Source organism: Homo sapiens, chromosome X (assembly GCF_000001405.40).
Source record: "Homo sapiens chromosome X, GRCh38.p14 Primary Assembly".
Classification (NCBI taxonomy): domain Eukaryota; kingdom Metazoa; phylum Chordata; class Mammalia; order Primates; family Hominidae; genus Homo; species Homo sapiens.
The window spans coordinates 134958497-135074545 of NC_000023.11; the positions used below are offsets into that span (position 1 = coordinate 134958497).

Here is a 116049-nt window from a genome sequence, read left to right on the forward strand (position 1 = left end):
CAGCCTCCCGAGTAGCTGGGATTACAGGCACCCACCACCATGTCCGGCTAATTTTTGCATTTTTAGTAGAGACGGAGATTCACCATGTTGGCCAGGCTGGTCTCGAACTCCCGACTTTAGGTAATCCACCTGCCTTGGCCTCTCAAAGTGCTGGGATTACAGGTGTAAGCCACCACGCCCAGCCTAGGAGGCACATTTCTACTCCCTCTCCACCCTTTATTTGCTTCTCCCCACAGGAGGAGGAGTAACTAATACTTAGGATGGTCTGCTTTTCATTGGTCCCAGTTCTGGGCCAGGTTAACATGTTCAAGGTCACTGCAAATAAATGATCTGACCTCTTGCTCCATTTGTCTGTACAAATGGCAAATATTTTGTTTCCTGCTTCTGTGGCCAGGTCATGGCTTCTCCTGCCTGTGGCTGGATGGCTAATTCTGTCTAAATTAGGAGGAAGAAGTAGGATGTCCATTTTGGCCTTGGGGCTCTTCTATGTTCTCCAATACAGCATTAATATTAGCAAAGCTCATACTTTAACTCCCATCTCATTCTGTATATATTTCATTTTTTTAAAAAAATGTGATACTGTTTATTTAACTTCAAAAACATTTCAGCATTCTAAACATACAAAAGGATAACAGAATGTTGCAAATCGTGTTTGAGTACAGAAGGTTCTTGAACTTTCATTGATGCAGGGGCTCTTTGCTTTGCTAACAACGAAGAGTTCTATAGTTTGTTTTAAAACAAACAGTTTAAAAACTACCACACACACACACACAAACCCAAAAACTTCTCATGCCAGCTGACCCCACTTTGTTCACAGCTAAGATGGCAGCAGAATGCTATGTCAATATATACAGAAACAAGACAACCTGAAGCTAAATGGATGACCCCTGCAGAGTCAACAGGTCCAGCCTTACACTGTATGCCCTGCGCTACGGCCCCTCCAAAAGGCATCTTCCCCACAGCCTCAACACCAAGCAAGGAGCATCAAGAGTTTTTCTCCGGTGTTTTGTTCTTTTTACAAACTATAGATATATACAGTTGACAACTCAGGATTTCTAACCAATAACCATATAGTTAACACCACCTTACAAAAAAAAAAAAAGCCAAAAACATCATTAAGTGCCTTCCCACACCAACAGCAAAGTGCACAGAGTGAGGGGAACAGCAGAGTACCTTTTCATTTTAAAAATGTTTGGAAACTCTCCCTCTCCCTCTCCCTCTCCCTCTCCCTCTCCCTCTCCCTCTCCTCGGTCTCCCTCTCCCTCTCTTTCCACAGTCTCCCTCTGATGCCGAGCCAAAGCTGGACTGTACTGCTGCCATCTCGGCTCACTGCAACCTCCCTGCCTGATTCTCCTGCCTCAGCCTGCCGAGTGCCTGCGATTGCAGGCGCACGCCACCACGCCTGACTGGTTTTCGTATTTTTTTGGTGGAGACGGGTTTCGCTGTGTTGGCTGGGCTGGTCTCCAGCTCCTAAACGCGAGTGATCCGCCAGCCTCGGCCTCCCGAGGTGCCGGGATTGCAGACGGAGTCTGGTTCACTCAGTGCTCAATGGTGCCCAGGCTGGAGTGCAGTGGCGTGATCTCGGCTAGCTACAACCACCTCCCAGCCGCCTGCCTTGGCCTCCCAAAAAGCTGAGATTGCAGCCTCTGCCCGGCCGCCACCCCGTCTGGGAAGTGAGGAGCGTCTCTGCCTGGCCGCCATCCCATCTAGGAAGTGAGGAGCACCTCTTCCCCACTGCCATCCCATCTAGGAAGTGAGGAGCGTCTCTGCCCGGCCGCCCATCGTCTGGGACGTGGGGAGCGCCTCTGCCCCGCCGCCCCGTCTGGGATGTGAGGAGCGCCTCTGCCCGGCCACGACCCCATCTGGGAGGTGAGGAGCGTCTCTGCCCGGCCGCCCCGTCTGAGAAGTGAGGAGACCCTCTGCCTGGCAGCCGCCCCGTCTGAGAAGTGAGGAGCCCCTCCGTCCGGCAGCCACCCCGTCTGGGAAGTGAGGAGCATCTCCGCCCGGCAGCCACACCGTCCGGGAGGGAGGTGGGGGGGTCAGCCCCCCGCCCGGCCAGCCGCCCCGTCCGGGAGGCAAGGGGCCCCTCTGCCCGGCCACCCCTACTGGGAAGTGAGGAGCCCCTCTGCCCGGCCACGACCCCGTCTGGGAGGTGTACCCAACAGCTCATTGAGAACGGGCCATGATGACAATGGCGGTTTTGTGGAATAGAAAGGGGGGAAAGGTGGGGAAAAGATTGAGAAATCGGATGGTTGCCGTGTCTGTGTAGAGAGAAGTAGACATGGGAGACTTTTCATTTTGTTCTGTACTAAGAAAAATTCTTCTGCCTTGGGATCCTGTTGATCTGTGACCTTACTCCCAACCCTGTGCTCTCTGAAACATGTGCTGTGTCCACTCAGGGTTAAATGGATTAAGGGCGGTGCAAGATGTGCTTTGTTAAACAGATGCTTGAAGGCAGCATGCTCGTTAAGAGTCATCACCACTCCCTGATCTTAAGTACCCAGGGACACAAACACTGCGGAAGGCCGCAGGGTCCTTTGCCTAGGAAAACCAGAGACCTTTGTTCACTTGTTTATCTGCTGACATTCCCTCCACTATTGTCCTATGACCCTGCCAAATACCCCTCTGCGAGAAACACCCAAGAATGATCAATTAAAAAAAAAAAAAGTTTGGAAATATGTACAACTTTGATACAGTTTCAGGGTGCTCTGGACACCCATGGCCACATCATGTAAACCACTGACAATCTCTAGAACACTTTGAGAGACTACAATATGATCGTGATCAAATTTTGCAGTTAAGCCTAATGAGGGCAACAGACACTTCTCAAATAAGAGATGTGTCCATTACTGCGCTCCACGCAGCGCCTGTAATCCTCCACTTTGGGAGGCTGAGGCGGGCAGATCACCTGAGGTCAGGAGTTCAAGACCAGCCTGGCCAATGTGGTGAAACCCCGTCTCTACTAAAAATACAAAAATTAGCCAGGCATGGTGGCTCATGCTCGTAATCCCCAGCTACTCGGGAGGCTGAGGCAGGAGAATTGCTTGAACCTGGGAGGCAGAGGTTGCAGTGAGCTGAGATTGTGCCACTGCATTCCAGCTTGGGTGAAAGAGTGAGACTCCGTCTCAAAAATAAAACAAAAACAAAAACAAAAAATTATGGCACTCCCCTACTCTAAGGTATTCACAAGGAGACAGATAAACAGTTTTTAAATTCATCCTCCTCGTCCTCCTCCTCCTCTTCTTCCTCCTCATCTTCTTCATCTTCCTCTTCCACCTTTATCTGGGCAACTTCAGCAGGACTCTTTGCGCCATCAAACTTTCCTTTCGACTTATACTCAGCAACATCCTTCTCATACTCCTCCTTCAGTTTTGCCGCCTTAGTGATGTAAGGCTGCTTTTCACTGTCATTTAAGTTATTCTACATCTCACCAGCTTTTTTGCCACGTCTCCAATAGAGATGCCAGGGTTTGTGGATTTTATCTTGGGGTGGAATTCTGAACAGAACAGGAAGAATTCAGATGGTGGCCTTTTGAAGGTATTAGAATCCTTCTTCTTCTTGCCTCCTTTAGCTGGTCCATAATCCTTCATTTCCCGATCATAGCGTACTTTATCCACCTTTGCCAGTTTATCAAATTTAGACTTTTCTTTCCTGGACATTGTCTTCCACCTCCTGGAGCACTTCTTGGAAAATTCTGCAAAATTGACAGGGACCTCTTGGTATTTCTTCTTACGTTCTTCTCTGCACGTCTGCACAAAGAAGGCATAGGCAGACATCTTGCCATTTGGTTTCTTGGGGTCACCTTTAGCCATCCTGACTGTATTGTTCACTAGTCTGGGCAGCGCAGGGCATGACACGCAGCTCTGCGCTCCCCAGCCTCACGCTAGCTGCCTCCAGGAGAGCTGCCTCCTCCTTCCTTTCTTTCTTTTCTTTCCTTTCCTTCCTTTCCTTCTCTCTCTCTCTTTCTTTTCTTTTTTCAGAGTCTCTCACTTGTCGTCCTGGCTTGAGTGCAGTGGTGCAATCTCAGCTCACCGCAACCTCCGCCTCCTGGATTCAAGCGATTCTCCTGCCTCAGCCTTCTGAATAGCTGGGACTACAGGTGTGTGCCACCACGCCTGGCTAATTTTTGTATTTTAGTAAAGACAGGGTTTCACCATGTTGGTCAGCTTGGTTTCGAACTCCTGACCTCATGATCCGGCCACCTCTGCCTCCCAAAGTTCTGGGATTACAGGCATGAGCCTCCACGTCCGGCCCTCCTGTATATATTTCTTTATTGGCTCAGATTCCGTAGGGAAGGTGATTAATTAGCACTCTTGATCCCCTTCCCTATTATGTACATAGCTTTCCATTGAAGAGGATCCCATTACACCACACACACACACACACACACACACACACACACACACACACACCCCTTTACCTTAAGGACCTATACCTATAGGGTATAGTCCACAACTCTTTATCTGAGATTCACGTTCTTCTCAAACCTGCCTCTCCATACTTATCCCCTACTGTCTCCTGAAACAAACCCTTTGTTTCAGTCAGACCACTTCACCCAATTATATTCCAGACACTGGATCTCTGCTTAGCCATTTCCTCTCCCTGAGAAACTCTTCCCACTGTTCCCTGCCAGTCCAAATCCTACCATATTTCAAAGCCGAGGTCATCTTTCTCTGTGAAAACTCTCCTGGACATTCGTACACAGAGTAAATTTATTTATTACCTGTAGCATAAATTAGGATTAACTTTTCTCTTTCTTTGTCTATACATCCATTCTCCCCACAACTAGATTTGTGAGTCCCTGGAGAGCATGGGTCACATTTTCTCTCTTTGTTCCCTCAAAGCTTAGCATGAGTTAGAATCTCAACAAATATTTGTGGCTAGAATTTATCTTCTATTTCCCTATTTCAGACCACCAGTTTCCTGAGCTAGTGGTTTTAAGGATATGAAATTGCTCCTCAGCCACCATTAATAATAGCAATAGATTATCTTATAAAAATACTTTAATAGCTTCCATTTATTACACATTTACTCTGCCAGTCACCACACTTTACCTGGATTAACTCACAGACTCCTCATACCAACACTTTTAGAGATTCAGAATGCTTAGGTAATTTATTCAAGGTCCATCAGCCCATATGTGTAGAACAGAAACCTCTTCTTCTACAACAGAAAACAATAATCTTGACCGGGTGCCATAGCTCATGCCTGTAATCCCAGCACTTTGGGAGGCTGAGGCGGGCAGATCATGAGGTCAAGAGTTCGAGACCAGCCGGGCCAATATGGTGAAACCCCGTCTCTACTAAAAATACAAAAATTAGCCAGGAGTGGTGGTGGCACACCTGTAGTCCCAGCTACTCAGGAGGCTGAGGCAGAAGAATCGCTTGAACCCGTGAGGCGGAGGTTGCAGTGAGCCAAGATGGCACCATTGCACTCCAACCTGGGTGACAGAGTAACGCTCTGTCTTAAAAAAAAAAAAAATCTTATACAGATGTTTACTGTAGCCCTAGCAAGGGCAAATAAATCTCTGCCCTAAGCCTCTTGCTAAGTATCTGCATGGGTTATGACTTAGTAAAGTACCTACAGGAATTCCGTTAATGCTAAAATTCCTTTCTTAAGAACATTCACATAATGAATAGCAACACTCAGCATTCATTCATGAAGATTTAAAAACTAGTAGCAACACCATTCTTTAATCCAGTCCAATTTCACCAGTGCTATCAAAGCAATGCTAAGATTGTCTCTTAGCAATCTTAACTTGATTACCTCTTGAAAGGCCCTATCCCCAATACAGTCATATCCAGAGGTCCTGGGGGTTAGGACTTCAACATAGGAATTTTGGGAGGCAACAACTCAGCCCATTCCATAGCGGCCCATTATGGTGATTACTTCAATCTTGCCTAGGTCAGTTAAATATCATCATTTGGCTTCTGTATTCTGGAATTCTATAATCTGCATTGATACTGGGAGGCCCAGTTGCACCACAGCATCTCTTACTGTCTCTCTGGTCTGCAGAAGACAACCACTATTGATCTCAAAAAAGCTGTCGTGTCTGCTTACCAGTGCACTCCTGGTGAAGGAATGTCTTCTCAGCCTTCCCAGGGAACATGGTCAGGAGGTAGTTTGATATGGTTTGGATCCGTGGTCTAATGGATCTGGTCCCACTTTGTAACTTTGTATTAGGCCATTCTCGCATTGCTGTAAAGAGATACCTGAGACTGGGTAATTTACAAATAAAAGAGGTTTAATTGGCTCATGGTTCTGCAGGCTGTACAGGAAGCATGGCAACATCTACTTGGCCTCTGGGGAGGCTTCAGGAAGCTTACAATCATGGTGGAAGGCAAAGGGGGAGCAGGCACATCACATGCTCAGGGCAGGAGCAAGAGAGAGAGCGGGGTAGCGGGTGCTACACGCTTTTAAACAACCAGATCTTGCAAGAACTCACTCACTATCACGGGAACAGCATCAAGGGGGATGGTGCTAAACCATTCATGAGAAATCCACCACCATGATCCAATCACCTCCCACCCAGCCCACCTCCAACATTGGGGATTATAATTCATCACGAGATTTCGGTGGGGACACAGATCCAAACCATAGCAAACTCCATTCTCACATATCCACATACCTTGTATTTTGAGCTTTATGATACCTTCTCCAGTATCAGTTCTGGTATGCCCACTTCCTCCCCACTCCCCCATTCCCTAGCTTCAAGGAGCAATCCTAGCAGCATATTAGTACTGGCACCACGTGTCCTTGCCAGGCCATTAAACCCTGAGTCACAGGAGGGTGCTCCTGTGACAGTGAGTTCTCCCCATTCCAATCTCATCTTTCTCCCCTTTGTCAAACCTAACTATCCAGGCATCCTAAGGCAGGGACAGCTTGAGGCTGCTCCTCTAGGATATAACCACTTATCCTACCAAAGGACAAGTACATCTTCCAGAAAGTTCTGCCTTGGGACAAAAGCCTGCAGTGGTATCTGCTCTGCAATCTCAGAGGATGACATTCTTTTCTCAGACTAAATAAACGCAGTTTAATGAACAAGCCACTAGGGGGCAAAGCTGCTTTAGTTTAGTAAATTTAAATTGCTGCTTTTTTTTTTTTTTAAGACGGAGTCTCACTCTGTCGTCCAGGCTGGAGAGCAGTGGCGCGATCTCGGCTCACTGCAACCTCCGCCTACCGGGTTCAAACGATTCTCCTGCCTCAGCCTCCCGAGTAGCTGGGATTACAGGTACATGCCACCACGCCCGGCTATTTTTTGTATTTTTTGTAGAGACGCGGTCTCACTATGTTGCCTAGGCTGGTCTGGAACTCCCGGGCTGAAGCAATTCTCCTGCCTGGACCTCCCAAAGTGCTGGGATAACAGGAATGAGCCACTGAGCCCGGCCCGAATTGCTTCTTTCTTATTACAAAAGTATGGGCCGGGCGTAGTGGCTCACGCCTGTAATCCCAGCACTTTGGGAGACCGAGGAGGGCGGATCACCTGAGATTGGGAGTTCGAGACCAGCCTGACCAACATGGAGAAATCCTGTCTCTACTAAAAATACAAAATTAGCTGGGCGTGGTGGTGGATGGCTGTAATCCCAGCTACTCAGGAGGCTGAGTCAGGAGAATCGCTTGAACCTGGGAGGCAGAGGTTGTGGTGAGCCGAGATTGCGCCATTGCACTCCAGCCTGGGCAACAAGAGCGAAACTCCATCTCAAAACAACAACAACAACACTAGCTGGGCGTGGTGGCGTGCACCTGTAGTCTCAGCCACTCAGGAGGCTGAGGCAGGAGAGAATCGCTTGAACCCGAGAGGTGGATGTTGCAGTGAGCTGAGATGGCGCCACTGCACTCCCGCCTGGCCACAGAGCAAGACTCTGTCTCCAAAAAAAAAAAAAAAAAAATGTGGAATACAAGGAAAATAGAGATAAACTAATAAAAGAAGATAAAAATCACCTGATATCCCATACCTCAGATAACCACTCAGGACTTTATGGCATTTTGTTTACATTATTGTCCCCCTCCACCTAAATGTAAATAAAAAAAATTTAATGTGGTATTTCTCTACATATTATCTGGTTTCTACTTTATAATAAAATCTTGTTTACTTGTCTACTTTGATCTCTTCTTGGCTTTTTGTCTACTTTGATCTCTTCTTGGCTTTTTGACTAAGTGTAGTACTTGTCTACTTTGTAATAAAACTTTTCCAAGATTTTAAATATTCTTTCGTGGCATTTTCTTTTTTTCCTTTCTTTCTTTTTCTTTCTCTCTCTCTCTCTTTTTTTTTTTTTTTTTTTTGAGACAGAGTCTCACTCTGTCGCCCAGGCTGGAGAGCAGTGGCGCGATCTCGGCTCACTGCAAGCTCCGCCTCCCAGATTCACGCCATTCTCCTGCCTCAGCCTCCCGAGTAGCTGGTACTACAGCCGCCTGCCACCACACCCGGCTAATTTTTTTTTTTTTTGTATTTTTAGTAGAGATGGGGTTTCACTGTGTTAGCCAGGATGGGCTCAATCTCCTGACCTCGTGATCTGCCCACCTCGGCCTCCCAAAGCATTGGGATTACAGGCGTGAGCCACCATGCCGGGCCTCTTTCTTTCTTTTTATTTTATTATTATTTTTTGAGACAGACTCTCACTCTGTCACCCAGGCTGGAGTAGAATGGCACGATCTCGGCTCACTGCCACCTCCGCCTCCCGGGTTCAAGCGATTCTCCTGCCTCAGCCTCCTGAGTAGCTGGGATTACAGGTGCCCACCACCGCGCCCGGCTCATTTTTGTATTTTTAATGGAGATGAGAGTTCACCATGTTGGTCAGGCTGGTCTCGAACTCCTGACCTCGTGATCCACCCGCCTTGGCCTCCCAAAGTGCTGGGATTACAGGTGTGAGCCACAGTGCCTGGCTGTGACATTATCTTTCTAATGTTTAATTATTATTAAAAACATGGACAGTATAATTTATCATGATTAAAATTTTTTGCACATCATTGATGAACTCCTTGGCTTAGCTTCTCAATAACTAAAAGAGGAATTGCTGGCTCAGAAGCAATGTAATCCTTTTAGGTTTGGGGCATGTATTGTCAAATTATTTTCCAGAAAGGGGGTGACAACTACAGTCTCGCTAGCATCCTGAGAGAATGCTGCTATGACTCTCTCATTGGCAACACTGCTCATATCTTTTGAAATTTTTGCCAATTTGACAGGTAACTTGTTGCATTGTGGTTGTTTTTAATTGTACCTCTTCAAAAATCAAATGTAAAAGAAATATTTATTGAGCATGGATTATTTGTCATGCACTGTGCTAATCCCTGGGAATCCAGGAGGGAGTAATGCAGATATTGTTCTTGCTATCTTTAATCTCACATTCTAGAAAGATGAGGGCATGCCAGAAACAAAGTAAACTGATACACAAGTAGTTATGGATTGGAGGAAGCGTCATAGAGGAAAGAAACAGGGTAGTATACTACAGATAGTAAGGGACATGCTCATTGGCTTCTGATAATTTCAACAATTCTATCCTTTATGCTCATCAGCTACCATGTTTCTTCTTTTGTGAAACAGGGAGAAATAGAGGCCCGGGTAAAGGGAGGCTGATAGGAAGTTTGCTGCCATAAAGATGATATTTTACATTTAGTAAAGGGCACAGTCAACTCCTACACCATTCTCTCTGGGGTGGCAACTCTGAAATGCTGAGGTGGCCTTGGACTAGTAGGAGATCTGTTCCTTATCTCACCACACAAAAGCAGATACCAGAACAGCAGGCCCAGTATGGATGCATTCTTTCTTTCTCTCTCTCTCTCTCTCTCTCTCTCTGTCACACACACACACACACACACACACACACACACACACACACAGAGAGCATACACCAAGGTAAGTCATTGTTCCTGATGGGATTAGACAGAAATGATCACCCCAAGTCCCTGAGCAGAAGCCCTGAAACCCACTTCCATCCTTACATGAACCCATAGGTGGGAAGCTTCAAGCCTCAAAATAGGGGATTTTAAATGCAATGTGTATTCTTATTGTGGGAAATTTGTAAGAGTTGAGGATGGCCCACAGCCTCTAAAATACCTCCGTCAAAAGTCCTGTCACTGCTCTTCCTTGAATTCCTAAGTAGTCGAGAGATAAAGTGAGCTCTGGAGGGTTAATTACACCTTCTAGACAGAGCTTGTAACGTTAATTACGTTTAGGATTGCATCTGTCATTGTAGACTTGCATTGGGTCTGGAAGTGTTGACTGAGGAGAACATGCTTTTCACAGCTAATTTTTTTTTTTAATTGCTGCATAACAACTTCATAGCAACAACAAGGAAAATGCATGAGAGAAAAAATGACCCCAATCCCCCGGCATTAATGCATCAAGTGCAGTGCAATTATTTTTCCTCACCTCTTTTTATGTGGAACATGCCTTCTTTATGCCATTTGAATGACACAGTAGTTTCTAGAAGATCTATGTACTTGTTACTATTGGCGGTAGACCATGAGGCTTCAGTGGGGTATGACACCAACACCAGCCCACAAGACACAGCAGATGGGGTCTCCTGGGCCAAGATGAATAGAGCTGCCTCTCGTGGGATGTGAGGTCCAAGGTGTGGTTCAGGAAGGGCAGAGCCTGGGCAAACCACCTTGTGTATCCTTACCTGCCTCTCGGCCCGGTCTACTTGCTAATGCTCTTATACAATGGAGTTATGGTGAGTGTGAACACACAAGAGAGTTTGACAAGGAGCCAGAATTCAGAAAATGGCAATGGGCAGCTTGGAAGATGTGTGTTGGAGAGGGCACAGACCCACCTCTGCACCCTGCTTCCCTGAGGGTGGCTTGTAGACTGCTCATTTGAACGTGGGGTTCAGTAGCTTTTCTCTGCCTCCTGGAAAACAGTCCCTGACCAGCTGCCAGCAATGCAGTGCCCTAGGGAGCCAGGGCCTAGAGCAATTGATCCTGTGTATCAGATCCAGATGGTAACTCAGTGTTTACTAGGCAAGCTTTGCAGGTGGGCAGCGGGATGGGGAGGTGCGGGACCTGCCTGGCCTCACCTATTGCTCAGTAGTTCTGGTTGTGGTATGGTTCACAGGCCTCTATATGTTTCATGCTTCCAGAAAAAATTAGACTTTCAGCCTTCTCCATATGGGTTTAAAGAGAATGAGAGTGAAAGCTTCAAAACCTTCTTGAATAGTCTCAGAACTCCCAAAATGTTTCTTCTACCACATTCCATAGGTTGAAGCAAGTCACAGGCCAGCCTAGATTCATGGGGATGGAGAAACAGACTCTATCTCTTGAAGGAAGGAGTGGCAAAGTCACAGTGCAAAGGGCTGAGCATCCAGGGAAGGGAGAAACTTCTGTGGCCTTTATTGCAATCAGTCTACCAGTCTACTTGGAATCAGTATTTTACCACTTCAAGTGCCAGAGAATTGTTCTGGAGTACTAAGCCATGTAAGGACTCACCACTCCTTCTCTATCCATTTTAAATGACATCCAGATGTTTCCCTCTGGCAATGGTTGCTTGTCATGCTTAGTAACTGATTCTCATGGTTAAATGGTAAGTCTGAGAAACAGGCCATGAGAAACATGGGCTGGGAATTGAGCAGTACCATTAGTTGTACATAAATATGTTCATTAGCGTTCTTGCTTTCAGACAACATAATGCACTCTTAACTAGTTTAAATTAGCAGACACTTATTACAGGGTATTAGGTATAATACAGAATCTGTGGAACAACTGATGGAACAAACTGGAGGCTGGACTTTTTGGGCCAACTCTGATGGAGTTGCCAGGGAGAGCTCACAACCATGCTTCATCTGCTACTACCACAGGAAGCTGCTGCTATGAGCCTCGCTCCCAGAATCTGAGTCTGCTGCTGCACACCAAGAAAGTGGATGCCCCTGTGGCCTGCCTCTGTCCATATTTAACTTACCTTCAAATCAAAGCCTAGCACACTTGCATCTGATTGGTAGAACCTAAGTCATAGGTCTACACCTTAGTGGCAAGAGAAGCTGGGATAGGCACCGAGTTTTTTGGGAGAGGGACGGGTACACACAGTTCTATGAATTTTAACAATCAGATTACAAAAATTTCTATTACCTCCCCCAAAAGATTCTCTTTCATAATCCATTCATAGTCACACCCTCCCCCAACTACTACACTCTAGCAACTTACTGACATTCTCTCTAATACTCTAGTTTTGTCCTTTTAAGAAGGCCATATAGGGCCGGACATGGTGGCTCACGCCTGTAATCCCAGCACCTTGGGAGGCTGAGGTGGGAGGATCACTTGAGGTCAGGAGTTCAAGACCAACCTGGCCAACATGGCGAAACCCCATCTCTACTAAAAATACAAAAAAAAAAAAAAAAAAAAAAAAGGCCAGGTGCCGTGGCTCATGCCTGTAATCCCTGCACTTTGGGAGGCTGAGGTGGGCGGATCACCTGAGGTCAGGAGTTCGAGACCAGCCTGGCCAACATGATGCAATGCCGTCTCTACTAAAAATACAAAAAATTAGCTGGGCATGGTGGTGCATACCTATAATCCCAGCTACTCAGGAGGCTAAGGCAGGAGAATCACTTGAACCTGGGAGGCGGAGGTTGCAGTGAGCCAAGACTGCACCACTGTACTCTAGCATGGGCAAGAAGAGCAAAACTTCATCTAAAAAAAAAATTCCCCCCCAAAAAAAAGCTGGGTGTGGTGGCATGTGCCTGCAGTCTTAGCTACTTGGGAGGCTGAGGCTGAAGAATTGCTTGAACTGAGAGGCAGAGGTTGCAGTGAGCCAAGATCATGCCACTGCACTCCAGCCCAGGTGACAAAGCAAGACCCCATCTCACACACACACACACACAAAAAGCTTTATAAATGGAATAATATAGTATGCAATCTTTTGAGACTGGCTTCTTTCACTCAACATAATGCCTTTGAGGCTCATTTAAGTTGTCAAGTATATCAAGAGTTCATTCCTTTGTATTGCTGAATAGTATTCCATTTTATAGATATACCAGTGCTTGTTTATCCATTCACAGGTCAAATGATATTTGGGTTGCTTCTCGTTTTTAGCAATTATGAATTGAGATGCTATACATATTCATGTACAGGTTTTTGTGTGAACATAAATTTTCAATTCATTAAGTAAATACCTAGGAGTGAGATTGCTGGGTCATGTATGGTATATGCATGTTTAACTCTATAAGAAAGTGCCAAACTTTTTTCCAGAGTGGCTGTACCATTTTGTGTTCCCACCAGCAATATATGACAGTTCTGGTTGTTCTACATTTTTGCCAGCATTTGGAATTGTTTTAAATTTTAGTCGTTCTAATAAGTGTGTAGTGGAATGTAATAGTGGGTTGGAATTTGCATTTTCCTAATGGAATGATGCTAAACATGTTTTCATGTGCTTATTTTTCATCTGTATATTCTCTTTGGTGAAGCATTTGTTCAATCCTTTTGCTCACTTTTAAACTGGGTTATTCTTTTAGTGTGTTTTGAGTGTCCCTTGTATATTCTGGATAGAAGTGCTTTGTTAGATATGTGATTTGCAGTATTTTTCCCTGATCTGTATCTGTTGGGAGAGGCAATTCACCATGGGCCATGTGTATCCCTGCACATTCTTTCTGCGTAAGGCTCCAACCACTCTTTACCCTGGCCATTTATCAGGGTTGTGTTAGCTGTGAACAATCTTGAGGAGTGAGTTGTCTCACCACAGGCAATGAACGGGCTTGCTTCTGCTTGTTATAAAAGCAGTGAATCTCCCAAGCTCAGTGTTCTTCTATAACACAGGCCCATTGCATATGCAGGCACCCATCATGGGCCCTTCACATCACCCCCACGGGATTGAGGTGCATGGAGACTGGCACAAGCATCATACAAACTCTGGCTATTTCTTTTACAGTGAATAGTAAAGTCCCTTGTCACTGATTCTGTAGTCTCATGTTTTCTGCCAGCATCCATGAAACAGTAACAGGCTAACTTGTCAATTTGTAAGTAGGATAAAATCTTAGATTCTGCACAGTGCTTGATAGTTTTGGCAATATGGATGGAATACTGATAGAGACATAGATTTCTGGAAGAGAAAGAATGAATGCCCACACATGCCAGGTTAGGGGATATAAGAAGACTTCCTGGGACCCAGTAGTGACTTCTTTTGCCCAAATGGTGGGGAAGTGAGAAGGAGTAGGAATCACTGCTATCCTACCTGATATGGTTTGGATCTGTGTCTGCACCCAAATCTCGTGTTGAAATGTAATCCCTGATGCTGGAGATGGGTCTGCTGGGTGGTGATTGGATCATGGTGGTAGTTTCTCATGAATGGTTCAGCACCATCCCCCTAGTGCTGTTTTCATGATAGAGTTCTTACGAGAACTGGTTGTTTAGAACTGTGTAGCACTTCCCCGCTCTCTCTCTTCCTCCTGCTCCAGGCATTTAAGACATGCCTGCTTCCCTTTCACCTTCTGCCATAATTGTAGGTTTCCTGAGGCCTCCCCAGAAGCTGAGCAGATGGCAGCATCATGCGGAACCACGAGTCAGTTAAACCCCTTTTTAAAATAAATTACCCAGGCTGGGTGCAGTGGCTCACACCTGCAATCCTAGCACTTTGGGAGGCCAAAGTGTGCGGATTACCTGAGGTCAGGAGTTTGAGACCAGCCTGGCCAACATATAGTGAAACCCTATCTCTACTAAAAATACAAAAATTAGCTGGGCATGGTGGCACACGCCTGTAGTCCCAGCTACTTGGGAAGCTAGTGCAGAAGAATCGCTTGAACCCAGGAGGCGGAGGTTGCAGTGAGCTGAGATCATGCCACTGCACTCCAGCCTGGGCAACAGAGCAAGACTCTGTCTCTCAAAAATAAATACATAAATAAATTACCCAGTCTCAGCTATTTCCTTGTAACAGGGCAAGAACGCGCTAATACACTACATGCATTAGTCCGTTTTCACGCTGCTGATAAAGATACCTGAGACTGGGCAATTTACAAAAGAAGGAGGTTTATTGGACTTACAGTTGTACATGGCTGGGGAGGCCTCACAATCATGGCAGATGGTGAAAGGCATGTCTCACATGCCAGCGGCAAGAGACAGAATGAGAGCCAAGGAAACGGGTTTCCTTGTATAAAACCATCAGATCTCATGAGACTTATTCACTATCATGAGGACAGTATGGGGAAAACTGTCTCCATGATTCAATTATTTCCCACTGGGTCCCTCCCACAACAAGTGGGAATTATGGGAGTACAATTCAAGATGAGATTTGGGTGGGGACATAGAGCCAAACCGTATCACTATTACCTGATCATGAACGTTAGAAACTAAATGAGAATAAGTAAGACTGAAACAAGCCACCTCGTTGGTACCTTATTCCTTGATCCCTCTCCTCCAGGTGGGCAGAGGAAGGGATATTATCATGACAATGGGAACAGTAAGCCTAGGAGCCCTAGTTAGAAAAGAATATGGCTATGGCTGCTGAGTCAAGGGGTTAGCTAAGCTGAAAGAAAGTCAGAAATGAGAATGTAGAGCTTTAGGTAGGTGGGAAACATTGGAAGTTTATTTGGTGAGCCTGAGTGGGCAACCACTCCAAACTGCAAGTAAACGAAAAGCCTTGCTTACTGGGGCAGAGCTGCTCTCTCCCTCGACACACCCTGCTGCCTCTCTCTTCCTCTACTCTGATTTTTTTTTCTTTTTCTTTTTCTTTTTTTTTCTTTTGAGATGGAGTCTCACTCTCACCCAGGCTGGAGTGCAGTGGTGTGATCTCAGCTCACTGCAACCTCCACCTCCCAAGTTCAAGCGATTCTCCCACTTCAGCTTCCCAAGTATCTGGGATTACAGTCTCCCACCACCATGCCCGGCTAATTTTTGTATTTTTAGTAGAGACGGGATTTCACTATGTTGGCCAGGCTGGTCTCGAACTCCTGACTTCAGGTGATCCACCCGCCTCAGCCTCCCAAAGTGCTGGGATTACAGGTGTGAGCCACTGTGCCCGGCCACCCTATTCTGATTTCATGTGCTTTAAAGAACAACAACAAAAAAAGAGTATGCAGAGGAACGAGGTTGTGGGATAGGGTGGAACTCAAACATGTATGGGTTGGTTGGAAACAGGCATCTAAGTCATCATCCTACCCAGTCCTATGGCAGGAGAGGGCACTGGGCACAGAGGTAGCCATTGGCATTGAGGTATCCAGGGTAGAGCTGTGGCATGTGAGGAGGCAGAAAATAAGTGTCCCTGAGGAGGTGGCACCCATCCTGAGGCTAGGAGCCTCCCTGATGGCTCCAGCCACTCCTCATGGGCTGCACTCTTCCCTCTTCCCATTCCCCCTCCCATAGTTGGAACTCCTGGACAGGAGATAAACTCCTGGCAGCTGCTTTTGTAACTCCCGAAGTGCAAGTGTTAAACTCCTTTGTCTGTGTTCCCACAGGGAACAAAAAAATCTGAACTCAACTGATAAGGTGTGAGCAAAACTCTCAGTGAAGAAAAGCAGTTAAAGTGACTTTATGGGTGAGAGCCTCTATGCTAATTCAATCTACCGTTATTAAAACATAGGAGGAAATTGATATGATAAATGCTTATACTAGAAATGTTCATAAAGCGTCAGAGGAAATTCTCCCATTTAGGGCACTGACACAAGCAGAGAAGTACTACTGGGACAAACTCCCCTGCCATTTGCCACCATGGGGGTGGAGTGGGGGTCAGCATTTATTGTGAGTGCCTTTATTCTCTGATGTCCAGAGCTTTCACTGTATAGATTATGTCCTGGTGGTTGGCAAGTTGGAATTCTCCAAATTAACGGCCCTGACTGCACTGTTATTACACTTCCACTCAATGGGCAGAATTCAAGGCTGCTCTCATAAGTCTGACCAATACTGCCCTTGATAACACTTGTTATATTTTTACTGACGTGCGACTGTTGCTAATGGTCTAGACTTTTGTCTTTCAAAGACAGTAGAAAGACTACAGACTGGTAGACTAAAGACACCTCTCTTTGGAATCGTAACTGTAGAAACAAATTGTGGATGCTGATGGGACAATGTGGGTCACTCATAGAGATGCACAAAGTAAGGGCCTGCTTTCTGATGAGATCAACTAAATTCAAGCTGACGATCAAATCTACACTGCCCAGACTGCCATCACACATGGCAACACATCTGGTATCAGGGACTGGGCACAGAGTAAAGGACCTGATGTTTCTGATGCAGAAGCCACTACAACATGCCAGACTTATGACTCTTGCCAAAAGTTGACCTGTTTTTCTTGCAACAAAAGAGGCCACATTGCTTGGGGGCATTGACCCCTATTGGCTTCTGACAGATTGGCTACATCAGAGTGACTACTACATTGACTGTCTCCCTTAGTGCTACCAATGTTCTCTTCACTTTTAATAATGTTTCAGTTTACATGTTGCTGTTCCAGTGTAATCAGCCAACTCCAACAACACCATTGAGGCTCCTGAGTCTTAGCTATGTTATGTTTTCAGCTTTCCAACCTATTTTCAGTCTGACAATGGTGCAACCTTTTTTTTTTTCTCAAATGTCACCCAGTAATGAGCCGATAGTCAAAGTACTTGATGAACATTCCACACTCCTTACCATCCACTGGTATCTGGTATTGCTGAGTGATGGAACAATGTCTGATCCTACTTCTACTTGGCCCACACAGAGTAGTAGGACAATTTAGTCACTGAATGTGGATGTCCCCAAAAAGTGACCTCTTGGCTGCCTTCTGTGCAAGGATCAGAATACAAGATTGGGAGGCAAGTGGGGAGTGAGTGGGGAAAAGGTGAAGCTATAGGTACTCGGATGGGACATACTGATTATGTGGCAGTGGAGGGAAAGTGCCGACCCTGGTACTTTGGGAGAGAACACCTTAGATATTGGGAGATGCAAGGATCAGGGGCAAGGCAATTAATGTTCTCTTTGTCCTCTAGATCCAGCACTGATTGTCACCTGAGCCAAGCAGCAGCTGTGCTGGCAATCTGACCTGCTGCTGAATTTGTAATTTCCTTCTATGTGCTATGAAAACAGAAAAACTTATGTGGATATGACTGATCTGGAACTATTTTGTTATGCCTGATGCCATCAATGACAGCTCTGTAAAGTGAATATGTACGGACACATGATCCAGTGCAAGAGCGTTTCACTGTAATGCAAAGTTATATGTTTCTTTCTCTCTTTTTTTTTTTTTGTTTTTTTTGAGATGGAGTCTTGCTCTGTTGCCCAGGCTGGAGTGCAGTGGCACGATCTCGGCTCACTGCAAGCTCCACCTCCCAGGTTCATACTTTTCTCCTGCCTCAGCCTCCCGAGTAGCTGGGCCTACAGGCGCCTGCCACCATGCCTGGCTAATTTTTTGGTATTTTTTTAGTAGAGACGGGGTTTCACTGTGTTAGCCAGGGTGGTCTCAATCTCCTGACCTCATAATCTGCCCATCTTGGCCTCCCAATGTGCTGGGATTACAGGAGTGAGCCACTGCGCCTGGCCATATGTTTCTCTTGATAACTGAATGGCCTTGGGTTATACCATGTATGAAGATTGAGGCTATAAATACTTAGTGACACCACCCATGTGGCTTAATCAAACCAATGTAATGATGACAACAAATCCTGAACTGTGCCCCTTTGGATTATATGTTTATATGTGAGGGAGAGTGGGCCACAGAATGTCTCTCCATTGGTGATGGGGATTGCTTTTTGGCCCATCTCTTGCTCCTTATAATTATTGGCAATGACACCAAAGCTGATCAAGGGAGCCTAAACTCTGTATGTGAGTTGTAGTTGATAATAGACTAGCCTTAGATCACATTCTTACTGTTTGAAAGAAGACCCAGTGGTCCTCATGGGATTTCTTCAGAGTTAAATGAGACCAGGACTTTGCGAGGTGTGGATGGGGTCACTACAGCAAGGTGGCCTCATCCTGCAGCATGGAGTTCTGTTGAAAATGATTTATGAGATTAATTAAACAGATTTGGTCCCAGATTCTGTTGGTCAGATTAATCAGAGTGACGTATTCATGTATAATTCCATATTTGGCCAAGAATGTGTTGGACTGATGGGTGGCTTGTTGAGAGAGTCAATCCACCATGGGCTGTGGGTATACTTTCACATATTTTTGCTGATTATGACAAGATTGGAAGACCCCAGCTGCTCTCTACCTGGCCATTTCACAAGATTGTATTTGAATTACTGAAAACAGCCTTGAGGGATGAGATGATGTCTTCCCTCAGACAGAGAGGGTTTGTTTCCACTTGCTGTAACAGTAATGAATTCCCCAAGCTCACTGTTCATCCCCTATTATGTAGCCCACTCTGTGTCCCTATCCATGATAGGTCATTTGCTTCACCAACGTGAGACTTGGGGAGCACAGATAACCAGTGGGAACATGGGTAGCCAGTATGTGCATCATGCTGATGCCCTGGCTACTGCTTTTGCCATAAGTAATAAAGCCATTTGTCTCTGACTCAGGAGTCCCATGTCTTCTGCCAGTATCCACAAAACAGTAACAGGTTAACTGTTTGATAAGTAGGGGAAAATCTCATGCCTTGTATAATTCTCTACAATATCTTGTCTTTTCATTTTCTTAACAATGTCTTTTAAGAGCACAAGTTTTTAATTGTGATAAAGTTCAATTTATCAATTCTTTTATGGATTGTGCTTTTGTGTCTTACCTAATAATCCTTTGCCTAATCCCAGGTCCCACAGATTTCGTTTTGCCTGTGTTTTCTTCTTAGACTTTTGTAGCTTTATGTCTCACATTTAGATGTATAATCCAGTTTGGATTAATTTTTAAATAAAGTGTTATTTTAGGTCAAGGTTCAATGTTTCTTTTTCTTTTTGCCTATTGATGTTTCAATTATAGCAACACATCTGTTGAAAGGCTATCCTTCTCCATTCAATTGCTTTTCCATCTTTGTAAAAAACCAATTAGCCATATAAGTGCAGGTCTATTTCTGGACTCATTATTCTGTTCCATTGATATGTTTGTTTATCTCTTCTTTAATACCATACTGTTTGATTACTATGACATTATATACATGATAATTTAAAAAGTGAAACAAATTAAAATGCAGACATAAATCTTGATGGTATATTTCCATTACAGAATGTATTTGCTACAGTGTGGAATGAGAGTGTAATTCATATTCCATATTGTATATAGTATTACATACTGCATGCAAACATATAAACTAGTGAGTTTATTAAGTATTAAATAACGAGATGTGTAATCTTTTTGATGTGTTGTTGAATGGGGTTTACTAGTATTTTATTGAGGTTTTTTGCATCAATTTTCATTGGAAATAGTGGCTTGTAGTTTTCTTTTCTTGTTGTGTCTTTGTCTGGCTTTGGTACCAGGATGATACTGGCCTCATAAAATAAATTTGGAAGTATTCCATCCTAGTCCTTTTTTTTGGAAAAGTTTTTAAAAGGATTGATATTAATTCTCCTTTGAATGCTTGGTAGAATTCAGCCGTGAAGCCATCTGTTCCTGGGGTTTTCTTTGTTGGGATGTTTTAATAGCCACTTCAGTACCTTTATTTGTTACTGGTCTGTTCAGGCTTTCTATTTCTCCCTAAGTTAATTTTGGTAAGTTGTATGTTTCTAGGAATTCATCCATTTCCTCTAGATTATCCAATTTGTTGGCATATAGTTGTTCAAAATAGTCCCTTATGATACTTTTTAAAAAAAATTCTGAGGCATCCATTGTCACGTCTTCACTTTCTGATTTCATTTATTTGTGTGTCTTCTCTTTTCTTTCTTAGTCTAGGTAAAGGTTTGTCAATTTTATTTTTTCAAGAATTAGTTTTATTCATTTTTCTATAGCTTTATTATTCTCTATTTGATTTATCTCTGTTCTTATTTTTATTACTCCCTTCCTTCTGCTAACTTTGGGTTTAGTTTGTTCTTTTTCCTAGTTCCTTGAGGTGTAACATTAGGTAGTTTGAGATGTTTCTTCTTTTTTGATGTAGGTGTTTGTTGCTATATGCTTCCTTCTTAGAACTGCTGTTGCTGCATCCCATATGTTTTGGTATGCTGTGTTTCCACTTGTCTCAAGATATTTTTACATTTCCCTTTTGATTTTTATTTGACCCACTGGCTGCTCAAGAGCATGTTGTTTAATTTCCACACATTTGTGAATTTTCCTCCTGTTACTTATTTCTAGTTTCATATCATTGCAGTCAGAAAAGGCACTTGATATGATTTTGATCTTTAATTTTTTAATTTTTTTGAGATGGAGTCTCGCTCTATCGCCCAGGCTGGAGTGCAGTGGTGCGATCTCGGCTCACTGCAACCTCCACCTCCCGGGTTCAAGGGATTCTCCTGTCTCAGCCTCCTGAGTAGCTGGGATTACAGGCACCCGCCACCACGCCTGGCTAATTTTTGTATTTTTAGTAGAGACGGGGTTTCACCATGTTGGCCAGGCTGGTCTTGAACTCCTGACTTCAGGTGATCCACCCGCCTCGGCCTCCCAAACTTCTAGGATTACAGGCGTGAGCCACCGCGCCTGGCCTCATTATATCATTCTCATGTCTTTGTGTCCTGATAGCTTAGCTCCCACTTATAAGCGAGAACATATGATATTTTGTTTTCTATTCCTGAGTTACCGCACTTAGACGAATGACCTCCAACTCCATCCAAGTTGCTGAAAAAGACATTATTTCATTCCCTTTTATGTCTGAGTAGTATTCCATGGTGTATTATACCACATTTTCTTTATGTACTTGTTGGTTTATGGGCACATAGGTTGGTTCCATATCTTTGCAATTGCAAATTGTGCTGCTATAAACATGCGAGTGTATATGTCTTTTTCATAAAATTACTCTTTTCCTTTGGGTAGATATCCAGTAGTGGGATTGCTGGATTGAATGGTAGTTTTATTTTTAGTTCTTTAAGAAATCTCCATACTGTTTTCCACAGTTGTTGTACTAGTTTATATCCCACCAGCAGTGTAAAAGTGGTCCCTTTTCCCCCACATCCATGCCAACATCTATTGCTTTTGGACTTTTTAATTGTGGCCATTCTTGCAGGAGTAAGGTGGTATTTCATTGTGGTTTTAATTTGCATTTCCCTGATGATTAGTGATGTTGAGCATATTTTCATATGTTTGTTGGCTGTTTGGGTATCTTCTTTTGAGAAATGTCTATTCATGTCATTTGCCCACTTTTTGTTGGGATTGTTTTTTTCTTGCTGATTTGCTTGGGTACCTTATAGATTCTGAGTACTAGCTCTTCTTCAGATGCATAGTTTGTGAATATTTTTTCCCACTCTGTGGGTTGTCTGTCTGATCTGTTGATTATTTCTTTTGTTGTGCAGAAGCTTTTTAGTTTAATTAGGTCCCATGTATTTATTTTTGTTTTTGTTGCATTTGCTTTTGGGGTCTTAGTCATGAATTCTTTCCCTAAGCCAATGTTCAGAAGAGTTTTTCTGATGTTATCTTCTAACATTTTTATGGTTTCAGGTCTTAGATTTCAGCATTTGATCTATCTTGAGTTGATTTTCGTATAAAGTGAGAGATGGGGAACCAGTTTCATTCTTCTACATATGGCTAGTGAGTTTCCCAGCATCATTTATTTAATAGGGTGCCCTCTCCCCATTTATGTTTTTGTATACTTTGTCAAAGATCAGTTGGCTGAAGTAATTGGCTTTATTTCTGGGTTCTCTATTCTGTTCCATTGGTCTACATCCCTATTTTTATATCAGTATTGTTTTGATAATTATAGCCTTGTACTATAATTTGAAGTCTGGTAATGTGATGTCTCCAGATTTATTTGTTTTGCTTAGTATTGCTTTGGCTACGCAGGCTCCTTTTTGGTTCCATATAAATTTTAGGATTGTTTTTTCTAGTTATGTGAAGAATGATGATGGTATTTTCATGGAAATTGCATTGAATCTGTAGATTGCTCTGGGCAGTACGGTCATTTTCACAATATTGATTCTTCCCATCCATGAGCAAGGGATATGTTCCTATTTGTTTGTGTCATCTGTGATTTCTTTTAAAGAGTGTTTTAATGACATTTGGGAAAATTGGTTTGGATAAGCTGTGAATACATTATTATTTTTCCCATTTAAATTAATGAAATATAGGCCACTGCTATCCAAACAATTTGATATCCAACACATTTTTAGCAACAGATTACATTTAAATAACCATAGGTACCTATACACTCTTTTTCCATACTTAAAGTTATAAATAATAACAACAGCAATAATAACATGCTGCCACCTAACATAGTTCAACTATGCCTTGTAGAAGACACATCATACTCAACTTCTCTCCAAAAGATGCCCAAAGTCTCATAAGTCTCATAAGTTATTAAATCCAGCTCTAAATTCAGGATTGTTGAACAATGTTTATTCCTCTTTAGGTCATCAAAATCTTGTACTGATACTCTGTAATTTATAGACTGGATTATGAAGTTTAACTACCATCAATCAAAGTATCTTATATAAAGTGGCAGGGTGAAGAAAATGTCCTACACACACACACACACACACACACACATGCACACACACACGCAGACACAATAAGGAAAAAAAAATATGAACAGCTACTTCCACCTTGTTTCTGAAAGTAGTCACAAGGACATAGTTGGTAGTTATGTAACTTCTTTCTTCAACTACCGATTCCATTTTCCCTTGCCTTCTTCCAGTTTCTTAGCTATCTTATTCTCTTTGCCTGGTGGGCTGAGATAAAGCTTCATTACTGAGAGGCTTGAGCCCTTGTGGTCTCAAGGGCTCTAATCTTTTATTAACATTTACCATTGAACATGACAGTATTAGGAGGAGTTCCAGAGTCTCATAGTTTTACCTGCCTGCCCTATGTAAGACCAACCAATTAACCCCTTGATGACCAGGATCAATCACACCGATCAAACCTATATTTTGCCTGTTGGTCCAGTGACAAAAATAGCTCAAAATAAGTAGGTTGAAGTCTTAACATCCAATCCAATGGAATGATTGTTTTTTCTACTGGTAGATGTTATCCTTCCTTAATCAGATCTCTAAATCAGCAGAGGACAAAATCAAGGGGACAGGAAGAAAATATTTGAAAACGGATGTTAAATAGGCAATATACCATTCTAGATGATGAAGAATAAGGTACAACTAGTGTGAATTCTGTTTAGGCCTTTCTTACCTCCTATTGCTATAAAATGAGTTCTTTATTCATAAGCAGTATGGTATGAAATATCATAATTGTGAATACGCCCATGAAAGTGTTGCTGGTTGAAGTGTTGCAGTCAAGGAAAGCAAATTGATACTGCAGTCCCCTGCACAATGGAAGGGAACCAAAACAAATCAAACCTGACTTCTCCCCCAAAAAGGATGCCCAAAGTCCCATAAGTTATTATCTTTTGTTTTAGAGCAAAGTGAAAGCAAATTTATTAAGAAAGTAAAAGAATAAAGAATGGCTACTCCTTAGGCAGAGCAGCCCCATAAGTTATTATCTTATGAACAGCCTGCCACAAGATGGCTGGTTGTAGTCCCCTCGCCCTCCCACACAAGGAAGTGGTATATACTGGAGGTTCAGTATTGGCCTCTGCTGCTGGGAAGTTGGGATTGGACACACAACTTTTATGATCAGCCGTGGTGAGGGGAAGCCCATGCAATTGAGCCCATGTAGAGCCTTCATCTCTGCAGCCATGGGCATTTTGTACATTGGCCCCTTGAGTAAGCTTCAAGATAGTTGGGGAAAGAGGTTGACATTCTAATGCAAGTAATCTTGTTCACATAGTTATCGATACCCTCCATCACAGTTGATGCCCTCTGTTGGGCACTTATATGGAACACAAATGTATTTACCATTAGTAGAGGTCCAACCACATACCACTTCCCCAAAACCTTCTTGTTACCAATACTATAAATTTTGTTCATTCCAAGTCCCTGAACCATATGGTATAGAGCCATACCTTAGGCCACTTCTCCTTCCAAGCAAAGTGAACAACCAGATATACCACTTGAAATTATGTTCTCAGAAAAGACTCTTCTTCAGTGACCTTCCGGGCTACCCCTGTGTGGGGCTGTGATCTACAACAATGTGCTCTGGCTGGTGCCCTTAGGTCATGCAGAAATGTGCTAAAATAGGTTTAGATGTTCTACTCTTCAAATAGCTGGTTATACAGAGGTCCCTGTATTAGTTTGCTAGGGCTGCCATAACAAAGTACCACAGACAGGTGACTTAAACAACAGAAATGTATTTCCTTACAGTTCTGGAGGCTAGAAGTTCAAGATCAAGCTGTCAGCTGAATTGGTTTCTTTTTGCTACAATTTGAATGTTTGTGTTCCCTCCAGAATTAATGTTGAAACTTAATCCCCAATGCAAGAGTATTAAGAGGTAAGGCCTTTAGGAGGTGATTAGGCCACGAGAGCTCTGCTGTCATGGATGGGATCAGTGCCTTGTGAAAGGGCTGAGGGAACTAGCTAGGCCCTTTTGCCCTTCTGTCCCTTTTGCCATGTGAGGAAACAGTGTTCGAGGTGCCGTCTTGGAAGCAGACACCAGGCCCTTACTAGACAACGAACTTGCTGTCAACTTGATCTTGGACTTCCCAGGCTCCAGAACTGTGAGAAATAAATTTCTATTATTTTTAAATTACTCAGTCTAAGGTATTTTGTCATAGTGGCAGGAATGGACTGAGTCACTTCTGAAGGCCTCTATTCTTGGGCTTATTGGTGGCCGTCTTCTCCATGTGTCTTGACATGGTATTCCCTATGTGTGTGTTTGTGTCCTAATCCCTTCTTCTTAGAAGAACATCAGTGATGTTGGATTAGGGTCCACCCTAATGACCTCATTTAACCTTAGTTACTTCTTTAAAAACCCTATCTCCAAATATAGTCGCATTCTGTGATTCTGGGGGTTAGGGCTTCAACATATGAATCTGGCACGGACACAACTCAGCCCAAAGCAGTCCCCATGAAACTGTAAGTGTGGGTTGCGAAAGAGAAGGCAGTGTGGCAGGTGTGAACACACTGGAAGTGTGAGCCACTGCTTAGGTACCTTTGTTGTGCCTCCAGAACCTGTTCAAGGCCAATCCATATATACCACTTCTAATTTAAGCTTCCTCTGTATTCTTCTCTAGTGAAACAGGTTCATCAAAAAGGAATGTAATAGGGATCACTACTCCTTAATTTTCTGAGTCTTGATGATGGCCCTAATTTCTGTCAGTTTCCTTTGCATGTACTATTGATTTTGGTTTACTATTTTGACAGTGTAGCACAGTGGTTGAGAGCATGAACTCTGAAGCTAGTTTCTGGTTTACATTCCAGTTCTACCAATTACTAAGTAGTGACCTCGGGCAAGTTACTTAAGCTTTTAATGCCTTAATTTCCTTTTCTGTAAAATGTGTACAATTATAGTACCTACCTTGTAGTGCTGTTTTGAGGAATAATATGTTAACATATGGAAAGTGCTTGAAAGAGTGTCTGGCATGTAATAAGTGCTATGCATGTGTTTGCTATCACTGCTATAATTGGAAGGGAGAGTAAGTTCCAGGCTTCCACCTGGCCCTTCCTATCATAAAGATTCTCACTCTGCAGGTCAGGAAGCCAATTGAGCTGTTTTGCCAGTTGCTAGTTTTATTGATTACAACTGTAAATCCAGCAACTGGGGAAATCACCAGAGTGGATTTATAGACCCACTGAGCCCACCATGAGTTGAATTTAGGCCAAAACTCCAATTATCATTTGATCTTCACAAGCCCTCACTCTGACTGTGGGCAACAGTGTTGTTCCGAGTTCCCAGGATTAGTGGCAGCTCAGAGCTATTGTCCCATAATCCCCGAAGAGTGCGTGTATTTGAACATTTACCTTGGTAAATTGCTGCAGACCTCTTCTGGGGATAGCTGGGAATATTTATAGTACATAATTGCAATGTTGCCATAGCATCCTTCCTCAAGGTACTCAGTCTCCCTTTTATTCTAGGGAATCTGGGTATATGAACTGAGGAGCTGTGACACTCTATCATGGTGACCCAACTTTCTGTTTGCCAAAATTCCTTTGGTTAAGCAGATCAAGTCTGTATATCAGTCCTAGGGTTCCTATGATTAATTAATTGCATGACAGATCACTGTGGGTCAAGCCATTTTGATTGTCATTCAGTAGCTCTATTCTGGGACATGGTTATCAGTTAGTTTTTGCTGTGAAACAAACCACCGAAAGCTTACACAACCACCATTTATTTAGTTAACGATTGTTGGGGGTTGACAATTTGGGCTGGGCTCAGCTGGGCTAGTCTTCTGCTTGCATCAGCTGAACTCACTCATATGTCTGTGGTCTGCTGCTGTTGGTTTCAGTGACACTACTTCTAGGGATTGGTTGGCCATGAGTTGGGCCAAAAGGGATGGTTGGAGCATGTATCTCTCGACATCTGGTTTGTTTGCATGATAGCAGCAGGTTTCCAAGACTAGCAAGCCCCAATGCAAAAGCACTTTTCCAGCTTTTGCGTGCACCATTTTAGCCAATGTCCCATTGACCAAAGCAAGTCACACAGCAGATTCAAGAGAAAAGAAATAGATCCAAATAGTTCTTCAAATAATCATCTGATTTTATGTGATCCTCCCACTTCCACTCTCTGTACCTGGAGAGCAGAGGGTGCTTCTTCCATGAAAATGGCTTCCACCTATGCTGCAGCCTTTTCCTGAGAATCATTGGTGCAGTATACTCTGATTTATTTTTCAGTTTGATCCACTCAGCATTCATTTCAGGAAGCTATCAAAGTCTTTGCTCTGCCATCCTCACCCTCTCCACTGCTTTTATGAATGAATTTATACTTCTTTATAATTGTTTCTATTTGTTTTGGGAAGGTAAATACCTGTGTTCAATTGAGTATCTTGCACCACAACAACCTCAGATTACATTTTAATCTACTATCTATAGATCAATGGTAGCAGTGCAAAAAATTATACGTATATGTACTATATTCTTCCTATATGTACATGTATATGTATGTATATATGTACACACATACATAAGCATATGTAAATAACATATATATGTGTGTGTATATATACATATATATATATATATAGAGAGAGAGAGAGAGAGAGAGAGAGAAGCTTGCTCTGTCACCGAGCCTGGAGTGCAGTGGTGAGATCATAGCTCACTGCAGCCTTGATCTCCTAAGCTCAAACAATCCTACCGCCTCAGTCTCTTGAGTAGCTGGGACTACTACAAGCATGTGCCACCACGAGTGGCTGATTTATTTATTTATTTTCTTTCTTTCTTTCTTTCTTTCTTTCTTTCTTTCTTTCTTTCTTTCTTTCTTTCTTTCTTTCTTTTTTCTTCCTTCCTTCCTTCCTTCCTTCCTTCCTTCCTTCCTTCCTTCCTTCCTTCCTTCCTTTCTTTCTTTCTTTCTTTCTCTTTCTTTCTTTTTTGAAATAGAGACAAAGTCTCCCTATGTTGCCCAAGCTGGTTCTGGACTCCTGAGCTCACACAACTCTCCTGTATCGGCCTCCCAAAGTGCTGGGATTACAAGCGTGAACCACCATGCCTGGCCTCTTCCCGTATATATAGAGTGAGTGGTTCAGACAAAAGAATCAAGGCATATGCACTCTACCGTGAGAAAGAAGAGCAAAAGATGACTTGTATAATTTTCCAAAGAGAAGAACTTTGACCTAATTCTACTGTTTCATATTTGGTGTCTAGCATGAGAGAGAAGGGTGCATTTCCTTTGCTTAATGCATTACTTTAGGCCATTTTGACCACTCTATTTCTCTCCCAGGGCTCTGGTTGGGATTTTATCAATTTTAGGCTGCTTGTGCTGTTCTGTCTGCCTTAGGCAAACTTTTTTTTTTTTTTTTTTTTGAGACGGAGTCTCGCTCTGTCGCCCAGGCTGGAGTGCAGTGGTGTGATCTCGGCTCACTGCAAGCTCCGCCTCCTGGGTTCACGCCATTCTCCTGCCTCAGCCTCCCGAGTAGCTGGGACTACAGGTGCCTGCCACCATGCCCGGCTAATTTTTTTGTATTTTTAGTACAGACGGGGTTTCACCATGTTAGCCAGGATGGTCTCAATCGCCTGACCTCGTGATCCACCCGCCTCGGCCTCCCAAAGTGCTGGGATTACAGGCATGAGCCACAGCGCCCGGCCTAGGCAAACATTTTAATATAGAAATGAGCAAAGGGGCCAAGGCCTAGGCAATATGAGGGGCAGGGAGATATGAAAAGGCAAGGAGAAGGCTGCCTAGCCCTCTTCCTTGCTGTCACAGCCACCGCCCCTGGGGTTTCCACAGCCTAGTTGTAAGCCTTCTGCGTAGCCACCAGTCATCCCACCCATCTGGCTCTCCTTCCTTTTGACGCCACTACAAATGACCAATAAGCATAATATTAATCCACAGCAGTAATCAAATATAGGTAAATTCAAAATAACTAGGGCCGGGCGTGGTGGCTCACGTCTGTAATCCCAGCACTTTGGGAGGCCAAGGTGGGCAGATCACCTGAGGTCAGGAGTTTGAGACGAGTCTGGACAATATAGTGAAACCACGTCTCTACTAAAAATACAAAAATTAGCCGGGTGTGGTGGCACATGCCTGTAATCTCAGCTACTTGGGAGGCTGAGGCAGGAGAATCGCTTGAACCTGGGAGGCCGAGCTTGCAGTGAGCCAAGATTGCACCACTGCACTCCAGCCTGGGCAACATAGCGAGACTCCATCTCAAATAATAATAATAATAATAATTAGAAAGATTATTTTATTTTACATTATGATATTAAAATAATACATAATAATATGGGTGAGGGTGTGGAGAAATGAACAGCTTTGTAAATTGCCTGAGGGAGTGGGAATTGTTATAACTTTTTCATTTAATTTATTTTTTTTGAGACAAGGTCTTGCTCTGTTGCCCAGCCTGGGGTGCAGTGGCACAATCACGCCTCACTGCAGCCTCAGCCTCTCAGGCTCAAGCAATCCTCTCACCTCAGCCTCCTGAGTAGCTGGGACTACAGACCTGTGCCACCGTGTCCAGCTAATTTTTTACTTTTTTTGTAGAGATAGGGTCTCGTTATGTTACCCAGGCTGTTCTCAAACTCCTAAGGCTCCAGCAATCCTCCTGTCTCTGCCTCCTGAGTGCTGGGATTACAGGTGTGAGCTACCACGCCCAGCCTGGAACAACTTTTTACATAGGAATTGGAAATAGCTATTAAAATTAAGACTGCAAAACTTTAAAAAAATTAATTTACTTATTTATTTTTAGAGATGGGGGTCTTGCTATGTTGCCCAAGCTTGTCTCAAACTCCTGGGCTCAAGCAATTCTCTCACCTTAGCCTCCCAAGTAGCTGGGACTACAGATAAGCACCACTGTGCCGGGTAAGACGGCAAAACTTGACAGAGTGGTTCCTTTCATAGAGATGTGCAATGCTATATACACATAAAAATGAACTGTTAATACGTGGATCTATTTCTTTTCTCTTGAATCTGCTCTGTGACTTGCCTTGTTAATGAGACATTGGCTAAAATGGAGCAACCTTGCTAGTAATCAAACCGTGCAAATTAAAACATCAGTGAGATACCCTTTTCACCTATCAGAATGTCAACTGATTAAAAGAATGTGAATGCCAATTGTTAGGAACTGCTGACGGTATGTTCATGTGTATATTAGTACAAGCTAGTGGAAGGCAGTTTGACAATACGTATCAAAATCCTTACATGAAAACCCTTTGAGCTAAGAATTCCACTTCTATGAATGTATCCCTGGAAAATATCAGAAAGGTGTACAATGATGTGCATGCAAAATATTAATCTCAGCATTGCTTATGATTGCGAAAAATTTGAAACCATCCAAAAATCCATCAACAGGAGATCAGTTAATTATTGGCCATCCATAAGGAATAACACACAGCCAATAAAGTATCAACATGGGAACATATGCAAGACATATCATTATGTTTAAAAGCAAAGGTGGGGACATATGTTGTTTTGTTTGTTTGGTTTTATTTGGTTTTTGTTTGTTTGTTTTTGAGACCGAGTCTAGCTCTGTCACCCAGGCTGGAGTGCAGTGGCACGATCTCGGTTCACTGCAACCTCCACCCCTGGGTTCAAGCGATTCTCCTGCATCAGCCTCCTGAGTAGATGGGACCACAGGCGAGTGCCACCACACCCAGCTAATTTTTGTATTTTTAGTAGAGACAGGGTTTCACCATGCTGGCCAGGCTGGCCTTGAACTCCTGACCTCAGGTGATCCGCCTGCCTCAACCTCCCAAAGTGCTAGGATTACAGGCGTGAGCGCCCGGACTGCATATGTTTATCTGATTCCATTTTTGTTTTACGATTTGTAAATATATCTATGTGCGTATACATGTTTGTGCTTATAAATATACGCAAACAATTGATAAAAACATATACAAATTAGTAGTCTTTCTCTCTAGGGGGTTATGAGCCTAGGAATTTTACTTTTCTCATAATAAATATGATGTTTAATGTTTTACAAGCCATCAGAAAAACAATATTGAAAACTTCAGAAATTTAGAAAAGTTGCTCAACTGCACTGACAATTAAATGAATGCAAATTAGAAGAATAATGAAATGTACTGCCTATCATATTGGTAATAAAAAAATTAAGATTGTTAACACTCAAGGTAACATAGAGCCCTGATCTCTAAACTTTTTTGATCAATCGCATGTATTAGTAAAACGTTTTGGCTTTGAACACTAAATGTATATGTATATGTAATTGTTTTCATAAACAAAGATGGGGTCATATTATTCCTACTGTTCTGCCACTTGTAAATTCATATGTACAGTGATGTTCACTGAAACAATTTTTGACATATGAAAAACTAGAAACATTCAGAATGTCCATCAATAGGGATCTGGTTAAATAAATTATTGACCACTATTAGTCAACATGTACATAGATCACTATTCAGTCATCAAAGAGAGTGAAGTAGATGTACATTCTTGAAAAGGTAAGAGCAATATATCAATACATAAAGTCGGGAAGTAGATACAGCAAACGTAATAGTAGTTCATGGCAAGGGTAGGAGGGGAAAGTGAAGCTATGCAGGGAATTTGCTTTCTATTGTTTTACATATTTCTGCTTTGAAAATTTCTAAAAACTTGATTGAATGACTTTTCCAATCAGAAGAATACGAAAGATCTAACACAAAAACAGAAGTATTGCTTGAATTATTCAAGCAGAATGCACACATTTTAATGTCCAGAAAAGTTGCGGGTTTTGTATATTTGTACTAGCTCAAGAGTTGAGGATTGAAAAACGTTCCTAAAGGGATGAGACAACAGGAAATGGGTTTGTGCTTCTGAGTTGCTCAAGATCATGCTTATGAAGGACATTTTATATCGTTTTGAGCAAGTTTTGTGTTCCTTTTGTTAAAACTTAAAAAACTGAAAAAAACTTAAAAATTAAACATAATTTTAAAGAAAAGACAGCCCGGGTTAGGAAGCTAGGTCTCCCACGTCAGCACGTGCCCTGCCCTTCCTGGGGTTCTGGGGCCTGGGCCAGGACAGTTAGGCTAAACTGACTCTAGGCCACGCGGACCCCGTGGGGCGGGGCGGAACCTGGCAGGGCGCCAGTGACCGCTGGGGCCAGAGCCCTGCCGGGAAAGGAGGGCTTCCGCCTTGCAGCGCAGCTCGGATCAGCAGCAGCCCAGGAGGCCTCCCGCCCGTACTTTCCCGCGTCCATCCCTCTGTCCCACGGTCGGTGAGTCAGCGGAGCCTGATGGAGGCCTTGGGCTCTGGGCACTATGTGGGAGGCAGCATCAGGTCCATGGCGGCGGCGGCCCTGTCTGGCCTGGCGGTGCGGCTGTCGCGCCCGCAGGGGACCCGCGGCTCTTACGGCGCCTTCTGCAAGACGCTCACGCGCACGCTGCTCACCTTCTTCGACCTGGCCTGGCGGCTGCGCAAGAACTTCTTTTACTTCTATATTCTGGCCTCGGTGATTCTCAACGTCCACCTGCAGGTATATATTTAGAGCCACTAACTTTGTGGCATTTGGGGGCTCCTCGTCAGGATGGCTGACTTCCACCCACCTGCTCACCCACCCTAGAGCAAAGCGACCAACTCCGCTCCTGCATGCAGACTTGCCACTCATTCTTTCCATTGCCTCATCTTTTAGTATAAATGGGTGGCAAAAAAAGAAAAAAACAGCATTTGTGGAAAGCCTGAAATATAACCCAAATCGTCTAAGATAGAATGAAAAATTGACTCTCAAGGAAATATTTGAAGGAACAGAATACAGCTTAAAAATTTGAAAATCCTTAAAAATATCTGAGAAGTTTTTGCATCCGTAAAACAGAAAACAGCACGAACTTTAGGAAATGACAATGGGCACAGAATGCAATAAAAAAAAAAAACGGGGAAAGGTAACTAAAAACTTAAGGAAAGATAAACTGAACAAGAATGGCTCAGACAGCAGGCAAATCTCCCCAATTAGAAACGAAGTGAATAGACCCAATTGAATGAGATGAATTCTAAGCAATAGATGGATTGAATAATAAGCTGGAGGACATTAATAACATGTTCTGGAAGGCATACATTTCTTCAACCCAAAGGAAAAAAAATGACAGAAAGAAACTACAGGGAAGAACATTAAAAACTGTGCAAGAAACTTATGTTTCACATATGAAGCAACCTCAGATGTGGCATGGTTTTGAACAGTTGCCGAAAGTGTGAGAAAGGGAATCTGTTTGAATATTGGCACATGGATCAAGACTCTGGAGTCGGTGATGAGAAAATCCAATCAGAGCATTCCACTTTGCTATTCATTGAACCAGGTAGCCAACAGAAGAGTTAAAAATTAGTGATATGACTATATTCAGGGGGAAGGAGAGCTGAGGGGGGCGGCAGGAAGTCAGCAGAAAATGCCTCATGTCATTAAGTCAAGAAATAGTAATAAAGGCATGTTATTGAAAAAGGGGGTGTAATCTCTAAACAAGCACGTGTAGAAGTTTGTGTTTCTGATTTGGGGAAGCAAGAGTTGAGAAGGAGGGACAGTTCTATTACTTTTCATTATATGTCCTTTTTCTACTGTTTGATTTTTAAAAACTATACACATGTATTGCTTTTGCTTCGATTAAAAATCAAGACATTAAAATGAATTTATTGCATTTAGAATGAAATTTGGGGGGGGGGTTGCTAAGAGTGTCAGGTGGACTCTGAGTTAAAATAAGTGCCTTCCTATCTTTCTTCAGTAGTATCTGTATATCCTACAAGGTTCCTGGGTGATCACACAAACTATGATTTCCTTGACTTTGTAAATGTCTTGTTTCCAAACAGACCACAGGCCATATGGAAATGCTTTAAAACTAAAAATGGGCCGGGCGGGGTGGCTCACACCTGTAATCCCCAGCACTTTGGGAGGCCAAGGCAGGTGGATCCCCTAAGGTCAAGAGTTAGAGACCAGCCTGGCCAACATGGGGAAACCCTGTCTCTACTAAAAACACAAAATATTAGCCGGGCATGGTTGCGGGCACCTGTAATCACAGCTACTCGGGAGGCTGAGGCAGGAGAATCGCGTGAACCCAGGAGGCAGAGGTTGCAGTGAGCCAAGATCATGCCATTGCATTCCAGCCTGGGCAACAGAGCGAGACTCTGTCTCAAATGAATAAATAAATAAATAAAAACATAAAAATAAAAACGGCCAATAGTCTTCATGTAGCCCAGAGCTTCTTCACACCATGAAACTTCTCATGAGCAAATCTGTGGAATGTCATAGTTAAGATAAAAATTAAACAATAAATATGTGATTAATTTTCAAAACTTAAAAATTGAAGGCTGGGCACGGTGGCTTACGCCTGAAATCCCAGCACTTTGGGAGGCTGAGGCGGGCGGATTGTTTGAGCTCAGCAGTTCAAGACCAGCCTGAGCAACATGGCAAAACCCTGTCACTAATAAAAATACAAAAATTAGCTGGGCATGGTGGTACGTGTCTGTAGTCCCAGCTACTCAAGAGGCTGACGTGGGAGGATGGTTTGAGCCAGGGAGGTGGAGGTGGTAGTGAGCCAAGATCGCACCACTGCACTCCAGTCTGGGTGACAGAGCCACACTCTGTTTCAAAAAAAAAAAAAAAAATCGGACAGGGGCCCAGTGATGTTTATATAATCTTAAATTTTGGTGTTGACCATAAGAGCAAAACATGAGTTCACCTGGGGTCTAATTAAGAAACTAATGTAAAATTAAAAAAAAAGAGAAAGAAATATATAATAGCAGAACAGTGGAAATAAACTCCTACATCCAACAGTAGGAGCTGGTTAAATCAAAATAGTACATCTATATAATAGAATACTATGTGGCCATTAAAATGATAAGGAATTATATTTTATTGATGTGGAATGAATTTAGTAAATGTGAAGCCACCTAATCAATGATTCAAGTGATTGAGTCAAAGAGTGATACATGTATATTATATATTCATATACTCAACTCAGTTATAGAGAAATAATAAATGGAAAGAGTGCACACTTACAATATGCCATACAATGTTCTAAGCACTTTATATACATCATTTTTTTTTTTTTGAGATGGAGTGTCATCCAGGCTGGAGTGCAATGGCGCGATCTTGGCTCACTGCAACCTCCGCCTCCCAGGTTCAAGCGATTCTCCTGCCTTAGCCTCCCAAGTAGCTGGGATTACAGGTGTGCACTACCATGCCCGGCTAATTTTTGTATTATTAGTAGAGACGGGGTTTCACCATGTTGGCCAGGCTAGTCTCGAACTCCTGACCTCAGATGATCTGCCCACCTCAGCCTCCCAAAGTGCTGGGATTACAGGCGTGAGCCACCACGCCCGGCCTATATACATAATTTAATCCTCACAACAACCCTGAGATAGGGACTATTACTAGCAATTTTCAAGAGAAGAGAGAAACACAGAGAAGTATAGTGGCAGAGTGATAAAATAAAATATTGCAAACAATATTATTCTTCCTACTAATATGAGACACTCATTGCATGACTAACTTTTAATCGTATTTTTATTATTTAAGAAATTGGGGCTGGGCACGGTGGCTCACACCTGTAATCCCAGCACTTTGGGAGGCCGAGGTGGGTGGATCATGAGATCAGGAGTTTGAGACCAGCCTGGCCAGCATGGTGAAACCCCATCTCCACTGAAAATACAAAAAAAAAAAAAAAAAAAATTAGCTGGGCATGGTAGTGCATGCCTGTAGTCCCAGCTACTTGGGAGGCTAAGGCAGGAGAATCGCTTGAACCCGGGAGGTGGAGGTTGCAGTGAGCCGAGATCGTGCTACTGCACTCCAGCCTGGGTGACGGAGTGAGACTCCGTCTCAAAACGAACCCCCAAAAAACCCAAAAAACAAAAAAACAAAAAACAACACACAAAAAAAAAAAAGAGAAAAAGAAATTGGAAGGCATCCTTTAAAATTTTCTTGTAAAATTCATGCTGCAAGTGGATGCCATGGATCCTGGAATTTGTGGAACCAAGGCTAGACACTCCATTCCTGCAGCCTCATTTCAGCACTCCCAAGCCGTTGCACCACTGCACTATGGAGAATTGATGGAACTCATAGTCACTTAAAAAAGAGGGTGGGAATTCTTTATGTTGTTTTTGTTTGTTTTTGTTTTTTGTTTTTCAGACAGGGCCTCACTCTGTTGCCCAGGCTGGAGTGCAGTGGTGCAGTTTCAGCTCACTGCAACCTCTGCCTCCCGGGCTCAGGTGATCCTCCCACTTCAGCCTCCTGAGTAGCTGGGACTACAGGCACATGCCACCACGCCCAGCTAATTTTTGTATTTTTTTGTAGAGGCGGGGTTTTGTCATGTTGCCCAGGCTGGTCTGAAACTCCTGGCCTCAAGCCATCCGCCCACCTTGGCCTCCCAAAGTGTTGGGATTACAGGCATGAGCTGCCACGCCCGGTCAAGGATTCTAACAAAAGAAATTATTTTTAATGAAACATCAAAAGTATTCTTTTTTTTTTTTTTTTTTGAGACGGAGTCTCGCCTGTCGCCCAGGCTGGAGTGCTGTGGCGTGATCTCGGCTCACTGCAAGCTCCGCCTCCCGGGTTCACGCCATTCTCCTGCCTCAGCCTCCCAAGTAGCTGGGACTACAGGCGCGCCCTACCACGCCCGGCTAATTTTTTTTTTTTTGTATTTTTAGTAGAGACTGGGTTTCACCGTGTTAGCCAGGATGGTCTCGATCTCCTGACCTCGTGATCCGCCCGCCTCGGTCTCCCAAAGTGCTGGGATTACAGGCGTGAGCCACCGCGCCCGGCCTAAAAGCATTCTTTATAAAAGGTACTCAAATCAAATTGGTTTTAATGTGGAAATTGTAAATAGTTAAATGTCACGTTTTTCTCAGAAAACACAGCTTTTTGCCCATTAACAGAACATGTTAAAATATACACATTTCTAAAGTTACTCACAGTTTAAAATTTTAACTTGCAAATAGTACAGGCTTTTTGGCTTTATTATTCACTTTTCAAATAATTTCCTCCACTTCACTGCAGGTGTAATTCCTCTCATACTACAGTACTGCTGCCCCACCTCCCCACAAAAAAAGGCAAGACAGCCAGTGAAACTACAGCATCCTCTGATTTATCGACCTGCTCTCTTTCGTGATTGCTGGGCTTTCATGAGCTGAATATCTCTGGCAACTTTTGGCATAGATTTAACCGTAGAGTTAACTGAAATTCTCTTGAGCACTACTAACACGCTTCTGAGCAACAGAAACTCTTTTAACTCAGACTTTCATAAAGGTACAATTCTCTGAAAGCACCAAATGGGAGGGATCTCCTCTCTTATATGCCAGATCAAAGGCGAATTCCTGTTCTACCCTGATTCTTTGTAATTTCCTGTTTCCTTTCCTCTGGGTCCTCTCCTGATATTCCCAGACTTCTGGCTTTACAGGCAGAGATGCAGGTTTCAGGCCCCAGACTTCCCTCAGACCGATCTACAGCCTGGGCTTTCTGTTGCCATCCTTGACCTCTTCCTTGGGTGCAGTTTTGTAACTGCATTCAGACTCAGACAGATACTGGTCACCTGAATGACTACTGGCATTGATCTCCTTCTCCAGAAACTCAGAGAGACTGTTTTTAGAACCCTCATCTCCCAATATAGGGGTGGGAGTGGTCAGAGAGTTATAAATATCCTGTCTTCCAAGGCATGGCTTACCACAAGTCTCCAGTTTGAATAGTTTTAGTACAAATCTAATAGCTTTGTTTCAAACCTTTCCTGAAACATGCTTGGGAACTTAGAGGTGCGGTTCATAAGCCAAGTTTTGTTGAGCCAAATAATCTAAATGATTCTGGGCAAGGTAATCAAATTCTTAACAGGCAGAGAGGCTCCAGGACAAATAAGGGTATCTATCCAATATTTGGGGCTTTACTGGGTACTAATGTCTGTCTGTCACCTGCATTTATCCTCCAAGTACTCCTTTGTTCTAGAGAAGTGAATCCCGGTGATTTTTAGCAGTTCCCCCAAAGAGAAGATGTTAGGTATTAAAAAAAAAAAAGTAACATAGACAATAATTACTTTTCATTCCTTGTATTCCCAGCATGTATAAACAACCTTCTCCCATTCATATGATGCCTCTTGGCATAATTTAATTATTCCACATGCAACCAAGAGAGAGGCAACACGTACAAACATTTCCAGCTACCACAGTCAGAGGTGAAGTCATGGGGCCTCTGTTTATAGTTCACGTTCTCCCAGTGATGTCTTTTCTTTCTCTACTTCTGCCATTATCCCAATTTGATATTCTGTAATCCCATGATCTAAGTGGTGAATTCACCATCACCACTGTACCCTATTTATAATACTAAAGAAAGAAGAGGTGAGAAAAGTTTCAAAAAAGGAAGACAATAAACAGGGAAATATAAGTAGAGGGTAGAGTCTTCATTGCTGTACATAGCCATGTGGTGGTCCTGTTACTCTATCAATTCCACATTCCCTTTGCTTTAGCCACTGGGGAGGCTCAGTCCTTCAATCCTAAGGAGTCTGAGCCCTTGGGAGTCCTTTGTAGGGTTGCAATATTATGTCATGCACCCCTCAGGATTGTAGTATAAAAAAATACCTTAGAGGACCCCCTGAGAATCATCCATATTACTCTCTGTCCTCCTTCTATAGCAGAAACCACAAAATCACCTTTTTTTTGCATGGCTCTGGGGATCTAAGAGTGGCTTCAAATTCAGTGAAACCATTGTTTTGTCTACTACTAAAAGTGTTTCTTCCTAGGAAATTTAAACCTCTAATCTAGTAGAGATCAGAGTTGTAGGTATGGGAAGCAAAACTGTTGCAATGGGTCAGGTGTAATTATGAGAGACACTACCTTTATTTCCACTCCTCTGCTCCCAGACTTGCTAATCTTGGCAGTGGGAGGAATAGCTCTATATATTGGTTGCTGGTTCATAGTATGTATTGCATCCTAGCAGCCTCCATGGTGAATCTCCTATCAGGGCTTGCCACAGGCTCCATATGGCATTCTTTTTTTTTATTTGTAGAATTTCTGTTTGCTAAACCCATATAGCATTATGATTTACTCCAAACATCTTGGGCACCATTGGATCTGCTAGATGATAAGGGCCAACGGGCAGACCTACCAGCACAGTAGCCTACACCAGCTGGAGAGCCTTGTTTTAGCTGTGGATTCACACTAACTACATGTGGCAGGAATGACATCTGCATTTTCCAAATCTTGAATAGTGGCAAAAATCCCTGAAATTCCCACAAGAATATGCTATTGCATTTATTTCCTCTGTTGAGGAGGAGGGGGAGCTCTCGTAGCTTCCATTTTCCCCCTGCTTACCCTTATAACCCCTTTCTCCAGGGCCCAGGTAGCCCATGTGGCCATATACTGGAGACTAGCATCTGTTTCTGCCTGGAGATTTCTGAAGTCAGGAGGCTTGCCTGTACCAGCAGGGTGAATAGGGAACATGATATGGTGGAACTAGAAAGAAAAGGATGGGGGAAACCTCCCATTCCATGCCTTCGCTCTGCATTCCTCAAAGGGTGCAGAAGATAACTATCGTGCTTTCCATGATACCATGTGTTGCAGCACAGAAGTTAGAGGAAGCAACAGAACCTCAGGGCAGCCCCAATAGCCACTAGCCAGATGAGGAACACTCCATCTGGAAGCAATGTGTGGATGCTGACTGATGCTGAGCATGTCCAGGCAGTGGTGGAATAATCCCAGAGGAGGGTTTAGGGTCTCACTCAGCTTACTGGCGGACAGACTCAGAGAAAAACTTCAGTTTCCCCTAACCTCGGTAAATGCCCCCTTCACTCTGAGGTAGGCACTACTGCAGGAGTGTTCTGGTCCATTGGCTTTAACATTAACTTAAAGTCAGTTTCCAATTCATTTCTTTCTTTTTTTGTGGGGACGGGGGGCATGGTTTCACTCTGTTGCCCAGGCTGAAGTGCAGTGGAGCGATCATGGCTCACTGCAACCTCTGCCTCCCAGGTTCAAGTGATTCTACTGCTTCAGCCTCCTGAGTAGCTGGGATTACAGGCGTGGCCACTGTGCCTGGCTAATTTTTGTATTTTTAGTAGAGGCGGGGTTTCGCTGTGTTGTCCAGGCTGGTCTCAAACTCCTGACCTCAGGTGATCCACCCACCTTGGCCTCCCAAAGTGCTGGGATTACAGGCGTGAGCCACCGTGCCCAGCCCCAATTCATTTCTGAAGGTTTGGGGCTATCCTTTCCACTGTAAGTTGCTAAGGTCAATGAGGTACAAGTGTTTTTGGGGGAAGATCAAGGGGGAGATTCACAAGTGTTGTAACAGATTGCTTACTCAGGTTCTCCCGATCATCCCTCATTCTAGAGGCTCTGGGTCTGTTTAATTAATGGCTCATGCCTGGGACTTGTACGTGAGCTATCCCTCTGGCTGCTAGGCTAGTGTGATGGCTGAAATGCCAGGCACCGCTGTTGGTTAGACCAGAGAATCATTTTGGTAGATTTCATTTCTGGGAGCTGCAAAGTTAATTATCCATAGCCAGAGATCCTTGCATGTGTGTTAGTCAGCTTAGGCTGCCATAACAAAATACTACAGATTGGGTGGCTTAAACAACAGACATTGATTTTCTCACAGTTCTGGAGTCTAGAAGTCCAAGATCAAGGTGGCTACCAGGGTTGGTTTCTGGTTGGTTTCCCAGGAGAAGCTGCTGTGGACAGAGTTATTGGCTTAATTGGCCACAATAGACTCCACAGAAAGAACATGCTTGTAGAGTGATAGACACTCATTCGATTAAACCATTGCACTGCCATGCTCAAATTCATCCAATAAATTGCTCAATGTTTCTGCTTGTGCAGGCACAGACTAAAACCAAGAAATAGACTGCCATCTAGAGTCCGTTTATATAATGGGGAAAAGGGTTCAAAGATTAGATTATTTGTTCTATCCATACATGGGCAAGTCATTTCCCCTTCTGGGATCTCAATGTCCTTGCCAGCAAAATGAGAATGTTGCCTTAGACCCGTAGTTTCCAAACTCAGCTCCACAAAACATGCATGCCTTTAATGGTTTGTAATTAGAGTCGCTCATCAGAATGATCCATGATCCTTGAAAATATACATACCCCCATGCTTCACCCTAGATACTCTGATTCAGAAGGAGGTGTGGAGCAGAGTGAGGGCCTGGGCACACGTATAAAACAAAAAAACATTTCACAGGTGCTTCCCAAGCCCTCCCCAGGTAAGGAATCAGTGATACAGATGTTAATAGGTACTCCTTTAACAATGGTGCTATGGTTTGGATATGGTTTCTTTGGCCCCTCTATGTTTCATGCTGAAATTTAATCCTCAGTGTTAGAGGTGGGGCCTGGTGGGAGGTATTTGGGTCATGGGGCTGGATCCCTCATAAATGACTTGGCGCCATTCTCACGGGAGAGAGTGAGCTCTCACTCTTAGTTCCCGCTAGAACTGGTTGTTGACAAGAGCCTGGCACCTCCTTCTCTCTCTCTCTCTCTCTCTCTCTCTCTCTCTCTCTCTCTCTCGCCTCCTCTCCTGTCATGTGATCCCCATGCACCAGCTCTCCTTCGCCTTCTGCCATGAGTGGAAGCTCCCTGAAGCCCTCACCAGAAGGCAGATGCTGGTGCCATGCTTCTCATACAGCCTGCAGAACTGTGAGCCAAATAAACTTATTTTCTTTAAAAATTACCCAGTCTCAGATAGTCCTTTATAGCAACACAAACAGACTAAGACAAACAGCAACCAAATCTCTTCATTCCAGGGCTTCTGGAAGCCTTTAATATTCTAAAGTACAGTGCAGATCTCCAATAGGTATTTATCTAATGTGCCATTCACAGAGGGGTTTGACTATAGAAGCAACACATACCAACAGCTGAGGCCTATCAGTGTTCCTCAGGTCATAGTTGAGAATACCCTAGGCTAGGATATATTCAGGGCCACTATGAGTCTATATCCAAAGATTCTAAGTAAACATTTTATTTTGATGAATCATTGTACACGATATTAAGGAATTTTCCATGGGGAAAATAGCACAGAGCAACTTTACAAGGATGCATTTTCAAAGTGTCCTTAGCACCCCCAATGAAATATATTGCCAAAGAACAAAATACTACTATGGTTTCTAATATTTTTGGCGGTTTGTCCTTTTTTATTAAGATGGGAACCAAAACAGAAACTAACACTCTGGGCCTTCTCAGAACGCTATCCATATCACAGTCTCACCTCTGAACTTTGCACAATATTTAAATTATGGCCTAGAGAGATGTTTATTTTGTCTTCTACTCTCCTGGAGACAGACAGAAGACACCGCTTTATTTTCAATTCTTCTTAGGGTACAGAGAGGGAAGAGTGAGCTGAAATTCCAACCCCTTGCAAAGCCAGAGATGGTTCCTTTAGACCCAACAGTAGATTAGAAGACATTCACACTCCTTGGGTAAGCTTCTATCTCAAATACAGACTTTGTTCCTATATATTGGCTATTGCCCTTTTATAAGATACTACTCTAAGTATTGGCTCACATTTCCATATACATAAAGTAGTAGGCTGATTCCAACGCAGGCCACAGCAGTTCCTCTCATCCCTGGATGCTCAGCAATTTGCACTGTGACTTTGCCACTCCTTCCTTCAATAAGTGGAGTCTTTTTCTCCACCCCCATGAATCTGGGCTGGCCGGTGACTTGCTTCGACCTTATGGAATTGGTAGCAGAGACATTTTGGGAGTTCTGAGCCTATTCAAAAGGCTTTGAAGTATTCACTCTCATTCTCTACCCATACAGAGAAGGCTGAAAGCCTAAATTTCCTGGAAGCTTGAAACATATAGAGGCCTGTGAACCATACCACAACCAGAACTACTGAGCACTAGATGAGGCTAGGCAGGTCCTCCCACCGCCCCGCCCCACTCCCACCCACCTGCAAAGCTCACCTGGTAAATACTGAGTTACCATCTGGATCTGACACACAGGATCAATTGCTCTAGGCCCTGGCTCCCTAGGGCCCCGCATTGCTGGCAGCTGGTCAGGGACTGTTTTCCAGGAGGCAGAGAAAAGCTGCTGAATCCCACGTTCAAACAAGCAGTCCACAAGCCACCCTCAGGGAAGCAGGGTGCAGAGGTGGGTCTGTGCCCTCTCCAACACACATCTTCCAAGCTGCCCATTGCCATTTTCTGAATTCTGGCTCCTTGTCAAACTCTCTTGTGTGTTCACATTCACCATAACTCCATGGTATAAATGCACTGGCAAATAGGGCCGAGAAGCAGGAAAGAGCAGTTTGCCCAGGCTTTGCCTTTCCTGAACCACACCTTGGACCTCACATCCCATGAAAGGCAGCTCTATTCATCATGGCCCACAAGACTCCATCTGCTGTGTCTTGTGGGCTGATGTTGGTGTCATATCCCACTGAAGCCTCATAGTCTACAGCCAATAGTGACACGTACACACATGCCAATAGTGACATGTACACAGATCTTCTAGAAGCTACTGTGTCATTCGAATGGCATGAAGAAGGCATGTTCCACATAAAAAGAGGTGAGAAAAAAATAAATGCACTTGGTGCATTAATGGGGTGGGACTGGGGTCATGTTTCCTCTCTTCATACAATTACTTTCCTTGCTGTTGCTATGAATTTGCACTGCTGGTGAGAATGTAAATTGGTCCAACCAAATGAGAAACGTGTTTGGCATTATCTAGTAAAGTTAAACATAAGCATCCCCCGTGATGCAACAATGTAATTCCAAGTTCTTTACCCAATGGAAACATGTACATATGTTCAACAAAAGATATTTACAAGAACTGGCCATTATCAAGAAAGTGAAGAATTAGATAGGCTAGTTAAGAGGCTATTAGAATAATCCAGGAGAGGTGTAAAGGTGTTTTGGACAGAGGTCATAACAGTGGAGGTGCCAGGAAGTGGTCAGATTCTGGTTGTATGTTGAAGGTAGACTTGAGTTAATGTGGGGCATGAAAGAAACAGAGGATTCAAGGATGACAGCAAGGCCTTTAGCTTGAGCAACAGAAAGGAAAGAGTTGCCATTTACCAAGATGGGGAAGACAGAGGAAGTGTAGACTTGGGAGATGAAAAATATAAGTCTTGATAAATCCATCATGATTATTAAATCATTCTATTTATTTAAAAAAGCAGGCTGGGTGCAGTGCCTCATGCCTGCAATCCCAGCACTTTGGGAGGCCAAGGCGGGAGGATCACCTGAGGTCAGGAGTTCAACACCAGCCTGGCGAACATGGCAAAACCTCGCCTCTACTAAAAATTAAAAAATTAGCCAGGCATGGTGGCATGTGCCTGTAATCCCAGCTACTTGGGAGGCTGAGACAGGAGGACTGACTGAACCTGGGAGGCAGAGGTTGCAGTGAGCCAAGATCGCGCCACTACACTCCAGCCTGCACAATAGAGCGAGACTCCATCTCAAAAAATAAAAAAGTAAACCGGTAACAGTGAAACTAAGCTTCTCTTAAATGTTCCAATATTATATGTATATATATGTAGTATGTAGTATGTATGTATATATGTAGTATGTATGTATATAAAAATTAGTAAGAGTTTTACTTAAAATCCTAACTCTAAACCCATGATTAAATTATGTATTTTAAATTCGAACCGCATCTTCTTTGGGCTGAGCTGTTTTGGGCATCCAAGGGGGGTTGACACACAGCAGTATCTCATAAAAACACATGATTCATGAAAGAAACAGAAGTGTCATTAAAACTGACTGCCCTAAGTAAATGGTGTATTATGTGCATATATGTGATTATGATGTTAAAGAAAGTAATGTAATGATCAGAGTGGCAATTCAATTTTGTGGTGTTGGTAAAACACTAAAAGCAAATGTTTCTGGTAAAATAATACAATCCCTCCTATTTTTATATTTTCAGCATCTCTGAAGATGTCCTATAATTATTTTCATTTAGTGTCCTAATATAGCAAATTAATAGATTTCTGAACATTTAACCCACCTTCTATTAACTGTTCATGGTGCATTACTCTTTGAATGTGCTGCTCTGGATGTTTGCTAATATTTGGGGCTTTCCTATTAATGTTTCAAAGTAACCACATCTGCGGCCAGGGAGCCAATAATCTGGCTGAGAGATGCATGAAGGAGGAAAATGTGTTCACAGAACCTCACTCCAGTGGCGTCCACAGCCGAGAGTCAGTAAAGGGACACGCTACAGCTGATGAGTTAGGTGAGGGGAGGAGTACGGTAGGAGGCCGCATCACCTTCCAGAACACGTGTCCTCTGCTCTCTTTGGGCAGCGGGCGCAATCTCCCCTCACACCGCAAACTGTCCTGGGATCTTCCCCCGCGCACCGCCCCTCGCCCGCGCCTGCCTTGGGAAATCTTGGCCCCACCTTTCTGATTCAGACCCCGCCTCCTGAAGAGAGTTAAGCCCTCCCCCACGTTCTCACAGCCGCGGCCCGGCCCCGTTCTGAGCTTGCGCACTAGTGACCATCGGGCTTTGGGGGCGGAGCCCGCGCAAGCACTCAGGCCACGCCCATGGCCAAGCCCACATTCCGCCCCATGGACAGGCCCACATTCCGCCCCATGGACACGCCTCCACAACCATGCATTTCCGGTGATGCTTAGAAATATAAAGATCGGAGTGGTAATGTAATTTTGTGACGTTGGTGAAAGACTAAAAGCAAATGGCAAAATCATACCCACTGACCTGAAATAGGGTCCAAATCGGGACAAAAAGGACATTTTTCTTTGCCTCCACCCTCTGACACAGCCTTTAGGAGGACAATGCCCTACGGCTGCCCCCAGCTGCCTAGAATCCACTCTACCCCAGACTACAGTGACAATTCTAAGCCCACCTGTCTTATGCAGAAACCGGGAGGCAGAAGGGGGCACACAACAGGAAGGGGAAGAAATGTTCTCTGAGGGAGAAACAGGTCCGTTTGGCACTTTCCACAGATGCACCCAACTCCGACTGGAATAACTGCTGCTTACTCCTCTGCTCATTGTGTCTTTGCAATTAAAAGAAAAAATTGAAGTAATTATCTCTGGTGAGTCACTTTCTGTATAGTTCACTTGTTATTCTCTCCTTTGTGCCATTATGAATTGACAAGTCCTTTGCAATAAGATAGAGAACAGTTTTGTAATAAAAAAGAACACAGTTGTTTAAAAAAAAACATGAAAACACAGGTTACAAAAAATGAAGCAATAAGGTAATGCACATAAATTAAGTCAAAGCAATGGAAAATAAATTGCAAACACAATAGAGTTATAAATATATATGGAAAAGAAGGACTAGATGACAATAAAACAAGATATAAACTGTTTCAGTTTATATGGTAAGAATAATGCTATTTTTTTCTAATAATCTCTGTTTTCAAATTTTCTTTAATGAATATCTGTGTACCAGCCCTTGTCCATTCTAGGGTGCTGTGGGGTTAAGATCAAACAAGGTATAGAATCACACATGCCTGGGTTTTAATCCTGCCTCAGCAAATTACTAACAGTATGTCCTTGAGCAAGTGACTTGACTTCTCTGAGACATACATATAGGGCCTGGCTGCCCAGATTACTATAAGCATGAAGAAAGATGATACAGACTAATGCTCAGCACAGGGTCTGTCAGAGGTAGTAACTGGGCTAATTGTAGCTATTACAATAGGGAACTTGATGGGTTTGTGATTTTGCTATTTATTTATTTTATTATATTACTAATCCTCAGTTAAAAATACATGTGAGAAGCATCCCCCAAATCTCACCAAATTTTTCTTTAGTTTCTTACCCTGTAGGTCCTATTTCTTCCTTGAGGGCATTTACCGCATCTTGCCCTCATATAATGTCTCTTTCCCCAGACATTGCCCCTCTCCATCCAGGCTCCTCATCGTCACTTACAGTTTCTCTGGGGAGTTAGGATGGCAGGGTGAACCAGCCTTATATACTCCCTAGTCTATGGATGGTGATAGCTCAGGGAACCTCCAGCAGCAGCAATTCCTGTCTCAGTGTGTCCCTGGCTTTCTGAGACAATGGTCATCTTAACTCACACATTCCCTTGTATAATGAAAAAATGAGGGAAGATGACATGTACTTGGCCAATGACCCTCCACTATCTGGGGGCCAGTGCAACTGGGCATCGAAAGCCTTATCTGGGCTGAGTGGCAGTGGCTCACACCTGTAATCTCAGCACTTTGGGAGGCTGAGGCAGGAGGATTGCTTGAGGCCAGGAGTTTGAGACCAGCCTGGGCAATATAGCAAGACCCCCCTCTCTACAAAAAAGAAAAAAATAAGCTGGGCGTGGTAGTGCATGCCTGTAGTTCCAGCTACTCGAGAGGCCGAGGCAAGACAATCGCTTGACCCCAGGAGTTGAAGGCTGCAGTGAGCTATTATTGTACCACTGCACTCCAGCCTGGGTAACAGAGCAAGATTCATTACTGGATGCCCATCACAAGCTTTCAAAGACTGTGTGTGGCCGCCATCGGCTGAGACAGTGCTAGAAGGGAATTTGGTTAATGGTAATAACTTGGACGTCACTGGCCATCTGCTCCCTAATCCTTCAGTCCCTTTCAAACTCCCCACTGCCCAGAACAACATTTCAGAGAATCTCTGGGAAGAGTGGCACACATATGGAGGCGTGGGCAACAGTAGCTGGCTGGGAGTGGTTCACAGCCTAATGTGAGACTCATTCTGTAACACAAGAGAGGGTAATAAAAGGCATATCAATCAAGTTTCAGCTGCAATTGGAGAAGTGATTTGAGCTTAGCATACTAGTAAAACCCTAACACAAGAGGTGAGACACTGCAGCTTGGGCCCCTCTAGACTGAATGGAAAGAATAGAGTTTCTGAAACCGGCTGTTTAAGATCACTATGAAATCCCAGGGAGAGAGCCATGCCCAACCACCCAGTGTAGCACATCTATAGGCAGGACAGACTGTTTGCAATGGTCTTGTTCTCCTTTTCTGTGGGGGCAGATTTTTTTTTCTTCTTGCTTTGATAGGAAAGGGTGGAGATTTTAATGATCACAACGATATGGTTATTTGATGAAGTGTTTAAATCAAGGTAAGCTGCACAGAGGGTAGGTAATTTTAGTTAACTGGGGATTTTATACAAGCAGTAGAAACTGTGCTGATATGTTTATTTTTTATTTTTTGAGACAGAGTCTTACTTTGTCGCCCAGGCTGGAGTGCAGTGGCGCTATCTTTGCTCACTGCAATCTCTGCCTCCTGAGTTCAAGCGATTCTCCTGCCTCAGCCTCCCGAGTAGCTGGGATTACAGGCACCCGCCACCACGCCCGGCTCATTTTTGTATTTTTAGTAGAGATGGGGTTTCACCCATGTTGGCCAGGCTGGTCTTGAACTCCTGACCTCAGGTGATCCACCCACCTTGGCCTCCCAAAGTGCTGGGATTACAGGCGTGAGCCATCGCGCCCAGCCTGATATGTTTAAAGAACAAACAATGCCAAAAAACTTCTACCCATTTAACTAACTTAATTCTGCTATTACAAAGCCTTTATAAGACCTAGTGGTGTGTTGTAATGAAAGATGCCTCAGACACAAAAGACCAAGATTCTAATGCAGGGTTTACCAGGAATTAACTGTGTGTCTTCTGCTTCCAGCTGTGGTCCTCATGACTTTTGCAACAATCTTCTGCTGACATACTGGTCATCTTGCCTTCTGTCTCACCCTTAGCAGTATCAGGATATTCCCCCAACACTCTCACAATCTCCAAATATGTGTTTGTGTCCTTCATGAAGTGGTCAAAAGGATCAGTTCTCCTAAGGAGGTATTAGATCACCTACTATCTTTAGGAGAATACTGCTCTAGACAAAGGGGAGAACTTCCATCATGGCCAGAAGACCTCACACTCTTGCCATGAAGCCCCTGTCCTCAATCTATCAGATTATAGAGTTCAGAGTTCTTCCCTGGTTCATGCAATGATGCACATGGCAGAGCCATACTAGCATTCATTGTGAATAATACAAATCTACAAGTGGAATCTTCTCAAACATTTTATTGGAAGAACACAAATATTTTATAAAATGCAAGAAACCAAAGTGACAAACACTTTGAAAACACAGAAATGAGGCCGATTGAGGTGAACTCAATGGCAGGACTTCTAAATTACATTATCTGTAGTGAAAAAGTATTAACGAGACTTAACAGGTTGTCACTCATTCTTCAGTCTAATTTCAAGAGCATGACTGGCTCAACTAGGGTGAGGTGAAAGGTACCAAACCAAGTAGCTATGGCCAGTCACATAGGAAACAGAAGGGTGTGGAAAGGTCTCAGAGAAAAGCTGCTTCCTGGACAGACCAATCAGCCTGAGACTGCTGCCTTCCACCCCAGTACATAGATACAGTACATACATGTTTTGACCCGTCCCCGTATGTAAAATATTTAAAACCATCTCTTGAGTAAGTACTAAAGCACATATCATGAACAATGAAAACAACCCAAAGTCCAAGCCAATCCCAAAGTCAATTCCTGTTTGTATGTATAAATAGCTGGTGTCATGGGGCCATTCCTTGAGACAAAGTCCTCCAGATGAAGTGCATGGCTTCTGTAGAACTGTTGGATTTGATGAAATTCAAAAACCTATGGACTAAACGTTAACCTTAAACACTGCCAATGTAAAATACTACATGTAAATTGAAGAATCAAGGCAAAAAATAATATGGAAGCAGTAATGGCATTACCCATTTCCCATGGAGAACCATTCTCCTTTCCTTGTGTTCTAAAATCTAAAAACATTTGGTGAGGAGAATTCATCTGTAATCATAAAAAGTTCTATGCTTACCTCTAACCCCAGGTTCCCAGATCCACCATTTCTGGACTTTGGAGAAGCACAGGTGCTTGTTTTCTGGCTTAAATTATATTCCACATCCTGTAGATCAGCATGTTGACTGCAGAACTAGTAGTCCAAGCTGACACTGGAGTGGAGTCTACAACAGGCCTTTCTAGCATTCTGTAAGGCATCATGTCTGACTGATGGGGAGACCGGGAAAATCCATGAATCCCACTAGGATTCACTGAATACAGCCCACTGCTATTCTTTTCTCAAATTAAGCAGCACTACACTAGGTTTGCATGTGAATACGAAGGTACAAAGAAAGCTCAGAAGACCAACACAAATCTAAACTGTTGGGTGGCCACCCTGGCAGCTGTCAGCAATCCATATACTGCATGACTGGAGTCAGCACAATGGGCTGAGAGGACAAACTCCAATCCAGAGGGATCTGGAGGAACTGATTCAAACTGTATGGGAGTGCATACATTTTGCACATTCTTTCATACCTTTTGGAGAGGCCCATGCACTAAATATCCAGAAGAGAGGAACTGGGTCCTCATCTACAGCCAAAAATTCTATCAGGCGGTAGATATAACAAGTCATACAAAGTAAATGTCTGTCTACTACAGGAAACCAAACCTCTGCTCATTTAGGACTCAAGGACAGGAGGATATGAGATAAATTGTACAGCCCCACTTGTCAACAGACCATTGACATCAACATGTCAATTTAAGCCATCTGTAAACAAGGCTAATGGTTTGATTCCTCACTCCAACTGGTTATAAAGAACCCTTCATAAAAACACTGGTATGGGTAAAAGCATGCACAGGCTAGAAAATGGGCAAGTGCTCATACTTATTATTTGTCCTTGAGGTCCTGTTTGCACAAGTCCCACATGAGGAACTTCTCTGCACATGCCTGGCTTGAGCAAGGACACAGGAGTCATCATTGTGAAGGGCAAATTGGGGGAACTGGTATCACATGGCAGCATGTTGAAAGGGCAAATACAAAGGAAAATAAGAAATAAAAGTTTAAATCTCCCTGGTGAAAAAAGAATAGACCTAACAATTCCCTTTTTTAAGAAGATTTACTTTGGAAAACTTGTAAATTCTTCCTCTGCTTCTTTGCAAAGCATGCAAATCTTTTTGAAAGCTAAGTAAGCCTCTTGCCAATTTTACAATCATGAATAAAAGGGGACAGGCAGCCAAAATAATTGGCAGGCATGAGAACAAGGTAAAGAGGAAACTTAAGCAGTTGAAACTAGAACCTCAGCTCAGCCCTCCTGAGAAACATAGAAGGAAATGCACATCACAGGCAGTGTCCAGAATGCCAATAAAGCTACAAGAGAACACCCTGGATTATTAACAAGATGAGGGTATACAGCCTATCAGTGAGGATACAACAGCATCAGCAAAAGTAACAGCAGTAACTTTGCAGAAGTCCTCCACATTATAGCACTATGTAACAATATAAGAGGGAGAAGCGCCACCTACCTCTGTGGCCATTTTTCACAGGCTTAAAGCAATACACAGAAGAAGGCTGAGGCAGCAACGCCTTCACCAACAGACAAGGCCACCACTCACTGGGAAAACGGAAAATAACAACCTGTCCCCATCATCCATGTGTGACGTTTGCCAGTGGGCACTATATGCACATATCACAGCCTTTGATGTGCATTGTTGTCCTGTGTCCTCCAGGTATGCTGCTCCAAAGGTACTGTGAGAAAGGGGAAAAAGGACAGAAGGCACTTCCCTGAATCCTAATGCCCATTGCAACGTTCACATCAAAGACCCTTGTCCTCTGAACTGTCTGTATTTTCCTCATGTGCAGGAGATTCTTGACATTCCTGCTTGAACTGTTAGGTAGACTGAAGTAGGGAAACCCGCTCCTCTTCTCAAATTGTGGAAAAGGATTGGCAGCAAAAATGTATGGCCTGCACAAGAACTAGGTAAAGAGAAAATAACTTAAGCAGTTGAAACCAGGATCTCAGCTCAGCCCTCCTGAGAAAGATAGAGGGAAATGTGTATCACAGGCAGTGCTCAAGACTTGCAAAAAAGCTATAGGAAAACACCCTGGATTATCACCAAGGTGAAGGCACATAGTGCGTCGCATCAGTATGGATACAACAAATCAGCAAAAGCAAGAGCAGTAACATTGCAGGAGTCCTCCACATTATAGTACTGTGTAACAATATAAGTGAGTGAAGGGTCACCTATCTCTGTGGCCATTTTTCACAGGCCTTTAGCAATACACAAAAGAAGGCTGATGCAGCAACGCCTTCACCAACAGACAAGCCCACCACTCAGTGGGAAATGGAAAATAAGAACCTGCCCCCATCATCCATGTGTGACGTTTGCCAGTAGACCATGTATGCTCATATCACATCAGTCGATATGCATTGTTGTCCTGTGTCCTCTAGCCATGCTGCTCCAAAGGTACTGTAAGGTCAGGGGATACGGGACAGGAGGCACTTCGCTGAACCCTAATGCCCTCTGCAACTTTCCCATCAAATACCCTTGTCTTCTGAACTGTCTGTATTTTCCTCATATGCAGGAGATTCTTGACATTCCTGCTTGACCTGTTAGGTAGCCTGAACTAGGGAAACCCCTGTGCCCTCCTCTTCTTACATTGTGGAAAAGGATTGGCTGCAAAAATGTATGGCCTGCATGAGAACTAGGTAAAGAGAAAATAACTTAAGCAGTTGAAACCAACATCTCAGCTTAGCCCTCCTGAGAAAGATAGCGGGAAATGCATATCACAGGCAGTGCTCAAGATTGCAATGAAGCTATGGGAAAACACCCTGGATTATCACCAAGATGAAGGCACACAGTGCATTGCATCGATGAGGATACAAAAGCATCAGCAAAAGCAACAGCAGTAACTTTTCAGAAGTCCTCCACATTATAGTATTATATTACAATATAATAGGGTGAATGGCCTCGTACGTCTGTAGCCATTTTTCAAAGGCCTAAAGCAATAAACAGAAGAAGGCTGAGGCACAACGCCTTCACCAGCAGACAAGCCCACCAGTCACCGGAAAAAGGGAAAATAAGAATCTGTCCCCATCATCCATTTCTGATGTTTGCCACTGGACCATGTATGTTCATGTCACATCGGTCGATATGCATTGTTGTCCTGTGTCCTCCAGCCATGTTGCTCCAAAGGTACTGTCAGGGAAGAGGAAAAGGGACAGGAGGCACTTCGCTGAACCCTAATGCCCACTGTAACTATCACATCAAAGTCCCTAGTCCTCTAAACTGTCTGTATTTTCCTCATATGCAGGAGATTCTTGACATGTCTGCTTGACCTGTTAGGTAGCCTGAAGCAGGGAAACCCTCTGCCCTCCCCTGCTCAAATTGTGGAAAAGGATTGACAGCAAAAATGTTTGGCCTGCATGAGAACTAAGTAAAGAGAAAATAACTTAAGCAGTTGAAACCAGCATCTCAGCTCAGCCCTCCTGAGAATGATAGCGGGAAATGCGTATCACAGGCAGTGCTCAAGACTTGAAATAAAGCTATTGGAGAACACCCTGGATTATGACCAAGATGAGGGCATACAGTGCATCCCATTCGTGTGGATACAACAGCATCAGCAAAAGCAACAGTAGTAACTTTGCAGAAGTTCTCCACATTATAGTACTATGTAACAGTATAATTGAGTGAAGGGTCACCTACCTCTGTGGCCATTTTTTACAGGCCTAAAGTAATACACAGAAGAAGGCTGAGGCAGCAATGCCTTCACCAACAGACAAGTCCACCACACACTGGGAAAATGGAAAATAACCTGTCCCCATCATTCATGCCTGACGTTTGCCAGTGGGCCATGTATGCTCGTATGACATCTGTGGATGTGCAATGTTGTCCTGTGTCCTCCAGTCATGGTACTCCAAATGTACTGTGAGGGAAGGGAAAAAGGGAATTGGGGGCACTTCCCTGAACCCTAGTGCCCACTGCAACTTTCATATCAAAGTCCCTAGTCCTTGAACTGTCTGTGTTTTCCTCATATGCAGCAGATTCTTGACATTCCTGCTTGACCTGTTAGGTAGCCTGAAGTAGAGAAACTTCTGTGCCCTCTTCTTTTCTAATTGTGGAAAAGGATTGGCGGCAAAAATGTATGACCTGCATGAGCACTAGGTAAAGAGAAAATAACTTAAGCAGTTGAAACGAGCATCTCAGCTCAGCCCTCTTGAGTAAGATAACGGGAAATGCGTATCACAGGTAGTGCTCACGACTTGCAATAAACCTATGGGAGAACACTCTGGATTATGACCAAGATGAGTGCCTACAGTGTATGGCATCAGTGAGGATACAACAGCATCAGCAAAAGTGACAGCAGTAACTTTGCAGAAGTCCATCACATTATTGAACTACGTGACCATATAGAAGCCCATCATTCACTGAGGATATGGAAAATAATGACCTGTCCCTTTCATCAATGTCTCAACTTTGCAATGGGCCATATATGCTCATAGGACATTTATCGATGTGCATTGTTTTCCTCTGTCATATTCTGGAGATTCCTTGCATTCCTGCTTGAATTCTTAGGTAGCCTGAAATACGGAAAGCAGTGTGCCCTCCCCTCCTCAAACTGTGGCTTCCCCTTATCCTGTAACAGCTGCAGTAGCTGGAGTACTATACAAGATGTATAAATCCCTCACGGTTGTGTCTGTAACACTCTCTGCTTGAAAGCACAGGCAAGGTCATTTTGAGACCATGTAATTTCCCCTCTGAGAGGACCAAATGGCAGATGGGTCAGATCACCAAGTGGCAACAGCTTATAAACAGGGAAACTGACACCTACAGCCTTGAGGTAGGTGCCATTTTCAGCATGAGGAATAGGAGAGATTAAGCTGCTAGCCTGGATACCTGACATGGGAGCTTCCTGAACACTCAGGCTCTTCTACAGATACCTATGAGGATCAAAATTTCACCAGCTTCATGTACTGGTCATTGACAGGAACCACATGACTTTTCTGTCCCCACCAATGTGCAGAGTATGATCAATGGAAGAGTGCAAGAAGCTAAAACAGAGAAATGCTTGAATAAACTTCAACTGCGTTCCTATTCACTGAATCAGGGGTCCTCATGATGCCTGACATGCCATTCCTCTTCACAGTGGAAACCATGCAGTTCAGCACATTAGTGTCTGAGCACAGAATCCTGACAGAAGGCCATCACCAGTTTCTTCTCTAGACCCCAAATTTCCCGTGCCCAGAATGCTGCCAATGCCAGTGTGTGTTTCCTGTATTACCTTGCACAGGCATTCGAACCATTGGAGCATGGAAGAAAAAAGTTACTGGGTCATATGTTAGAAGAACATATCAGCAACAGCATGTCACTTTCCTAATTCTCTGCTGGTGAACACAGCTCACTACAGATATGAAAGACTGTGTGCTCAACTCAACCAAGACTGACAGCTTCCCAGAAACACTCGCAGTTGCTTCTCAGATATCTCCCTCAGATTGCTCTACTAAGCTACAGTAAAAGAGGTATAGCTCACCTTTTCCTGAGCCATTTTTCACAGGCTAAGGGTATACACAGAAGCTAAGCCTTCACCAGTAGCCAAGTCTGGAATTCTCAAGGATAATGGAAAGTAAGGTTCTATCCCCATCATAAAAGTCCTGTCTTTGCCAAAAGGTATACTTCTCACGTTACACTCAACAATATGCTTTGTTGTGGTGCCAGGCATGGAGAAGGGAGTAGGAAACACTCCCTTGAATGCAGAGTGCCCAGGGCAACTTTCCCACCAGAGTCCCTTGGCCTCAACCTCTAGGAAGCAGCTCCACACAATGCCACTGCTTACAGCCCCTTTCCCACCTCTAGCCTGTAGGCCCCTGGTGAAGGGAAGATGTGTCACTCCATCTTTCCTGATCAGAGAAGCCCTTCCCCTTTTCTGAGCCTCTAACCTCTATAATTCTTGTTATTAAAACAACAGATAAAATGGCTGGGGATCCATGAAATCCATTTACTTCAAAACATATTGTCCCTTCTTTTCACAAGCATTTTTACCATCTGTTATCTCTACAACTGCAAAATCACCTTGTGTGTCCTCTGGACAATTATATTGACTGGAAAGTGAAGAGGAGATAGAGGTTGGGGTAACTAATGCTTTTTTCTAGCAACAAAAACATACTTTAAAAGGCTTCTTACAGCTTATGATAAATCCCACAGAATTCAAGGCCAGTTAAAACCTAGATCTGAGTCCCTCTCCACCAGCACTCACAATATTTTGGCTGTGATGCCATGTCAAGGTAAGTATATGTTCTGTAGTCATTAATGTTCTTTGAAAAACAGAGAAAATAGCAGTATTTAATACACATTTTTATAGGATTAGATAAGAAACTTCTCGGTTTTAGTAAGGATTTTATCAGTGGTAGCTTTGGCTGATTTGTTTTAGCATCATTACCACCACTCTCATCATCACCATCGCCATTATATCTTCCTTTCTAGTAGAATAAGATGTCTCTCAAAATGACCATTGTTGTCCCAGTTACACTACTGGATGCATTTAACAGGGAACTAGTATAACAAGGAATACAATCAGTTGCATTTTTCTCACTGGCTAATATCTCCCACTTGTGGCTGGCCCTTATGCTCCAAAATAACATGTTGGGCACTAAGAAGACTCAAGTTGGCATTTAAGTTAGGAGAGACAAGCCTTCAATTCCCAGGGATAAAAATGTCCCTTTCTCATGACTACAAAATAAAAAAAAAATTGTATCAAAGACTTTTTCAAATTTCTGAGTGTGAGAGCATAAATTTACTTGATAAAAATTAATGTCAAGAGTCCTAATTTTTTAAAAATGGGTATTGTCAAGGAACAGCCTAACTGGAAATGATCCAAAATGGTCACAGTGAGTGTAATTCTATGTAGACAGATTTTTAGTGAATTTGATTTCATTATATTCTCCTGAAATCTCTCTACTTTGTACATGAGCACGTATTATATCTGTAACCCAAAATGTCATTTTAAAAAAAGATAAAAATATCAGTCTTCATATTTGTTTTTCTGTTTGAGTGAATACTAGTGAAATAAATTGCCTCCTACATATATAACCCATAGACTTTCAGTCCAAAGCCTTGCTTTAAAGTGTCCATTATCATGCATTCCCTTTCCATGACATAAGAGGCCTCTTATTTCCATGAAATAAGAGGCGTGAAAAAACATGTTAAGGCAAATGTGAGTTTGACATGGAACACTTCACACGAAAATTTGTAGCACATTAACATTCCCATTAGTGAACAGTCATTCATTGACTACATGCCTGATGAGACTGCCTGTGCTGGCCTAGGAATGAACTCCTGGGAAGGATCTAAGGGGCAAGGTCCCACTTTAAATTCAGAGGAGGCCCACTTTCTTTTTCATCCAGCATCCTGATCCCTGAAACTGTCACCAGAGAGACACCTTTTTGGATCCCCCTACTTTATGAATGCTTCTAAAGTGCCAATAGAGCCAGGCATAATGGCTGATGCCTGTAATCCCAGACTTTTGGGAGGCTGAGGAAGGATTGTTTGAGCCCAGGAGTTTGGAGCCAGACTGGGCAACACAGCAAGACCCCATTTCCACAAACAATTTTTTTAAACCCCAAATTTTAAAATGCCAATAGTCAGTAGAATTACCAACTAAACCATCATTTAGGTTTTCCCCACAGTCTCTTCCACAACAGTGAAGTGACTTAAGATGACTGTGCCATTGCAGGGGCAGAGGGCACAACACACGCGTGTGTAACAGAGAGGAGTCACAGTCACCTTGTTTCACACCTACTTTTGACTAGGAAATAAGCCACTCTAGGTCACTATCACATTATTTGGTTAAGAAACATAGGTTTGGGGTAAAGCTTTTCTATGTATATCTCAGGTCTCAGTTTTTCATTGGGTGGCAAATAACAATGACCCTCATCATCCAAGGATTTAAAGTAACTTAACAAAATACAGGGATAAATCAGAAGAGTGTGAATGTCACTGTGTTGGATAAAGGCTAGACATTTTAGTGTCTATTCAAAAGGAAGTGTGGAATTTGACCTAAGGTGTGTGGCTTCAGGTTCTGTGATGCCACCTTCTGAATGAAAATTGTGTCAAGAGAAAGGTAGAGAAACCAAACGAGAAGTATCTACTGGGACTAAAGGTTAAAAGTCTCTTTGAGAACATTTGAGAAGAGTGCATATTTCCATCTAGCACTTTTCTTCTCTCTGTCAAATTGTCAAATGTCTTCACCTGAATTTCAATAAATTAATCACCACACCTAAAAGAAATTACTTTACATAGGCAAAGAAAGAGAAGAGACCTCTCTGGCACTGCTAGTCAACAGGCTCCCTCCAGGCTGCTCAGTTTACAGACGGTAGTGAGTCCTGATGGGTGCTGGGTGTTGAGCCCTGTCAGCCTCCATGTAAGGTGTCCGAGCTGGCCAGAACAGAATGTGGCTCAGAAAAAGGAAAAGCTTGGGGTCCTGGCTGCCTCTTACTTCACAGCAGGATTAATGAGGTATGGTTTCCAAGGAGATGCCTCAGTAATCCCTGAGGAAGCTTGCTGGCCCTGGGAAGGCAAACAAACATTTAAATGACATTATGGCAAAGTCAAACAGATTGGACAGGAGTGGGGAAGCAGTGATAGGAAGGGAGTGAAACCAAGCACCCTCATGTTCTCCAATATATGGATTTAGGAAGTAAGATACTAATTCCTTAACCATCTCTTGTGTGCTAGGCCCTTATCAAGGATGATCACACTTGATTCTACAATATCCCTGAAACCATGGTATGAATCCCATTGTGCATATGAGGAAACTGAGGCTCAAAGATGATAGTGAGAAAGGGCCATGGGACTTTCAGACTCAGATACTGGAAACTGGGAATGAGACATGATATGTGGTCCCAGCAATGTCCGCAAAGCAAAGAACTGGCCAACAGTGCCTGACTGGGTGAAGATTTGAAGGTGCATCAATGTATGTATTACTTTCATTGTTAGCCTATGCCTTCCTGGACTCCTGACAAGTAAATGTCCTCCCCTTCATGGTGCAGGTAGACTGGCAGAGTACCATTCTCCACCACCCACTTGGTCCACGAGTCCTATCTTTCCCCTTTTTTTACAGATAGACATGGCCTTAAATTACCTTCAGATCCATGTTTTTACACCAGACATAAGACACCTGAGTAGCACTCCCACAATCTTTTCATTCCTGGAGTTTATTTTTGACTGTCCAGTTCATCTTGCTGCTGACTGTTACTGCAAGAGTTCCAAAGAGGATCAAAAGATCAAAACTTTGATGGCACAATGTCAAGATCAGGTTTTTTTGAAATCAGCGTAATTCAAATAAATTAATTTGTCTGTAAGTGGCACCCACACTGAACAGAGAAATACAAATAATGACTAAAAAGAGATGCTACTCTCTAGCAGGGTCTCTACCATGGAGTTAATAATCAGTGTCCATGGACTGACCCTAACATTGTTGGTAGTTACTAGCTTAGAGATTCTGGAAACGGGTTTCAACACCATCATAAATGATGGTACACCTGACGGGAGACAGGTGGTGCCCTCCACCCAATACCTATCACTTCATACAAGATAAGGTTGCTCTTACTTGTCTGGCTGTTCTGGACAGTTTGTTCTGGCTCCACTGTATCCATGTTACAGGCTCACAGGCTGACCAGTCCTGGACATTCCCACCACAGGTCCTGAAGGAGATAGTGGCTGTATAAATCTACAAGGAGACTTGCCTATGGGTGGACAACCCAGCACCACTGTAAGTATGTACTTGGAAATTCATACGATAGGTGGCTGGGCTACTCATCCTCATTCCCTTATGTAGAAGTCCTTCTGAAAATACCTGATGGGGACTGAGTACTCAATCATGTATCCTGTGCCAGGTAGGCTGAAAGAGTGAAAGGTAACTTACACTGAGCCTCGGTGTAAGACTGAGACTGCATAAGGACAATTAACACTGCTTTTCAGAGGCCTGATTGCCCCTGCCAAAGGATACCATAGGTCTTCTTGCTTTAAGTAAACATCACAGGGAAATTATAAAATATTATGCCAAGACACAATACCCCCCTTTTTTTTTTGCTAGAAGGGGAGTTTCAGAGGAGTCCTTTTATGTTGTTATTCTTCAGTGACAAGGCAATTGATTTATGCAAAACTATGGGTAACAAATCTTTGGTTTTCCTCACTTTGTTACTGATTAGTGACACTCATACCGTGCAATATTATGCATAATAAATTTCCAAATGGATTTCAGCTGAGTATTCAGTATGTTACTGAATACTGGCACTGAAGACCATGAAATGCACATAATAGAACTGTACTTTTGGTGTGTTACTGTCAGTAATCAGTAACATAACTTAGAAAATTTCTTAAATTAAAATGAAGTTAACATCATTTAGAACAGTTTCATAAAGAATTCCTTATGCTAAGTAACGTTATTATCATCTGACATTGAACATAGTTTTTTTTTTTTTTTTTTTTTGGAGAAAACAATGGCAAAAATCGGACAGTTGGTAATACAATGTAAATCTGGGAGATTTGCTCTTAATTGGCAAGTATACCTTTAGGATACTATGGGCAACGGGTATGTAATACAAGTTCTTCATTCCATAAGGAGATATTGTTCAAGGTCCAGGGCTCTGCCTGAAAAGCCAAGATTAATGAGGCTAGTTAGCATCCTAATTTCTCAAATTTGCATTCCTGCCAGTAACAAATACACAGATAACACAAAATCCAAATACCAGCAATCAATCTTACTGATTTGTAAATATAATATAAGTGGATTATACTTAGAGAACGTCCATGTTCACCAATATAGAAGTCATTAAATCATTTCAAGAAGCAATATACACATTTCTAGTCAGTATCAAGAATTAACCAGCAAAAAGGCTAATAAGCAAACACAACCATCACCATTATAAAAGGGAAGTATTTGTGTTTTACTTCAAACCAAGCACCAGGTTACTCTCAGTGTTTACCGTCCTCAGGTTTTAGAGCAAAACAAGGGTTTTCCTTTAATGTTTCCCTTTCATACTAGATGTCATACAATGTAGGCATGAGTATAAGGAGGCAGGCATTGTTCATTTCTTACTCCTATATACTTGCACTTGAGGTATTAAGACACAGTCAGCCCAGGTGGCCAAAGGGGTGGGGACAGCACATGATGGAATGGGGGAAGAGCAGCCTATTCCAGCCAATTCTTGTCTTGACCAGCCTGGCTCTAGATCACTCTTCTTTAACTCGTTTGCATATAAAAACTACACACATCATGTTTTCTGCGGGAGAACACCTGGAAATGAGGCCCAAAGCCAAATTTAAAGAAAAACAGTATATTAAATACACAATTATGGTTTTAAAATAAAACTGTGCAACGTGACCTGCAAATGTCATTCATTCCAGAAAACTGAACGCATTCAATCTGACCATGAATTTACTCATTTTTAAATTGAATATTCCCTATAAATTTCAAGGGAAACTTATGCAAAATACTAGGAACAGAATTGGACTGAATAACGTGATTTTCGACACGCAATTCACTTGAGATATAAGATTACAAACAACGTTCAATCATGATCGGTGACCAACACTTCAGGCATTCACTGTCGTAAAACAAGTGCTGGGTCTGTTCTCACTCATAGGTGGGAATTGAACAATGAGAACACATGGACACAGGAAGGGGAACATCACACACTGGGGCCTGTTGTGGGGTGGGGGGAGTGGGGAGGGAAAGCATTAGGAGATATATACACCCAATGTAAATGACGAGTTAATGGGTGCAGCACACCAACATGGCACATGTATATATATGTAACAAACCTGCATGTTGTGCACATGTACCCTAAAACTTAAAGTATAATTTAAAAAACAAACAAACAAAAGAACAATAACAACAAAAAAACAAGTGCTGGGTCAATATATGTGGTTTTACATTGAATATACTACAAAACTTCCTTCATTTTTGGTATATCTATGAAATAAGCTACACAAAGACTAAAACTTCACCAAATACAATGGTATTAAAGCAATTTAATGGTAAAATAAAATCAAAGTTCAGGCTACCTGGTAACTTGAGGCCAGAACTGTTGTAAAGCAGGAGGCACAAAGCCAATTAAAACATTTCCCTTATTGTGCATGGAAAATAACAAAAAATTTTTTTACCCAAGCTTATGAAATGTACCAGGATCACATGTAATTGAATAAAATGATACCAAATACCCAATTCTTCTGCAAAATAAAACCCCCTGGTCATCAACCAGGTTTGTATCTAAATTAATGATCTCATTTCTGCATTTCCCCCCACTACCTACATAATCAAGAATTTATAAATGCTTTTGAAAAGCACCTATATAATTCTGTTGGTTCCCTGAATCATGGGTTGAGTAAAATTTTACAGCTGTTCACCAATAATCTGTGTGGGATTTATGGTTTGTAACAATTTGGGAATTGTGTTTTCAAACCACTTTCTGGAAATGAGGATACATTTTCCAAGAGCCTGCTGGCTGACTTCTCACATAGTGTTGACCAAAATGAGGTAACGATTCATTTACTAAGAGGCTTGGGATAATCCTAACTGGTTTAGAGGATTCAACATCTGGGACAGAAGGATCACCAGTGGGGACACTATCCCCCAGGTTACCACAGGACTCTATCTTAGATGTTTTATAATGCAGGAGTCAACATCAGTCACTGAATGGCAGGGGATATCGCTTCTGAACAAGATATGGACCACATTTACAGGACCAGGGAGGGAAAGGTGCCATATTCATTCAGACTCTATTTCTTTCTCAATAGTGTCTGACATTTATTGAAAATATGGAAAATACTTTTCTCCAGGTAGTATAAAGGAGTTAAGCAGAAGATACAAGTTATTTTGTTGATCAAAAAGCACCTGAGAAAATGCTGCAAATTCAGAAGAGAAATGGATTCTGGGCAAAACTAACTGGTCCACAAGAGAAAATGAGAGACTCGATTTGGCTGCCAGGCACAACTGAGCCCTGGCAGCCATGTGGCAGGAGCACAAAAAGTCTCTGGGATTGGGGAGGAAATGGGTCTCGCTGAAGGTAACAGGTCCCTTGAGGGGCAGCCAGCTGTCTGGATCATTGTCCAGGGGCTGTGTCCAGCCCAGATACCTCCGAGGTGAGTACAGATCACTAGAAGCAGCAGTCTGTCGGTGGAATGCGATGGATGGCGATGGCAGTGGCAGCGCAGGTCTGTGGGCAGCATGATGTAGTCGTCTGGAAGTCTGGTGAGGAGGAGGGGGGTTGGCAGCGGCGGCTGTCAGTGGTCTGTCAGTGTGTAACAGGAGCTCAGCTTTGTGCAACTGGAGCGCAGGACAGCGTCCAAATGTGCATGGGAGGGGCTGAGCTGGCACGAGAGGGCGGAGGCAGCCCGCTCCAGAGTGAGGCCCAGGGGCGGCAGCAGGAGCCTGGAGCGCTATTCCTGGAACAAAGGCAAGCACTACGCGGGAGGGGACAGGAGCGCAGGGGACATCGTGGCGGCTCGAGGGGGAGGGAGGCGCGGAGGGAGGGCGCCGGTGGCGACCCTGGCGGCGGCCAGTAACACAGCGGACCCTTCCCAGAGCACCGGTCCCCAGGCCCGAGGGTCTCCCGGCCTAGAAGTCCTCGTCCTCCTCCCATCCAAAGACCCGCTTCATCTCAGCCAGGAAGCCCCGGTAATCACTGAGGAGGGGGCTCTCCTTCTTGATGTAGGGGATCACCCACTGCAGGGCGGGCCCCGTGAGGCGGGTGATGAGGAACGTCACCTTCAGGGCGTCGTTGGAGAACGTGTTCTCGTCCACGAACATGTAGGAGCTCGTCTGCACGATGAACTCCGGGAGCCGGTCGGTATCGCCATCAAACGTCTCGGGAAAGGGAATCGGGTTCCTCCAGCGACGCGCCGCGGGCCGGAGGGGCCGAGCCAGGAGGGCCTTCATCAGCTGCACTCGACCTTCCATCGCGCCGCGCTGGCTCCGCTGAGTTTAGCTGAGCTGCGCTGGGCTTCGCCGGGGGCTGCACCGAGGCGTAGCGGGAAGTGCATGTCGCGGGAGGAGAAGCCGGGATGTGGGCGGAGCCATGGGGAGGGCCCAGGCGCTTTGGCAAGCTCTGCCCAGAAGGCCTGGAGGTCATTAGTGCGCCAGGGGGTCCCGGGGCACCCAGCGGAGCAGGTGGTGGGAAATGTGGTGGCTGGCTTAACTGGTCAAGGAGGCAGGGTCGCACCGTAGGGGTGGGGCAAAGTCTTTCTAGGCGGTTGGGGAGTGAGGATTTTTTTGGTGACGTCCAAGCCCATGTGCTTGGAGAGCAAAGCCTGTAAGTTCTTTAAAGCTGATTAGTCAGCCTGGTATATCTATTCCTTGTCCCATGCTCTCTGTCCTTCCATGTTCCTTCGCAAACCCTCAGCTATGACACTTTTGAAAATTATTGGTCAACAATTTTTTTTAAATGTCCCTAGATTTGCTTTCCTCTGATGTTTTCTCATGATTAGAATCAGTTATTTTTGCCAGGTATACTACAGCAAAGATTTTGTGTGTTAGTTTATCATATCAAGGTGTTCATGATGTAGTATATTTTGTTATTGATGATGTGTACCTTGATCACTTGTTTGCCATAGATACTTTCAACGCAGTTGGGTTGACTAGGTTATGTAAGTCCTGATGAGCAGAGTAGCACCCATATTTCCGAAACATCCATACAGGCCATTCAGTAAAAGTGTCCTACCAGTACAACTAAATGTGATATATCTTTCCTCCAAATTACAAGATACCCTCCATGAATTTTATCTATTTCTTAATAGGAAATGAAATCAGTCAAATGCATTTTCTGTGTCTATTGAATATGGTCCTATGGATTTTCTCTTTGCGTTAGCTTTTTGTTGCTGTCTTAACGAATTACCACAAATTTAGTGGTTTAAAACAACACAAATTTATCATCTTATTGTTTTGTAGGTCAGAAGTTCCATATGGGTCATACTAGACCAAAGTCATAGTATTGGGAGGCTATGTTCCTTTCTGGAGATTCTATGAAATAATTTCTTTCCCGTTCAGTTAGACTATTGGCAGAATTCAGTTCCTTGTGGTTGTAGGATTGAGGTAGTGTTCTTGCTCTGTAATATGAGGGCCATTCCCAGCTTGTAGAGGACGCCATATTTACTGGCTCAATGCCACCTTCTTCCCCTTCAAAGTCAGCAATAGTGGGTGTCAAATTTTTCTCATGTGGCTTCTTTCTAATCCTCTCTGCCTTCATCTTCCACTTTTAAGAGTTCATATGATTAGATAATTGATGATAATCTTCATATTTTCAGTGCAACTGATTAGCAACTTTAGTTCTGTCTGCAGCTTTAATTCCTTCTTTGTAGGGAGACCCCCTGAAACTATTGCTATGGAATAAAAGATGAAATACTCCTGATTATTGTAAATACAAAATTGCATGCAGGATTGTATAAAGACAATGCCAGGTTGGAATGCCACAAAGAGCCAACAGCACGTGATGTGCTTCCCCCTGCAGAGAGCCTATGAATGGATGTGCAGTCAGGGAGGTTTCACATCACCGAGATTCCTATCCCAGAAAAGCTGATGTTCATAGCTCTGGGAATGGAATGCGACCCTCGTGGAGAGCCTATAAATGAACGCATGAAGGGTGCCTGTCCATATGGATAAGATAGGGCTATAAATGCCCTCATCTTGCCACGGCTCTTCTAGGCCTCTTTAGGGTTAAGGCATACTCCCTTCTGAGAATTTCTGGTCTAACCAGTTGTCTAGCTTCACGTCCTGTTTCTATGGATTGTTTGTAACCAGTTTTTGCTGCAACTGTTACTGCTGATTAATATCTTGCTAATCATAGGTTATGGAAAGACTGTTTCTGTTTTAAGGCTCTGTTAGAAATTACTGATGCACACACTATATTGTAAATTCTTTTCTCTGTATACTGTACTTCTGCATACAGATGTTATGTTAAAGAATTACTTAATCCCCATGTGACCATCTCACCTCATAATCAAATGACCTTAAATCCCTCACTAACCTACCCCCGCCCTCACTAAACTTAATAATAAATGCTGATATATCCAGTGCATTGTTGGCACCGCGGGACCAGAAGGCGGTGACCCCCCGGACCCAGCTTTCACTATCTTGTGTGTGTCTATTATTTCTTGACCTGCTGATCTGCCTGGGAACAAAGAGAGAGCCCCGTTGCATTGCCGGCTGCTGGCCAGATCCCGCAGTACTTCTTGCTTTATATTTTCAGGTTCTGGGAATTAGGACACACACATCTTTGGGGGATTGCCATTTTGTCTGCTACAGTTCCTTTTAGTTAGTACAGTAAATTATAATTGATTTTGATTCATAAAACAACCTTGCATTGCTGGGATAATTTCATTTAATCACGGCATATTATTCTTTTTATATTTTACTAGATTAGGCAAATGGATAAATAAATTATCGCATAGTCATACAATGGAATTCTGTATTAGTACACACAGCAATGTGGAGGAATGCTACAGATGTTACATTGAATAGAAGTTGTGAGGCACAAAATTTGTATATACTTTAGGATTCCACTTTATATCAGTGTTAAAAATAGGCAAAGCTAAATGCTTATAGAATTCAGAATAGTGGTCATCTCAGGGGAGGAGGAACTATAGTGTGTAAAGCTGGATAAAAGAAACTTGTAAGATGCCAAAAATGCTTTCCCAAGTGGCTAACATTCTGTATTCCCACCAGCAATATATGAGAGATTAAGTTGCTTTTCAAACCCATTTATGCTCAGTATTGTCAGGTTTTGTTTTGTTCTGGGTTCTTTATTTGTTGGTTTTCTTTTTTATTTCAGCCATGCTAATAGGTGTGATTGTGGTTTTAATTTGCAATTCCCTAACTTCATAAATTAGGGAACACAGAACACACATAGACACAGAAAATGCATTTGACTGATTTTACTTCCTACTATTAAGAAACAGATAAAATTCATATGTCCCTGAACACCTTTTTTGTTGCTTATTTGTCATACATTTATCTTTTTTAGTGAAATGTCTCTTCAGATATTTTTTTCCATTTTAAATCAGGTTGTTGACCTATACATTGTTGTTTTGAGAGTTCTATATGTATCCTGTATTCAAATCTTCATTAGATATGCCACTTACAAATATTTTCTCCCAGCCTGTGCCTTCTCTGTTCATTCTCTTAACATTGTCTTTTGAAGAGCACATGCTTTTTAATATGAAGTCCAATTTACCAAATTTTGCTTATGAGAATTGTGCTTTTGTTGTGATAGCTAAGAAATCTTTGTCTAATCCAAGGTTTCAAAAGTTGTTTTTTCCTGTTTTCTTCTAGGAGCTTTATAATTTTAGGTTTTACCATTAGGTCTATTAACGTTTTTTAGTTAATTTTTGCATATGGTGTGAGATATGGATCAAATTAATTTTTTTTGTAAATAGACATTCAACTTTTCCTGCATCATTTTGAAAATATTATCCCTTTTCCACTGAATTGCCTTTACAACTTTACAAAAATCAGCTGTCCATATATGTGTGGGTCTATTTCTGAATTGCATATCCAGTTCTATTCATCTACAGTTGGTCCTCTATATCCATGGGTTCTGCATCTGCAGATTCAACCAATGGCAGATCAAAATATTCTGGAAAAAAATAATAAAAAATAATTTGTATACATTGATTTTGTATGCTGTGACTATACTGAATTCGTTTATCAGATCTAGGAGCTTTCTGGATGAGTCTTTAGGATTTTCTAGGTATAGAATCATATCATTGGTGAACAACAACAGTTTGACTTCCAATAAATATAGTACATTTATTGATTTGCATATATTAAACCATCCCTGTATCCCTGGTATGAAACCCACTTGATTATAACATATTATCTTTTTGATATGCTGTTGGATTCAGTTAGCTAGTATTTTATTGAGGATTTTTGCTGCTATACATCAATAATGACCAAGCCGAGAATCAAATTAAGAACTCAATCCCTTTCATAACAGCTTCAATAAAACTACTTAGGAATATACTTAATGAAGGAGGTGAAATATCTTTATAAGGAAAACTACAAAACACTGCTGAGAGAAATCATTGATGACAGAAGTGGAAACACACTCCATGCTCATGGATGGGAAGAATCAATATTGTGAAAATGACCATACTGCCCAAAGCAATCTACAAATTCTATGCAATTACCATCAAAATACCCTCATCATTCTTCACAGAAGTATAAAAAACAATCTTAAAATTCATATGGAACCAAAAAAAAAGAGCCCACATAGCAAAAGTCATACTAAGCAAAAAGAACAAATCTGGAGGCATCGCATTTGCTGACTTCAAGTTATACTACAAGGCTGTAGTTACCAAAACAGCATGGTACTGGTATAAAAATAGGTATGTAACAGAATGGAGAACCCAGAAATAAAGTCAAACACAACCAACATATCTTTAAAAAAGCATACAAAAACATAATTTGGGGAAAGGACACCCTATGCAATAAATGGTACCGGGAAAACTGTCAAGACACATGTAGAAGAATGAAACTGGATCCCCATCTTTCACCTTATAAAAAAATTCAACTCAAGATGGAGCAAAGACTTAAACCTTAGACCTGAAACCATAAAAATTCTAGAAGATACCATCATAAAAACTCTTCTAGACATTGGCTTAGGCAAATAATTCATGACCAAGACCCCAAAAGCAAATGCAACAAAAATAAAAATAAATAAATGGGACCTAAAAACTGAAATCTTCTGCACAGCAAAAGAAATAATCAGTAGAGTAGACAGCTAGTATTAACAAACTATGCATTCAACAAAGGACTAATATTCAGAATCTACAAGGAACTAAAAAAAATCAGCAAGAAAAAAAACTCATCAAAAAGTGGGCAAATGACATGAATAGACATTTCTCAAAAGAAGACACACAAACAGCCAGTAAACATGAAAATATGCTCAACATCACTAATCATCAGGGAACTGCAAATTAAAACCACAGTGAGTAGTGCCGCAATAAACATACGTGTGCATGTGTCTTTATAGCAGCATGATTTATAGTCCTTTGGGTATATACCGGCACTATTCACAATAGCAAAGACTTGGAACCAACCCAAATGTCCAACAATGATAGACTGGATTAAGCAAATGTGGCACATATACACCATGGAATACTATGCAGCCATAAAAAATGATGAGTTCATGTCCTTTGTAGGGACATGGATGAAATTGGAAACCATCATTCTCAGTAAACTATCGCAAGAACAAAAAACCAAACACCGCATATTCTCACTCATAGGTGGGAATTGAACAATGAGATCACATGGACACAGGAAGGGGAATATCACACTCTGGGGACTGTGGTGGGGTCGGGGGAGGGGGGAGGGATAGCATTGGGAGATATACCTAATGCTAGATGACACGTTAGTGGGTGCAGCCCACCAGCATGGCACATGTATACATATGTAACTAACCTGCACAATGTGCACATGTACCCTAAAACTTAGAGTATAATAAAAAAAAAAAAAATAAAAAAAAAAAATAAAACCACAGTGAGATACCACCTTACTCCTGCAAGAATGGCCATAATTTAAAAGTCCAAAAACAATGGATGTTGGCATGGATGTATGGAAAAGGGAACATTTTTACACTGCTTGTGGGAATGTAAATTAGTACAACCAGTGTGGAAAACAGTATGGAGATTCCTTAAAGAACTAAAAGTAGAACTGCCATTCAATCCAGCAATCCCACTACTGGGAAATAAGGAAAAGAAAATAAGTCACTCTGTGAAAAAGACACATGCACATGCATGTTTATAGCAGCACAATTCGCAACTGCAAAGATATGGAACCAACCTAAGTGCCCATCAACCAACGAGTGGATAAAGAACATGTGGTATATATACAACATGTACTACTACTCAGCCATAAAAAGGAATGAAATAATGTCTTTTTCAGCGACTTGGATAGAGCTGGAGGCCATTATTCTAGGTGAAGTTAACTCAGGAATGGAAAACCGAATGTTGTATGTTATCACTTACAAGTCGAGTTAAACTATGAGGATGCAAAGGCATAAGATTGATATAATGGACTTTGGTGACCCGGGGGGAAGGATGGGAGGGGAGTGAGTGATAAAAGACTACGTATTGGGTACAGTGTACACTGTTTGGGTGACAGGTGCCCTAAAATCTCAGAAATCACCACTAAAGAACTTATCCATGTAACAAAAAACCACCTGTACCCCAGAAACTATTGAAATAAAAGTAAAAATTAGAAAAAGAGTACAACTAAAAATATGAGGTAACAACTATTTACATAGCATTTATATTGTATTAGGTATTATAAGTAATCTAGATATGATTTAAAGTATATGGGAGGATATACATAGGTTATATGCAAATATTATACCATTTTATATAAGGGAGTTGAGTGTCCTCAGATTTTGGTATTTGCAGGGGTCCTGGAACCAATCCCTTGTAAATTCTAAGGGATGACTGTATTTGTCTATTTTGATAACAATATCACATTGTCTTAATTGCAGTAGCTTTATTATAAATCTTGAAATCAAATATTATTAGTCCTCCAACTTATTTTTTCAATTTCAAAGCTGTTTTTGCTAATGCATTTTTTTTTTGCATTTCCCTACGAATTTTAGAAGCAATTAGTTGTTTTTTATATGTTAAAACACTTGCTGGGACTTTGAATCTATACATCAATTTTGGGAGAATTGATATACTAACAATATCAAATCTTCCAGTTCATGACTATATCTCTCCAATATTCAGATATTTTGTAATATATGTCAGGAATGTTCTGTAGTCTTCAGGGTACAAGTCTCATCTCCTTTGTCATATTTAACCCTAACATTTTTTACGTTTTTATGGTGTTTAAAATTCTAGCTCAAATTTCTCTCGTTCGTTACTAGGATTACAATTGATTTTTGTATATTCGCCTATGTCCTGCAACCTTGGGAAACTCGCTTCTTAGTTCTAGTATTTTTTGTTGATCTTAGAAAATCTGTTTTCTATATACATGATCCTGTTGTGTATGAATAACAGAAGTTTGCCTTTGCCCTGTCCAATCTAGATGCCTTTTATTACTTTTTCCTTTCCTTATTTTCTTTGCCCTCATTGCACTGTCTAGAATCTCCAGTACAATATTGCACTAAAGTGATGAGAGTGGGCATATGTACTTGTTTTGTTGGTCTTTTTTAACTTTCAAGTTCAGGGGTACAAGTGCAGGTTGTTACATAGGTAAATTTGTGTCATGGGAGTTTGTTGTACAGATTATTTCATCACCCAGGTATTAAGCTTATTAGCCATTAGTTATTTTTCCTGATCCTATGCCTCCTCCCACCCTCCACCCTCTGATAGGCCTCAGTGTGTGTTGTTCCCCTCTACATGTCTTGTTCTTGATCTAAGAGTGAAAAGCATTCAGGCTTTCACCTTTGAGTACGATAGCTGTAGGTTTTTTGTAGATGCTCTTCCTCAGATTTAGGAGCTCCCTTCAAAGTTTAATGAGAGTTTTTATTGGGAACCATATGACACAAATCTTTGCTCTAGGAATTTACTCTAGAAAAATGAAAACCTATGCTCACACAAAAATCTGTACATAAATGCTTATAGCTGATTCCTTTGTAATTTCCAAAACCTGTAAATGTGCCAAATATCTTCCAACAAATGAATGGATCACCAAATTTGTATATCCATGCTGTGGCAGACAGATTCTAAGGTGGCTCCCAACATCCCAATGTCCTGGTCATATCTTTCAGTGCAGGTGGGGACTATGGCTTGCTTCTAACCAATAGAATGTGGCAAAGGTGATGAGATGTAACTCCCATGATTACGTTAGTTTATACATGACTTGTGGGGAAAAGAAAGAGAGATCAGACTGTTACTGTGTCTATGTAGAAAGAAGTAGACATAAGAGACTCCATTTTGTTCTGTACTAAGAGAAATTCTTCTGCCTTGAGATGCTGTTAATCTGTAACCCTAGCCCCAACCCTGTGCTTGCAGAGACATGTGCTGTGTTGACTCAAGGTTTAATGGATTTAGGGCTATGCAGGATGCACTTTGTTAAAAAAGTGCTTGAAGGCAGTATGCTTGTTAAAAGTCATCACCATTCTCTAATCTCAAGTACCCAGGGACACAATAGGCTGCCGAAGGCTGCAGGGACCTCTGCCTAGGAAAGCCAGGTATTGTCCAAGGTTTCTCCCCATATGATAGCCTGAGATATGGCCTCCTGGGAACGGAAAGACTTGACCGTCCCCTAGCCCGACACCTGTAAAGGGCCTGTGCTGAGGAGGATTAGTAAAAGAGGAAGGCCTCTTTGCAGTTGAGATAAGAGGAAGGCATCTGTCTCCTGATCGTCCCTGGGCAATGGAATGTCTCGGTGTAAAACCCGATCATATGTTCCATTTACTGAGATAGGAGAAAACCACCTTAGGGCTGGAAGTGAGACATGCTGGCGGCAATACTGCTCTTTAATGCACCAAGATGTTTGCATACGTGCACATCAAGGCACAGCACCTTTCCTTAAACTTAATTATGGCACAGAGACCTTTGTTCGCATGTTTTCCTGCTGACCCTCTCCCCACTATTACCCTATTGTCCTGCCACGTGCCCCTCTCCGAGATGGTAGAGATAATGATCAATAAATACTGAGGGAACTCAGAGACCAGTGCCAGCGCGGGTCCTCCGTATGCTGAGCGCTGGTCCCCTGGGCCCACTTTTCTTTCTCTATACTTTGTCTCTTCTTTTCTCAGTCTCTCGTCCCACCTGACAAGAAACCCTCCCACAGGTGTGGAGGGGCTGGCCACCCCTTCATGACTCCATCTTTCAAGGAGACACATTCTCCCTTTGTTCCATGAAGAAACAAGCGGCACTGTTGTGAACTGCCTGTGGACAGGGCAACATGGCAGAGAACTGAGGGCAGCTTTTATAACAAATTAAGAGATTTCTTAATATTTAACCCTCCTTACATTAACTGCTCGTGGTATATTATTCTTTTTAAAAAATTATTTATACTTTTTGTGGGTACATAATAGGTATACGTATTTATTGGATACATGAAATGCTTTAACATAGGCACACAATGCATAATGATCACATAATGGTAAATGGGGCATCCATTCCCCTCAAGCGTTTATCCTTTGTGCTACAAACAATCCAATTATACTTTTAGTTATTTTTAAATGTACAATTAAATTATTTTGACTGTAGTCATCTTGTGCTATCAAATACTAGGTGTTAATAATCACATCATGGAGAATGGAGTATCCATCCCTCAAGCGTGGTGCATTACTCTTTGAATATGCTGCTCTGGATTGTATTTGCTAATATGTGGGGCTTCTCTATTAATGTTGCAAAATAGGGAGCCAATAATCTGGTTGAGAGATGAAAGCAGCAGCAGGAAAATGTGTTCACAGAACCTCATACGAGTGGCGTCTAGGGCCAAGGCTCCTTGAATGCATACCCAAGGGCTGATGAGAGGTGGGGACGAGTGCTGCCGAAGGACTCCTCAACTACCAGAACTACGTAGGGCCCCTAACATCCCCTCGGAGCGAGCTCCCCGCGCCCCGTACACCACCAGGTCTCCCTGGTTCCTCTCCTGCTCCCCGTCCCGCTACCTCAGGAAACTTTAGCCCAGCCTCTCCGATACAAGCCGGCCTCCTTGAGGGCTTTAGGCCCCTCTTCGCCAGTGTATACCCCACGACACGCCTGCGTACTAGGGACCACCCGGCTTTGTGGGCGGAGTCCATGAGAGGGTTGGAGCCCCGCTCGTGGCCCCGCCCACCCAAGCCTAGGCCGGCCTTCGTGGACACGCATTTCCGGCGACGCCTCGGTACTGACCTCTGCAGAGCCGGGTGGAGCCCATTGACGTCCAGCGAAGCGAGGAGCAGCGATGGACGGTCGGGTGCAGCTGATAAAGGCCCTCCTGGCCTTGCCGATCCGGCCTGCGACGCGTCGCTGGAGGAACCCGATTCCCTTTCCCGAGACGTTTGACGGCGATACCGACCGACTCCCGGAGTTCATCGTGCAGACGGGCTCCTACATGTTCGTGGACGAGAACACGTTCTCCAGCGACGCCCTGAAGGTGACGTTCCTCATCACCCGCCTCACAGGGCCCGCCCTGCAGTGGGTGATCCCCTACATCAAGAAGGAGAGCCCCCTCCTCAATGATTACCGGGGCTTTCTGGCCGAGATGAAGCGAGTCTTTGGATGGGAGGAGGACGAGGACTTCTAGGCCGGGAGACCCTCGGGCCTGGGGGCGGGTGCTCTGGGGAGGGTCCGCTGTGTTACTGGCCGCCGCCAGGGTCGCCACCGGCGCCCTCCCTCCGCGCCTCCCTCCCCCTCGAGCCGCCGCGATGTCCCCTGCGCTCCTGTTCCCTCCCGCGTAGTGCTTGCCTTTGTTCCAGGAATAGCGCTCCAGGCTCCTGCTGCCGCCCCTGGGCCTCACTCTGGAGCGAGCCGCCGCCCTCTCCTTCCAGCCAGCCAGCCCCTCCCATGTACATTTGGACGCTGTCCTGCGCTCCAGCTGCAAGCTGGGCTCCTGTTACACACTGGACAGACCACCCACTGCCGCCGCTGCCAAGCCCTCTCCTCCCCACCAGACTGCCAGACGACTACATCATTCTGCCCACAGACCTGCGCTGCCACAGCCATCGCCATCCATCGCATCCCACCGACAGACTGCTGCTCCTAGTGATCTGGACTCACCTCGGAGGTATCTGGGCTGGCCACAGTCCCTGGACAGTGATCCAGACAGCTGGCCGCCCCCCAAGGGATCTGTCACCTTCAGCGAGACCTATTTCCTCCCCACCCCCAGAAACCTCTTGTGTTCTTGCCTAGGCCCAGGTGTTCCTGGCAGCCAAATCGAGTCTCTCATTTTCTCTTGTGGACCAGTTAGTTTTGCCCATAACGCAGTATTCTGAGTTTGCAACTGTCTCTCTGATGTGTGCCTTTTGTTCAACACAGTAACCCCTGCATTCTGCTCTGCTCTAATACACTACCTGGAGAAAGTCTTTTCCTTATTTTCAATAAATGTCAGACATTATTGAAAAGAAATGGTCTCAATGAATATGGCACTTTTCCCTCCCTGGTTCTGTAAATGGGGTCCATATCTTGTTCAAAAGCTATATGCCCTGCCATGCTATGACTGATGTTGACACAGAGTCCTGTGGTGTCCTGCAAATGGAGATCTTACCAGTGACCAATCCCAGACGATTAATGTTGTAAACAAGCAGTTTTGTGCCTCTTAGGAAATGAACCTTAATCTGAATGTGGCCAAGATAAGGTAAGGAATAGTCAGAAAGGGTGCTTTTTCTTCCCTCATTTCCAAAAAACTGTCTAAAAGCATATACCCCAAATGGTTACAAGCCATACATCTCACACATTTGTTGGTGAACACCTCTCACAGTTTTATTTAACGCATTATCAGGGAACCAGCTAAGTGGCTTAGATACTTCAGAAAAAGCATTTACATTTATATTGCTTTAATTGGGTAGGTAGTGGAGAAAGGAATGCAGAACTGTAGTTAATTTAGGTACAAACTTGTTTAATGAATGACCTGAAACACAATACAATTACCACCTTCCCTAATGGGCAGAAAAAAAAATTATCTTCAACATATCTCTGCATGCTAATCTTTGAAATCTACTGTGCTAACATGCCTCTGCCACCCCATCTATCTCTGGGAAAAGCTCAATATCCCGATAGATTATCCTAAGGTGGGCTTGCAGGGCAGCACTCAGTCAACAACTCTCTGCCTTCTTTTTTTTTTTTTTTTTTTTTTGGGATGGAGTCTTACTCTGTTGCCCAGGCTGGAGTGCCGTGGCATGATCTTGGCTCACTGCAACCTCTGCCTCCTGGGTTCAAGCAATTCTTCTGCCTCAGCCTCCCGAGTAGCTGAGACTACAGGCACGTGCCACCACACCTGGCTAATTTTTGTGTTTTTAGTAGAGACAGGGTTTCACCATGTTGGCCAGGATGGTCTCAGTCTTCTGGCCTCATGATCCCCCAGCTTTGCCCTCCCAAAGTGCTGGGATTACAAGTGTGAGCCACCATGCCTGGCCTCTCTGCCCCATTTCTAATATGTGTTATTTTTCCAGAGCATACGAATGAGGAATAAATCACAAGAGTGTTTTTTTTGTTGTTTATTTTATTGCTTCTCTCTCTTCATTTAAATAGGTGAAAATTTGCCATTCAGCAGTGATTCATAGGGCGGTATGTGGAGGTGGAGGTACATTATTATCTGTATTAGGTATGTGATAATATTTGTATTCCCAGAAGTAGTGGAAACATCACGAATTTGTAGTTTGTCATATAATAGGTCAAAATCTTTTTGAAATCAGAGATAAAATTCAAATTGCTTAATAAAATAAAGTTTTTATGATTTACAGGGCTCTTAAAACACTGAAACCGGGCTAATCATGAAGGCCAATTCAAGGTGCTGACAGCCTTCCTGGATGGGTATGAAGAAAGATTGTGTTAAGCATATTCACTGTTTAGTTTTAAACACAGATTCTGCTGAAGTGGTTGGAAAAGTGCTTGGAAGCAGTTTACATTACTGAGTAGGTCCAGCATATTCCCTGTGCTCTCTGTCCACTGGCTCTGGAGGTAGGTAGAATGGGCAGGGACCTTCTAGGTATCCTTTGAACAATGTCAGTAACCCCCAACTTCCCTCAACAACGATGCCCCAGCAGTTTTCTTCCTCCTACAAGAATGAGACTTATTCCTTGATCTATGCTAGTTTTATCATCTCAAGGGTCCTCTTTTGTGCTGCAAATGTCTTGGGTAGGGTAATAATTCACAGTCATGAACATCTTCACAGGATTCCATAAAGGGACAAAGGAATGGCATTTGTAAGAGTAGAAGGGGCTCTTTTGTATTACTTTGCAGTCTCACCTTTTCAGTTGTCACTGTTTCCCTCACTTCATTCTCTGCAATGTGGTCAATACCCAAGCAAGAGGCCTTACCTCCAAAGGATGGAGAAACATAAAAAGTGACAATATGGAAGATGAATATAAGAAAGAGAACAGAAATACAATTAACCTCTTTCTTTTGGTGATTGGGACCAGTAATGACTTGAAGCCTATAATTAAGATAACTTTAAACAAATTTTTGTGACACTCAGATCCACAAAGATTTAATAGGGGAACAAAGTAGCCTTTGGATGGTTCAGTGCCCTGAGGCCTTGGTTCTCAGGGGAATCCTGGTAGAATATACTAGTGAAAGGTCACTCCCCACTTACTACCAGTGGCCTAACTGCAATCCTGTACACAGAGTCAACCTTAAGGCAGAGATGTAGTAAGGAAGGGGATTTCAAAGGGACCCTTTGTGAGTGTCCCTGATCTGCCTGTCACTAGGAGGCTGGAGGGCCAAAGGAGTAGGCTGAGAGATTGAGTACCAGAAGTCCTAGATGCAGGGATGCTTCCTCCAGGTGCCACTGCAGAGGTCTGATGACCTGCCTGCTTCTATAGATACTGCAACACTGTTTTGTCTTCCATCATGAAGGTCACTCAGATTACACAGGTACTGCAATAAGCAGTTCTGAGCATCAAAGAGCCTAAAATGAAAAGTATGAAATCTGTTGGGACCAGGTATGGGATGGACAAAGGTCAGTCAGAACACATACCCAGTGAAATGAAGTAAAATGAAAGGCCATGATGATCTCAAACTATTTAATGACATGGGGAAATGATCTCATCTGAACAGTAAAGAATAAAAGGAGTCTACAAAGCCTTCAAAACTTGGTGAGGGCAATCAAAGTCCCTCTATCTTACCACCACTGAAGCTCATCACGGACCCCATACTGAAAGTACCTGGACTTTATGTGCATGAACAATCCCTGACTTTATGATGATGGAGAAGGTGGTTCAGGGAAGGCTGCCTGGCTTGATTCTGTAGCTGCCGGCCCAGAACTGAGCTCCTTCTCTTCCCCGTACACAGCTGCTTTTGGCCCTCTTGACGGTTGTACCACCTTCTTTCACTTGTCCCCAGTCCTCTTCATACCCACTCTCTTACTGGTCCTTAACAGATGGTCACCAAATTCATTCTGCCCCCTGACTCTCACTTCAGTGGGTCTCTCTTTTCCAACCCTGAGGCAGTACCCCGATTCTAATGCCTGTCCCCTTTAGCCCACTGCTTGCAGAGGCCCCGCCATAGTGCCCAGCTGATCCTGGAACCTATTTTTCTCTCCCTGATGTGGCTGTTGCTGTGTCTTAGGCTGCTGAGAGCATATTGTCACATGATCAAAAAGAGAACATTTAGGATTTCACAACCCTGAAATTATAGTAAGCCTGTTAATTTGGGTCTTGGGCTAAAGACTGCAATAGTACCCACTCTGCAACCTGAGTGGAGGACTGCATATTTACTCACATTAGAAGCAAACAAAGTTTTGGTAAGATCATTAGGATAGATTCCTAAAACTAATGTATATATCAAAGGCCATGCAATTTTAACTGTTTGTTAAAAATCTCACTCCAGAAAGATTGTTTTCAAATTATATTCTCATGAGTAATGAGAGGGAATTTTTTTTGCCTCTATCATTACTAAAACTTTAATTTCAATAAAGATAATATTCCCAAAAATAAATACTTTTTCCCACAATAAAATTCCTTTTTTTGGGTCCTGTTTCACCTCTATCACCAAAAAGGTAGGCTTTTACAAAATGTTTACTTTCTCCCTCTCTTTTGCCCTACCATAATTGAAACAATTGGAATACTTTTAATTCTACTTTCACACCCTACTCTCATCCCCCAAACCATGGGGCTGGTGGAGATAGTTGATGTCTGAAGGTATAAAAGTAATACAGCTAAGGATTTTTTTAAAAAATCATTTTTAGGCCTCTATAGGGAGCAATATTTAACTTATAATATGAAAGCCTATTAATCAGCTTTCAGATATTGAGCATTAAATGACATTTTTAGGGATGAAGACAACAGCAAAGTTGAATTTAGACCTTGTCAAAATTTAAGGAGGTCTCCAACATTAAGGTGTTCCCAACTCCCCAAAAGAATATAAGTATATTCAAATAATGAGTTAGCAAAGTTACCAAGTACAATGGTGAAAGAAAAAAAAAGAATACCTGCCCATAAGATGTTGTGAAAAAATACGAGGATCAAACATAAAAAAAAAAATTCAGATGTAACCACCCACAAATTTGGGGGCCACATTCACATTCAGCAGGAAATCTTAAGGAGGAGAATTTATTCTAAAGTGGTTCTGGGCTGGTTGTGTAGAGAATATAAGGTTAAAGGATATGTACATTCAAATTGACTTTCAACTTAAAAGATTGCCTACAATCCTTCCAAAGGCTCCACTGCTCCCAGTTTGATCTGCCTTCATGGAATCACAGAGATAGCCTATGTTGGAAGCCAAAGCTGTGTAATACCCTGACTATAATCATCATTCTCAGTGCTTTCCTTTACTGTTATTACCTGAGTGGGAATATTACCCTGGCTGAATTTGGAGTCCCTCTCTCACCAACTGTCCAGCCATTTCCAAAGTGAGTTTAATGAGTATTCTTATATCTCTAGTGTTAGCAGAAGACTAGACAACAGAGTGCATTGAACAGGACTCTCCTGGGCAACGCTGGAACCTCAGACCAGCATGGGTCATTTGAACCCATTCAATGAATTAGCGTCTACACAATGTATGTAATCAAGGCCATCAAGATGAGAGTAAGGAACTTGCCATGTAAGTAGCCATGACATCAGATCCAGCCTTGTCCCCTCTGCCAAAACAAAAACATATTAATTTGTAATACTTAAAAATGATGAAGACATGTGTAACGAGGTCCTAATATGTACAAAGAAATGTTAGATGTGCCTCATGCGCATGACCTTATTTCATCATCATTTTAAGATGGAGTCCATATTTCTGCCTACTCTTTTACACCAGTACAGATAGAGAAACAGGCATTTGCAAACAAGAGATTATACTCCAGGTATTTTTTTAAATTGGAAATTTTAAGAATGTTTTCTCAATAGTTAATATAACAACTAGACAAAATACCAGCACGGACATAGAAAATCTAAAGAATAATACACATGTCTAGAACACTGTATCAAACAGCTAATACACAGTGTTTTCGAGTGCATGTGGTACATTCACCAAGATAAGCCATTTACTAAGGCATTAAACAAGTCTCGATAAATTTTAAAAGCTTGATGTTCTTTGGTCATAGTAGGAGAAAAAGCATTTGACAACATTGAACATCAGTTCATAAAAAATCCCAGCAAATTGGGATTGGAAGGGAATTCTTGTCTGATAAGGAGCTTCTACAAAAACCTATAGCTAACGTCATACTTAATGGTAAAATGTTGAGTGTACTTCAGGTATTTTTAAGTGGGTATATTTAAGCCCTTAGTTCATATAATTGCAAGCAAGGCTGAGGGAGAAGGATCTAGCTGTCATATTATTTTCCATGGTGTTAAGATTAATACCCACTAAAACAGATACTGTTAATATTCTATCTTTATCCCCTTGGTACTCTTGGCCATTTTAATCCACCTTAGCTCTGCTTTTGCTTTTTCCCCCAATAGCCAGAATCTGTGGCTTTTTGTCACAGGACTACAGAACCAACCTCCTTTTGTCTCCAAGCATGAAGAGCCAGTATCTGAGAATTAAAGTCCTCCAGAGAGTAGACTTTAGCTAATAATTGGTAGATATATAGTTATAAGTATTCCAGCTCTGTTGTTCTGTTTGAGACAACTGTGATTTGTGACCTGTATTGTCTCCAGTGTCCCCCTATTGGATTGTGCCAAAGTGATCCTAAATGGTACCTTGGTTGATATCAAAATATTGTTCGGCCTTCTTCCTCTCCCTGTTGCATGGTCCCACTCCCTGGTCACTATATTTTTACTTGGACCACTTCCTAATATATCACTTTCCGATGAGTCCTCAATCAGAGTCAGCTTATGGGGAACCCAATCTAAAGGCACAGCCAAGTTGTTTTCCAAAATATTTCTTTTACTTTACACTCTTGCCCTCAATGTTTGTGGTCCCATTTCCTCACTAGTATTTGGTACCATCGGTCTAACTTTTTGTCAAGTGTGTTGCTTTAATTACTTTGTATTGACTAAATTTATATGTTAACTATGCATATTAACTTTTTGGAGTGATCACTAAAATAATGTAAATAGAATGTATAACTTCTTAATGAGTAGAAAAAAGTAATGAATTAATACAAGGAACTTAGAACGTTTTAATTACAAATAATTGCCTCCCAGGGTAAATGTTCTTCTTCTCATTACTTTAGCTCTGTTTTTTCATCTTCAAATTAGACATTTATGCTATTGTTTGTTTAGATTTAGCCATGTATTTGCCATTTTCTTTGCCAGCATTCCAGACATTTATACTAGTACATTTTCCTTCTTCTAAAGTATATCCTATAGATATACTCCTTTAATAATGGTCTATTAGGGAAACTGTGATGTCTTTCATTTTCTGAAAAGTTATTTTATCCTCATTCTTTTAAAATTATTCTTGTTGAGTCTCTTTGACTTGTGGAACCATTCATATCTCTTTTTTTCTATATAATATTGTATTATGTACCACCAAAACCTTAGTGATGCAATAGTTCTTAAATGACAATTTCACTTTTTTGTCCTAAATTTTTCCCGTTAATCCATCGTCATCAGTTTGGCAAGTTTTGATACAGGTGCTTTTAATGTTTGCATGTAAGCAGGCAGTAACTATTATGTCACAGCAGCCCCTGGGCCAACAACAATTCATAATTTTGATTGATTGTAATAAACACCTTGATATAAGAGATATTAAAAAGTGACAAATTTGAATAGAATTGATGGAAACAGCATTATTCTGTAGTCTTTTAGCTTCCATTTTTGCTATTAAAAAATTATTTGTCAGCCTAATTTTGTGTTTCCTCTTTAGTTGTTTGAAAGATCTCTTTGTGTTTGGTGTTCTGTAACTTTTCTACTGCTTATCTAAATATACAATCCTTTTTCTTTTTCTGATATTAAAAAAACTGAGATATGTTACATCCAGCAAAGGATAAAAATCTTAAGTGTATAACTAGATGAACATTTACATATGTATACATCAGTATAACACCACTCAGATCAATGTATAGAACATTTCCAGCATTCAAAAGGACTCTCATGCCCCCTCTCAGGCAGGAGCCTCTTATGTATAAACATTCTTCTGACCTTTATTACCAAAGATAAACTTTACCTGTTTTTGAACTGCTTGTAAATGAAATTATACAGAATTTATGCTGTATGTCTGTGAGATTCATCTATGTTGTGTGTTTCAAGTGTTCACTCTTATTTATTGAGGTATAAGTTGATAAGTCTGTGGTGATATCTCATTGTGCTAAATTTGCATTTCTAGGCTGAGTGAAGTGGCTGACACCTGCAATCTCAGCACTTTGGGAGGCTGAGGTGGGAGGATTACTTGAGCACAGGAGTTCCAGACCAGCCTGGACAATATAGTGAGACCATATCTCTAAAAAAAAAAAAAAAAAAAAAAAATTAGCTAGGTGTGGTGGTATGCACCTGTAGTCCCAGCTACTCAAGAGGCTGACAGAATCACCTGAGCCTGGGAAGTCCAGGTTGCAGTGAGTTGTGATTGTGCCACTGCACTCCAGCCTGGGTGACAGAGTGAGACCCTGTTTCTAAAAAAAAAATTACATTTCTATTATTACTAATGATAATGCGTGTCTCTTCATATGCTTTTTACCCACTTTGCTACCCTTTTTAATGAAATGCCGATTACTATGGTTGGAATATTTGTCCCCACTAAAACTCATGGTGCAACTTGATATGGTTTGGCTGTGTCCCCCCAACCCAAATCTCATCTTGAATTGTAATCCCCATAATCCCCACATGTTGTGGGAAGGACCCAGCAGGAGGTAACTGAGTTATGGGGGCGGTTTTCCCCATGCTATTCTTATGATAATGAGTGAGTCTCACAAGAGCTGATGGTTTTATAAGCATCTGGCATTTTCTCTGCTGGCTCTCATTCTCTTTTTTTTTTTTTTTTTATTTACCTGCAGATTAAAGTGTTCTTTATTTTTCTGCCTCTCTTTCTTAATTTTTTTTTAAATAATATGGATTGTAGTAAAGAGAAAGAAAAGAAAGAAAAAAGAAGGAAGGAAGGAAAGAAGAAAGAAAAGGAGGAAATGAGAGAAGGGAGGGAGGGAGGAAGGGAGAAAGGCAGGAAAGGAGAAAAAAGAAAGCAAGAACTCAAGAAAGAAAGTGAGAAAAGAAGGAAGGAGGAAGAGAGAATCTGGCTCTCATTCTCTATCCTGCCACCCTGTGAAGAGGTGCCTTCCACTGTGATCCTAAGTTTTCTGAGGCCTCCCCAGAACTGTGAGTCAATTTAACTGTGAGTCAATTAAACCTGTTTTCTTTATAAATTACCCAGTCTTGGGTATTTCTTCACAGCAGCATGAGAACAGACTAACACAACTTAATCCCCAGTGTGGCAATATTGAGAGGTAGGGCCTTTAAGAGGTGATTGGATCATCTCTTAAAGTAAATGGATTAATTCATTCATAGATTAATGGATTAATGGGTTGTTCTGGGAAAGGAACTGGTGGCTTTATAAGAAGAGAAAGGGAAAGGGAAATCTGAGCTTGCAAGTTAGCACACTCAGCTCCTTCACCATGTGATACCCTGCACCATATTGGGACTCTGCAAACAGTCCTCACCAGCAGGAAGGGTCTCATCAGTTGTGACCCCTTGACTTGGACTTCTCTGCCTCCATAACTGTAAGAATACATTATTAAAAAAAAAATTACACTGTTTCAGGTATTCTGTTATAAGCAACAGAAAATTAACTAATACACTCATTCAAAAATCTCACCTATTTTTTATTGGTTTCTCATTTTATTGACTGGTGGCAACTATTTATATGTTCTTTTTTTAAAAAAAATTTTAGTTTCAGGGGTACCTGTGCAGGTTTGTTATATAAATTGCATGTCGCAGGGCTTTGGCATACAGATTATTTTGTTGCCTAGGTAATAAGCCTAGTACCCAATAAGTAGTTTTTCAATCTTCACCCCCATCCCACCCTCCAACTTCAAGTAGGCCCTGGTGTCTATTGTTTCTTTCTTTGTGTTCATGTGCACTCAATGTTTAGCTCCCACTTGTAAGTGAGAACGTGGTATTTGGTTTTCTGTTCCTGCTTTAGTTCACTTAAGATAATGGCCTCCAGCTCATTCCTTATTGTTGCAAAGGACGTGATCTCATTCTTTTTTATGGCTGCCCAGTATTCCATGGTGTATATGTACCACATTTTCTTTATTGAGTCTACCATTGATGAGCATTTAGGTTGATTCCATGTCCTTGCTATTGCTAGTGCTGCAATGAACATATGCATGCATATGTCTTTATGGTAGAACAATTCATATTCCTTTGGGCATGTACCCAATAAAGGGATTGTTGGGTTGAATGGTAGTTCTATTTTAAGTTCTTTGAGAAATTGCCAAACTGCTTTCCACAGTAGCTGAACTAATTTACATTCCCACCAGCAGTGTATAAGTGTTCCCTTTTCTCTGCAACCTTGCAAGCATTCTCTTATTTTTTGACCTTTTAATAATAGCCATTCTGACTGGTGTGGGATGGTATCTCATTGTGGTTTTGATTTGCATTTCTCTAATGATTAGTGATGTTAAGCATTTTTTTCTTATTTATTGGCTGCTTGCATGTCTTCTTTAGAGAGGTGTCTGTTCATGTTGTTTGTCCACTTTTTAATGAGATTTTTTTTTCTCATTGAAATTGTTTAAGTTCCTTGTGGATTCTGGATATTAGACCTTTGTCAGATGCCTAGTTTGCGATTATTTTCTACTATTCTGTAAGTCATCTGTTTATCTGTTGATAGTTTCTTTTGCTGTGCAGAAACTCTTTAGTTTAATTAGGTCCCATTTGTCAATTTTTGCTTTTGTTGCAATTGCTTTTGGTATCTTCATCTTGAAATCTTTGCCAGGACTTATGTTCAGAATGGTATTTCCTAGGTTTTATTCAAGGGGTTTTATAGTTTAAAGTTTTACAGTTAAGTCTTTAATCAATCTTGAGTTGACTTTTGCATATGGTGTAAGGAAGAGGTCCAGTTTCAGTCTTATGCGTATGCTAGCCAGTTATCCCTGCACCATTTATTGAATAGGGATTCCTTTCCTCATTGCTTGTTTTTGTCAACTTTGTCGAAGATTAGATGGTTGTAGTTGTGTGGTTTTCTATCTGGGCTCTGTATTCTGTTACATTGGTCCATGTGTCTGTTTTTGTACCAGTACCATGCTGTTTTGGTTACCGTAGACTTGTCGAATGGTATGAAGTCGGGTAGTGTGATGCCTCCAGCAGTTTTGTCCTTTTTGCTTAGGATTGCTTTGGCTATTCGGGCTCTTTTGTGGTTCCATAGAAATTTTAGAATAGATTTTTCTAGTTCTGTGAAAAATGTCATTGGTAGTTTGATAGGAATAGCATTGAATCTTTAAATTGCTTTGGGCAGTATGGCTATTTTAACAATGTTGATTTTTTTCTGTAGATGAGCATAGAATGTTTTTCCATTTGTTTGTGTCATCTCTGATTTCTTTCAGCAGTATTTTGTAATTCTTGTTGTAGAGATTTTTCACCTTCCTGGATATCTGTATTCCTAGGTATTTTATTTTTTTGTGGCTATCGTGAATGGGATTTCATTCTTTATTTGGCTCTCAGCTTGGATGTTGTTTGTGTATAGAAATGCTACAGATTTCTGTATACTGATTTTGTGTCCTGAAACTTCGCTGAAGTTGTTCATCAGATCCAGGAGCTTTTGGGCAGAGACTTTGGGGTTTTCTAGGTGTAAAATCATAGTGTCTACAAACAAATAGTTTGACTTCCTCTCTTCCTTTTTGGATGCCTTTTATTTCTTTGTTTTGTCTGATTGCTCTTGCTAGGACTTCCTATATTCTTGATGTTCATATCTTCCAGGAAAAGACCACTAGGGACATCTTGTCATTGAACAAATATTGAGTTTATTATTCATTGCAGTGAAGGAGAACATACCATAGAGAACTGTTGGGAATCTCAGCAAAAAGGTGTTAGAAAATGTTTGAAGTGTTTGGGCGTATATTAGGTGATTTTTGAGAAGTTTAAGGAAGTGAAGCTTTGCTCTGGCTTGGATGCTGTCAGGAAGCAGGGCTAATTGTATGCTGAGTGTCTTAATAAACATTTTATCTGGGAGGGCAGACATTATTAGTGTTTTTTTGTGTCCTGTTTAATACATCTCTGCCAAACTTAATATCATAGTCTCCTATACTTTCCTCTAATATCGTATTTTAGCTTTCAAATTTAAGTCTATGATCCATACTGAATTAATTTTTATGTATGCTGAGAGGTAGGGACCAATGTTCATTTTTCAATATAGGTATCTAATTGATCCAATAGCACTTATTGCAAAGACTATTCTTTCCCCCCAGTGAATTGCAATGGTGCCTTTGTTATAAATTAGGTCACCATATATGTGTGAATTTCTTTCTGGACTGTTTATTGTATTGCATTTTTCTGTCTATCCTTGTACCAATACCATACACCTTAATTTATGTTCCTTTATAGTAAGTCTTAATATCTGATAATGTAAGCCATCTAACTTTGTACTTCTTGAATATTACCTTGGCTATTCTAGATCCTTTGCCTTTCCATATAAATTTTAGAGTCACTTACCAATGTCTTTTGTGTAAGAAATCTTTGTCTAACCCAATATCATGAAGATACACTCTACTCTTATGTTTTCTTCTAAAATCTGCTTGATTTTTATTGGGATTGCATTGAATCTAAAAATAAATTTAGGGAAAATATATACTGTAACAATTTTGAATTTTCCAATTCATTAACATCTTATATCCTTCCATTTATTTAGTTGTTTAATTCATCTTAATAATGTTTTGTAGTTACTAGTGTTGAGGTATTGCAGCTATTTTATAGATTTATTTCTAGATATTTGATACTTTATAACACAACCATAAATGGTATTATTTTGTTAAATTTTATTTCTACTTTGTTGTTATTAAATAGAAATACAATTAATTTTTTATAACAGCTTTATTGAGATATGATTCACTTACTATAATATTACCCTTTAAAAATATACAAGTCAGTGGTTTTTAGTATACTTGCAGAGTTGTCCAACCATTACCATTATCTAATTTTAGAACATTTCTATCACCCCAAGAAAATACCCTATGCCTCCCTATTTTCTCCTTCCCCAAGCCCCAGGCAACCTCTAAATGATTTTCCACATCTATATATTTGTGTATTCTGGAAGTTTCATTTAAATGGAATCATACAATATGTGGTATTTTGTGACTGGTTTCTTTTATTTAGCATTATGTTTTCAAGGTACATCCAAGTTGTAGCATGTATGTAGCATTCATTCCTTTTTAAGGTTGAATTCCATTGAACGGATATACTATATTTTATCTATTCATCAGTTTCTGGAGTTTTGGGTTGTTTCTCATTTTTTGTTATTATGAATAATGCTGCTATGAACATTCATGTACAAGTTTTTGTGAGGTCATATATTTTCAGTTCTCTTGGATATATACCTAGGAATAGAATTACTGTATGGCAACTCTCTGCTTAACAATATTAATAATTACATATTATCACCAACTCCTACTGATGACACTTATGTTGCTTCAAATTTTGGCTACTGCAAACAGGGCTGCTGCTTATGATCTATAGGTTGCTCACTTCAGAAGTGCCTCTTACCAAATGAGTGACTGAGGCTACAATCTAGCCCCTACCCAGTCCACCATGTGAACCAGTGGGGCTGCATACACACTTAATAAGGTTTGCTTTTTTTGAAGCACAAAATTACTAACAGTTTAACAAACTCAGCATTCATGGGGCTGCTTTCCCCAAGAGGAGGTACCTTTTATTAATTTAGATAAAGGTACTATGCAGCTTAGCAGAGGTACTAATCATACATACATTTTTAAAAAATGCTATTGTCAACATCCTTGTTGGAATTGCTTGGTTGTAGGATATGTTTGTCTTAAACTGTACAAGGTGCTGCCACATTCATCTCCAATTTTGTTGTACTATTCTACACTGTTATAAGCGGTATATAAGAACTCTCATTTCTCCATAACCCCTCAACACTTAATATGGTCATTTTTACTTTTTTTTTTTTTGAGATGGAGTCTTGCTTTGTCACCCAGGCTGGAGTGCAGTGGCATGATCTCGGGTCACTGCAACCTCCGCCTCCCGGGCTCAAGCGATTCTCCTGTCTCAGCCTCCCGAGTAGCTGGGATTACAGTCACACACCACCACACCTGGCTAATTTTTGTATTTTTAGTAGAGACGGGATTTCACCGTGTTGGTCAGGCTGGTCATGAACTCCTGACCTCAGGTGATCCATTCGCCTTGGCCTCCCAAAGTGCTAGGATTACAGGCATGAACCACCATGCCCGGTCTAATTTGGCAATGTAATGCTTTTGAAATGATACTGTTTTTGTTCTATTTAAAATCTCTCTGATTACTATTGCAATTATCCATCTTTTCAAATGTTTCTCACTTGGAATTGATTGTTCACATATCTCTTGGATACCTTCCATTTGCTCTTCCAGATTCACTTTCCACTCTCCTCTATCCTGGAACAGGGTCAGCTCTGTTCCTAGAGGCTGACCTTTATGGACTGCATAAACCATTCCCTTGCTCTCTGGCTTCTGGTTGAGTTTGTCCAATGGTAGAGCTCCATCTCTACCAGATTAAGAGGTGGCTGTGGCTGAGTTCCTCTATCAAAGGCCACAGGTCCTTTCCAGGGATTCTCTTCTATAGCTAGAGCTCTCTGTGTTCCAGTAACCCCTCCCTGCCCTTACCCTTTCATGCCTTGGTGGGAGGCAACAGCTCATTACTGTTGCTAGCCTCAGGATAATTCAAAATCCATTGTTGGTTTCAGTATTAGTCAGCTATTGCTACAATAATGCTGTATAAGAAATCTCCGCCAAATTAATTAACAATCATTTGCTCTCTTTGCTCATGTGCTATGGGCCATCTGGGGCTATTCTTCTCCAGGATGCAGTTCATGTGGGCTTGGCTCTGGGATTCAGATTGTGTTTAGATCTGTTCCATGTGAATCACTGTATGGCCCAAGCTGAGGGATCAGCAACAACCGGGGGCATGCTCTTCTCATGGCAATCATAGGAGGGCAAGAAAACAAGCAAAACCACTCAAGCATATTTAAATCCTCTCTTCATGTCATGTCTGCTCATGTTCCATTGAAAATAACAAATGATGGCCAAGCTTAGAGCCAGGGGAGCAGGGAAGTACACCCACCATAGGGGTGTGGGGAAGTGAGGAGTGAATATTTGTGGAACAGTTATCCAATCTATCATAATTTATCTGAAACCTACCCACACATCTGTATATAGTCTCTTCTTTTAATTCTCCTCAATCATCCCATTTGTGTATACCTTCTGTTTCTTTTTGGGACCCTGATGGATACTATATACCCCTCACAAATTTCTATAGATTTTTCAGTTTTCAATGCCATACATTTAATCTCCCTGTGTTTTAGAGCAGCCTTTTTTTTTTCTTTCATTTTGTTGTGTGCATCCCCCTCTCTAAGGCCCTACTCCATCTCTGGCATCAACCTTTCCTCCCGTCTTGTGGCCCGCACTAACACCCTAGTGTGTATGTCTATATTTTTCTTCATACTTAGCTTATTGTGTGTGCGTGTGACTGTGTGTGTGTATTCATATGTAGGCCTTTGGGGTTAACATCTGTTTAACAAAAAATGGGCCACACATTATTCACAATAGCAAAGACTTGGAACCAACCCAAATGTCCAACAATGATAGACTGGATTAAGAAAATGTGGTACATATACACCATGGAATACTATGCAGCCATAAAAAATGATGAGTTCATGTCCTTTGTAGGGACATGGATGAAATTGGAAATCATCATTCTCAGTAAACTATCTCAAGAACAAAAAACCAAACACTGCATATTCTCACTCATAGGTGGGAATTGAACAATGAGAACACAAGGACACAGGAAGGGGAACATCACACTCTCGGGACTGTTGTGGGGTGGGGGGAGGGGGGAGGGATAGCATTAGGAGATATACCTAATGCTAGATGACGAGTTAGTGGGTGCAGCGCACCAGCATGGCACATGTATACATATGTAACTAACCTGCACATTGTGCACATGTACCCTAAAACCTAAAGTATAATAATAATAAATTAATTAATTAAAAAAAAAACAGAATACAATTTTCCAGTTTAATTTGACAGATGGTTTTTTCTTTAAAAAAAAATACAAGTAGTAACTGCCTTTGTTAATAACTGCCTTTGTGAATAAAAGGTAACACTACAAGTAGGTATTGCATAAATATTAAAAATTCTCCATCTTATTCTCCACTAAAAAAAAAAATGGGCCACATTATGCAGTTTTCTGCATATTGTGTTTCTTACTGAACAAAACCTTGCAAAAATCTCTCCAAAGTAGCTAGCATAGGTCTATCTTCTTCCTTTTAAATGGTGAATTAAAGAAAAAAAAAGGAGTACACCACCTCCTCCAGGTAACACCACATCAAAAAACTAGTCAATGTGGCCTCTCCTCAATTCAGACAATTTTTTTTCTTTTTCTTTTCTTTTTTTTAGACAAGGTCTTCTGTCGCCTAGGATAGAGTGCAGTGACGTGATCATAGCTCACTGCAGCCTCTAATTCCTGGGCTCAAGCAATCCACCCACCTCAGCCTCCTGAGTAGCTGGGACTACAGGTGTGCACTACCACACCTGGCTAATTTTTAAATTTTTTGTAGAGACAGGGTCTCACTGTGTTGTCCAGGCTGGTCTCCAACTCCTGGCCTCAAGCAATCATCCTGCCCAGGCCTCCCAAAGTGCTGGGATTACAGCCGTGAGCCACTGTGTCCGGTCTCAAATTAGAACATTTCTGAATGGCTGTCCCAACTTTAGATATCCCGTGGGATCAGGTGAGGCGTCTGTTGTAACTGTATGTGTCTTCATAAATTCTCCCTCTGCTGGATCCTACTTCAATCACTCCATTACAAGTGTTGTTCATGAGAGTCTGTTTCTGAGGGAACTTAAAGTTTAATACTTGGTGTTAGCGGTGGTCATGAGGCAGATTATAAAATTGGATTTTGGAGCTTGATTACCTGCCAGGTGGCTAGAAATGGGAACTACATCACTATTGGTAAAGGAAGTACTGATAACCTGCTATGTGGTAGTGGTGCAATTGTCAAAACTTTCACCAGTGGTGAACTGAGATAGGATACCAATGGAAGGAAATTTAGTGACAGGTGCAATATCTCAAGAATTTGAAAGGTTCAGAGGAAGTAGTAATTATAAAGATTATGTGATCATATGGTTGTTACTAGAGGCTATTGAATTGCAGAGAGACAATGAAAGGCTAAGGGTGATTAATCACCAATTTAAGTTAAAGTTGAAAGACAAAGAGTCTCATCTCCCCAAGGCAGAGGACAGAAAACTATAAGGATTGGACCTGTAAGCACCAGTCCTTTTTGTGGTGCAATCAGTCTGTTTTCATTTTCCACCCACGCATCAGGCAAATCTATCTACACACTCAGCCTATTCCCACCTCTTTACATGTTCTGGAAATTCACACAAATTAGAAATAAGGGACAGAGTTGGATGCGTGATCTTTTAATACCAGAGTGCTGTGCTATTGGGTTCTACTGGAATAAATTTCACCAACAAATTTGAACATCAAATAGTTGATGGAACAGAGGCTGTTTATAGCACTATAGATTTAAGAGATTAGCCTACAGATAAAAAGTAATGAGTATTAACTTTTATTCTGCTCATTAGAGAAAGTTATAATTGTATTATAACTAAATTATAATACAATTATATAATTGTATTATAATTGTATTATATACAATTGTATAATACAATTATACAATATAATAATATAATATAAATTGTATTATAACCTAAATTAATAATCACAGCTCTGCATCCCTTTCCCCATTACCTCCATATTCAAGGTTTTATAAATATAAAACACCTCTTTCATAGAACACCTCTGCAATTCTGATGTTTCATTAATGAATCTCTGGTTAAATAAAACTTTGACAGGTGTTCACAAACAAATGTATGGGATTTCTGGTATGTAGCAATTTGAGATTTGTGTTTTGTAGCCATTTTTTGAAAATAAGGAAACCTTTTACAAAAAGCTTTTCCACAGCTTTTGACATTGCCTTGGCCAAAATCAGATCAATGTCTGCCTCAAAAGTGGCATGAAACTGCGTGGTTTAGAAGGGTCATCATTTGGCATTAGATGGTTGCCGATAAGATCTCCATCCCTAGGACACTCCACAGGACTCAGTCTTTTGTTTTTATAATGCAAGAGTCAACTTCAGCCGTAGTATGACAGGGCACATAGCATTTGAAGAAGACATGGACCCTATTTACAGAACCAGGGAGGGAAAGGTGCCATATTCATTGAGACTCCATTTCTATTTAATAGTGTCTGACATTTATTAAAAATAAGGAAAAAACCTTTGTACAGGTAGTGTATTAGAGCAGGGAAGGGAGCAGGGCTTACTGTGTTGAACAAAAGGCACCCATCAGAGAGACAGCTGCAAATTCAGAAGAAAACAGGATTCTAGGCAAAACTAACTGGTCCACAGGAGAAAATGAGAGATTCGATTTGGTTGCCAGGCACACTTAAGCCCTGGCAGCTATGTGGCAGGAACACAAGAGGTCTCTGGGGATGGGGAGGAAATGGGTCTCGCTGAAGGTGACAGGCTCCTTGGGGGACGGCCAGCTGTCTGGATCACTGTCCAGGGGCTGTGTCCAGCTCGGATACCTCCGAGGTGAGTCCACATCACTAGGAGCCACAGTCTGTTGGTGAGATGCGGTGGATGGCGATGGCAGTGGTAGCGTAGGTCTGTGGGCAGAATGATGTAGTTGGCTGGCAGTCTGGAGGAGTGGAGGTGGGTTGGCAGCAGCGGCTGTGGGTGGTCTGTCCAGTATGTAACAGGAGCCCAGCTTGCACCTGAAGTGCAGGACAGCGTCCAAATGTGCATGGAGGGGCTGGGCTGGCAAAAGAGGGCGGAGGCAGCGCGCTCTAGAGTGCGGCCCAGGAGCTGCAGCAGGAGCCTGGAGCGCTATTCCTGGAACAAAGGCAAGCACTACGCGGGAGGGGACAGGAGCGCAGGGGACATCGCGGCGGCTCGAGGGGGAGGGAGGCGCGGAGGGAGGGCGCCTGTGGAGACCCTAGCGGTGGCCACTGGCACAGCGAACTCTTCCCAGAGCACCCGCCCCCAGGCCCAAGGGTCTCCCGGCCTAGAAGTCCTCGTCCTCCTCCCATCCAAAGACCCGCTTCATCTCGGCCAGGAAGCCCCGGTAATCATTGAGCAGGGGGCTCTCCTTCCTGATGTAGGGGATCACCCACTGCAGGGCTGGCCCCGTGAGGCGGGTGATGAGGAACGTCACCTTCAGGGCGTCGTTGGAGAACGTGTTCTCGTCCACGAACATGTAGGAGCTCGTCTGCACGATGAACTCCGGGAGTCGGTCGGTATCTCCGTCAAACGTCTCGGGAAAGGGAATCGGGTTCCTCCAGCGACGCGCCGCGGGCCGGAGGGGCCCGGCCAGGAGGGCCTTCATCAGCTGCACCCGACCGTCCATCGTGCCGCGCGCGCTCCGCGGAGTTTCGCTGGGTTGCGTGGGGGTCAGCGCTAAGGCGTCGCCGGAAGCGCATGTCGAGGGTGGGGGCCCGGGCCGGGACGGGCTGTGGGCGGAGCCATGGGGGAGAGCCCAGGCGCTTGCGCGAGCTCCGCCCACAAAGACTTGTGGTCACTAGTGCGCTGGTGCGTCACAGGGCGCGGAAGGGCAATGCCAGGAGTTCTGGGGTGGGTCTCATACTGTGGAGGAGGCCGTGTAGCCTCAGAGGAGTAGGGCGGAGATTATGCGAGGCGCGCCAGTGGGGCTCTCAGGACAGCAGGCGGTGTGCGGGGAGGCTGAGCCTGTTGCCCCTGGAGAGCAGAAGATCCATGTTCTGGAGATCGATGCGGCCTCCTGCCGCACTCCTGACCCCTCACTCTTTAGTCCTTGGACATTGCTTTCAGAACCCTGGGCTCTGGACGCCACTTGAGTAGAGTTCTGTGAACACATTTTTTTTTGCTTCTTCGTATATGTCTCAGTCAGATTATTTGCTCCCTGCTTTGCAACATTAATGGGAAAATCCCAAATATTAGCAAATATAATCCAGAGCAGCATATTCAAAGTGTAATGTGCCATAAGCAGTTAATGAAAGGTGGGTTAAATTCTAAGAAATCTCTTAATTTGCTATATTAAGACACCAAAAGGAGGACAATCAGTTGATTATCACAAGAGAAGTTGAAAGAGGAAAATGAGAATGGTTGGGTGCTTTCCAAACATGACATTATACGTGTTAATACATAAGAATAAAGGAAAGAAATAACAAAGTTTCACAAATTGGAAAGGGGGAAGGAAAATTAAGCATTACACTTTGTATCCTAATTTAGTTGTGTGGCTGAGTACAAAATTAATAGTAATTCATCACTAGATTTCACATATGCAGAAAATAACCTATTAAAATATATAATTTGGCTTTGAGAGGCCGAGGTGGGCAGATCGCGAGGCCAGGAGATCGAGACCATCCTGGCTAACACGGTGAAACCCTGTCTCTACTAAAAATACAAAAAATTAGCCCGGCATGGTGGCGGGCACCTGTAGTCCCAGCTACTCCGGACGCTGAGGCAGGAGAATGGCATGAACCTGGGAGGCGGAGCTTGCAGTGAGCCGAGATCGCGCCACTGCACTCCAGCCTGGGCGACAGAGTGAGACTCTGTCTCAAAAAAAAAAAAAAAAAAAAAAAAAAAATATATATATATATATATAATATAAATTTGGTTAAAGACCCAATTTGAAAAGTAATTCAAAATAAATAGGGATTTAGAAATAAACATTAAAAATTATAAATTGCCACATAAAACTTTTTTTATTGCTGAAGAGGAAAACAAAAGAATACTCAAAAAATGAAAGGATATCCCTGGATCTGGGATAGGATGACTCAACATCATAAAGATGTTAATTTTCTTTATGTGAGGAGATGGAGGAGTTGTAGATTTATACCATGAACTTCACATACTGCCCCAGGAGTTGGAGAAGCTGAAGGAGGAGACCTAGCAGGGCTAAATGAACTACAGATCCAGCTATTGCCCCATACCAACAAGGTGACACAACAAATTTGCCTTCACCTCTGTGAATTGCAACAGTACCTGGTGACACCATAACCTTTCACATGCAAAATATCTGGCAGGCCTGATTAAGGCAGTAGTATTCAGAGAAAGCTGTTCTGAAAAGTGTTGTTCCATTAATGCTTAGTTGATACAATATAAATACATTACAACTGTGGTGATAAACCAGTTTACCCCACTGTAATACAGGCAACACTTTTTTCTTCTGCTTGGCTGGTCCCATGTCAGCACTGAGCTACTCAGGAGGCTGAGGCAGGAGAATGGCGTGAACCCAGGAGGCGGAGCTTGCAGTGAACCGAGATTGCACCACTGCACTCTCTGTCGCCTGGGCGACAGAGGGAGACTCCATCTCAAAAAAAAAAAAAAGTAAGGACACATTATATATAGGATTGCATATAAAAGTACATGCATCCATCCAGATATGTAGTCAGGGGTATTCTGGGTGGATTCACGGCCTCACCACTGCAGTCCTGCCTCTGCTAAATTTAAATAGGCCATTTTGAACATTGTCTCTGATAATGTTACTCTTGTATAATATACTGAGAATAAAAAAATGTAACTGTGGTAGATTGTATTATTGTTTGCTAAATAGTCTGGTTGCTACCCTTCAGTGTTCCTTGCTAGGTAGCACTCCCTGTCCACATACTTGTCCTGTTGAATGCATGTTGAATGCATTACATGGTCATGTGACTTGCTTTGACAATGAAACATGGGCAGAAATGTTATGTGTCACTTCAGGGTAGAAGCTTTAAAATATATCAGATGGGTTACCATGTCTTTCTTCCTTCTTTCCTGGTGACTGCTAATATCTCAAACAGGCTTCTCTGTCAGCTTGGATCCTGGAGTGGAGATGATGTGGAGCAGAATCTTACATGACCCACAGTGGGCATGCTGTATGAGCAAAAACCAAAATTCTGTTGTTGGAATATAGTGAGATTTTTGGTTGTTTTTTTTCCTCAGCCTACCCTGTCTGCACCAACAACAAAATTATTTTGCCTCTTCAAAATTTGTAATGACATACTGAAGGTGGAAAGGGGCTTTGGCCATTTCTTCTTGACAACAACTTAATCTGAAGAGATTTTAGAGTAATTACTATAGGATTAGCTACGGAAGGAGATTATGTTTTTTCCTTTGTACATTAGTAAAGTTGGCTGTTAAAATTCATTGCTTGGGAAGGCTGAAGTGGGGCTAGAATTTCCACACTCTGATGATGGTCTTGTGAATTGAAACACCATTTAAAAAACAGCATAGCAATATGTAGGAGTCACTTTGACTCACTGCTATGGACTAAATTGTGTCCCCCAAAATTAGTATATCAAAGCCCTAACATCCAACATGATGGCATTTGGTGATAGACCCTTTAAGAGGTAATAAGTGTAAGATGATGGTGTGAGGTAGGGCCCTCATGATGGGATTAATGTCCTTATAAGAAGAAACACCAGAGAGTTTGCTCTATGTCTCTAGGATGTGAGGACACAATGAGAAGAGGGTCATATGCAAGCCAGAAGGAGAGCCTTCATCAGAACCTGACAATGCTAGCATCTCAGACTTCCAGCCTCCAGAACTGTGAAAAAAAAAAAAATATATATATATATATATATATATATATATATGTTGTTTAAGATAGTAGTGCCCAACCTTTTTGGCACCAGGGACTGATTTCATGGAAGACAATTTTTCCATGGATGGGGCTGGGGTGGGGGATTTCAGGATGAAACTGTTCCATCTCGGATCATCAGGCATTAGATTCTCATAAAAAGCATGTAACATAGATCCCTCACATGTGCAGCTCACAATAGGGTTCCTGCTCCTATTGATACGGGAGTGCTGTGAAGGGAAGAGTGTGGTCTCTTTAAATGATATGGGAGGGGGGAAGGGAAGTGCTGGGTAGAGAAAGGTGGGTCCCTGGCTAGAGCTCCACCCCCACGGACCTAGGTAAGGACAGGCACTCCTGCTTTCACGCCCAAATGTTGCATTTTCCAAGACCATCCTGGCCTGCCATGCCCCCATCCTGAGCCTATAAAAACCCAAGACCTAGCAGGCAGACCCAAGTGGCTGGACGTCGTGAGGAACACATTGGTTGTCGAAAGCACGCTGGTAGAAGAGCACATGGACGGGCACTGGCAGGCCGGCAGGCCATGGACTGGTGGAATGACATGGAATTTGGCCAGAGTGGTTAGAGAAGAGTTGGGCCACCGAGTGGCCTGACTCCAGGGGAAAACCATCTCCTATCTGGCTCCCCAATCTGCTGAGAGCTACTCAGTAAAACCTTGCACTCATTCTCCACGCCCATATGTGATCCAATTCTTCCAGTACAACAAGACAAGAAACCCTGGGATATAGAAATCCTTCTGTCCTTTTGATAAGGAAGGAGGTCTAATCGAGCTAACACAAGTCGCCTATGGACGGCTAAACTAAAAGAGCACCCTGTAACACATGCCCACTGGGGCTTCAGGAGCTGTAAACATTCACCCCTAGATACTGCCATGGGGTTGGACCCCCACAGCCTGCCCGTCTGTATGCTCCCCTAGAGGTTTGAGCAGCGGGACACTGAAGAAGCCAGCCACACCCCCATTGCATGCCCTGCGAGGGGGACAGTGGAACTTTCGCGGTTCGCTATGAGAATCTAATGCTTCACACTGATCTGGCAGGAGGCAGAGCTCAGGCATTAACGCTTGCTTGCCGGCTGCTCACCTCTTGCTGTGCAGCCTGGTTCCCAACAGGCCACAGACTGGTACCGGTCTGCAGCCTGGGGATTGGGGTCCCCTGGTTTAAGCCACTTAATCTGTGTTATTTTGTTATGGCAGTCCAAGCTGACCAAGACATTCGTTAATCCAACACTTGAGAATTAAAAAGAAAATAATTTAACAGAAGAAAATATTATTGAGGCATAGAGATATCCATAACAAGAAAATCTATAATCCTCAAAATATGAAAACCCTAAATATCCAATGAAGGAATAGCCTACACATTAGTATTTACTAATACAATATATATGCAGCCATTAAAATAATTATGAAAACTAAACAAATTAGCAAAATATTATCTTAAAAAGCGGAGTCCAAAATGGTATAAGATGATTAAAACTATGCCAAAGTTAAAATTTGCTGTGTGTAGCAGCACCAAACATCTGATGTTATGAAGTGGCTGTCCAGTCAGGTAGCACATTTCTAATCCTCTTTGAATCCTCCTGGGTCTATGTGCTTAAGTTTTGGTAAAAGGAATGTATGCAGAACTTCCATGCCTGTCCCAGATAATAGAACAAAAGAGAACGCTATAGAACTGATTTCATGAGGCTGGCAAAACTTGACATGAGAACCTGCCATGGACATTATGAGGCAGGAAAATCACAGGCTGATCTCACTTATAAACACAGATGTAACAATCTGAAACAACATAACAGCATATTGAATCTTGCAATATATAAAAATCACAATATTTTATCATAAACAAGTTTGGTTTATTCCAGGACTATAGAATAAAAAAATCAATATAATCCACAATTTTAATTAGAAAATGGAGGAATCATTCATATAATGATTTCTTAAAATCTAGAATAGAAAAAAAAGCATTTGACAAAACTCAGCTACCATTCATGATAACTATTAGCAAGTTTGGAAAAGTATAGAACTTTATTATTTTGGTAAGCAGAATTAAATTCGTTAAATGGGTAGAAGTTTTTTGGCATTGTTTGTTCTTTAAACATATCAGGCCGGGCACGGTGGCTCATGCCTGTAATCCTAGCACTTCGGGAGGCTGAGACGGGTGGATCACCTGAGGTCAGGAGTTCGAGACCAACCTGGCCAACATGGTGAAATCCCTTCTCTACTAAAAATACAAAAATAGCTGCACGTGGTGGCTCACCCCTGTAATCCCAGCTACTTGGGAGGCTGAGGCATGAGAATCGCTTGAACCTGAGAGGCAGAGGTTGCAGTGAACCGAAATTGTGCCACTGCACTCCAGCCTGGGTGACAACAGTGAGACTCCATATTAAAAAAAATGGTACATATACACAATGGAGTATTATTCAGCCATAAAAAAGGAATCAGATCCAGTGATTTGCAACAACATGGGTGGTACTGGAAATCATTATGTTAAGTAAAATAAGCCAGGCACAGAAAGACAAACATTGTATGTTCTCACTTGTTTATGGGATCTAAAAATCAAAACAGTTGAACTCATGGACATAGAAAGTAGCAGGGTGGTTACCAGAGGTTGGGAATGGTAGTGGGAAGGTATGGAGGAGGTCGGGATTGTTAATGAGTAAAAAAAACAAAAGACACACAAAAAAACCCAGAAATAATTAATAAGACCTAGTATTTGATAGCACAGCAGGGCGACTATAGTAAATAATAACTTAATGATATATTTTTAAATAACTTAAAGATTGTAATTGGATTGTTTTTAACTCAGAGTATAAGTGCTTGAGGGGATGGATAAAATAATAATAAATTAATAAATTAGAAAAACATTTGGGGAAGAAACAAGCACCACTCGAACACAAAGAGGATAAAAAGCAGAGAATACCTCCCAACTTATTGTTAGGGTCAGCAAGACTTTAAATGCAAAATTTGACAAGGAGAGTCTGATAAATAGAAATTATGAAGCTATCTTACTTAGGAATATAAATGCAAGCATCCTAAGCAAAACATTACCAAGCCAATTCCAGCTATATATAAGACAATCAAGTTGGGTTTATTCTGGGAGAGCAAGTTTGGTTTAGCATTAAGAAAACCTCTCAACATAATTCATGATACGATTGTGAGGTAGGAGATTGGCAAGACTTATTTCCTAGACCAGGGGTCCCCAAGCCCTGGGCCATGGACTGCTACCAATTTATTAGAAACCAAGCCGCACAGCAGAAGGTGAGTGGCAGGTGAGCAAGCATTTCCACCTGAGCTCTGCCTCCTGTCAGATCAGTGGTGACATTAGATTTTCATAGGAGTGTGAAACCTGTTGTGAACTGTGCATGTGAGGGATCTAGGTTGTGTGCTCCTTATGAGAATCTAACTAATGCCTGATGATCTGAGGTGGAACAGTTTCATCCCGAAACCATCCTTCCCCAACCCCCATCCTTGGAAAAATTGTCTTCCAGGAAACCAGTCCCTGGTGCCAAAAAGGTTGGGGACAACTGTCCTAACCAGACAGGAAACTGGCCAGAACCAGCAAGTGATTCTGTAAGCAATCTCTAGTTGCCCTCACTGCCCATCAGCATAAGACACTCCCACCAGTGCCATGACAGTTAACAAATGCCATGGCAATACCTGGAAGTTACCACCCCTTTCCATGGCAACACCAAAGGTTACCACTCAGTTTTTAGAGATTTCTGAATAACCTGTCCCTTAATTTGCATGTAATTAAAAGTGGGTATAAAGCTAGCCAACAGCCCATACACTGCCACTCTTGGTGCACAGCCTATGGGCTTGCCATGCTCAACAAGGGGCAGCCACTGGGCTGTAACACTGTCACTTCAGTAAAGCTGCTTTCTTCCATTGCTGGTTTGCTCTTGAAATCTTTCCTGAGTGAAGCCCATAACCTGCCCTGCATCATCTGGTGCCTGATGTGGGGCTAGGGAAGATGGTGGCAATAGCAGAGGTAGCTAGGCAGCAAGATGCAGAGAGGCAGCGACTGGAGAGAGAAGGCAGTGAGGTAGCAAGCCAGTGAGAGGCAATGAGATGGCAAATGGCAAGAGACAGTGAGACAATCTGTGATTGAAGCTGCAAGAACTGTAACACAGAGGTTATAAGGCTAAACAGCTGCTAATGCTGAAGAGCTATAACACTAGTCTAAGGCTCTTTTCAGAGCCATCATCTTTCCTGACAGGTGGAGGCAGCAGAGCTGTGTGGACGGGTCAGTGGCTGCGCAGTGCTACCACCTTGTGTGGGACCAACTGTCTTGGCTGGCAGGTCACTGGTGTGTCAGCTGGACCCCCGTAACAGCCGAGCCTGCCCAAGCTGGTGGAATCTGGGGAGAACTTCACCCATGTCCCACATTGGAGACTGGTCAGCACCATTTAGGCACTTGAAGATGGGTGAGTGTCCTCTCTGCCCCTCCTTCAATATCAGGTAAAACAAGAAATAAGGCCTCTGTCTAGGTGGTCAATTCAATGTCCGCCATCATTTGGGTGCCCGGAAGAGAAGCATGCCTGACCACCTACATTCTTGTCACCCCTTCTCTTGATCCTTTCTCCTCTAATGCTATTTTATTTGGGGCATTTGGTGAGGGAATCCTCAATGGGTGTTACTTGGGTGCATTGGGGTTTTTTGCACTGGGCTGTTGTCTACCCCCTGAATGCTCTGGCGTTTTTGACATTGGCATTCCCTCTAGGATTGTGGGTTATAGCCCCTCCCCCTGGGAGAACCTTGGTCTTTGATAGGGTTTTGGTCTGTGTCCCCATCCGAATCTTATGTTGAATTGTAATTTCTAATGTTGGGGGAGGGACCTTGTGGGAGGTGATTGGATCATGGGGGCAGATTTCCCACTTGCTATTCTTGTGATAGTGAGTGAGTTCTCATGAGATCTGGTTGTTTGAAAGTGTGTGGCACTTCCCCCTTTACTCTCTCTCTCTCTCTCATGCTCTGCCATGATAAGACATGCTTGCTTCCCTTTCACCTTGTGCCATGATTGTAAGCTTCTTGAGGCCTCCCAGCCATGCTTCCTGTACAGCCTAAGGAACTGTGAGTCAATTAAAACTCTTTTCTTTAGAAATTACCCAGTCTCAGGTAGTTCTTTATAGCAGTGTGAGAATGGACTAATACAGTCTTGTTTTTTCTGCACTGAAGTTGGAAATTATCATTTTCTATAACAGCCAGTTGTGGGCCTCTCCCTGTGTTCTGTCTTCCTTTCTGTCCAATAGACTGCCTTGCTCAAGCACATCTTGGACTGTTGGTTGAAGGGACCAGGGGTTCCCAGACCCCTGGCCTGACAGATGAGTACCCGCAGCAGTGGATGAGTGGCCTCCTTAACACTTTCTTTGGTGTCTCTACTGCTGGGTGGATTATCCAGTAGCTGAAGGTCTCTGAGGTCTCCCTTTGAGCCATGTTGTTCGCCCATACTCTTCCTCCGTTCCACAATCACTTTCTATTTTTTTAAAATCCATCTTTGCCCAAACTGAAATGCTTTCTTCACTCTCTTTGGAATTCAGACCCATCATTCTACTGCCCACTCATATCTCATGATCCACTTTTGTAATGCTTTGCTAGCTATACTAACACCTTCTCTGCAGGACGTGAGAATTTGAAAGGGAAAGTAAGGCTCTCACTAAACTTAGGCAAACTTGAAAACCTCCTGTACAGATTCTTACTGGACAATGGGAACAATGGTGACCATCCTGGAAGACTCAACAGTAGGGTGTCTTTTAGGCAATTGGTGCAAATTCAAATTAGAAACTTTAAAAAGAAAAGGAACTCATTTTCTATTGCAACACCATTGGGGTCCAATATAAATTGGGAGACCAGGAAATTTGGTCTAAAAATGGTTCTTTATGTTAAAATATAATACTATTTTACAATTAGACTTATTCTGTAAAAAAGAAGGAAAATGGGGAGAAGTTCCTTATGTGTAGGCTTTTATATGCCCTCTACCAGGATCCTGACCTAAGGGATAGCTGTAGAATGTATCAGACTCATGTTACTTCCAGGCACCAAGAAGCTGTGCCAGGTATCATAGGTGACCCCCTCCTAGCTGCTCCCACTGGGAGGTCCATGCCCCCCTTGGAGCCTCCTCAGTCCTGCAGTTCTGAGAGGAATTCTGCCAGTTCTCCAGCACAGGATTCCACCCCAAGGTCATCAGGCACCCCTACCCCTTATCCAACTAGTCCTGTTGTATACCCCTGTTACCTGAGAATGTAAGCCCAACCAGTACTACCAGGAGCAGGGCCCCGTATCAGCCCCTAAAAGTGAAACTGTGTCCATTGTGGGTAGCTGATGGAGATGGGGGAACAATCAGAGTATATGTGCCATTTACTGTATCAAATTTGGCTTTATGCAAGGAGAAATTTGGCTGGTTTTTGGAGGATCCATGGAAGTTTATAGAGGAGTTTGATACATTTACCATGTCCTCTGAAATAACTTGGCATAACTTGTGCTTATTATTATCCACTTGCTGTACCATAGACATAGAGGAGAAACAAAGGATTCTAGGTATTACCCATGAATTTTCAGATGGAGTGGCCAATAATATCCAAGGCCATGCCATTTATAATGTGGGGGGAGAGGCAGTTCCTTATTTGCACCCTCAATGGGATTCCCAGAGGGGTTCCCAAGATCTCAAACACAGAAATTACATGCTAACTTGTTTAGTAGAAGGTATGAAAAAGTGTGTGGTTAAACCAGTTAGTTGTGACAAGGTTAGAGAAGTAACTCAGGGAAAATATGAAAATGCCACTTTATTTCAAGGCCACTTAGTGGAGGCCCTCAGGAAATATACTAATGCAGATCCTGACTCTCTGGAAAGGTGAGCTCTCCTGGTCATGTATTTTATTACTCAAACTATCTCTGACATTAGGAGGAATTTACATAAGGCAGCAATAGAGCATCAAATCCCCATGAGCCAACTTTTAAATATGGCCTTTGGAATTTACAATAATAGGGACAAGGTGGAGAAAGAGGTGAAAACTAAAAGTAATAGCTAAAAAGTGCTATTATTCGTGGCTGCCTTAAGCCCCTTACTGCCTTAGGGTTACAAATGTCAAGAAAGTGTTACGAGAGTCGTGGTTGGGATGCCCAGATGAAAGCCTCTGACTTCTTGGCCCCTGGGCCAAAATCAATGTGCCTATAAGCAAGAGGAACACTGAAGGAAGGACTGCCCCAGGCTTGAAAGAGAGTCTGAACCACTCAGACCCATAATGGCTGAGAGAACAGAGGACTGACAGGGCCTGAGGTCTCTTATGGTTTCCAATGGACACCTTACTATCTCCATAGAGGAGCTTTGGGTAACTCTTGATGTGGCAGGCAAAAATAATGAGTTTTTGGTGGACATGGGAGCAGACTTCTCAGTTTCAACCTATTTCTCAGGGCCATTGTTTTCCCACTCTTGTACCATAATGTAGATTGATGGCCAGCCAAAAGTTAGGTGATTCACCCACCCCCTCAGTTACACTGTGGGGAATCATGTGTTTTCCCATATCTTTCTGCTTATGTCTGAGTGCCCTATTCCTTTACTGGGAAGAGACTAACTTTCCCAATTACAGGCCACAGCTCAATTTGGAGAGCCTTATGAGAAGGCAATAGGCCAGGGAAAGACACTTCTTCTAGCTCCAAGTACATGCCTTAACACAGATAAATAAAAGACCTCTCTTTCACTGCATCTTACTTCTCAAGTAGACCTCTCTGTTTGGGACATGAAAGTTCTTGGTAGAGATGTTAATGTACTCCCAGTCCAGGTTATTTTGAAACCCAGAGTTAAGTATCCATACAAAAAACAACGTACCTTGAGACCTGAAGAGCAGAGAGGCATTCAACCCCTAATAAGGAAGTTCCTAAAGTATGGATTACTACAGTCCCGTCAGTCCCTACGTAACACCTCCATTTTGGTTGTGAAGAAACTGAATGGGGAATACAGATTTGTTCAGAATCTGAGGGCAGTTAATGAGGCAATAGTCCCAGTCCACTGAATAGTTACTAATTCATACACAATATTGACCCAAGTCCCTGAAGATGTTAATAGTTCATGGTATTAGGCTTAAAGGATGCTTTCTTTTGTATACCTTTACACGTGGACACCCAGTATATCTTTGCTTTTGAATGGACTGATCCAGACATTCATGCTGCATCTCATCTTACGTGGGCTGTTCTTCCTCAAGGTTTTAGGGACAGTCCCCATTTCTTTGTCAATACATTGGCAAAAGAATTAAGGAAACTCTAGTTAAATAATGGGTCTCTTTAGCAATATATGGATGATCTATTAATTTCCAGCCCAACCAGGGAAGGCTGTGACAGGAACACAATCCAGATTCTTAATTTTTTTGAGAAGATGAGGTTATTGGGTATTCCTACAATAAAGCCCAAATTTCTGCACAAAAGGTTAAATATTTGGAGTATGTGTTAACTCCTGGGGCAAACACCCTGGCCCAGGAGTAAAAAGAGACCATCTTGGCACTCCAGCCCCCTCAGACTAAGAAACAATTAAGAATCTTTCTGGGAATGGCCAGATTCTTCTGGATTTGGAGTCCCAGGTTTGGGCTCATAGCAAAACCACTCTATGAAGCTCTAAAAGAGAGTGATCATGAGCCTTTGAATTGGGATGGAACCTGCCAACAGGCATTCTTAACCCTAAAAGAAAAATTGGGAACAGCCCCTGCTTTGTGACTCCCAAACTTAGAAAAACCTTTCACCCTATATGTGGCTGAAAAACAAGGGACAGCTTTGGGTGTTCTAACTCAAAGTCTCGTGAATAGCCCTATACCAGTGGCTTACTTTTCTAAACAGCTAGACCAAGTGGTGGCTGGGTGGCCAGGATGCTTTTGAGCTGTGGCCACCACCACTCTATTGGTAGAAGTCAGTAAGTTTACCTTGGGACAACAATTAGATGTAATGACCTGCCCCCATCAAATACAGGGGATCCTAGAGGCAAAAGGACACCAATGTCTAACAGTGGTTCAATTACTTAAATGTCAGGTTCTTCTATGTGACACCGCAGATGTTACTTTTAAAATATGTTGTTTTAAATCTTGCTACCCTGTTGCTGGACTTCACGTCCCAGTCCCCAACTCATTCACTCCTGTGTGGAAACTATGGAACAGAGCTCCTCTAGCAGGCCTGACCTTAAAGATGAGTCCCTGCCTAACCCCAATGTTGAGTGGTTTAGAGATGGAAGTAGCTTTATTCATGAGGGATTAAAAAGGCAAGTTATGCTGTGGCTAGTCAACAATAAGTCATTGAGGCCAAAGCTCTTCCTCCCCAGACCTCTGCTCAAAAAGTGGAATTGAATGCTCTAATTAGGGCCCTCCAACTGGGAAAAGACTTAAGAATCAATATATTTACTGATCCAAACATGGGTTCCTGGTGCTCCATGCTCACAAGCCATATGGAAGAAAAGGGGACTGTTAACAGCCATAGGATTCCCCCATACAACATCACTCTGAGATCTTGGAACTTTTAGATGCTGTCCAACTCCCAAAAGAGATAACAATTATTCACTGCTGAGGACACCAAAAGGGAGACACCTCTATTATCAGAAGAAATGTCCTGGTGGATAGAGCAGTCATGGCCTCCGCTAAAGGAAGATCAGTACTGCTGGCTGCTGCACTAATACCTGATGCTCCACCCATGTCAACAGTGCCATATTATACACCTTAGCAAATTAAACGGGCAGAACAGAAAGGCTTACAAAAGGATCCCTCAGAGTGATTTCTAGAAATCAATAAACTCTTTCTCCCTGAGGCTGAGCAATGGAAAATAATTAAGCATTTCCATGACTCCTCACATTTAGGATGGGATTCTGTATTCAAATTTGTTTCCCTAATATTCTTGGGAAAGGGACTATTCCAGACTATAAAAAGGGTCACCAAGACCTGTGAACTGTGTGCTCATAATGACCCAGGAAGCCACCCCATACTCCAATCCCTACTCAAACCTGTACAACACCAAGGAACATACCCTAGGCAAGACTGCAAATAGATTTCACCCAGATGCCACCTTATAGGGACTAAAATATTTTCTACTATTTATGGACACTTTCACTGGGTGGATAGAAGCTTTCCCTACAAAGACAGAAAAAGCATTGGAAGTGTCCAAATTCTTAAAGAAAACATCCCCAGGTTTGCATTACCAAAAAGTTTGCAAAGTAATAACTGACCTTCGTTTACAGCTAAGGTGACTGAGCATGTTCCCTCAGCCTTAGGCATTATCTATCATCTTCACTCCTTCTGGTGGCTTCGATCTTTAGGTAAGGTAGAAAAAAGCCAACCATGTTCTAAAAAGGACATTAGCAAAACTGCGTCAGTAGACCTCAGAGGCCTGGGCTTCTCTTCTACCATAGCCCCTTTGTACATAAGGATGGCTCCAAAGGGAACCGTAAAACTTAGTCCATTTGAAATGACCTATGGGAGGCTTTTTTTTTTCCTTCAGGCCTCCTGCTTAATAAAGAGACACATAGAATGCTCACATGTATTATCAACTTAGGCCAGGTTCGAAAGGCCCTTCAAGAATACGGAAATGAAGTGTTGCCTCCTCCCACAAGGGAAAGAATTAACTCCATCAACTCCTTCATTCAACGAAGAGACTTAATCTTACTAAAAACTTGGAAAGAAGGATCCCCTGAGGATCAATTACAACCCAAATGGAAGGGTCCTTATCAGGTGTTAAGTACCCTTATTGATATAGTTTGGATATTTGTCCCCATAGCAATGCAAGAATGGCCTAATATACCCACTGTGGGTGGCGAGCCACCCAGGTGCCAAGGCAAGAGACCGAGGGCACAAGCTGTTCCAGTATAATAAAGAAAATATATAGAATAAGAATAGTTATACTAGAAATAGATTATAGATATGATTATATATGAATATTATTAATCATTAGTTTGTAGCATACTCTTTATTCCAATATTGTAATAATCTTTGTTCTACAATTATAACCTAGGAAAAACCAGGCCATACAGAGATAGGAGCTGAAGGGACACAGTGAGAAGTGACCAGAAGACAAGTGTGAGCCCTCTGTTATGCCTGGACAGGGCCACTAGAGGGTTCCTTGGTCTAGCGGTAGTGCCAGTGCCTGGGAAGGCACCCGTTACTTAGCAGACTGCGAAAGGGAGTCTCCCTTTCCCCTGGGGGAGTTAGAGAAGCCTCTGTTCTACCACCTCTTGTGGAAGGCCTGATATCAGTCAGGCCCGACCGCAGCCATCCGGAGGCCTAACCATCTCCCTGTGATGCTGTGCTTCAGTGGTCATGCTCCTGGTCCACTTTCCTGTTCCACCCTGTACACCTGGCTCTGCCTTCTAGATAGCAGTAGCAGAATTAGTGAAAGTACTAAAGTCTTTGAAATGCATAGAAGAAATAATGACGTAAGCTGTCCCCTCTCTCTCTCTCCGCCTCGGCTACCAAACAGGGAAGGGCCCCCTGTCTGGTGGACACGTGACTTGCATGACCTTACCTATCATTGGAGATGGCTCACACTCTTTATGCTGCCCCCTTGCCTTGTATCCAATAAATAATAGTGCAGCCAGGCATTCGGGGGCCACTACCGGTCTCCACGTCTTGGTGGTAGTGGTCCCCTGGGCCCAGCTGTCTTTTCTTCTATCTCTTTGTCTTGTGTCTTTATTTCTATGATCCCTCGTCTCTGCACATGAGGAGAAAAACCCACAGGCCTTTTAGAGCTGGACCCTACAACCCACTGCTGTGAAACTTCAGGACATCACTAGCTGAGTACACCTATCCAGGATGAAACCCATTTCTTATGAGTCCCCACAAATGCAAAAGAAGAACACCATGACCTATACCTGTGAATCTTTGGAGTACCTCCACTACCTATTTAAAAGAATCAACACTCAGCCAGAAGTGGTAATGTGATGCTGTGAGTGGGAATAGGAACATTAATTTTTCTCTTCTTCCTGATTGTATACTTCTTTTCTATTGCTTTGGCCACTTGCCTCCTCCTGGGAAATACCTCTTTTGTCCTTGTTGGGTGTAGAGGCCACTCTAAGGTCCAACCAGACACCATGCTGCCACTGTTAATCCTGTTTGCCATCCTGATTAACCTAATCCAGTGTGGTGGGAATAAAACTCTACAGTAAATATTTCAAAAATCATAACATCAAGGAATCATCTTCATGATTGCTGCATTTGTCATCAACATCCCCACGATAAAGAGTTCCACTTTCTGACACATCTGGAAAACCTCATGGCCATCTCCCTGGACCTCCTAATTAACCATAGTGATCCCTTAGTACCCAGATCCTTACTTGTTAGGTGGAACTCTTTCCCACTTAATGAATTTGACCTAACTGCCCCTGCCACTATTACCTGGACCTGGGAGATTGGGTACCTGTACTTCAGGTGTCCTAATGACACTATGTTTTGCACTCATTGTGTTAATGACACAAAAGTGGATACTTTCCTGACATGCTCTGATCCAATCCTAGTTGCCAAATTCCTGAGGCCACAGACAGGTAAATGGGATCCCACTTGTAAGTGAGAAAACAACACATGGTGCTTCCTCCTCGATCAGAACATGCAAGGGGAAAATAACTGTCTAATCTAGGAAGGTAAGAGTACTGGCTTCTTCTGGAAAACAAAGGATGTTTGACTACCCCCATTGGAGCAAGGGAAATATATCTATAGACACGACTGGGTAACAAAGGATAGACATCACATCTCATAGGACTTCTATTTGTGCCCCAACTGGGCTTATTTTTGTCTGTGGCCATGAGTAAGTAGAAGTCCCACCTCATAACCACTCCTGACTCCCTGGGGAGCTATCTGTTCTTTTAGGAGTAGCTTTTCCTTGTATACTAAAAACTAGAAATGGGGTGAATGTATACTGGCCATCATTGCCCCTCTGGGAGTCACCATCTATAATCCCATAAGGCCCAGGAATATCAGAAATAAATGAGCAATAGGGTTAATTCTGGCAGGAATCGAGACAGTAATAGGACTAGTGGCCCCCTGGGGTGGCTTTGTCTCCCATTAGTCAATCCTAAAGAACTTGACTCAAACCCTAGAATCACTGGCCACCAATATAGGCCAGGCATTAAACAGAATTCAAGAGTTCCTAGACTCTTTGACAAATGTTGTCCTTGACAACAGACTAGCATTGGATTATTGGATTATTTGCTAGCTGAACAAGGTGGAGTCTGTGCAGTTATTAATATGACCTGCTGCATGTACATTAATAACTCTGGAAAATCGAGGTTAACATTAGGAAATCTATGAACAAGCTACCTGGTTAGATAGATGTAACCAGGGCACTGACCCCAGCTGTATCTGGTCACTTATCAAAAGTGCCCTCCCAAATCTTGCCTGGTTTTTACCTTTCCTAGGAACTTGCTAGCTATCCTGTTACTACTAATTTTTGGCCCTTGCTTGTTTAACCACTTAGTAAAGTTTGTGTCTTCCAGATTACAGTAAATCCATGTAAAGAATGCTGGCACAAGGCTTCCAACCCATCCTGTATTCTGACCTGGAGAATGAAAATATCCTGCCCTTGGTTCCGTTAGATCAGATATCCAGAAATTTTTACTCCTCCAATGCTAGGCAGGGCCTATGCCCATAAAAACAGCAGGAAACAGTTACAGAAGATGGATCTCTGACCTGCAGCTCCTTTAAGATTAAGGAGGCATATCTAATCTCCGAGCAGGGGAATGAGGTAGGAGAAAAGTAGCACTTGTTTTCTGGACCAGATAGAAAACCAGCCAGAACCAGCAAGTGGCACCAAAAGCAACCTCTGGTTGCCCTTGCTGCCCATCAGCATAAGACACTCCCCCCACCGGTGCCGTGACAGTTTACAAACTCCATGGCAGCACCCAGAAGTTACTGCCCATTTTCTAGAGATTTCTGAATAACCCACCCCTTAATTTGCATGCAATTAAAAGTGGATATAAATACAGTTAGCCAACAGCCTACACATTGCTATTGTTTTTAGAAAATTTTTATTTTTAATTTTTGTGGGTACATAGTATGTGTATATATTTATGGGTTACATGTGATATTTTGATATAGGCATGCAATGCATAGTACTCACATCAGGGTAAATCAGGTATCCATCACCTCAAGCATTTGTCCTTTGTGTTGCAAACAATCCAGTAATACTTAGTTATTTTAAAATGTACAGTTAAATTATTTTTTACTATAGTCACCCTGTTCTGCTAGCAAATACTTTGTCTTATTCATTCTTTTAAACTATTTTTTGTACCAGTTAACCCTCTCCACTTCCCCCAACCCCCATGAGCTTCCCAGCCTCTGATAACCATCCTTCTATACATGCTGCATTACCTATGGGCTAGCCCTGCTCTGCAATGAGCAGTCACTGAGCTGTAACACTGCTACTTCAATAAAGCTGCTTTCTTCCACCACTGGCTCGCTCTTGAATTTGTTCCTGGGCAAAACCAAAGACCTGCTCTGCATCAATTGGCTGTGTAGAATACCCAGAATTATCCACAGATGCATCATTAGAATATATCACTGTTGCTGGATACAAAATCAATATGCAAAAATCAATTGGTATTTCTGTATAACAGCAACATTTAATAAATGAAATTTTAAAAGGCTCTACCATTTAAAATTGTATCAAACTATCAAGTCTTTAAGTTTAAAAAATGTGTGCAAGACCGCTAAAGAAAACACTCTAAATGCTTATTGATATATATTAATGAAAATTAAATAAATTTAAAGTTACACTATGCTTATAGATTGCAGGACTCAATATTGTGAAGACTCTTAAAGAAACAGGAGGAAGGATTTGCTTTAGCAAATGTAAAGTTATTATAAAGCAATAGTAATTAGGACACTTTGGTACCAATATAGTGATGTACACATAGATGAGTGGATAGGCTAGACAGCCCAGAAACTGACTCTGAGCCTGCTTTCATGGCTGCTTGATTCGTGACACTAGTAGCATTGCAGAGCATTTAGAAAAGAAAATGTTTCCAACAAATAGTGTTGAGACAACAGGTTATACACTTGGAAAGAAATAAAAATAAATCCCCTACTTCACACCAGATATGGGAAAACAATCTCAGGTGTATTTTAGAGCAAAATGTCATAGGCAAAATAATAAAGCTTGTAGAAAAAAATGTAGAAGAGCTTTTCACACCCTCTGGGTATGGAAGGATTTCTCAAACAAGTCAAAAAATACTAATTATAGTGGGAAATGTTAAAAAAATTATGAACCACATTAAGATTAAGACCTTTTGTTCATAAAAAGACAACATTACTAGCAGGAAAAGGCAAGCCACAGAATGTAAGAAGATATTTATCAAATATTTAGGTGACAATAGCTTAGTTCCAGAGCACATAAACGATTCTTAGAAATCAAAGAGAGGAAGACAAATAACACAATAGTAATGGCCAAGAGACTTAAACAGAACATTGTCCAAAGAGGAAATCCAAATAGCCAACATTATTAATCATTAGAGAAATGCACAGTGAAACCACACTGCAGTATCATTTTATATACCCACCAAACTGACTAAACTTAATGAGTCTAGTAATATCAAGAGTTGGTGAGGATGTGGATCAGTAGGCAATTTCTTTTTGTTTTTTCTTTTGGAAACTGATGAGTGCTAAAGTAGGCAATTTCATATACTGCTGTTGAGAGCACAAATTAGTTGAATTGCTTTAGGGAAGAGTTTATTGTTTGTTATGTATTCAAGATGAAGATACACATTCCCTTATGACCCAACCATTTATTTCCCTCTTAAATATTTACCCCAGAGGAATTATGCGTATGTGCACCAGGACACAAGTAAAATAATGATCATGTCAACATTATTTACAATAACCCCAAATTGGAAACAACTTGAATTCCCATTGAGTGTAACCTGGATAAAATAATTGTGATAGATTTGTACAATGGAACACTATGCATCAACAAACATGAAAAACTGAAATCACACATGGAAAATCCTGGATTAATTTTGAAAATATATTATTGAATGAAAGAAACCAGACCAAAACAAGTACGCACTAGCGTGATTATATTTCCATAAATTTTAAAGCCAAGAAGAAACTCTGTTGCTTAGAGATGCATATTAAGAAGGTAAACCCTGTAGAGAAAAGCAAGGAACTGATTACTGTAAAGGACATCATGATTGCCTCTAGGAAGAATACTGGAGTTGTCAAAGGGAATGGATTATGCCTGTTGCTGATATGTTTCTGTAAATATCTGGATGCTTTATAATAGTTTAATAAACTGTACATTTAGTCTTTATGTACTTTTCTGTATGTTATCTTTAATAATTAAAACGATTAAATTATGTGTTGCCTAAAGGTTTTTTTTTTTAATTTTTGAGATTTTGGCCAGGTGTGGTGGCTCATGCCAGTAATCCCAGCTCTTTGGGAGGCTGAGGCAGGAGGATCACTTGAGCCCAGGAGTTTGAGGTTACAGTGAGCTATGCTGATACTGCTGTACTCCAGCCTGGGTGACAGAATGAGATGCTGTTTCTTAAAAAAAAAAAAAAAAGAAGAGAGTGCGTAATATAGGCAACATGGGTTATTAAAGATTGGATACATTAAAAGGGAACTGAATTTAAAGTCTAGAGGCCTAGGTTTGGTCTCCAGCCTTACTATTCAGTAGCTCAGTAGCTGCGAGCCTTTGGGAATATTTTTTTCTTACTAGAAGAAAAATTATATTTTAATATTTCATGAAAATAGAAGTAAATTAATGTTTTAAAGGCAAGCCATTATAGTATTTTAGCTATGCTTTCTAGTTTGCCTGGGAGAGTCCTATTTTATGCCTGTTTTCCTAGAATAATTTTTTTTAATACTTTTAAGTTCTAGGGTACATGTGCACAATGTGCAGATTTGTTATATATGTATACATGCGCCTTGCTGGTGTGCTGCACCCATTAACTCGTCATTAACATTAGGTATATCTCCTAATGCTATCCCTCCCCACTCCCCCCACCCCAAGACAGGCCCCAGTGTGTGATGTTCCCCTTCCTGTGTCCAAGTGTTCTCATTGTTCAATTCCCACCTATGAGTGAGAACATGCAGTGTTTGGTTTTTTGTCCTTGTGATAGTTTGCTAAGAATGATGGTTTCCAGCTTCATCCATGTCCCTACAAAGGACATGAACTCATCCTTTTTACGGCTGCATAGTATTCTATGGTGTATATGTGCCACCTTTTCTTAATCCAGTCTATCATTGATGGACATTTGGGTTGGTTCCAAGTCTTTGCTATTGTGAATAGTGCTGCAGTAAACATACGTGTGCATGTGTCTTTATAGCAGCATGATTTATAATCCTTTGGGTATGTACCCAGTAATGGGATGGCTGGGTCAAATGGTATTTCTAGATCTATATCCTTGAGAAATTGCCACACTGTCTTCCACAATGGTTGAACTAGTTTACAGTCCCACCAACAGTGTAAAAGTGTTCCTATTTCTCCACATCCTCTCCAGCACCTGTTGTTTCCTGACTTTTTAATGATTGCCATTCTAACTGGTGTGAGATGGTATCTCATTGTGGTTTTGATTTGCATTTCTCTGATGGCCAGTGATGATGAGCATTTTTTCATGTGTTTTTTGGCTGCATAAATGTCTTCTTTTGAGAAGTGTCTGTTCATATCCTTTTATTTTCTATTTTTTATTTTTTTATTTTTATTTTTTATTATACTTTAAGTTTTAGGGTACATGTGCACAATGTGCAGGTTTATTACATATGTATACATGTACCACGTTGGTGTGCTGCACCCATTAACTTGTCATTTAACATTAGGTATATCTCCTAATGCTATCCCTCCCCCACCACACCCCCAGCAGGCCCCGGTATGTGATGTTCCCCTTCCTGTGTCCATGTGTTCTCATTATTCAATTCCCACCTATAAGTGAGAACATGCCCACTTTTTGATGGGGCTGTTTGTTTTTTTCTCGTAAATTTGTTTGAGTTCTTTGTAGATTCTGGATATGAACATGCCCACTTTTTGATGGGGTTGTTTGTTTTCTTCTTGTAAATTTTTTTGAGTTCTTTGTAGATTCTGGATATTAGCCCTTTGTCAGATGAGTAGGTTGCGAAAATTTTCTCCCATTCTGTAGGTTGCCTGTTCACTCTGATGGTAGTTTCTTTTGCTGTGCAGAAGCTCTTTAGTTTAATTAGATCCCATTTGTCAATTTTGGCTTTTGTTGCCATTGCTTTTGGTGTTTTAGACATGAAGTCCTTGCCCATGCCTATGTCCTGAATGGTATTGCCTAGGTTTTCTTCTAGGGTTTTTATGGTTTTAGGTCTAACGTTTAACTCTTTAATCCATCTTGAATTAATTTTTGTATATAAGGTGTAAGGAAGGGATCCAGGTTCAGCTTTCTACATATGGCTAGCCAGTTTTCCCAGCACCATTTATTAAATCGGGAATCCTTTCCCCATTTCTTGTTTTTGTCAGGCTTGTCAAAGATCAGATGGTTGTAGATGTGTGGTATGTTTCTGAGGGCTCTGTTCTGTTCCGTTGGTCTGTATCTCCGTTTTGATACCAGTACCATGCTGTTTTGGTTACTGTAGCCTTGTAGTATAGTTTGAAGTCAGGTAGCGTGATGCCTCCAGCTTTGTTCTTTTTGCTTAGGATTGTCTTGGCAATGTGGGCTCTTTTTTGGTTCCATATGAACTTTAAAGTAATATTTATAATCTTCTCTGACACTATTTGTTCAACTACAAAATAGGCATAGCACTTACTGCTTTACTCATATATATCGATGAGGCCATGCTTTTGAAAGACATTTGTAAGCCATTAAACACCACACATGTACAGTGTCTATAAAGGAAGAACAAAAGGCAAAATATAAAAAATAAATGATTTAAAAACATTGATGTCTGTGAGAGAAAATAGTCACAGGAAGACATTCCTAGGTCAGTTTGCTGAATTATCTATCTTGGAAAGGTGGTTTAAAACAGATTTAATAAGATTTTATTTTTTCTGGCATCAGAAGTTAGGACTTGTAATTTGTCCCTAAGTCTGCTTTCCTTTACCAGCTACCCAGGCATAAAAACTTGTCTATAGGGAAAATGTTTTTGTACATGGGATGAAACAATATAAATTCAAAATTTACATGCGAGGATTGTCTTGATCTCATCTCTTTAAAAAGTTTATATGAATATCCAGTCAAAACCAATGGAAAATCTCCCTTGAAATTTTATATAAATGGAATTCCAAGTATGCTGCAAGACTGCATACTGTCTTGCAATGTCCTCTGAAGACTCTGA

At 42.2% G+C, this 116049-nt stretch overlaps 4 protein-coding genes and 1 pseudogene across 5 annotated transcripts, besides 11 other annotated features; 2 read left to right on the forward strand and 3 right to left on the reverse strand.

Moving 5' to 3' along the window:
- Positions 2017-2818: an enhancer, noted in NCBI's record as "NANOG-H3K27ac-H3K4me1 hESC enhancer chrX:134094543-134095344 (GRCh37/hg19 assembly coordinates)". NCBI's record gives its function as "activates a minimal SCP1, AML or CMV promoter by ChIP-STARR-seq in naive H9 embryonic stem cells {active_cell/tissue: H9 hESC(naive)}" and the evidence as "EXISTENCE:reporter gene assay evidence [ECO:0000049][PMID:30033119]".
- On the reverse strand, positions 3155-3859 carry HMGB3P31 (high mobility group box 3 pseudogene 31; annotated as a pseudogene).
- Positions 23436-23888: a transcriptional cis regulatory region, noted in NCBI's record as "candidate enhancer chrX.2259 targeted for multiplex CRISPR interference". NCBI's record gives its function as "positively regulates SMIM10 gene expression with high confidence in K562 cells {active_cell/tissue: K562}" and the evidence as "EXISTENCE:mutant phenotype evidence [ECO:0000015][PMID:30612741]".
- Positions 32495-33977, forward strand: SMIM10 (small integral membrane protein 10). The gene has a single exon (NM_001163438.2). It carries the CDS (start codon positions 32600-32602, stop codon positions 32849-32851), a length of 252 nt encoding a protein of 83 aa, NP_001156910.1. The 5' UTR covers positions 32495-32599; the 3' UTR covers positions 32852-33977.
- Positions 45576-46086: an enhancer, noted in NCBI's record as "H3K27ac hESC enhancer chrX:134138102-134138612 (GRCh37/hg19 assembly coordinates)". NCBI's record gives its function as "activates a minimal SCP1, AML or CMV promoter by ChIP-STARR-seq in primed H9 embryonic stem cells {active_cell/tissue: H9 hESC(primed)}" and the evidence as "EXISTENCE:reporter gene assay evidence [ECO:0000049][PMID:30033119]".
- Positions 45609-45668: a silencer, noted in NCBI's record as "silent region_21017". NCBI's record gives its function as "represses an Ori minimal core promoter by ATAC-STARR-seq in GM12878 lymphoblastoid cells {active_cell/tissue: GM12878}" and the evidence as "EXISTENCE:reporter gene assay evidence [ECO:0000049][PMID:35858748]".
- Positions 46087-46595: an enhancer, noted in NCBI's record as "H3K27ac hESC enhancer chrX:134138613-134139121 (GRCh37/hg19 assembly coordinates)". NCBI's record gives its function as "activates a minimal SCP1, AML or CMV promoter by ChIP-STARR-seq in primed H9 embryonic stem cells {active_cell/tissue: H9 hESC(primed)}" and the evidence as "EXISTENCE:reporter gene assay evidence [ECO:0000049][PMID:30033119]".
- RTL8B (retrotransposon Gag like 8B) lies at positions 62017-64046 on the reverse strand. Its single transcript, NM_001078173.2, has one exon. It carries the CDS (start codon positions 63961-63963, stop codon positions 63622-63624), a length of 342 nt encoding a protein of 113 aa, NP_001071641.1. The 5' UTR covers positions 63964-64046; the 3' UTR covers positions 62017-63621.
- Positions 63500-64000: an enhancer, noted in NCBI's record as "H3K27ac hESC enhancer chrX:134156026-134156526 (GRCh37/hg19 assembly coordinates)". NCBI's record gives its function as "activates a minimal SCP1, AML or CMV promoter by ChIP-STARR-seq in naive H9 embryonic stem cells {active_cell/tissue: H9 hESC(naive)}" and the evidence as "EXISTENCE:reporter gene assay evidence [ECO:0000049][PMID:30033119]".
- Positions 64001-64501: an enhancer, noted in NCBI's record as "H3K27ac hESC enhancer chrX:134156527-134157027 (GRCh37/hg19 assembly coordinates)". NCBI's record gives its function as "activates a minimal SCP1, AML or CMV promoter by ChIP-STARR-seq in primed H9 embryonic stem cells {active_cell/tissue: H9 hESC(primed)}" and the evidence as "EXISTENCE:reporter gene assay evidence [ECO:0000049][PMID:30033119]".
- Positions 71840-72341: an enhancer, noted in NCBI's record as "NANOG hESC enhancer chrX:134164366-134164867 (GRCh37/hg19 assembly coordinates)". NCBI's record gives its function as "activates a minimal SCP1, AML or CMV promoter by ChIP-STARR-seq in naive H9 embryonic stem cells {active_cell/tissue: H9 hESC(naive)}" and the evidence as "EXISTENCE:reporter gene assay evidence [ECO:0000049][PMID:30033119]".
- RTL8C (retrotransposon Gag like 8C) lies at positions 73859-75050 on the forward strand. Its single transcript, NM_001078171.2, has one exon. The coding sequence runs from the start codon at positions 73888-73890 to the stop codon at positions 74227-74229; it is 342 nt and encodes a 113-aa protein (NP_001071639.1). The 5' UTR covers positions 73859-73887; the 3' UTR covers positions 74230-75050.
- Positions 73898-74067: an enhancer, noted in NCBI's record as "active region_29978". NCBI's record gives its function as "activates an Ori minimal core promoter by ATAC-STARR-seq in GM12878 lymphoblastoid cells {active_cell/tissue: GM12878}" and the evidence as "EXISTENCE:reporter gene assay evidence [ECO:0000049][PMID:35858748]".
- Positions 92401-93187: an enhancer, noted in NCBI's record as "H3K27ac-H3K4me1 hESC enhancer chrX:134184927-134185713 (GRCh37/hg19 assembly coordinates)". NCBI's record gives its function as "activates a minimal SCP1, AML or CMV promoter by ChIP-STARR-seq in primed H9 embryonic stem cells {active_cell/tissue: H9 hESC(primed)}" and the evidence as "EXISTENCE:reporter gene assay evidence [ECO:0000049][PMID:30033119]".
- RTL8A (retrotransposon Gag like 8A) lies at positions 92436-93639 on the reverse strand. 2 transcript variants are annotated; one of them, NM_001134321.2, is made up of 2 exons: positions 93421-93639; positions 92436-92872 (listed from the first exon to the last, which is right to left on the reverse strand). In NM_001134321.2, exons 1-2 carry the CDS (start codon positions 93610-93612, stop codon positions 92813-92815), a joined length of 252 nt encoding a protein of 83 aa, NP_001127793.1. In that variant the 5' UTR covers positions 93613-93639; the 3' UTR covers positions 92436-92812. The 2 variants fall into 2 exon arrangements, with proteins under 2 accessions (NP_001127793.1, NP_001071640.1); NM_001078172.2 differs by having other exon boundaries at positions 92436-93639.
- Positions 93825-94004: an enhancer, noted in NCBI's record as "active region_29979". NCBI's record gives its function as "activates an Ori minimal core promoter by ATAC-STARR-seq in GM12878 lymphoblastoid cells {active_cell/tissue: GM12878}" and the evidence as "EXISTENCE:reporter gene assay evidence [ECO:0000049][PMID:35858748]".

Excerpts from the sequence above, each read along its gene's own strand:
- SMIM10 (NM_001163438.2), top strand. The coding sequence starts at position 32,600 with ATGGAGGCCTTGGGCTCTGGGCACTATGTGGGAGGCAGCATCAGGTCC.
- RTL8A (NM_001078172.2), bottom strand. The coding sequence starts at position 93,612 with ATGGACGGTCGGGTGCAGCTGATGAAGGCCCTCCTGGCCGGGCCCCTC.
- RTL8B (NM_001078173.2), bottom strand. The coding sequence starts at position 63,963 with ATGGAAGGTCGAGTGCAGCTGATGAAGGCCCTCCTGGCTCGGCCCCTC.
- RTL8C (NM_001078171.2), top strand. The coding sequence starts at position 73,888 with ATGGACGGTCGGGTGCAGCTGATAAAGGCCCTCCTGGCCTTGCCGATC.